The following is a 138,437-nucleotide window of genomic DNA, read 5'->3' on the forward strand; positions in this document are numbered from 1 at the left end:
GAGGGCCATGGGGACACGGTGCTCAGCGCTGCGGAGCACAGAGGGACACAGAGCTCAGCCCTGAGGTCTGATGAGGGCCATGGGGACACAGAGCTCAGCCCTGAGGCGCACTGAGGGCCATGGGGACACGGTGCTCAGCGCTGCGGAGCACAGAGGGACACAGAGCTCAGCCCTGAGGTCTGATGAGGGCCATGGGGACACAGAGCTCAGCCCTGAGGCGCACTGAGGGCCATGGGGACACGGTGCTCAGCGCTGCGGAGCACAGAGGGACACAGAGCTCAGCCCTGAGGTCTGATGAGGGCCATGGGGACACAGAGCTCAGCCCTGAGGCGCACTGAAGGCCATGGGGACACAGAGCTCAGCCCTGAGGCGCACTGAGGGACACGAGACTCAGCCCTGAGGAGCACAGAGGCACGCAGCAGGCACAGGCACAAGGCGCAGCCCTGCCTTATCGAGGCACCGAGACACGGCGCTCCCGGGGGCCCCGAGCCGGCCCCGCTCCGTGCCCCAGCAGCGGCCGCTCCCCCCGTTCCCTCCCTCAGCGCCGCGGCCCCGGCAGCCCCCGCCGCCCGCGGGCTGTCGCTTTAAGAGCGGCGAAGCCGCGGCCGCCCCCGCCCTCGCCCTCCCGGCGGCCGAAAGGGGCCGGGACGCAGTGCGGCCGCCCGCAGCCGCCGGCCGGGCCCTCAGGTAAGCGGCAGCGTCCGGCCCCGCGCCGCCACCACCGGGGGAGGCGCTGCCCGGGGCGGCTCCGCTCCGCCCCCCCGCCGGCAGCCCGCGGCGCTCGGTGCGGGGCCCGGGGCGGGGAGCGGCGGCCGAGCCGGGGGCTCGCTGCCCGCCGTAGGCCCCGCTGCGCCCTCCCGGGGCCGGCGGCGGCTCCTGGCGGTCGGGCCGGGCTCTGGGGCACAGCCGGGGCCCCTCGGAGCGGCCCCGGGGCCTCGGTTGCCTCCCGCCCCCGGAGCCGCGTTCCCCTCGGGGCTGGGGGTGGCACGCACAGGGCTGGCTGCCTTTGCTCCTCGGCTGTCTTGTGGTTTTTTTCCCCTTTCTGAAAGCATTCCTTTTTTTTTTCTTCTTCTTTATTTCTTTTTCTTTTCCACTCCTTAAGTAGTGTTCTGTGGGAAAACCTCGCTTTTAAACTTTTGTTCGGGCTTTTTTTTCTGGTTGCCGCTTGGTGTTTGGCTTTGTGGTGATGTTAATGCGTTCCCCTCTTCCTTTCTGCACCGGGTCCCTGGCATGGTTTTGTTTCTCCGGCTGGTCAGGATTCTCAGGGGGGTTAATTTGGAGCAGAGGGAGGTAGAAGCAAAGATAAAATACGAGAGTGTGACCCTATTTTTTTTGTCGGCTCCTCTGGTGGAATTTTTAAGCGCAAAAGGGAAGAGGAAAGAAAAGAAAGAGTGATAAGTGGAACTCTGTGTGCTTGGCTTTGTTGGGGTAGAAAGGGGAAAAATGTTACAAGGGAACAACACCAAGACTCCTATTTCCCTGCTTTTTGTGCTCAGAGACTGAAAGATAAATCAGCGCTTTGAAATGCTTCGGTCTCAAATGCCGGGCTCTTCTGTCTTTAATGGACTCTTTTGGAAAAAGAAAAAAAAATTGTGAAAAGCGTAGCAGCGGTTCCCTGCTGGAGCCAGAAGCAGTGGTGTGCGGGCAGGGCCCCGCTCCCCTCCACGAGCCCCTGGCCCTGTTAGCAGGGCACCGTTGCCCGGCTGGCCGAGCGCCCCCAGCCACGTGGGGCAACGAGGAGCTCCCCGGGAATTAGCTGTGGTGCCTCTCGTGGCTTGTCCTGGCCTCTGGTGTCTAATCGAGGAAAGCAATTGTATTTTGATGAGACCTAACTCTATTAGCCAGGTGTGTGTTTGTCCCCCGGGAGATGTCAGGGTGTGTTGGCTTTCTGCTGGTGGCGAGTGCTCTGTGGCCTTCCGATGGCTGCGGGCAGATCGCTGCCCTGTCTTCAACTTTCAGGAGCCGTCCATGAGAGACCCTGAGGCTCGGTTTCCTTTTCCTGCCCTGGGAATTGCCCAGGTGACCTCCTCCTCCCCTGGCGTGGGCTCCGTGCCTTTCCCAGGAGCTTTCTTCTTTCTCATTCACCTCGCTGTCCAAGAAGACTTTATTTGTATATTTTTTTGGCGCATCTTCCCTGAATTTGGTTTGTACACAGTGACAGCCCTGGCCTTGGAGAAGCTATGAGATGAGGGACGTGGAGAGGTCTGTGGTGAGGGAGGGAGAGCCAAGAACAATACCTGGGCGTCACTGAAAGCTCTCAGCTTGTGACGGAGGAGGGTTTTCAAAGCACGCGGCTGTCAGCTGGGGCTTGAGGCGGTTCCATGGGTGGAACCGGGTGGAGATTGGATCCTCCAGCCCTGAACAGCCACTACGGAGATGGTGGCAAAAAGTTGCCTTTCTCTCCAAATACCCTGGAGCTGTCTCAGCTGGAGCAGAGGTGCTACGGGACCTGGACGGGGAGATTTTTCTGTAGCAGTGCTGCTTGCTGCTGCAGCTCTGTGCCACCCGATGTGGTCGCTGGCTGCTGTTGCTGCAGGCGTCCTCGAGTAACTTCAAAGTGGTTGAAATGTCCAAGAACCGGGGTCTTGGAGCACTCTGCTTGTTCTGTGTTCCTTGCGAGATGGCTCTTTCCTGGGGAGTTTGCCCGCAGTGGGGGCCCTGGTGGGATCAAGGATGTCCTGTATGAGTGCTTTTGAGTAATGGAGTAACAGCCTGGAGCCCCTTTGAGTGAGTGACTGGGGCAGGGAGCGGCATGTCCAGGTGCTGTGCTCTCCCTGTGGATGCTCTCAGCTGGCCTGAGACCATCCGGGGAAGTTAGAGGCATGGAAGAGGCTTGGGCATCCAGAAGGGGGGAGGCATTGAGAGGAGAGGCAGATCTCACATGGAGCCAGCGCCCACAGCACGGGGTGGCTGCCTCTGCCAGGCACGCCCTGGCTGGATGGGCTCAAGGCAGGTTCTCTGTGGGCCCAGGGGTGGGACTTGCTGCTTGGTTCCCTTATTCCCTAAATGTTCTGCCATCCTCTTGGGCCATTTGTCTCTGCTCCTGTTTGCCAAACACCGCCTGCACTGCTCTTACACTGCAGCTGTTTTTGCAGGTTCCCGGTTACTGCACAGTTGTTCTTACTGTGTTTGTTTTAGTGGTTATAAACTGATTTTTAAAAAGGAGTTGGAACTTGAGCCGGAAAGTCTCCTCCTTCTTTTCCTCCATGATTTGGTTGAGAAGCTGCACTATGGGGTGCAGCAGCTGAGCCCGATGGTGTTGCCCACCACTCTTCCTCCTTACCGCGAGGTGCGTGCCCGGGGACATGGGGGCAGCGGTCCTCTGCTGGGCAGGACGCTTTGCGTTTAGTAGCTGGCATACGTTTGGGGGTGTCTGCTCTTAATCTTACAAAATTAGGAACTTGGAGACTTTTTTTTTTTTTCTCACAGCACTTTTTGTAGCCTGAACGTTTGCAGTCAAGCAGAGATAAAGGTCTATTTTTTTCTTAAAGAACCAGTTTCTTTAGGGCAGCGTTTCAAATTTGCATGAGGCTGAGTCGCATTTGGAGCTAGAAGGTGCCGTTGTTGACCAGGACGGTCACACTGTGACTCCGTCACCCTGTCCTGTACACAACAAAGCCCCTTGCAGTGATTCTCATGGTTGTTCATGGAATGGTTGAATCACCATCCCTGGAGGTGTTTAGAAGTCCTGTAGACGTGGTGCCTGGGGACATGGCTTAGTGGTGGACAGCAGGGCTGGGTTAACGGTTGGACTTGATGATTTCAGAGGTCTTTTCCAGCCTAAATGACTCCATGACTTCAAGAACTAGAGATTGTGCCAGAGCTGATCCTTTTAGAGCTTAGCGAGTGGCTTTAGTGAAGAGACAAATTGAGGGAGATCCCAGCCCCAGCGTGGTTAACTTGATCCTCTGCTCTCGTGGTGATTAACGCATTTTACCTTTCCACTCTGATTTTTGCTTCCTTCTGCTTGTTTCGTAACAGTTACTTTTGCAAATTGAACTGAAAATAGGCGCTGGAAGTGGTGAATAATCACTTCCCTTGGAATAATCCCGGGCTGGGAAGAGCCAAGGATTCAGTCCTCATGATCTCTTGTTAGAAACAGGCAAACTCTTTTTTTTTTTTCCTTCCTGTATGCTGTGTAGAACGTTGAACAGCGATTTCTATCCAAGAACTTCAAGGAAAAAATTTCCAAGTACTTGAATGACCAGCTGGGGGCAGGTAGGAAAGGGCTGCCTGGGTGTCGGGGCCGAGAGCTGAGGCTGGGTGTGAGAGCTGTCATGGAAAGAAGTGAAAAGCAAGGAGGTCTGATCCTCCTGCCTCCCCTTTGGGGTGCCAGAGTGGCAGTCCCTGTTCTCCTGAAAGCTCAGGGGCTGCAGTTCTGCAGGTGCAGGCACGAGAGAGGTGCTGCCTGTTCTGCTACCACCACGGTGCTCCTCCTCAGGGAACAAGGCGCAGCTGGCCCCACAAAGATGGGCAGATATGGGAATCTGGGAAGCTGCTGCTGCGCTTCTTTCTTGCTCTTTGCTCTACTCGCGCTTCCCCCAAGGCTTTCACCAGGAAGGAAAGCGTGCGTCCCTGTGGGGACGTAGCACAGGGCGGAGCGTAAGGCTTGGGGATGCTCCTGGAGCTTCACCGCAAGCTTGGGGAAAGTTCTTCTGCATCACTTGAATCAGCTTCAGAGTGAAGGTGGCTCTCCAGGAGCTCGTTCCCGTACTTCTCTTCAGAGCTCCTGCTCTGCTGGTGGCTCCTCTCCGTGGGAGCGCCTGGGATCTGTGAGCTGGGTGTGGGGAAGTGCTGAGACATGTCCAGAATCCAGAAGTGAAGAAAATACTGTCTTACGTCCAGGTTACTGCTCTCACCTCTTTAATGGATTCCTTTTCCGGATGGTGCTCAACTTGCAGCTCAGAGCTTTCTCTTACATTCTTAAGAGCCTGCTTAAAGTGAAAGAGTTTGCACAGAAACGTGAGTGCTCGCAGGCTGCGGAGATCCAAAACGTGATGCTGCAGTGAGGCGCCGGCAAACCGTCCTGGTGTCTGGAGCTGTGTGGGAGGAGAGATGGCTTCTGGGCTGTGTGACCCCAATGGGGAGAAGAGCAGCTGGGGTTTAACAAACTGGTTAAAACCGTATAGGCCCCCAAATTCTCAGGAGACATCTCTGCTTTCCTAGAAGCTTCCTTTAACAAGCTGATTTCTCAGGCTGATTGCTTGCAGATGAGCTCATGCAGTGTGTTTTGTAGGGAAAGAATCTGAGCTTGGGCTGGGGAGCCAGGGAGCTTTAACACACCAGTCACATGCCCAGTGGCCTCATGGCACACACAAAACACTAGAGGCTGTGAAAGAAAACACTAGAGGCTGTGAAAGCAGCCGTCTTCAGGACGGCTTTGTGCTCCAAAAAGAGCTTGCTGAATATGAAGCGTGCCAAGGGATGCTCCTGAGCGCTGGGTCCTGTTGCTTGGACAGCAGCAGGAGAGCGAGGAAGTATTTCATCTTTCCTCAGCTCTGTTTCTCTCTTTAGCGTGTGGGGCGCTGGGCTAAGCCCAAGCGAGGGAAAGCTCTCATCTGCCTTAATTCCCCGGCCCTTTTTCTGCTGGCGTCAGCAGAGGAATTTGTGTAGGATTGATGATATTTTTGCTCTTAATGCATCAGAACCTAGTGAGCAGCGAAGCCTTAATGCTAGCATTGTGCTGCGGGGGATCCCGCAGACCTCCGGGCCCTCTCCAAAGGGATGTTTTCCACCTCTCTCGATAGCAGCCGGGCTGAAGATGTCCTTACTGGGAAGACCTGCGCTTCCAGAACCATCCCGGGCATGGTTTAAGGATGTTGAGAGTTACATAAAGCTTTTGTGGGGTGGTGGTGAGTGGGCGCTCCCAGCGAGCGGAACGAGCTGAGCTTTGTTGCCAGTAGCTTTAAGCACAACCTGTTCTCACAGGCCAGGTGGGAAGGTAACCCTTCTGATGGGTCTCCTTGTGCCCGGAATGATTCCCTCTTCCAAGTCAAGGAAGTACTACTTACACAAAGCTGTTTGATCTGGGGGGAGTTTCACTGATACTGATTACGAAAATGGGAGCTGAGGAGCTCCTTGTTTCCAGTCTCTTAAAAAATAAAGTTAGACTAGGCAGGGATAATTTCAAATCAAAACCTGAGATCTGACGGTGGTTTATGTAACTTGAAGGCAGGCGTGCAGAAGGCAAGACGCATTAAACCAGCTGACTCTGCACAGCGCTGTTCTGCCTGCAGTGCAGCCTGTTCTGTGGGTCGCCTCTGGGAGCTTTTGCTGAAACAAGTGGGAGGAAGTCGGCCCTCCAGGTGGGCACAGACGTGGTGGCACTGCTCATGTGTCACTTCTGCACGTCCGCTCCTCTGGAGCTCCGTAGACGTTCTCCCCAGGGCATACCTGCACATGGATATTTCATAGAGCTGCTTAGGGTTCTCGTGAGCATGTAGTACAATGCAAGTTAAAATACCTGCTTTGTGTCATTGTGTTTTATTTTCTAGATAAAATCATTGTGAACGTGACTTGATTTGGTTCCATTTCCTTCTGTACTGCCTAATAATCCCAGGATCATATATATATTTTTTTTTTCTAACGGAGACGACTGGTAAAGCACTTGTTGCTCTGGCTGATTGCACTGAGGTTGTTTATTTTTCAGAGCAGCTCGACCGTGTCTTCCTTCACGCTGCTCCTGGACGGGATCCTGCTGGCCTGGGGGCGGGCTGGCTGCCCACCTGGAGACCGTGCACACGCATGGGAGGTGCGGGTCTGTACCCGAGAAGCGCTGCCCAAACCTTGGTTTGCCCGTGGAGCATTAAAACGCCCGCCCGCTCAGAACTGGTGCTCGCAGAACGCGTGAGCGAGGAATTAACTGGGTGGGGTTGTCCCAAAATCTGGGTTTGGGGCCTGTCTGCTCCTAAGGCAGCAGCAGCTCTCTGGGTGTTTGCTTGGATGGGCTCCCAGCGTGGATGATGCTCTCCTGACCTGGTTTGACTTTCCTTCGTGATGCCTGGGTACCGAGCCCAAATCTGCCTGCAGAGCCGCGGGGTCGGGAGAGCCTGACACGAGGTGGCAGGGGGGTGGCGGTTTTGGATGTGCCATGGTGATGGAGGAGAGGGCGAGAGGAGGGAGGGACAAAGCAAACAGTCGTGCTGCTTCCCGAGGATTGTCGTACATCCTGAGCCTGCCAGCTGCGATTTGGGAGCCAGGAGAAGAGGGCGGCGTATTCTCTTCCAACCAGATGAATTTATGCAGCGCAAATGAAAAGCGAGTTTCTCTGGGAATAGCATTTAAGGTGTAAAAGTGTCCCACCCATCAGCAACAGAGAGCTGCTGAGGGGTGAGCAGAGGCAGAGCTGCAGAGCACGCTGTCTTTTCAGCCTTTACTTTTCCTTGAAGGCTGAGAAGCTGGGCACGTTCTGCTGCGTGTTTCGTTTGGTGCTGGTCTCGGTCACTCGTGTTGTGTTCTTACTGAGAGCTAACGCTAGCCAAGCTTCAGGTTTCATCACCCACCCGTATTACTGTTGTGTTATTTCACTTGTGCTCGTTTGTTTCTGCCTGTCAAAGCACACTCACAGGCAGAAATAGCTGGGGTACTGGTCTGAAAACGTCAGCCTGTGGTGGGTGCCTTTCCCTGCGCTCAGGGCTGCCCCGCAGCAAGAAGCCGTCACACCTTCGTGCTGGGGAAGGCGATCGGCCAGGAAGATTTCCTTCGTTCCTGTGTTTGCAGAGGAGCTGAGTTGGGGCTGCCTGTGAGCACAGGCGTGTTGTGAGCTGCGATATTGTTGGGGCTGAGGCGTGGGCCACACGCTGTGACCCAGCAGGTGAGAACAGATCTCAGGCTCGCAGCCAGCTTCCTCGCTGCCCCCCCACGGGGGTCCCAACGCTCTGAGCTCGTCCCGCGCGTGTTGCTTTGCAGTGGTGTGTTTCATGTTGGTCCGGATTGTGATGGGTACTATTCAAGTTGGTCTATTCTCCCACGTGCCCGGTGACAGGACAAAGGGGGAATGGGCTGAAGTTGCGCCAGGGGAGGTTTAGGTTGGAAGAACTTCTTTACTGAAAGGGTTGTTAGGCATTGGGATGGGCTGCCCAGGGAAGTGGTTGAGTCACCATCCCCGGAGGTCTTTAAGAGACGTTTAGATGTTGAGCTTAGTGATCTGGTTTAGTGGAGGACTTGTTAGCGTTAGGTCAGAGGTTGGCCTGGGTGATCTTGGAGGTCTCTTCCAACCTAGACGATTCTGTGATTCTGTGAAGTAACCCCACTCCACAAAGTATCCTTCCTCCTCCCATCAGCTTGATGCCATCCATCCGCACGGCTGGCAGCGTCTTACAGCTTCCCCTGCGTGTCAGAGCAACCTGGGCCCGGCTTCATCCCAAGTGGGCAGCCCCTCGTGCAGGCGTGCTGCCCTCTTCCCAAGGGCTCAGCCCCCCGCCTTTAGCAGTGGCTCGGGCTCCCGTGTGGCATTTTTGGCCTCCTCCCAGCACTGGAAGGACACCGAATAGCAGCAGTGCCTCTGAGACCTCCCCAGAGCACGGACTTAGCGGGAAATCACTTTGCTAAGTTGCTGCAAACTTCTTGAGAGCTCATGGCCGCCTCGGTTTTAACTTGTGTTCGTGAAGTCTTGCGAGCTTTTGCACTTGAATGCACAGCTGAAGTTAAATGCCAGGAAGAAATCTGTTATGGCGGGTGCTAATTTGTGCTGGGACAGTCTGACGCAGTGTGCTGACCCCATCTGAGACCTGTGCGGCGCATCGAGGCACGGGCACTGGTACTCCAGTATCCCTGCCAGGACACGGTCAGCCCAGACTGTGTCAGTGCCGACATCTTCGTTAACCGGGCCTTTTAATTTAATCTAGAGAGATCTCTCCGGAGAAACTCGATGCGAGTCTCTCAGAAAGCTGCTGGCAGTAATTCCTCTGCCTCTTCGCCGCCGCTATCACAGAGCCGTGGAAATACTGGTTGGAGAGGACATCTGGAGGCCTTCAGCCTGACCTCCCGCTCGAGGTGGGACCGTCTCCAGTGTGCGATTGACTCAGCCGTGGCTTTGTCTGGCCAAGTCTTGGAGACGTACGGGGATGGAGCTGGGTACTGCACCGGATCAGCTTTTATTTGCTTTAGCTTGAGAGCCGTACCTACTGAACCGCCCTGCCGCGTGGGTTATGCGTTTAGCTTTGAATTACCTCATCCTGCAGGTTTCAGTGCCTTTAAGTGAGCTGTTCGGAAATGTCCCAGTAGGGCTCGCAGCACAACGAGTAATGAATCTGAATCCTTCTGCCTTTTCCGTGCTAGTACGGGAAATGTGAGCCCATCCTAGTGCTGCTTCCACAGAGAAGAAGCCAGGGCCCCGCGTGCGGTGGTTTTCTCATGTTTGCACGGGCTCCAGCAAGTGAGGCAGCACGTGCAGGATGTGTCCCATTGTTCACAGGAGCACAAGGCTGCTTGCCCCTCGGCACCAGAGGGGCGCTGGGCTCGTAGGAGGTGTGGGCTGAGCGCGGGGCACATCCCTGGCCCCAAGCCGCGCATGGGACCGGGTGCGGGCCAGCTGTGAGCCCAGGCCGAGGCCACACATACACAAGGCGTGTGGTTGCCTTTCATCTGCCCTCCTCAGCCCCTCGAGCTGGGAGGGGAGCGTTTTCCCCCGGGTTTGCATTTATTTCAGAAAAACACCAGGTCATGGGTTGAGCGTGCCTGCTGGAGCGCACATCTGAGTCGCCCGTCACGCTCCCGAGCGCTAACGAGAGCAGAACGGCTCTCAACATCTGAGGAGTAAACTTGCCTCCAGAAATGCCACAAGCTTCTGGAAGTCAATGAATGGCATGTAGCGAGGCCAGCCCAGCGGCCTCCTGTGTCATCTGGGCTGGGCTGGTTTCTTCAGACAGAGCTGGGGATTGCAACATCCCCGTGCTGGCTGGGGCCGGCGGGCCTCGCTTGGGAGGGGGGTGGCAGAAACGCCGGAGCTGCTGGGGAGGTGAAAGAGTCCCTAGCCGGGGCTGTGCTGCTGGGCTGAAACGTGGCTGTGTCCCTGGGCTCTGCTGTCCCCGCGTGGAGCGGGGCGGTTGTGGAACGGTGTGCGTGCTCACGGCATGCAGGTGGGGGGCCCGTGAGCTGATCGATCTCGGTGGCTGCGATCATCGTGCTGTTCTCTGCTCTGTGCTCACCTGGGGCTCGATGTGGTGCTCCTGCACACGTGAGGAGCGCTACAGTGCTGTGCAGCAAGCAGCAGTGAGTTTGGGTGGGTTCGAAGCTCTGCCCCTGCCAGCAGAGAGGCCAAGGGGTGTCCTGCTCGCCGAGAGCCTGCCCGGGCCTTGTCTTGCATACCAGGGGCTGTGGAAAGGGCCGGGAGCGCTGGCGTCTGCTATCTTCTGGTTGTCTGAAGGTGATGGTCCTTGCTGAGGAATCGCAGAAATGTGGCAGGCGACTGCTGCTGACAGCTGCTCCGTACGGAGCCTTGGGCCAGAAGTGCAGAGGTCAGGCTTTGGCCGCAGGGTCAGGAGCAGCAGCTCTGCAGGACGTCAGCAAGAGGCTGGCTTCGGCTGACAGCTCGTGTGTGCTGACCGGCTCAGCCGTACGCCGGTAACTTTTGCAGGGGTCCGTCCCTGGGCCTCCTCGCTGGAGCTTAGAGCTGGTGCTTACGGTTTGTGGTGGCTTCTGCTTGTCTTCTCCGTGTCTCTGGGAGAAAATCTCCGGTGACGGTGGCTGATCTGGAGCCAGACCTGATAACATGTTCAAACATCGGCCTTCCTGGTGAAACCTGCCCAGCGCAGGAAATGTGGAAAACTTCTGGGCGAGAGCAATGGAGGTGGAGAAGCATTGCTGCAGGTGTTAGCAGGGCTTCTCCCCGGCGGTCCTGCGAGCTGTGCAGCCCCCTCTGCTGCCGGCACTCCCTGCACCTTCCCTGCTCCGACCTCGCTGCGGAGCTGGAGGGCAGAAGGAGCTGGCGTGCTGTGCGGGGGAAGAACGTGTGAGGACAATGCTCGGAACATCGGATACTATCTAGTGCTTAAAGCAGAAAGGTCAGCTTTGAAAGAGGCCTGCTGCCTGCTGAATATATCCGCTTGTTCCAGGGATTAGGTGTCAGAAGCGCGGAGCAGAAGGTTACTGCTTGTGCGAGCGAGCAGAGCCCTTCCCTGCAGCAGCAGCGATTCTCTGCAGCTCTCGCAGGACGCTGGAAGGTACTTGGCTCGCCCCGCAGACGAGAGCGAAGAGGCTGGAGCCTGCTTGGGCAGGTCCCGGTGTCCAGGGATAGGGAGGGGGGTCTGTTTGCAGACAGTGTTTTTCTCTGCCCCTTTCTGACGGCTCAGTTGGCAAAGAGGGACAGGGAGAGTGTTTACAAGCGTGTCTGTGCTGAGCGCTGCTCTACGCCGGGAGTTTACTCTTCGTCTGGATGACGTCTTCGCTGGGGCTCTGTCCCTACAACTGCAGCAAACTGATCTCACTCTGCGTGTTCTGACCTGCAGGTGTAAGTACGCACAACTTTCCATCTCTGCTCTCACCCCTGTCTTTGAGGCAGCCCAAAACGTGGCAGCTGGGGCGTGTGCTTAAAGACAGGGCACATGGGAGGCTGCTGGGTGCTGCTGTTCGGATCTTTCATGGTAGTGTTAAAGCTCCGAGTGTGCCTGGGGAGGGTCTGTCCCGCATCAGGTGTCCACATGTCACCACGTGCGCTGCCTTGTCCTGTCTGAGCCACCTTCCGTTGTCCTGCAGCGCAACTCTCAGCGGCATGTCGTATGCTGCAGTGGCTTGGTTTTTTTTTTTTTTGGAGGTATTTTTTTTTTGGAGGTTGCCTCCCATGCTTCTCTGTGCCAGGTTCTGCTCCTCCTCCCTCTCTTCGCAGGTGGGAGGCAGGTGGTGGCTCTCCTCGCAGCAGAAGGCTGATGCTGGCAGAGCTGGGCTGAGCTGAGCGGCCCTTTCCCCTGGGGTCGGACGTGCTCTCGCGATGGAGAGAATATCTGGAGGTATTCGAAGCCCGCCTGGTGCCATCCTGTGCCATGTGCTCTAGGTGATCCTGCTCGGCCGGGGGTTGGACCTGATGATCTCCAGAGGTCCCTTCCAACCTCGGCCGTTCTGGGATGCTGTGACAGGTGGGGACGGGGCTGGCTTTCACCACCCCTCGCTGAAAGAATAAGCAGCGCAGCTGCGTGCAGGCCTGACCCCTCGGTGGGGCTGTCCCTTGCTCAGTTCCCTTGTCCGTGCTCAGCCTGCAATGGCTCAGGTGAGGCCCTGGTCCCGTCTGACAGGAGGCGCTGGTGCTTGCCGTGGCCTTTTCGGGAAGGGCAGGCAGCGGTCCTGCCAGAGCTGGGCCGGGGGTGACTCAGAGGCAAGGGACACGAGGGGCCTGAGGCAGAGCCGCTGCAGGAGGGTGGTGGTTTGTGCCTGGCACACAAAGACTTCAGGCTCTACTCCAGTCGGTTTTTTCCTTATTCTCACTTGGACACGTGTTCCTGTCCCACAGCTGGTAACTGTGGCTGCCTTCTGGCCACAGCCATTAAGGTCTGGGGCATCTCTCCTGGCTTCATTTCTGCAGCGTGATTGTGCAGCTCCTCTTCCCGGGGAGCTCTGGGCTCAGTACAGAGTCAGATATTCAACACCATCGGTCTGTCTTTAGCTGTTTAAGTTGCCTTCACTTAGCACCAAAACGCTCATCAGTGTTCATCCATCTACTTCCAGCACTACCTGGTCAGGCAGTGGCCCTGGGATAAAAACTTTCCGATTTTGGTGCAAACTGCTCAGTTGTTCGTCAGCCACGAATTTCAGATTCCTTGCTTTGTTGCTCAGACTCACCTGAGTATAGCTGTTGTTTTTGAGCACTGGAAGAAAAAGCTGGTTTTAAGCCTGCTGAAACATGTCTGGCTTGTAAATAATTAACGGCACTTTCAAGGCATTTTTTTTTCCATGCTGTGAGACCACCTTTTATCTCTTCTGACAACGCTCTTGAAATATTTCTGGGTTGCAGGATACCACGTGGGCACCATGAAAGTAGCCAAATTGTCCCGTATCAGGATAAACAAGCTCTTGTGTCTAAATCTGTATATGGAATTGAAGTATCTGCCGATCGGTCTTCCTCTGTTAATTGCTCTGGTCTTTGCTGAAGCCAAGCACGATCTGCTGGGAGCTGAAAATGCCAGCCCTGGCCTGAGCTGGCTCCGCTTCCTCGCAGCCTGGAAACCTGCTCATGCTGCAGAAAGCTGTTCTGTGCAAAACCAAAACAGGGTCTGTTGATGTTATTTCTAGTCCTTTGAGAAGATGACTTACTGGTCACATGTGCTGCTATGAGGTCATTAGGAAGTCTCTCAAACACACAATTTGAGAAGCGGTGATGCTATTGCAGAAGTATGCTCCCTCTGCGATGTGAGATGCGAAACGCACTGCAGTGCTCCAGTTTGTAATAGCTTTGAGTGGGATCTGTTATCGTGCATATTTGGGTCCGTTCCAGTGAAGAAGGAAAAAAAAAAGGGGCTGTTTTCTGCTTTGCTTTATGCCTAGGATTGATTAGGGAGCGCACACGGCGGGATAAAGTTACATTTCAGAGGGCATCCAGCAGGGAGCCTGTTGCTGCGTCGAGGCGCTGAAGGCAGGCGAGGCCAAGTGCAAGATCAGCGGATTTCTTTGTGCCTCTGCGGCGCCGTCCTGCCCCTGGGAAAGGAGCTCCTCAAACCCACGGGCAAGCCAGGCCCCTGCGCTTCCTGGGGCTGTGGGGGTGTGGGAAGCTTTCGCCAGCCCCTCGATGCTGGTTCTGGGGTGGGCATCGGCTCCTGTGCTGTTACTGGTGTCCCCCTTGGGTTCTTTGTGCTGGATGCCCCGAGGTGCCCTCTGCCACTGACTGCTCGTGGTCCTGGTGGTCCCGGCGTACCCCGAGGGCCTGTGCCCAGCTTTTGGGCCACTTGCGGTCATGCCGACAGGGCAGGCATCCATATTTTGGCAAAACTCATCCGAAGTGTTTTATCTGAATCGGTACCACCCCCTTGGGGTGGGACTTCCCAGGCCCGGAGAGGTCTCGTGTCTGTTCATCTCCAGCCTACGGCTCATCATGTGCTCCCGTCCCAAGCTGCAGAAGAGCCCTAGGGATTGTCCCCTCATCCGAGCTGATTAGCGTGCTAAAACACAAGAAGAAGAGTAAATAGTTTTCTGTTCTCTGTACAGAGGTGGATTGTGTGGCTGAGCGGGGGCAAGGAGGCAGGGAGGAAGATGGAGCCAGGAGGCATCTGACTTGCACGTATGACCACGTCTTTCATCTCGCAGCTGCATTTTCCAGCTCAGATTTGGTGTGGGCACAGTCTGGCTCATGGCTGCTGCTTCTCTTCTCTTCGAATACTCCAAATACCTGCTACTTTTGTTCATGCTTCGCTGTGATTCCTCATTGAAGCCTAATGTAGCGTATAAATCTTGGAAGAATGGGCTGAATCGCTCTGCTGCCATCTGTGCTTCTCAGCCTCCTGCTGTGGAATCCCCTTGAGTGTCACCGCACACAACACCAGCATCTGCTTCCAGCATCCTGCCCAGCTGCCGCTCGCCCAGAAGGACGCCTCCCTCTGCTGGGTGTCTGAGCGGGACGTGGTGGCCCTGTCCCTGCCTTGTGGCTTCCTCGCTGGAGGGAGGCCAGCACCCACATTTCCCAACTGACGAGCCAGCCAAGCACTTCTGCTCTTCCACCTCCCTCTGCGGTTGTATCCCTGCTGCTGGCCCCCTAGCAGTGGGATCGTACCGGTGACCCCAGGTGACGTTCCTCTCAAATCCCAGCAGCCTCCATCACCCAGGTGAGTTTGGGCCCAGCCTGCTGGGGGCTGCCACACTGCGGGGCTGTCCGGTGGCTGCAGCAGTGGCTTTGCAGCTTCACACCTTGCCCCCCCAGCCCCCGGAATCGATTGCATCTGGAATGGGTTTCTGAACACACGAGTGGCGACGTTATCTTGCCGTGGGACCCCTGTGCTGTTGCTCTGGCCCCCCAGGCCAGCCTCCCGCTGCGGAGGCACCAGCTCCTCGACTTCTTGCTCCAGCTCCTGAATCAAGCCCATGTACCCGCTCGCTCCCACGGTCACCGCGCTGATGCCCTCGTCCCAAAGGACTTGGTACTGCAGACATGCCGTGGCAGGGTGCCACCTGCCTGTTCAGCCTCTGTGCAGTTCCCTCGTTTTGTCCCTGCTTCAAGTCCCAGCAGTGCCAGTTCTCCTTGGTGTCTCTGCCCGGGGCCCTCTTTAGTGCAGTCCCCTCTGTTCTTCCTGCTTTCAGCAGGCATTTAGAGGTGTCTGATCATATAGCAACAGCAGCACGCTTGGTGCCCCAAAACACGAAATCATAGCAGTGGCCTTGTGTTCTGTCACCCATCTCCGTGTGCCCCTTTCCCTGGGGCTGTGCTGCTGCTGCTGCTGCAGACCCCGGTCCCGTTGCCTCTCGTGGCAGAGCGCAGGAGTGGCGGTGCTGGCGCTGTTGGCACCAAACAGACCACGAGGGCACCAAACACAACAGCTACCTTACAGCCTTTGAGCAGGCGGGGAGCTGTGAATTCCAGGAGAGCAGGCTGTGCTGGCGACGTTGTCCTCCCCTGGGAAGGAGAGGAGGGGTGTGGGCAGCCCCATGTCACTGGTGGGGTTTAAGCCTCCTGCTGGCCGTGCCAGGGGGCAGGACCGGGAGACGGGCGCAGCTCCCCGTGCCTCCTCGCACCTCCCCAAAGCCCCGGAGCTGTGGGGCAGAGCCCGGCCGTGGACAGGGGCAGCGGCGCGAGGTGGAGGAGCGATGCTGGGCAGCGGCGGTGATGCCCCCCTCACCAAGTGCCACCTTCTGGTAACTTCATATTTTCTAGCGAGCCCGGTTCTGCGGGATCCCAGCGCTCGCAGGGCCGTAGGGGTGAGCAGCTGTGGCAAAGCTGCCCTGACCCCGGTGTTGGTGCTGGGCTCTCCCTCCTTTGGGGCAGGCTCCAGCAGCAGCAGGCCAGGTGGCGGAGAAGCCCCCTGCTCTGCTCTTTGCCTGCAATAATCCTGTCGGCCGGGCTTCATGAGTGACTGGCTATGCCTTTGCTTTTTACCTTTCCCCCTTTCTCCCCAGCGGAGGGTTTTGAGCGCGGGCAGCAGGCTGCGGTGACGTCTGCGCCGGGTTTTTCCAGCGAGCGCAAGCAGCCGTGTTAAACAAGAAGGTGCAAGCTGGCTCTGCGGTGCCGTGCCGGGGCCTGGCTTGCCCCTGGGACTACATGGGCCCTGCTTCCTGAGCAGGAGAGCTGCTTTATGTTGTGGTTTTACTAAATGAATTCAAAGCTTGGCCTCTCTCCAGGCAAAGCCTGGGCCAAGTGCCAGCAGAGCAGCCCCTGGGGAGAGCGCTGGAGCGAGGAGGGGCCAGCGGAGCGGGGAAGAGCGGAGGAATCCAAGGAGGCCGGTTTGCCGAGCAAACAGCTCTGTTTCCATCTGCTCGGCCGGGAGTTGCTATAGGAACTGCGATGATAGAGGCAGGGCCATCTCTTGGGCCTGTCTGCGTCTCGCGGAGGGAGGGAGGAGGGAGGAGTTGCTCAAGTTTGAACATATCATGTGTGCTGGTGGAAAGTTGCAAGGAATGTCGAAACTACAGCCTGGCTGGGTCTGTGGAGCCCAGCAGCCCCGCTGCAGTCGTTCCCCGCGCTCGGCAGCCCCCGAGTGAGGCAGGTAGGGTCCTTCCAGCGTGGCTCAGCTCTGAACTCGCTCCTGCCAGCTCTCCCCCGGCGCCTTTCTGTCCCAAACTGGCGAAACAGCCAGCTTGCTGGGGGCTGTAGGGGTGGCAGAGCTGGGAGCTGAAGGCTTTTGGCTCTGCTGGGAGGGTGCTGGGAGAGAGGCGGTGGGATCTCCGTGCCCTGTTTCGCTTCCCATGGCTGCGGGGGGATTCGCGGCCCTGCGGGTATTGCCGCAGCGCTGCGTGCCCAGGGCCCTCTGGCATCTGGGCTCTCTTGCGCTTGATTGAAACGGGGAGCTGGCTGGTGCCCTTCCCCGGGACAAAAGCCCTTTCTGGGGCTGGGGCTCTCCAGGCGAGCCCGTGCTGTTTGAGCTTTGTCAGTCGTGCCTGCGTGAAGTGCTGCGGGGCGGGTGGCGAGGGGGATGCACAAAAGCCGGGGCTGGCAGCAGCTCGCCCGAGCCCCGCGGCTCCAGCCCCGTGCTCTGCTCCCGAGGAGGTGCAGACCTCCCTGTCCCCTCCTGATGCACCCACTGCATTTTTTTGTTCTCACTGTAAAACTTTTCAGGCTCACGTTTAGCCTGAAACACAGAAGTGGAAGCATGCAGGAAGCAGCTCCTGTGAATCCTTGTTAGGGTTAAGCACGGGGCTTTCCAGTAGCAGCCGCCCCTGGTAAGTCTGATTATTTCCCCAGTAAACCCCCTTTTTTCAGGTGCTGAGCACTTTCCAAAATAGCCCCGTTCCCACTGGGGCATTCCAGGGTCGCTCTCAGCTCTGTGGGTGTTTGTTTTAAGAGCTTTAGCTGAAATTTCATCCACCTCTTTTTGGGTCCTAGAGGATAATCCGTTTAAAAAAAAAAAAAAAAAAAAGGCGGACAGTGTTGTTGTCTTTTGAGAGGCCGCACAACCAGCTGCCCAAGACCTCGGTGTGATCTCCGTGCACAGACACAAAGCTTTCTGAGCTGGGGCAGATCGCAGCCCACCTCCTTGCACCCAGCCTCGTCTCGGGCAGTGCCTGCCTTATGCCCGGCTCCACGAGAGCTCGGCCGTGGCCACGGGGAATAACCTGCCCCTGGAGGAGAGCTTCCTGGTCGTGTTAATTACGGGCCTGCTTCTGCCTGCCTGGATGGAAACTTGCACCCAGCGCACCTTTCCTTTTACTCCGCTAATGTAACTGCAGATGTTCTTATTACAGAGATCCACTTCCAATATTTTAAGGAGTTACTGCCACAAAGCAGCGCGGGAGCGTGTCCCGGAGGGTTAATGTGCATGGTATGCCATGGAATTTCATTTCCTCAACTTTAATTTGTTGTTTTTTAATTTCAGTTCATTTTCAATATGGAAAAGAGGTAAATGGGATCCTTTCTTTGGTCTAGACGTCATTATTCTGCATGTTTTATTTTCCTCGTGTGCTCTCGTATTTCTCTCCTCATTGCCTTAAACAATCCCAGGATTTTCAGGTTTCCCTACAGCTACCTGCCCTCTCTGGGTAACTGTGAAATCTTATTACTTCTCCGTGAGCTCCTGTTTCTGGTCCATCTTGAGAAAATTCGATCAGACTCTGCCTCTGTGCCTTTCCATGGCTGTGAAACGCTAGGAGAGCTTTTCCAGTGTTCTTGTATTTTCCTTTGTTTATAAACAAAACATTTGCTTCGATTGCTTGCAATACACTGTGGTGAGCAGAGATCTTCCCTGAGCTGTCTCTGGTCGTGCTAGGTATTTTGTTGGAACACTGAGCTCATTAAAATTCCACGAGAAGTTAAACTTTATCTTTTAGGGTTGCGCTAGTAAATAGTAAACCCAGCAGGACACGGTTAGACCTGCCTGAAAATCCTCCCGGGGCTCTGCGGGCTTGCGGCCGGGGTTCAGCTGATCGGTAAGGGCTGCCACTCGCTGCTCCCCCCTTTGCCAGGCACTTTGTAAATGACACTTTAAAAGCACTTTGCGTAGTAAACAAAGCTCGAAGAGCACAGAACAGCCACGTGCACCCAGGCTTCTTGTCCTCGGGAGTGCCGTCAGCCCGGCCCCTGGAGCATGGGGTGGCAGGGGCCAGACCCTGACCACTGCTGCCTGCACCTCGGAGTTGTTCTGCTCTGTGCCATCAGTGGTGGTAACGCTCGCTTCTTTCTGACGCTGGAAGAGCTTCCTCCAGTTTGGCCTCTTGTTGTAAACGCACGGCTTTGCACGCTTATAAATGTTGTGTGGTAAGGTTACAGCAGAGCTGGTGGTGCTCCTGGAGCTCGGGATGAGGGCACTGACAGGTGCGTGGGATTTCCTCCTCCTGAATGAAGGGACACTCTACAAAGCTCATAAAACGTAGCTCTTGGTAGTATTAGCATTTCTGCAGCGGTTTGATGCGAAGTAGATTGCCAGCTAAACTCGTCGATGCTCCAACGCAGTTTCTGTTTTCATTTTCACTGAACCATCCCTTATGTGTTTGGCTTCCACCCCTGTAAAACCCAGCAGATTCTCAGCCTGGTGTTGGATATTGTGCACTGCCGTATGCGCTCGTTTGCTTCCCTTCTGGTTTTGCAAAGAGCCCGGCCCGGTGATCGTTTCATCTTTTAATGCAAAGTGCTCTGCCTGGATTCTTGTAAAAGGTGCAGGTAGGCAGCCATTGCTGTAAGCTGGGTATTCGGGAAGGCAGCAGTTAATGAAGGCTGAAGATAACTGAAAAAGTACAAATGTAGCTCAGGGCAGTGAAAAATACTTTGATATCTGTGTGACAACAAATTTCATTGGTGGCGTTTATATAGAACTGTTGACAAAGATTTAAAAAACAAAGACGACAAATACCCCCTGATTACTTCTGTGTTGTTACTAGCAAAGTGTTCCCTCCGTTTGGGGAGAAGCTGGATGCTGTGCTCTCCTTCGTAAGGCTGTTGAAATACCTTCTGTTGCACTGGCAACGGGGGAGGCTGTTAAACACCAGATAACACTTCACAATCTCCGAAACTTGGGCACGACTGGAGCCTGCTTGAAGCAAATTGGCAAAACAACTTTCTGAATCCCGGCTGCTGGGGAACAAGGCTGGGAAGACTGCAGGGCTTCCAGAGTTTGGGAAAACATTAATGTTGGAGCAGTGCTTTAAAAGAGAGGGGGAGCAGGTGACCAGCAGGCAGCCGGGACTGACTGCAGGCCAGAGCGAGGTCTGGGGAAGCTGATGGGTTAGTAAATGGTTGTCAAATTAAAGGAGGAACCCACTTGGTGATCCACATGCTCCGATGGAAAGCAGATCCCGTCCGAAAGTGCTCAGATTGTGGTTTTTAATGAGATTCCTGCCCCGGTCGCCAGAAGTAGCCGGGCTGACATGACGTACCTGGACCCAACGAAGCTCTGCGGCGCCGCTCCCGGGAGGCAGCAGAGGCCCCGTGTTGGGACGGCAGTGGCAGTGGGTCCGCTCGCCCGGCGAGCTCGGGGCTGTGGTGCTCACACAGCTGGTGGGCGCTGGGTTGAGAGCCCCTCCTGGGGGGAGCGGTGGTGGTGTCTGCTCTGTGTCTGCCGTTAAGGTGCGCGAAGGTGGCGGTGTCCCAGTTCCCGTATCGCGGGTCGGTACTGCGTTGAGTAGGCTGATTTATGGTGCCGCGTGGTAGCTCTCAGAAATAGCTGGGAGTGGATCCATGCTGGCCATAGCTGGGGCTCCTCCCTGGCTCCGTGTGGGGCGAGCTCTGCTGGTCCCTGCTTTGCTCATGAGGAAACCACTGGGAGATGGAGGGAAATCAAACCAAGGCTGACCTCTCCTGTGGTCATTGGGGAGAAAATATTAATGAGCTTCGCCCTGAAAGTGACCTCGCTTGGGAGGCTGAGGGAGTGAGGGTGGCTTAGCCGGGGCAAGAGAAGGCTTTGGGGTACCAAGAGGAGGTCATAAAGAGCCTGATCCTCTTCTTGATAGAGGCATGTGGCAGGAGGGCTGGTAGTGATCACAGGTGGAAATAATGGGAAGGTCTGGGTTGGCATAAGGAGCAGAAAGCTTTCCCCCTGGGGACAGCCGAGCAGTGGAGGAGGCTGCCCAGCAAGGCGGGGGAGCCTCCATCCTTGGAGGATTTTAAGACCCAGCCGGCCAAAGCCCCACGCAGGCTGCTCTGAAATTGGTGCTAACCCTGCTCTGAGCAGGAGGGGGATTAGATGCTCTCCTGAGGATCTCTTCCAGCCCGAATAATTCTGTGCCTCGGTAACCTGATCCCCTTCTGAGTGCGAGTTTGAGTGCAGTTAAATAAAAGGTTATGGTGGAGCCCCTTGAGAACGTGGAGGGAGGAAGGTGGTTTAGATTGAGTGCTCTTAATACTCCATCTGTCATCTGTGTGGTTAACGTGTCATATAAAGGGCTGCTACGTGAGACTCGGAGTGGGAGATGGTGGGTCTGGGGAGGAATACTGCGAGCTTATAGTTGCTATGTTTTAAGGATTGTTTAAAAAAAAAAAAGTAAACCTCAAAAAAAAGAAAGGAGGAGGAAAAGAACTGGAGAGAGATGCCAGTGTAAAGCATAGAGTAGAAATGTGCGTGCCACGTGCTCTCCTGTGCCTGTTCTGCGTGGGAAGGAATCTCTGATGGGGACCAAGTGATCATTTTGCTTGGCCAAGGGGGAAGGAGATGATCAGAGCTTCGTGTTTGTGCCCATCCTTCGTTATTCTGCTGCTTCTCCCCTCCCAGCACCACCCAACACGCAGAGACCAGAGCCTACAGGTGGCTCCAGCATCTTGGGCACCTGCACGTGGATGGGCTCGCTGGGGACACAGGGTGTGCTTGTGTCCCTGGAGCAGGCACGGCTGGGAAGGGGACAGCCAACAGCCGGGGTGTTAGCGCAGCAAGTTGCGGGTCCTTATCTTTGGCTCTGCCTCTCTGGTTGTAATTTTGGCCCGGGTACCTCGACGGATTAAATTGCATTTGTTCCGTTATCCTTAAATCTGGTTTGTGACAAAGCAGTCGCACAAACCGAGGGCACCTCCTGCCCCTGGAACCAGCCCATGGGCAACGGGAGGACTGGTGGGGATCCAACGTGTGCCAGAACACCTCTCTCCTGGCTCTAGCTGTGGCACTCGTGAGGTTGGGTCCGCGGGCTCAGCCTTCTCCTAGTGCTAAGTAACCATCATGCATGGGTGACTGAAGTGTGTTTTTTCTCCTAAAATCATGCAAGAGTGAGGTGTCGCTTTCCTTTTCTGTAATGGCCTCATCAGATACTTGGCCACAGCATGGAAAGTGAGGTTCAGAGCCTCCTCAGCCTCGGAGCAGCCCCGTCTCACCCACCTGGAGGTGTGTGAAGACCTCCATGTCCTGCTCTGCCCCTGCCACACACCCGGCTTTGGGGTTCCTTCTGGGGACAGGCCTCCTAACACCACCTCTGGGGTCACACTGGGGCTTGCTACTCCTCCCTTTTTCTGTTACTGCCTCTTATTTCTCTCACGCACCTCATTAACCCAACCCTTTCACCTAAAGTCTGGCTGTTGTCGTCTGTCCGGCAGGGCCCTGCTCCGGACACCACTTTGTGGGGTCACTGCTCCTGCCCCGCGTTCCCCGCTGCACTCCCAACCCTGCTGCAGGGTTTTCACCTTGCCGACCATCTCTGGTACCTGCATCCAAGATCTCCCCTTGGAGCCTCACGTGAGGATCTTGCTGGGCCTGCCCGGCTCCCCCGTTAGTGTCCCCATGTTGATTTTGGTCCCTGTTGTGCTCAGTCAGGCCTGGTCCCACCCCACTGTCACACGCAGACCTCTCCTTGCGCTGCCTGCCTGACCCCAGCCAGGGCCGGCTGCCGGGGCCGCCCTGCGACTTCGCTTAAGGGGAAGCTTGTTGCTTGCTTGCCAGGCAGCCATCTTCTCAGGCCAGGGGTCCTGAGAGCAGCTCTGCCTTCCCCAGCCTCATGGCAGTTGTTTTAATCAGAAGACGCCGCTTTTCCTTGTGACTGTTGTCCCTGCACGCTCCTGGCTGCTGCCAGCTGGGTGGCAAAGGCACGGTCCTTGTTATGGGTGAGTGGGGGTGTGTAGGGAGGAGGTGACTGGAGCTTTAAGTCCTCTTTAAAAATCAATACAAGGAGCAAGGAAAAGTATTGGAATTGTAAATCAAGTGAAATGTTTCAAGAGGTGATCAGAATGCTTTCTGCTGAGCATTTTCCTCAGCATGTTTTGTTTGGTCAAACCGGAGCTGTACGGGCTTCAGGTGTGTGCTCCGGAGGCAGACTGCTGGGTTTTGGGTGGCTCAGATTAGTTCTGAGGCAAAGAGGAAAAACTCCACCATTGTTCTGGAGACACAAAACTGGAAACCACACCTGTTGGCCTTCAGGCTTCAGATATTGCCCCAATTAGTAGCTTTGCTGTTTCCTCCTTAAATGCCTTTAGGACTTGTGGCTGTAACGTCCAGGTACGTTGGATGGTCCTGGCCATTCCTGAACCTCCTCTGGGGATATTTCGATTTTTGGATAGATCCTCTTGCTGTACAGCACGCATCTCACGCACACCTGTGGGTCTTGGTCGTGACCACAGAGTGTCTTGGCACGGTGCTGGGCATCTCTAATGGGATTCCTGCAGCAAACCCAAAGGTCCCGCTCCGAGGTAACGATCTGCGAAGGAACCAGTTAATACAAATGCCTGCTTCAGTTGGGATCTAGAGAGGCTTGCAAACATGCCAGACCTCCGTAATGGATCTCTGGAGGGAGAACAGTACCTGGAGGAGCTCCAAGTCCCACCTTCTTCATGCAGATCACTAAAGAACAGCTCCCTCCTGCGCCGGCTGTGCCGAGGTTTTGCCTGTAAGCCCCACGCTGCGCTGGGGACAGTGCGGGGTCACAGCGAGCTGCTCCTCTGGGGAGGATGGATCGGGTTTTAGACGTGGTATCTGCTGGGTACGTTGGGAATAAACTGCCCTCCCTAGTGTTTCTTAGGGAGTTTTTCGGCAAGAAGATTTTTTTTTTTCCACTCTCACAATGATTGTAACAGGATTTTATTCTCCTGCAGCCAGCTGTTAGCAATTAGCAACTTGATCCATTCAGTCCGGGAATGGAGTTTAACACTTTCTTGCCTCTGTGAGGATGTTGCTAATCCTGTTTGTGCTGGTTTCAGGCTTGTGCTGTAGTGTTGGCACTTCCCGTGTACGTGGGCAGGTCATAAAGCAAAGCAGGGGACTCCAGTGCAGCTGAAGGAGCTAGGAAGAAAAGCGAGCTGTCTAGGCAGAAAAAAATCGTTAGGAAGACAATTTCCGAGCAGCTTGTACAGAGGCTGGTAGTTGGTGTACTCCTGTCTGTTCTGGCACGTGGAAGTGTGCAGTTGGGAAACCAAGTCTACTACCAGCTGAGATGCGGACTTAGCAAAAACTCAACATCAGCAGTTGTTCAAACAGTTTCCAATAGGAAGAGCTCCAGAGCGGGGCTGAGGTTCCTCTAAGTACAGGACAGGATCGAAAAGCGCTCTTAAAGCGTTCTTGGTGCCTTTGCTCGAGGCAGTGACAGCTGCAGGGACGAGCAGATAAGAAGTGACGTGGTTTGCTCCCTGCGTGCGGCTCCTCTCCTGGGACTCCCCCGTGGCCTCGGTGGTGGGCCAGGACCGGCCACCGAGGCCCAGCTGCTGGGTCCCTGCGTAGGGCTGACCTGCTGGGAGCATTTCTTCACGGCCACGTACAAAGGGGAGGATTCGTCTCACGTAACTGTGGCCCCCTGGGGGGTTTGAGGCTGGTCCGAGCCAGCCCTTTGGGTTCCCTCTGCCATCGCTGGAGAAAGCCGCCTCCTGAGAGGGTTCATCTTGCTTGTTGTGGACACCCTTGGGCACGGGACTGGAAGCAGAGGTCTCAGGGCCAAATCCAAAGCCAGCAATCGTGAGCACAGAACTGCAGAGGTGAGCTGCGGAGCCAGCTCTGAAGCTTTCCTCGTCTCTTCTGGAGAGCAGCCTGGCCTCCGGCCACATCTTCCAGTTTCAGCTTGCAGCTCCCCCAGCACGCACCACTTGTGTGTGACCGGCTGAGCTCCCCCTGCCTGTCATGTCCTGGGGAAGCCCCAGGCCCACGGGGTGCTGGCCGCAGCCAGCAGGGCAGGATGGGGCCGGCACCGCTGCTGCTCCCGCTGGCTGCTGGCGCGGTGCTTGGGCACTTGTGTGACCTACCTTGCTCCCCCCAGTTCCCTCTTCCCTCCCGTTATTTTTTACATTGATCGCTGTATTCAGGCGGCTAAATGACAACGTGATGGCAATACAATGGGTGTGATTTAGAACGTGATCTTTGCAGAGATGGGCATTAAATTACAGTGTTTGTTCTGTACCTGGTCAAATGAGATAATGTTGCTGCTTGTCTTGCACGTCGCATCTGTTACACTGCAGGAATATTGGTGGCTGTTCTCATAACCTGATAAGAGTTGTGCTAAGTTTGTCACCCTCTTAAAAGGCCAAATCCTTATGAGAAGACCTAGCAACTCTCCTGCAGCCACTGGAGCCCTGTGGTGGTGGCAGCCTGTCCCAGTGGGGCTGCGGGTGCTGAGCCACAGGATGGGTGCTTCTTCATCCCCACTCTGTACAGCTCCCCCTGGGCGGCTGCCTCCCTGCTGCCGAGCCCTTTGCTGGACTTTTGGATCAGACAGGAGGCCACGGCATTCGAGCACTTCAATCACATCTGGGGTTGCTCTGATTCCTTTTCTGCATCAGCAGCCGTCTCTTGTCCTCACCTGGCAATGTACGATGACTTTTGTTGCTCTTTGGCCATGCTTTCTCTTAACCCTGGCTGACCTACAAGGCACATTCCCAGAGGGTTTTGCTGGGAGCTGCCTGTGTCTGTACATGTGCCTGCTGCCCTACTGCTGGCCAGGCCCTTCCTAGGCGCTGAGGGCACGGGGCAGCGGGCTGCTCGTCCTCTGCTGTCTGAGGGCTGCCCCGTATGGCTGCCAGCTGCAAAGCCTCTGTCTGGGAAGTCACTGGGGAGATGTCTCCAGGGCATTTTCCTCCTGCAGGGACCCCCTCAGGAGCTCACAGCTCTGTTCCATGGCTGCTCCAGCCAAGGGCCCCAGGGCAAGACCGTCTCCAGCCCAGGCTGTGCCCACAGAGCCCAGGGCCATGGTCAGGGCACCCCATGCTCTCTGCTGGGTTTCCCACCACCTATGTCAGGAAGATGGATAAAGTGAAAGCCTTAAGACCCATGATCTTCTCCTTCCTAAGGCCCTGTGTGAGCACAGTGTCCTCTTGCACACAGCTCTCACCAGTTCCCACTGGGAGCCCTGCGTCGTCAGCTGGGGCACCCTAGCACACTGCCCGCACAGACGAACATCCAGCTCTGTCTTCAAACTCTGCTGCAAAAACGTCTTCACAAAATCCCCCTCCAGGGAGTTACAGCAAGTCTCTGCTCTATGGCACCTGCAGCTGCACCGTCTGTCGCAGGGTCCCCTCCATGCTGGGGGGAGACCCATCACGGATGCACACGCAGCTCGCGAGGGCTTGCCCAGAACCTCTCTCCTGATGGCTGGACCCCGCTGCTGAGACATGGGCTACCTCTTCTCGCCTCTGATTTGCTTTTACAGAGCCACCACCTCAGGTTGCGTGAGGTCTCAGGATCACAGACCCTTGTTATGGCCGTGGCCAAGGTGCTCACAGGGGGCCCAAGAGGTGTGGCTGAAGCAGGAGGTGCCCTGGCAATCATAATGCCTTCTGCCCTTTGTTTGTAGTGTCAGGGTGCTGGGCACAGCACCTCGGGGCAGCACCCGCCTCGTTGGTTCCCCTCCTCCCCGTTTGGTTTTTCCCAAGAAGGCCCTTAGGTTGGCTGTCAGGCTTGGAGCTGTTTTCTCTGATGGAATCCAGCAGGGACAATGGCCGGTAACAAATCCTTAGGAAAGAGCATAAAACCAGGGCAAGCCGCAGTGATTCTAGCCCTGATTTAGCTCCTGGGTGTCCAGCTGGGGGATTTCTGGAGCCAAAGCTTTTACCTTCGGCTTTAAGAACCCGTAGTGCATCTTTGTAGTGAATAAAGCCAATTGTTGTGGTATCCACAGCAACTGAAGGCTGAGACTTGTACAGTTTAGTTATGTTGGGTGGAAAAAATACAGCCTTTTGTTACAACTCTGAGCTAACGGCATCTGATGCTCTGTCATTCTCAGATGTGCATTCGCACTGGCATGGTGATGGTCTCTTTCTCTACTGACAAATCCTAACATCCACTTTTGCCTTTTTAATGGCCCTCTGAGGATTTCTAAGCAAATACCTTCTGGCTCTGGCAATTTTTTGTTTATCGTTTTGTTCTGTTTTCTTCTACCATTTCAGTACGAGACAGACCCTCTAGCCTGCCTTCCGTAAAGCAATCTTCCAGGATGGGAACCTCCCGAGGCAGTTCGTAGTGAATGTGGATGCAAAGAATTCGCGTAGCTTCACTGATAACACCTCCAGGAACAGGGGTCATATCATGGCTTTCCACTGAAATTGCCAGAGTTTAAGCCCTTTGCAGTTTTCCTCTTTTCCAAACAGGAAATTAAGTGTACTTGCATGTGTGAGCGCACATGCTTTTTTGGCAGCCACGTAGATGTGAAGGGAGAGATTGTTTTCACCCTGTTTTAGACGTTTATCTTGAGATCGAGTGACAAGTTTCAGAGCGCCTGCTTGGAGCAGGCAGTTGGCGCAGGTGGAAGTGTGTTTGGATGGATCAGTGCCACTCGGGGAGCCCGGCTGGGCCATGCAGGTTTGCTGTAGAAGCAGCTGCCGGACTTGTGAATATAACGAGGAAAGCAATCAATAAATGGGGGAGAGGTTAGTTTTCATTGGACTTGTTTAAGAGCAGTCATTGAGTGTGTCCACACAGTAGATGCGGCAGCCGAGCTGGGTTATGTTAACAGCACCAGAGGTGATGTGGGTAATCAGGCAGCCATTCGTTCGTCAGCGAGCCTCTGATCAGAAGATGGATCAGAGCAGGGTCAGGATGCTTCTGAAGGCATGAAAAATTGCCCAGCCCATCACGAGGCAATGACAATATAGCAAGTCCTGCCTTGGGAGGACTCTCATCTCTCTGTGCTTTGTCTTTCAGAAATGTAGACGGCAGCTGCCACCTGTGAAGGACTCGTGCCCATCCGACCCTGTGCAGCGCCTCCGACTGCTACCATGATCTTCTGCATGCTGCTGTTGGCCTCACTGCCCGAGCCCTCTGGCACCGAAGTCAACCCTGGTAGGGAGCTGCCAGGCTGGGAGGGGACCGTGCCCTCCCACCTTTCACGTCTTCATTCGCAGCCTTTTTTTTTGCCTCTCACGGTGGATGCACATAACTGTAATGAACGCACACAGTCACTAACGTAGTCCCTGAGTGCCCGAGATGGGTGGTCTTCCCTGATGGCTGTGCTGGAGTGGAACACCTGACAGTCCCTGGAGGGCTCAGGCACATGGATATACATTCCTTTCTGCACCCACCTGAGGGTCTGTGCCCTCAGCAAGCCTGCTTGGAGCTCTGGTTCTCTCTTCATCACTTTGACCATGTGGCCTGCAGAAAAAACCTGGCTCTAGACTGGCTCAGAGAGCCTTTGCTTGCTGTGGAAAACAAATTACCAGTTAGCAAACCATAAACCACAGCTTTCCAGCCAGCAAGCAGGGTTCTGGGGAGAGAGATGTGGAAGGAAAGGTTTAAAAACCTTACCTGGCTCAAAGCTAGGCTAGAGACAGGGATACAAGCCTACAAGCCCTTGGGGAGGGAATGCCTTGTTATCCTACAGCATGGAGCAAGCTGGAAGTCTGACAGAGATGAGTAAGATAACGGTCTGCAATATATTGCGAAAATCACAATAATGAGGTGGTTTCAGCCAGAGACAGTCTGAAATAATGAGTGTAGGCCTTTTTCAGCTTGTCCCAAGGTGTGGCGAGACAGCAGTGCTACCCTGAGGGGCTTGGTTTGCCCTGCTGGGTCTGGCTCTGCTTGAAGTCCTGTGACTGTGTCTGGCTCTGACTGCTCTGGCCTGTAGATGTTCCCGGCAGCTTGAGGTCACTGCCACTGAACAGAAGTGACGCGAAGCCCGTGAGGAAGCTCGGCAGGCATTGCTGTGCCTCCCTCTAATGCCCAGCTTTTAGCAGTGGTTGCCAGCTGGTTCTGATGGTTAAAACTAGCGGAAGAACAGGACAGGGAAGACAGCAGCCAGAGGGTCAATCACGTGCAGATCCCTTTTGGTGGTGATGAGTGCAGAAGTCAGCGCACCCAAGGGTGCAGGAATAGCTCTCCCACCACAGGACCTGGCTGGTCAAGTGGGCTCTGAGCACCAGGCTGTGGTACCACCCTCTCGCAGTAATTTCTTTCACTGAGAAATGAGCACGTGGCCTTGCTAGTTCTCAGTTCTGGCTGTGGCTTCCTCCAGCAGCTTTGCTTTCTCAGCTCCCCCAGCTGTTCAGCTGCCTCTGTCCCAAGGGCTGTCCCCCGTTGTTCCCCCCCAGACGCACAGCCCAGCTGATGCCTCTTGCTTGTGATGCCCTGATCTGCTCCAGGAGCTGTCTGAAGCCCCTCCAGACTGGCTGCAGGCCTGTAAGCAATGCAGGTGCCTTCTGAACCAAAGGGGCTGCTTTGTGGATGATGCCAGACCTGTTTGGGAAGGATCCTGTGTCATCCTTTTGCCATCAGATGTTTGACCTCACTATAAGAGATGTGAGCTGTGACATTTTTCTCACCCTCTGGGTATCTATCTGCATGGCAGGCAGGTGTGTCCCCGGGTGCATAGTAAGGAGTCGGAGAAGTCTGAGCAGGAGTCTGATAGGATGCACATTTTGGTGAGAGCCTTCTGCTGCTGTGAATCGCAGCCACCTGTAGAGCACATCCCTCAATGCCAGGGCCGCTCTGGCTTCCATCTGCCAGCCCAGGATGTGCGAGCGAGTGAGTTTTGTTCAGGACTGCGATAACTCCCAGTCTCCAAGAGTCCCTACCTGGCTCTCCGTGTGGCATTGGTGTAGGGTCTGCTCTCCTTAACAAAGGTGAGACCAGAGAGGACTCCCACTGCAGAATTACAAAAGCCCTTTCTGCTTTCAGGTGACAATTCTGCCCTTTTGGGAACTCTCTAGGTACTCACCAGTCAGCAGCCTACTAGCTTTCCAGCAATGGATTGGAATGTACTGGTCTATGGTGGGACAGGTCAGAGTTAAGCCAGGTGAGGCCAGGCTGGTTTACTGAACTTACTGTTTAGCATCAGAGCAGGGTCAGAGCCTTGGGTTGGTTTCAGCAGCCACAGTCATCGTGCCTGAGTGTAGGGACTGACCACAGCCAGAGACCAAAACCTTCAAAACCTTCCAGTGATTTCTTCTGTAAACAGGCCTTCTACGAAACCTCAGACAGGTTCATTGATCCTCAGATGGATCAATGTTCAGGGTAGACCAGAGGCCTACCCAGCTCAGTGTCCTGATTCCAGCAGGATCCCATCCTGGCTGGTTCTGGATGAGTGCACAGGGTGCTTCCCCCAGCTACCCTCTCAGCTGACTGCAGCGAGCTGCTTCGGAGCTTTCTGAGCTAGCACCTTGTGCGTTTCCGTTTGGTAGCTGTTAGTGCATGTTGACTCTGTGAGCTTAGCTGATTTCTGAAGCCACGTGAAACTTTGGCATTCGTAGTGCTTAGCAGATTAAGGGTGCGTATGTTGGTTTTGAACTCAGCTACCTGATCTTTTGATGCCTCCTAGTTCTGAGATTTTGAGAGGCGGCAAGTAATTGTTCAGGATGTAAATGATCTTTGTCATACTTTAGTAATTTATTCTGTCATGAGTCTGTTGATCCTTCCTTGTGCATCATCTATGTTGCTTTCTTTACCTTTTGATGGGAAAAGGAAGCTATATTCCATAGCTGACCAGCATCTGACCGTGAATGCAGACAGCTGTGTAATGGTGTGTTCTGGTTTTTGCGTTCTCTGTTTGATTTTATGTGCATTCAGCTGCTCATGGAATGGTCTCCTTCCTCTGCATGGTAACCCACGTATCCTGAAGGAGCTGTTTTGGAGTCTTAGTTGTGTCTGTACATTTAAGTTGTTCTTCACCTAGTTCTTGCACTGTTTTACTGCAGTCAGACAGTACCCTGGGAGCTTTCTTCTGTCAGTTGGAATCTTTTTATATTAAATAATCTGAGGTCATCAGCAAACATTGTCACCTCACCATCCATCTCCTCTACAAAATTATTTAATAACATATCAAGATTATTTAATAACAGCACACGTGCATTGATGCTGTGCCTGACAGCAGCTGCAGCCCAACCCAATCGCAGTAACCTCTGTGCACAGGCATTTCTGCATTAAATCTGGCAGGTAAATTCAGCCTGCATTTCTTCTGCGTGGTGGTAACGGAAAGGTGGGTTTCAGGCTTGTGTCTTGTCTTGTAGCTTCAGAACCCAGTGAACAGCCCTACCCAGGCTTGGTGTAAGGGCAGCAGCCATGGGAAACAGAAATGAGGACACCCGAGGCAGTGCCCTCCCCGAGGGAAGGGCAGGCAGAGCTGCTGACGTGGCAGCAGGCAGCGTGGCCGTGGGGATGTGCTGAGGATGCAGCCGACACGCGTCCTGCTCTGGAGAGGCTGCAGCACGTGCTGTCACTTGCCTGTGTCACTGCAGGCAAGGGGAAGAGCTGGGGCTGCTGCGAGCTCAGGGCACAAAGACCAATGATGTATAAGAGAGCGCGTTTCCTTCTCTTCTGGGACTTGTCAGTGACTGTGTTTTTGCCTTTAATTGTTTCATGATTTAATCCCATATAACTTCTTTAATCTACTGTTGATGTCAGTCTGACAAAAATATCTTGCTTGCCTGTTTTGAATACTGAGCCTTAATGAATACATTAAGACTTTGAGTTTTCCAAAGCATCTCTAATATTCCAAAACATATTTAAAACATGACATCAGAGGGGAGGGCTTGGCCCGCATAGGCTTGTGAGCTACGTCTGCACTGTCCTTGGTGGATTGAGCTGTGTTGAGCTTGCAGAACCCTGTGGCTTGAGGCAGTTGTCTGTACACCTTGGAGGCACCAAGTTGGAGTGAGAAGCATGCCTGGAGAGAAATGCTTGCTCCGCTCATGGCTAGAGGCAGGGGCAGACCAGGGTGGAGCAGTGTGGATGATCAGGGGCTTCACTCAAATGTAAGCTCTAACCCACAGTGACACAACGGTGCAGATGTTTCCATAAGCTGGAGTTGTTTGGTCACCTGTGATAGGTGCTCTAACTTCTCACTTATGGTGAGAATAATAACAGTTGTTCTTATTGATTGCAAGTCAAGCATCTGGGTTATTCCAGAGGAAGCAGCAAAAACTTTAACAATTACTTCCTTTTTATGTTGCACCATTATTCCTATATAATGTTTCATTGTAGAATAGCTCCATGCAACCAGTAAGACTAGTATGGGTTTGGATTTCTTGTTCTTAAAATGCTTCTTTGTAAAGTTTTTGCCTTGCCAGAACTCTGCTGAATGACACTAACTCTGAGTGTATTTCATTACACATAATTTTAGTTTATAGCAATTATGAAGTATTTCATCCTTTTTATTTGCATTCTCAACTTTATCGTTACCACGTTTATTCCCTACGAATGATAGTCTTTTAATTAAACTTGTCTGGTGATTTAAAAAGAGTTGGTACTGATTTTTGCTTGCTTTTGTTCCCGTTTTCAGCTATATGCCGTTACCCTTTGGGAATGCATGAAGGGACGATAAGGGATGAAGACATCACTGCTTCCAGCCAGTGGTATGATTCCACAGGACCCCAGTATGCACGGTAGGTTAATCCCTGACAAAACGTGTAACTTAAAAAAAATAAAAAAATGTTTTTAGATATCTGATATGATTGAGAAATAAGCTTTTGCTTACCTTCACCCTTAAAGTACTGCATTGCTGCAACGCATGAAATTCTGACTCAATATTAAGAGTTGTCCCCACGAGAGTGAAGTGGTAGAGCTGTCAGAAAGGTATCCAGAGAGGTGGTGATGTCTTGGTGTTTGGAGAATTGCAGGATTTGGCTGTACAAGGCTTTGAGCAGCACAAGGGAGTTAACCCTGCTGTGAGCAGGAGATTGGACTAGATTTCCAAAGGTTGCTTCCAACCCTGGTCTTTCTGTAGTTCTATGAATAAATCTCTAATGGATCTGTGACGTAAAGGTCAGCTAGGAAGAGTGCTCCTGGGACTCTTCCTGAGCGTTTGAAGCTAAATCATTGGAAATCATTAATGAGGATGGACTTTTCAACTGAATCCTATTGAAGAAATGGGCTGTGTCCACTTTGACCCAAAAACCTGGAAATCATAGAGTTGGAGAACTGTTAAAAAAGCAGCTTCAGAATTTTCTTTCAAGGTCAAGCAATACTACGATCTTTTTCATGAAGTCAGCTTTTCGTTTTTGTTTCATTTCTCTCGAAGCTACTAACTGATTTTCAAAATATTTACAAACCTAACTTTCCTTAGACTTGTTTTTTTTTTTGATGATATCAAACATTCCTTTAGTTTCTATGCAAGTCAGATAGGAATTTCAGGTAAACTACAATGTGTGCATTTTTATAAAGAATTTGGGCCATCAAAAATCATAAAACTCTCCTAATGCTTGATTTTGTTGTTAGTCTGTGGTAGATCAAAGATTTACATGTCACGTGTGTTATTGGAGTTCTAACAAGCCCCTGGGCCTGAAACCCAGGAGGTGCATTTAGTTCTCTGAGGTATGGCTTATCCCTAGCTCTGCAAATACCTGAGGCAGCACTTACCATCTGCTACCATCATCTGTTTGTTAGGGCAGCTGGGCGTCCACAGAGTGCAGACATGAAGACATCCCGTAGCTGACTTAATTTTGTTAGAGATCATAGCCGTCCTACGCAGATGTCTGCCCCTGTCATTTCACAATCACCTTCATGCCTTTCGTATAACTTGTTTTACTTGCCACATCTTGGAAGAAAGTCTTGCACAAGCAGCACATTGTTGACCAACCTGAGACAAAAGTCTTTGCTCTAGCCTGTACCTTGACCTCCAGTGTCTCCTGCTGGGCACTTCTTTCCTTGATGCATGAGGGCTGACAGCACTCAGCGATCCTGTCAAGTAGAGCTGGGATGGCTGTCAGAAAGACAAGGACCTTTCAAGGGCTTCCCATTTGCTAGAAAATCCGTTGTGGAAGATACCACAGCCGTCTTGTTTCCAGATAAGTTATCCACATTTAAATCTTTCACCATCGTCTGGCTTGCACAGCTCAGCCTAGAGAAGCCTAGGTAAGGCAGAGTTTTCTTTAGTGGCTCCACCTACTGATTGCTAGAGCACCCTTCTTGGCATGCAGTCTCCAAGGACAAAAACCTGAAGCTCTGCATCTGGTGCCACAATGTACAACTCCTAACCAGACAGTTCCGCATCACGTCACTGGCAGTGTCCTCTGCTAGCAAGTCTGATGAATGAAAGAAATGTGAAAGACGTTTTGAGATGACCCAGAAAAGTTTGTAGATGGGCAGAGCTTTTCTTTCTAAAATGTTTAAGATAGCTCCTCTTTGTGCTTGTTAGAGCTGTAGCAGGAGGTTGAGCAGAGGTTGAGGCTGTACTGTGTAAGATTTAGAAGCAAGGATGCACTTTCCAGGCATGATGCTAAAAAGCAAGCAATATGCAGTTTCCTACTGAGTAACGTAGTTGTTTCTGATCAGCATTAAAGCATTGCTTCTGGGAAAGAAATGACTTCATAGTTAAGGAGATGTAACTAAATCCAAGGGAGTTAATCTGAACAGTGCAAAACTGGCTACAGCATTCTGATAAGTCTCAATAGACAATCAGCCCAAAAGGGAGAGGTGTTTGGTAGCCAGCTGTCATCTCACTTGCTAATAGGCCTCTTTCACCCAGTTCTCACAGTTTCAAGGTGTCTCTGAAGCTACTGGGAAGGATGGGTCCTTGGAAGTGAAGTTTTTTTCATGTGCCTGTTTTCCCCCAGGTTACAAAGGGAAGAGGGGGATGGAGCCTGGTGCCCAGCTGGCTTGCTGCAACCAGAAGATGTACAGTTCCTCCAGATTGACCTGCATAAGCTCTTTTTCATCACCTTGATTGGGACTCAGGGACGGCATGCCCGTGCCACGGGCAAAGAATTCGCCCGTGCTTACCGAATTGACTATAGCCGCAATGGAGAGCGCTGGATCTCCTGGAAGGATCGTCAGGGCAGGAAGGTGGGTGTAGCAGGAACTGAATTGTGGAGCATGCAGAATTCAAGTCAAGTCTCTATGAATTAGACTGCAGAAGGCATGTCCTCTATTTCTTGCCTGTTGCATCCTACTTTCTTCTGACTCTTCCCTGTTTATCATCAAGCATTCAGTGTCCCCTGTCTTACTCCTGTGTTTGCTATGATGTTGGACTGTTATTCCCCTGACCTGCTTCGCTAAATCACAGCCGTTGCCTTGACTAAAAACTGTGGCTTTTTGCTACCTTTCTGTCCATAGTCAAAACGTTATGTGAATGTCCCTCTGCCAGCTGGACACTCACCTTTAAATTGGCAGCTGCAAAGCAGATTTCTGCTTTGTGATTAAAAAAGAAAGGGAGGTGGCAGAGAAAGGAGATAAGGTTCTGGATGTCTGGTAGCAGTGTTTAATGTAGGGAGCTATGAGGAGGAAGAGTTATAGAGGGTAGGAAGCGTGCTCAGCATGCATACCCAAAGGGGCTTCTCTGCAGCAGTCTCCTGCTATCTGCAGACTCGAGCACACGGTGCAGCACTAGCAGCACTCTGGTCATGTTCATAAGCCTTCCTTAAACTTCCCGGGAAGGAATAAGCTTGTCTGAGTTGGATCACCCTGCTTCAAGCTGGCTTGAAAAACCCTGCCTCAGGAGGTTGAAGACCTAAGCCAGATTAGAAAGGTAGCGGGTACAGTGATATTTCTAGCACTGGGGTTGCTTTGGAAGTCACAGCGGGGTCTGTATTTAATGCCAGAGATCATATTAGGTACTAATACCTAGTAGTATTAGTAAAGACCTTTGGCTTTTAATATTACTTGCCTGTCCCTCAGACTTTGTGTGCTATAAATGCTCTGTTTGTAGGCTGGAAAGAAAAGTTCAAGCTCTGTGGGGGTCACTGTTCTTCACTGGTATGTTGTTAGGTGAAGTCTGCGTCTTGAGTAGCACCAGAGTTCAATTGGTCACAGTGTCCACAGGCAGCTAAATACCCCTTTCTCCCCATCCCAGTCCTGTGAAGGGCAGTGTTCTGAGGCGCTCAGGGCTATGTTAGTGTCAGGTGTTACGACTTAGTGTGGTCAGTTATTTGCAAGATCTCCCTCTTAACTCATAATAAGGTAATGAGCATGTATGAGCTGTGTGTGATGCTATAATCTAAACTATCCCCTATTCCATTCTGTGTATGTGTAAGTCCACGTATATTCTGTCACTGTGTGCACGTGTTCTCCATCATGAGACCTAGAAGTTGTCCGTCCTGGTGTCCTTAGAGAAGATGCTCCTGTTCCTCTGCTCCTGTTGTTCTGGGCATGACGTGCACAATGGTGTTTTACTCCTGCCATTTCAGCTCCTCTGAAAAATGACTTTCTGTAAAACATGTTCTTTTCAAAATGTGTCAACAGTAAGGGGCATAGTCCATTAGTGAAACCATATTTCAAAAGCACTGCGGTCTGGTCAAATCATTTGGTTAAAATGTCCTGTAAAATCATTCAAGCCTTGCAGTGACATGTAGATTGTAGGTGCAAGATCCTGGTATACTTATTTGTGTGCATTAAAAAGGCCTCTTCCAGTTCTGCAGTTGATAGATGCCCAGTCACTGGGATTTTGGACTGCAATTATGTGAGCCTGTCTTGGCATGTTTCTGTCCAAGGAGGTCAAATGAATGGTTTTGATCTCTAAATAAATAAAAATAAAAATACGCACACACAGAAATACCAACCTTCTCTGGGCTGCTGAGTTTCAGACCTTGCAGGATGTTGGGTCATCAGACATGTAGCATGTGCTGCTCCTCACCAGGAAAGTCAGTTCCAGCTCTGGTTTGCTTGGTAAAGGCTAAGGTTCAAGCTGCTGTCCCCTTGTCTCTGGCACCAGCTAAGGATGGTGCTGGTGCTCTCCAGTGGCACTGATGCTGCAACACTGTGGGGTCCTGGTCCCTCACTGACTTGTGGCATCAGCCACGTGTGGAGGTTTGCCTGCAGCACCGCTCCTTCCCGATACTGTTGGGAGCATTGGTCGGCACCAGCAGCAGCTGGGGCTGGAGACAGGTGCTGAGTTTGTCCACAGGCAGCTTGTTACTGTGTGCTCAGCAACCTAACGGCAGCTCGTGGAGGTGCTGTGCAAAATGCATCTTGTCTTCTGCTTCTCTCAGAAGATGTCCATACAGGGCAGGCAAAAATGTCATTTTTTCCCTGCTAAGCAGCCGGTTCCTGAAGACAAGGATTATTTATGTCCCTGGTTCATTGGAAGAAGTCATGCGTGTTTCTCCTAGGAAGAGGGATGGTAAGAGGCTGCAGATTCAGAGCCTGTTGAGGAGTCTCAAGAAACAAACTTTTTGACTGTCCTTTACCAAAGAAGAGTTAGTATAGCTCAGTTGGAAAGGACCTACAAAAATCACCAAGTCCCACTGCCTCACCACTTCAGGACTGACCAAAAGTACAAGCGTGTTACCGAGGGCGTTATCCAGCTGCCTCTTGAGCCCTGACAGGCATGGAGGCCCTGACTGCCTCTCTGGGAAGCCTGTCCGGTGTTTGACCACCCTCACAGTAAATAAACTTGTCTGAGCATCCAGTCTGACCCTCTCCTGGCACAGCTTTGTGCTGTTCCCACGTGTCCCGTCATCGGTGACGGGGGAGCAGGGACCAGCACCTGCCTCCGTGCTTCCCTCCTCAGGGAGCCACAGAGAGCAGCGAGGCCTCCTCTCGGCCTCCTTTTCTCCGGACTGGATGGCCCAAGTGTCTCAGCGTCTCCTCTTGGACATGCCTTCCAGCCCTTATCCCAGCTTTGTTGCCCTCCTCTGGATGCATTCAAGTTTCTTCACATCCATTCCACATTGTGGAGAACGTCGCGTTGTGCAGACCTGCACGCAGCGTTCGGGTTGAGGCCGCAGCAGCGCTAGGCCTGGTGGGAGTCACCTTGTTTGACTGGCTGGCTAAGCTGTGGTGAATGCACCCCAAAATGCGGTTTGCCTGCTGGCACGCTGCCTGCTGGGCACGCTGCTGGCTCACGTTGAGCCTGCTGGCACCAGCACCCCTGCTCCCTTTCTGCAGGGCTGCTCTCCAGCCACTCGTCTCCCAGCCCGTCCCTTTGTCTGGCATTGCTCAGTCCCAGATGCAGAACCCAGCATTTACCCTTGCCTAATTCCATGTTGCTGATGATTGCATGATGCTCCAGTCTATCTAGGTGTCTCCTGTCCCTTAAGAGAGTCAGCTTCTGGTTTTGTTGGTCAGCTGCTGGGACGGTGCAGCTTTGCAGACCTGTACAACCAGATGCAGGAAACTTTCCCAGCTCTCCTGGTGCAGTCCAGAGGACCACCAGAGGTGACCTCCTCTCCATTTCAGCAGCCTTTCTGTGCTGTTATCCTGGCTCATCTTCAGAGAGATGCAGCCTTCTGAGCGGCTTCTTTTTGTGGTACCATAAGTTCTCTTGCTTCTCAGTGTGCTCATGAGCCACCCTTATTCTCTGGAGATCTTCCCTGTGAAGGGGAAGCCACTTTTCTGCTCCCTTATTGGCCTCCCTTGTCTTTTAAGTTGCCCGTACACTGGTAATTGCAATCCATGTAGTCTTCTGAGCAACCTCAGCCTCTGCTTCATCCTTCCCACAAGCAGTATCTTTGGACAGGAGCCCCCACACTCGTTGCTCACTCTTGATGTCAAAAGTGTTTTTATCCTGTCTCCGTAGGTCCAGACCCTTCCAAAATCCCTTAGGCACTTTGTGCCCACCACCAGCAGGGAGGATGACAGCTTCAGCTGTTTCCACTCGCTGACTGTCAGAATGAGCAGGGGACCCTTCCCAGAACAGCAGTGAGGCAGAGGGGAAGGGGAGGTAAAAGTTCCTGACATATCAGACCACGCTTCAGCAGGATGGGGTGATTATGGCAGTGCTGTGGGAACTTTTGTCCACCAGCTGCTGCAGCACCTCTGAAATTTTGTTGGCTTGTGCAGTGTTTCATAGAGGGTCCTGATGTCCTTTTTCTACCAGGTAACTAGTGATGAGGGAAAGAGAGGCTATGTACTAGTAACTCTGAAGGTCTCTGCAGCATGTGGTCCACACGCGCATTCATCTCCCACCTGCCTTTCTCCTCTCCCCAGAGTACTGCCTGGGTAGGAGAGGGGGGCAGCAGCAGCCACCCCTCTGCAGATACTGTGTGGGAAATCTCTCCGGTCTGAAGTGATGGGGTGCAGTTACACCCCTGTACACGTGAATCGCACAACAGGGAGAAGTTACTGATAAGGACTTCTCTTCTCCAGGTGATCCAAGGCAACATTGATACGTATGATGTGGTCCTGAAAGATCTTCGGCCTCCCATCATTGCTCGCTTTATCCGGGTGATCCCTGTGACGGAGCTGCCGATGACTGTCTGTATGAGGGTGGAGCTGTACGGCTGTGTCTGGTATGGTAAGTAGCAATTCCCATGCCTGCCACAGGACAGTAGTCCTTGCACAACGCTGACTGGGGCTCACCTGTGTCCCCAAGTATGCAGAGGGAATTCCAGGCCCACCGAACTGCTTCTGTTGGTCCACATCATAAATGAAAGGATCATGTGGACAGAGATTGATGGAAGGCTGCTGCTGCTGTGTTTCTGAGGTATATGGCCTTCTCTTTTAGATGGTTTGGCATCCTATAGCATTCCTGAAGGAGGGACAATAGCGGCTCCTGGCTTCCCCATCGTTTATCTGAATGACTCGACCTATGATGGCTACCAGGAGCGCAGGTGGGAGAAGTCGTCCTGTTCTCTCTCGGTCACTGTGCAAATTCTCTCTTCTTACTTACCTTTTCATTAGTATCTAGTATCCCAAACTCTTCTTTGGTGAGACCTCTCTGGCTGCAAGCTAGCCTCTTAATTCTCCAAAGCATTTGCTATTTCAGTGGCTTTGTTGTTCCAGGTCCTTTGACGTGTTGTTAGTTGCTATTTTAAAGGAGGGCATGGGCTCATGATGTGACAGATTCATTCCCCCCAGCTGGCAAGGGCTGGCAGGAAACAAACTTTTGTTATTGGAAGTTGTTGGTGCTTCTCTCCAAAAGGAAGTCTGTCATTATACAGCTCGGTGCTGTCTTTGTTCATGGCTTCTATTTTTGTGTGGTGTGATGTGATGAGACAGTCCTGATGTATGGGATTGCCTTAAAGCCCTCATCACTCTTGGTCTCTAATTGTGACCATATTCAGTGCACTGATTTCTTTATTGGGTCAGGTGTAGCTTTAAGCTGTCTTTGATACTGCAGATCATAAGGTGCTGCTACTGTTCTGTTGCCCCAGATTGGAGTGGGAGAGCTGGCTGGACCTTTAGCCCATGTAGTCCCAGTGTCCCTGGAGCAGATGAAGGTCCTTCCCCTCTCCATTGCCTTTGTTGCTTCTGGAGTTTGGTATCTGAAGTGCATTCTCCAGCAGACTGCATCTTAAACTGTTGCAGGAGGTCTTCAGGGTAAACTGGGCATCCGAGAAAATGCTCAGCACTTGAACTCTAGGCTTGCACTTGATAACTCTGAGCTTCTGGACAGATTTGAGACACTGTTTTTGAAAAGAAAGCTCTGATGGACTTGAAACAACTTGGAAAGTTGCATCACTCCCTGCAAGAAGCTTCAAGTCAGCAGAGATACTGCTGCCAAAGTGGTATGAGAGGAAGGTGCCCGATTAATCGCTGTAGAGATTTCTTGGGTATGATGCTTTTCCAATTTGGAGTCAAAAAGACTAAAATAACTGGATTTTGACAGCTCATTACAAGGACCATTAATTTTTCATATCATTGAGATTAATTAGATAGGGTGGTATGTAACTAATGTTTTGAGGTGACTGTGGTTTAGCCAACAGTTAACTTCTGTGGAAAGAGTTCATTAACAGTCTGAATATGAAATATTAAATAACTTTCAGACATTGTGCAACCACTTTATTTGTTGTAAATGGATTTGAATGTGTTTAGATGGCTTGAAACCTCAGATAGACTTGGGCATGGGTCTCCTCTTGAGGCAGCATATCCCTGCTTGTGCAAGAATGTGCCTAATAGTTGACTTCAGTGACCTGTCGTCATCCATTGATTTTTAAAGTGCTTATATTCCAAGTCCTATTTCATATTTCATTAACTTCCATGGAAGTTTTTACTAATGCCTAAAATTCCTTATGCTTAGAGGTAATTTTCTAAGTTACTTGTGTTCTATTATGCTTGGGATTAAAATATGGGTGGAAAAAGTACATTCTTCATGAGTGAAGGATGTTGCAAGATACCAGGTAACTACGTTTGAAAGTATCAGATACTAACCTGCACTGATATATATAGCGGGAGGTTGGATGTAAAAGAAAAGATGGGTTTACAGGTGCAGAAAGAAGTAGGTGTTGCACTTAGCTGTCCTGCTCTAACTTAGGAAAATGAGTTTGTTGGGGAATGTCAGGAAGCTCTAAAAGCAGGCACAAAACCCAATGTGCTAAGCGAGGAGTCTTTCGGGCTAGTTGAACTCTAGGTTGCGTGCCTGCCTAGTCTGGAAGCAGGAGTCCACCTTTTCCGACTGTTAGTCCTGCTTTGGAGTTCACAAGGTATGCATGCCTATGCAAATCCCTCTGATTTGAGGGCACACCTGGAATGGGCTTGGGGACCTTCAGCTTATTCAGCTTCAGCATATGCAGCAGCAGCCCAGTTTACTAAGACTGCCCAGAGAAGCTGAATGAAACAAGCCCAAGGAGCAAGCTCGGGCACTAGTACTGCTGAACTGTTTGCGCTTAAGACAAGGGTTGTACCAGGAATGACTGCCAAAAGGCAGATGGATCATGAGTGTTCCACATCTGGCATCTTTTACTCTGTACAGCTTCTCAGCACTGTCCCAGTGGGCTTTGCAATCTCAGATAGGAAGTGAAACGAGGTAGGGTCCTGGGAGAAGAATCTTAATAGCTTTGCAAGTGGGGCCAATAACGCTCTCCTCTTGTACAAGAAGCAATGCCAGAAATAATCCCAGTTACAACTGGCTGTGGCTGGGTGAGCTACCCATGGTCTCATTGCTCTGTTTTCTGCTTTTCTGTGCCTGTCTGCAAAACTTTTCCCAGTGGTTTCCCCACGGTAGGGAACTGGTTTCTTCTCATGCAGCTCCATGGTAAAATGCTGCAAGTAAAGGTTGCCGCTCGGAGAACATACGCCATCGCTTTCTGTGGTCTCTGTTTTCCTTCTTGAGAAACTCTGTTTGTAGCTTGGCTTTGCTGTCAGTGCTTGGTATCAGTGCACAGACTCCTGCCTCTTCCAGAGCAGGGGAGGCTTTTAAAAGGCCAGTCTGAACAGAATAAATGTGATGTTGCCTGATAGTAGGGAGCCAGTTCTTGTCCAGGATGTGTTAAGAGTAAACGAACAAATGTTCTGGTGCCAGCTGAAGGACCCAAGTGCTTTCCATCTGAGCTCTCCCAGCTGGGGTCTATGTAACTGTTGGCTCTTTCCTGCTAGGCACTTGTACGGTGGCCTGGGCCAGCTGACGGATGGTGTGCTGGGACTGGATGACTTCACGCAGAGCCACCAGTACCGTGTGTGGCCAGGCTATGACTATGTTGGCTGGAAGAATGAGAGCTTCAGCACGGGCTCTGTTGAAATGGAGTTTCAGTTCGACCGACCACGGAACTTCACCTCCATGAAGGTATTCAGCGTTGTCCCTCTCCAGCAGCCTGGGGCGGGCTTTGGGTCTGGGCACTTCCAGGTTACCCCTCTGGGCTCTGTCCCCAAATCCAGAGGATATAAGGTGCCCGACAGACAGCAGAAACTGCCAGAGTCAAAATTTGTGCAGGAGATATCCCAGATTTGCTGGTGTAGGTAGGTGAAGCAGTGGAACGCTTGCCTCTCCGGAGCTTGGGCACTCTCCTTTCAGTATTTGGCTTAAATAACTAAGGAATAAAAAGCAGACACCTGAAGCAGTGTTTAGGCAGCCCCTGTTGGCAATTAAGATGGATTTAGGATGCAAACTGCTTACTGTCTAAGGCCTGCCTGACCCTTGAGGTAAAGGAAGATGGTTGTGTTTCCATTTTCACCAAAAACAAAAGTGGACACCTCAGTCTGCACTTGTGCTGCGAGAACTTACTTAAAACACACAGAGGAGAAGGATGATCTGAACTTTTAAAGTCTGTAGTAAACAGCAGAATCTCTTTAAAAGGATCAGTGGCTTTTCTTGTAAAGATTTCAAATGAAGGAGAACCCACCACATCCTTAAGTAAATTGTTTTGGTGGTTACTTACCCTGGTTTTATTTTGTCTATTTTTAACTTGCAACCCCTGGCTCTTAGCCTGCTTTTGCTGGCAAAAAGTAGGAATCCTGCCTTCTCAGAAACTTTTTTGCTTCTATACTGTGACTAAATCACTTTCTTAATATTTGCTTCAGTAAACTAAATTGGCTGAACTTCTCAATGTCCTGTGAGATCCAAGATCACTTTGGAAGCTATCTTCCAATCCTTTGTTTGCCAGTACTCCTTTGGAGGTATAGAAACTGGAACTGGATGCAAGTTTTTCATCAAACTACATAAAAGAATGGTACCAATTTCCTGGCCTTGGACGATTCTTCTTTGTTTATGAATCTTGTGATCATATTAGTCCTCTTAGCCAAAGGGTAAGGAGCCAATGTTCATTAAGACTTTGGTATCGTGCTTAAAGTCGGTTCAAAGTTATTGGCTTCCAGTGCAGAAAGCATTACTTACATTTTGTTCTTGAGTTCACTGCCTTGAAATGAACCAGTCCAGCAAACCCAGACCATTGTTCAATTTATTTTGAGGAAGCTGTTTGACTTTTGCAATTCTTTTTCTCATTTCACTTATTTTATTGTTGGGGATTCTGCTCTTTCTTTCAGGTCATTCAAAAAAGTAGTGAATAACCTTGAGTGAGGAATACATTCCTACTAGCAAAACACCTAGAAAAGAGTCATTTGTGCCTTTTACATTATAAGACTTACTAGTTGACAAATTTTGGTCAAATTAATATAATTCATGAGTTCATATTATGCTAATTGGAGTCAGGTGTTCTGCTGAGTAAATCAGATGCCTTATAAAGATCTTTCATGTAAACGCAGTGATCCTGATCAACCAAACACATAAGTTCATAAAAATAGTTACTTCATTTAGTATTTCATTATAAAACTATTGATTAGCGTAAATTATTCTTCCTTCATTATTGAATGTGGGCTGTTCAGCTGTGCATTTATTTTGCACAGACTAGATGGTCTGTAAATACTTTTTTTTGTGTTATATCTTGATACCTGTTAGCTTCATTCCAGTCTTCTGAACTTCCCCAATATCCAAGAAAGTACTAAAAATAAATGTTAGCAAATATTGCAACTGCATTGCAAACTACTTAGGCTTGTATATTATAAAATTGGACTTCAGTAGGTGGTGTTTGGAATAGAAAGTGTCTCTGTATCGGTCCAAGACATGAACATATCCAACTCCCGTCCAAATATGGCACAGACGGTATATTGCAGACGTCAGGCTTTCCTGCCTTGTTATGGATGACTATATCTCCATATTGAATAATGTTGTCTAAGCTTCATCTGTTCTTAATCATGCTCGAATACCCTTCTTTTGTCTTCTCCCTGCTCACTAGGCCTGTTGTCCTCATTACTGCTTCACTGCTATTCACTGCAAGATTTCAGAGGCCAAGCAATTAACAGGGTTCAGAGCTGCATTCAGTTTGGAAACTGTTGTTGTCGCAGTTGCAAATACTCCACAGTCATTAGGAAATAATTTCTGGAGTTGCTAGGGAGGTTCAGACCACCATGGCTACGAAAACAGAGGAGCAGGCTGAGGGGCGCTGACGGCTTTAAGGATCATCTTATACCTTTGGTTCCTGGTCACTAGCTGCAGTGCCAAATACAGTGGTCGAGGGCTTCAGGATTGCATGGCAGAACTTAAACTGTTGTATTTACATATTTGAAAAGGGGCAGGGCAATATTTGCATAACTGTTAGGCAGTGTAACAGCGTAAAGGATCCTTACAAGCCTCGTCTCTTTGCAAAGCCCACTTCCTTGGAAGTGCCAGAGACCTGGGAGGGTGCCACGTGTTTGCTGAGTGGTCTGCAGTGCTGCAGCCCGGGGAGGTGGAGATGTCACTTGTGCTGGAGCCTCTTGGTTTGGGTGCAGCCCAGGAGCAGGACAGGGAGAAAGTGCTGCCAGCTCCAGGGAGGGTAAGGCAAACCTCCCAAATACAGATCTGTGAAGTCAGCTCGAAAGCAGTTTGCAAGCTGCTTAGTCTGAGAGCTGAGAGTGTGGAGCCGTAACTCAGAGACAGGAGAGGATGTCTATGTTTCACTGCGTTGTTAGCTTGGCAGCACAGTGATGGTGGTTTAAATTCCAGCATCGTTGACTAAACTAGTGGAGTCAGTGCGGCAAGGACAACCTGACGGCGTACTGAGCCACCAGGAGAGGTTGATGGGTGCAGGCTTACATGACAGTATAAAGAAAACGCAGATCCTCAGTTGTCTTCAAGGTGCAACCACAGCAGAAGTGCTGTATGTCAGGGGAACCTTCTTCTCAAGGTTGCACATATTGCTTGTTTATTTTTTGGAAGAAATTTCTTAGACTGTGGAAGCTGGAGGCTTTCTGAAAGAGGCTCGAGTCCAGGTATAGTTTTCTCTTCCCTTGTAGGATCAAGGAGAATTGATCTGATGCTTTAGAAGAGTACAGGGTTTGTTTGATCGATTTTTATATGGGCCATTTGAAGAGCATGCCAAAATGCTACCGTTGTTGTTTTTGTGTGTACAGCAAACAGCTATTTCAGAATCACTTTTTTTGCACAAATGCTCTCATTGCACACTGGGTGGATGGAGCTATGCTGGAAGAAGTCACTTACTTTGGGTTAAGAGTATTCATACAGGGGGATGTTAGAAACAGAACGTCTTTGTTAACAGAATCCCTGGGGATTGAATTTGATTTCAATAGATCTTCCTCCTATCTGACCGTTTTTTTTTTGTTGTTGTTGTTTCGGTTTGTTTTTTTTTGCTAGGTGCATTGCAACAACATGTTTTCCAAGGGGGTGAAGATCTTCCAGAAAGTGGAGTGTCTGTTCAAACCACGCCTGATTGCAGACTGGGAGCCCGAACCTGTTGGAGTGGCAACTGTCTTAGATGACAAAAATCCCAGTGCTAGGTTTGTGACTGTCCCCCTCAATCAGCATGTGGGTAAAGCCATACTTTGCCGCTTCTACTTTGCTGACACCTGGATGATGATGAGCGAGATTTCCTTTCAGTCAGGTGAGTGTTCCTCCAGTCGAGTAGATCTTGGGGAGGGTGGAGAGCAGAAATGACAGTGGGGAGGCGCAGGACCTGTGGGCTTAGTGTAAGACAGTAAGGCACTGTGGGGCTACACAGTGGGGTGAAGGTAGCAGAAACATTGAGAGAGTTGCAAAGGCAGAAAGAAAGGTCCAGTCTACAGAGGATGCTTTTCAAGCTGATACTGATGCACATACGTAGAAGTACAACCAGGGCAACCAAAAATTGGACTGTAGGACACTTCTATTTGAGGCAGCTGCCTACTGCTCAAGGGTTCGATTTTCACCTGTTTTTACTAAGCATTTTGTTATGAATAATTGAACTACATCTATAGGTAGCAATAAAGTTATCAGATTGCAGATTTATATATTTAGAAAAACAAACAAAACCACTGCCAACAACAAAAAAAAAACCACAAACACAAGAGGCTGAAACTTTTGTTGCTTATGTCTTAACTATAAAACAGAAGTAAGTACCATGAGGTGCTTTGAAAAGTTCTGCAAGGGATTCGACAGAGTCTGGGAGAAAACAGCTATCACTGACGCATTAATGTTGTCGCTCTAGCTTTCTGCTCAAAGGTCCATCAGCAGCTATAGTGAGAAGACATTCCTGGAAAGGAGAGCTCTGACTGCAGCTTGTTGCTTATCTTGCTGATAGCAGCCCCTGCTGGCTGCCCTCCCTGTTACATGTGAGATTTAGGCAGGCTCTCAGTCCAGCCCAGGGTGACAATTTTTATAATCATATTTAAATGAGAAGGAAGGTGGGAGGAAAAAAAGAAGCTCTTGATTCAGTCCCCGCTGTCTGGCTGAGCTCAGGGAAGGATGCTGCATGCGCTGGCAGTTTGCTGTGGTCGGGAGGTGTGGGCTGCTCAGTGGAGAGGCTGTGCAGCCTCCTGCAGGCACACTGGGAAGTTCGGAGGGAGCAGATAACTGCTCACATTGCTCATGATCTGCTGTGTGGGTCTCAGCCCAGTCCCACTTGGGAAGGCAGGGGTTATGGTCAGGATTGCACAGACTGCTGGCAGAAGCAGAGAGATTTTGTTGGACTGACACCTTCCCTTCCCTCCCACAGACATGGAGAGCGTAAATCCTATTTTGGTTACGGTAGCCACAAGCACAACAGATCTCCTGGAAACAGCACACAATGTTACCGAGGGCACCTGGGGTAAGGACTTCTGTCACTAAGGTCTCAAGTGTTGGGGGATTTCATAGTAACATCCTAACTCATGTAGTGTCTCCTTCTGTGGAGACCTGGGTATGGCCTAGTTATTGCCCTTGCACACAGTGCTGAGTCTTGCAGTCCTCCAAGCCTCAGCTGTGTCTTCTGGCCTAGGCAGCCTCAGAGCAAGTGGGCCGAATGCGTACATGCAGCCAGTGAAACTCTGAGAGCTGTCTGCTTTAACATGGATCCATCCAAGGAATCTGTTCCAATGCTAAGAACAGTGTGTGGTTGCAGAAGCCCTCTGCACAGTTCTTAGCTGTGAGCCTGCAAAGTGAGAATTTGTGATTAGAGCAAAATGGGAGCAGAGCTAATGTTAATGCTCTTCTGTACCAGCCTATAGAAAAGGACATGGTCTCATGGAAGTCAGCCAGCACGTATAACAACCTGTGCTTTGTTGATGGCAGATTGTTCTTAATTCCTCTGTGATTGCAGAAACCACATCTTCTGTAACCAGCACCTGGATAGGAGAGAAGGCAGATGATTCCAATACCTCCATCCTCGTGGGCTGCCTTGTGGCTATTATTCTTCTGCTCCTGATGATTATAGTCATTATACTTTGGAAGCAGTATGTTCAGAAAAGGTTGGAAAAGGTAATACAATGGGGCTACTTTGCAGGCACAAGTTTAGTTCTAAGTATTAACCCAAAAGAGCTCTGAATTATGTGGGAAAGTACAGGGTTTTCCCTGCTCCATCTAGTAGCTAAATCTCTGTTCCCACAGCAGGGGAAGATGCAGGTCCTATCCAAGACATTACTGGAAATTGCTGCAGTTGCAGCCAGTACATTACTCAACAACTGAGCATCACCTCAGCAGTTTTTTCTCTTTTTGGAAGGCCCCACGCCGAATCCTGGAGGAAGATGCCACAGTTCGCCTCTCCTTCTATAGCTACACCATCGCAAACAACCAGACACAGATCCACCAGTCAAATCCCACCTATGAACGTGCTTTTCCACTGGATTTGGAATATCACCAGCCAGCTACACTGCTCCATAAGCTTCCAGAGCTCTCCCAAAGTGCAGAGGATTCAGGTAATATAATCATCAGTCACCAGAAGTTAGGTATTTATTCTTTTATTATTTCCCTCACCTGTGAGTATGTGCCAGTTTTGAGTGTCTGACTAATCTTCTCTGACTACAATGCAGTACTAACCCAGGGACATAAGACAGTATTCTGAAGTTCTGAAACTTTTTAGTATGTAACCTCAGTAGATGAAGCACCAGCCCCACTAGAGGGTGGTGGCCTTTTATTATTCTCTTTAAAGATTGTTTATACGTTAGCCAGGTCATCTTCTAGGAGCTGGTTTTGGCAAGTACAGCAGCAAGTCATCGTTTGTCTCAGCCCCTTGGCAGTGGAATCACTGCCTGCAGCACTCCCAGGCTCTCCAGACTGGCTGGTGAAAGAGGCGAAGGCCTTTAGCACCTCTCCCTGCAGCAAAGGCTCTTTGAAATTCCCATAGAAAAAGCAGAGGCAAATGCAGCAGGGGGTTGTCAGTGGTGCACTGGCTTCCAGCCCCCAGGGAGCTTTTGGATGCACACAGAAGGGAACATGTCCAAGAGGCTTTTGTACTCAGTGATGGCACTGCTGATTAACGAGTGTAAGGGCAGTGCTGCATTCCTCAAGCACCAAAAGCATGCTAAGGTCCAGCATTATGCTACAGAAGGAGATTGATTTGGACTGAGTCAGGATGTGAATTTAAAGCAGAACGATAGTTCTGGGTATTACTGACCATACAGGGAGTTAATTATAAAGAGTTATCCCATGGTGTTTATGTGAATAAGCTGTAAGAGGTATAGGGTAGCATGATAACAGAGTACGTAGAAAATGGAGACTTCAATCTCCAGAGAGGAATCTAGAGCAAGTTTGATGTTGCAAGCAACATTCCATACGTCAGGTAAAAGGAACAGATCAAATTTAGGATGAATCAGAAACAAGTAACCACTTCAGACTCATGCCTCCATGTCTGGACAAGAATTTTAGCTCTCTGGATAGATCAGGGAGCTGATTAACACAAATTCACTCACAACTCACACGCATTTGTTCTGGAGTTGGAAGAAGTGCAGCTCGTCCTGGTTTAAGCCCTAGTTAAAACAAAGTGCAGTCTTCCATCTCGATGTACGCTGGTGTAAGGTTAACAGGCGTGCAGCTGGGCTTAGTTCCCAAAGGTCTGCAGAGTTCAGAGGAGTGGAAGCCAGGTTATACTGGTTTTAAGGGAGCGAGAGTGTCTGACTCCCCCTGTCTTTGTTTTTTCCTCAGTGTGCAGCGGGGACTATGCTGAGCCTGACCTGACCAAGTCTACGCCTCACCAAGGCTTTCAGAACAATGTTCCTCACTACGCTGAAACGGATATTGTCCACCTCCAAGGCGTGACAGGCAACAACATGTATGCAGTCCCAGCCCTCACTGTGGATTCACTTACCAAGAAGGACATCTCAGTAGGCGAATTCCCACGGCAGCAGCTACGACTCAAGGAGAAGCTGGGAGAAGGACAGTTTGGAGAGGTACAGCCATTCTCTTCCATGCTTTCTCTAACAGGAAGGAGTTGAGTGGCACAGTGAATCCTCTCAGCTGCCTCTCTGGCACAGCTGCACATATGGGGACTGGGGGTCCTGCATCCCAGTATTGTATTTAGTACATGTCCTTGCTCTAGAGTCGTAGAATGGTTTGGGTAGGAAGGGACCTCTAAAGATCATCGAGTTCTAACCCCCCCCGCCATGGGCCGGGACACCTTCCCCTAGACCAGGCCGCTCAGTTACACTGATGTCCTTTAGGGTAGGCTTCAGAGAGCCCAGTTCTGCACCTCTGAGGCTACTGCCCGGTGCTGTGTGTGAGTCTTTCATAGCAGATGAGCTTTACAAACATGGGCTGTTTGCTGCCTCTATCCTTATTTATGGCCCTATAGAAAAGGCCTGGGAGTGTGAGTTCAGACTGTTTCATGCTCTACCACAGACACCTCAAATGTGTGATTAACGTCAACTCTAGCAGTGATTCCAACCAAAGCAGACTCATCCTGTGTGTAAAAAGAGCTTTCACATTAACAGGTGGACATTCTGATGGGGCTCTGCACGTTGGCCCTGGCCAAGACAGACACTGCCCAGGCATTGTGGTGCCCTTGCATATTTTCTGGCATCACTGCTTGCTCAAGCCCCAGTCTGTGTCAGAAGCCTCAGGCAGCATGATACACGCATCTGTCTCCTGCCAAGCTCTCTTTTTACTCCTTGGGCCTCTTTTGAGCTGTGGATGTTTTCCCCTCTCTTTTTCTTCACTCCCTGCTTTGTGTCCACACATTACTGAGCCAGATTTTCCCCTCATTTGCTCCCTCTTCCTCTCTCTTTTATCCTCCCCAGCTTTTCCTCAAACACAACCTTAAAAATTCTGTTTGCTACATTTTGGCAAAGCACAGCTCTTTACTGACTGCTTTCTCGTCTGTGGATGTCCATACTTTTCATTTAATACTTTTAGTTCCTTCCTACTGACAGCACACTTTCCCTGTCCCCCTCACTTCTTTCTGGATCAATCAGAGTACTGGAAAGGTGCTAACATCCTCAATCTCTTCACCTGGCTGTCAGTGCAGCCCCTTTTGTGGTGTGAATCCTGCTGTCTTGGTTTGTACTCCAAAAATGAGAGGTTTTTTTTTTCTCTCACTGTTTTGCTTCTGTTTTTTCTTTCCTACTCATTCCTTTCCTTCTAATAACTGTCAAAACTTTCTCCTCCTCCTCCTTTGTGTTGTTAAACAGCAGCAGACAGGCTCTCCATCCCCGTTTGCCTTGGAGTTTGATTCATGGCCTGTGTCTTTCCTTGCGTCACAGGCTCTTTTCCTCATTTTTGCAAATATGCTGCGTCACTGTGCTTCCTTCTCTGCTTCTCACCTTTGTAGTCTCACCAAACTGGTCATCATCCTATGCTCTGCTCCTCTGCTCTGGCTTAGCATGCAATTTTGCTTCTAGCAACATGGCTCATTCATGCTTTTTTCACCTCTCACCCAGGGCTTCCATAACTTTCAAGGCATTTTTTCTGCTCCTAACTTTCTGCTTTCTGGACTCAGTGATAACACTATGAGCACTTACAATACAAGCTCTCAGCACCATGGCTCTCTTTCTTATTCCTGGCTTGTACAGCTGGTCTCTACTTGATGTTGTTGCTAGACTTCCAGAATTTAAGGAGAGTGAGTCTCGTGACTGTACTTTCACCCCAGCAGATTTCATTCTCCATGTAACTGCAGCAGCCTTTTTGTACTTCTGTTTCTGAATTGTAGCTTTATCCATTTTCTATGCTGTCTCCTCTTTCTCTTCACCATGTTTCTTGCATAAGTTCTTGGTGCATTGTTAAATATATAAACAATATAACATATATATATGTGATATAAAATTAAGCTCCCATTATGTTCACCTTTCTGCTAGCACATCTGGTCTGCTCCCCTCCTTCAGTCCTTTTTCCTATCCTGCACACTCAGTTTGTCTGTTTTACCTACTCCAGCATTTCTTGCCCAGTTCTCCTCTTAAATGTGCATACTGATAACTTCTTAAGCAAATGTTTTATTGCATCCCTTCCCCCACCTTCTCTTTTATACAACCCTGGCAGTAATTTCATGTCTTTACTGTTATTTTTTTTTTTGATCTGAAGAAACTTTGGATTCTGTGCTTCCCTAAGAGCATTCACCTCTTCACCTTTGAGTACATTTGCAGGTGAGGTGTTCACACCACACACACACGTGCACTACTCCCCTTTTTTCTGGAATTAAAGGTATTTGGAAAGCTGTCTGTAATTTCTGGACGCTCCTCAGTTAAGTCTGAGCAGTGACTCAAGCGAGGCTAGGCTGCAGGACAGTTCTGTACGTGTACAGCTGCTGTGATGTGCTATACATGCCAAATGTGCTGCAGCCACGTTGTCTGCATGCACATGCATCGTAACGCAGACAGCTCCAGGCACAGTGGCCTTCCTGAATATCTCCAGTGCTTGCTCGGCAAATTGGACCCCCCAGTCATGTACTGAGCCGTTGATACGCATGTGGAGTAAATTCAATGCCGTGCGGAAAACATTAGGCTGCAATCCATGTCTGTTTCTACATTGTGGGCTATATAGTGTACACACACAGTCTTGTCCAGGATTTTTGGCCGATCTGTGGACTATTTGTCATCAGAACGATGTCACTTCCATTAGATCATTCACTTGGCCATTCTGCCAGTGCTGACCAAATTGATGACCTCAATGTGTCGTCGTTTTGCTCTGGCTTTCTGCGTGTGCACGCTCTCATAGCTGCCATTGCTTTCTGCAGGTGCACCTCTGTGAAGCTGATGGCCTGCTGGAGTTCCTGGGGGTCTCTTCTTCAGAATTCACTCACCAGCCGGTTCTAGTAGCAGTGAAGATGCTAAGATCAGATGTCAACAAAACAGCCAGGTAAGTACATCCCCAATGCCAACCACCTGAGAAGGAAAGCAAATACTCCCCAGGCAACAGTTTCACGTGGTTTAACACTATTGACTCTGTAAGAGAGAAGCCTCGGAGTGTACTGAGTGTTTGTGTAAGGAACAGGATGTAAGCAGAGAACTGACGGTAGGAACAGACGACGTCAAACTGAAATGCTGTATTAATCCTGTTTTCTGGGGAAGGGGTAGATGCTGCACACAAGCCCAGAACCATCTCTCAAACTCACTGTATGCAGATGTGTAAAAGTCTGTGTGGTCAGGGACTTCCTACATGCGGCTTCTGCTTTCTTTAAACCAAGGAATAGTTTAGGACTCAAACCTCCGTTTTCTATTTTACAAGAAATGATTTCCTGAAAGAGATCAAAATCATGTCACGGCTGAAGAACCCAAATATCATCCGGCTTCTGGGGGTGTGCGTGCGTGATGACCCACTGTGTATGATAACAGAGTACATGGAGAATGGAGACCTCAATCAGTTCCTGTCGCAGAGGGAGATCTACAGTAAATTTGCAATTTCAAACAACATTCCCTGTGTCAGGTAAGAGGAGCTGCCCATGTTTAGGATGAATTGGTGATACAGAGCTGCCAGTTTCTTGTGCTGTGCTTTCCAGGCAGTGACCTTCCAGCCTGGCCGCTGCCACAGCACATAGTGTGGGCACTAGTCCCACTTTGCGTGGGACATTGTTCTTGAGGCCTCCAGAGATGCATGTTCCTGTGAAGTGTCCCTGACTGGGGGCTGTTCTGGTCACAGTGACCATCTGACATACGTTGTTTACTGATGTACCCATCCGTTTACATTAGTGGGCTTGCATCAAATACTTCATTAAGTGGCAAACCAGATGCATTACAGCTAGAGTTTTGGGATGAAAATCAAGAATTTCTCTTAGGCTTTTGAGATGTTTTGTACATTCTCTGGATGCCTAAAAAATATTACATAAGGGAAGCTGAGTGTGGAGCTTCATTGAAGGAAAGATTTCATCAGCTGACAGAAGGAGAATATTTCACTGGCAAAGACAAATGTTTTCTGCCTGCAGTGGCGCTTATCTCCCTCCTCCGTGGAAGGATTAAATCTAACATGAAAACATCTCTACTGTTGCAGAAATTCGTTCCTTACAGATGAGAGTTGCACATACAGCTATCACGTACTCAGCTTGAGTAAAGAAAACTGACCAGAAATCACTGCATTGCTTAGCCTTTGGCATGTATGCCCACAAAGAAATTAATTTATTTATAGTTAAAGAGCTAGGCAGTTAGGCAGAGAAAGTTCTGTTGATGGACTGGACAAGAGATATCTGTCTTACCATGTCTAGACAACACCCCTGCTTCTGCCAGTAGCTGGCAGTGGTTAGTGGTCCTGTCTGGGAATGTTGAACAGGCAACAGAGTCATGACACACCAGGAGCTGCTGTAGGATGGGAGAGGATTTACATCTGAGTTGATGCGTGTTCCAGCTCTCTCCAGTCTCCTGTCTCTTCCACACAATTGAAAGAGCTTTCACATCTAGACTCGGTTTCTCTTTTTTTTTCCTGGCCATAGCTTCAGACTATCTTTTTTCTTCTCCTCCTCACCCCTCATCTGACTTCAGCACTGGCATTCACGGGGTTCTTCCCTGCTTTCCATTACTTGGCCCTACCCATAAGTTTTCCTTTCTCTTCCAACTGCTCTTTCAGCCTCTCCTTTTGTCCCTCCCAACCAGATAGAGTTTCACGTTAAAGGAAGCCTGTGTGGCTGGCTCAGATATCTGTCTGTGTAGGAGTTAGTTACTGATATTGAAATGAATCCTCCTGCCAAAAAGTGCAGCTTGTCTCTCTGCCAGTTCCTATGGGTGTCTGATTGATGTGGCAAGGTCCAGCTGTCCATACAGCTCTTCGGTGTTTGAAATGCATCTCCCACTGCCCCTCTGGCTATGTAGCAAGTCATGAAGATGAGTCTGCTGAGAAGTGTCTGCTCCTCCGTACGCAGAGCTGCACGCTCTGGGCACTGGGAGCCAGAAGAGAGCTACTGGCAAGGCCTGTCAGAATGCAGAGGGGATGGGGTGGACTGGGCATCTTGGATTGGAAGAGGAGCATCGCCAAGCAGGGAGACAAGGCAGCAGCTGATCAGGGGGAAGGGAGAAGGTAGGACCTGGAGGCTAAGCCCCCTCTAAAGCAGAAAGCCAACAGCCAGGTTAACAAGGTAAAAGTGGGTGCCGGAGTTCCTTCTCTGGGGACACGATGGCTCCATGCAGATCAGGAGAAGCATTGAGCTCACAATGGGACAGGGCTGAGTGTCACCTGCCTGAGCCATGGTGGTCACAGCTGGGAGGGAAGTAGTGCCCAGGCCCCCCGGCTGGTGCCGTGTCAGGGGAAAAGGGCTGCCTCTGAAGCTCTGTAGCAGCAGCTTAGCTGTTGATTAGAACAGGTAGATTGGATATGTTATCACTAGATATATCGTTTAATTTAGATAAAATGATAAAGCTTCTGTCATTGCCACCAGAACACTGAGTAAGGCTTTTTTTTTCTTGAGCTTTACAGAGAAATACTAACTGTGAACAGTTCATTAGATTTGTTTTGACAAGTGCTTGTTTATATGAAGTGTTTGAGCATGCACAGTGGGAAAGAAGCTGGGCATCGCAAAATAGTGGTGTGTGAAGAATGCTGAAAGTCAGGTGGTCCAAATTCTGTCTGTGTATTGTGCAACTTTTTATTAAAACTATCTTCATTTTGGTAATAGGAAAATTGAAATTTTAACAAATGGAAAATACATCAGTTTACATATTTAGTTATATTAAACATAAAAAGTAAGTTCTCTTTAATGTTATGTCACATGCTTACTAATACAAGTATGTGATAATGATGGTTTGAAATACTAAACTAAGCAATTTTTAAGACTTGAAATTCTGAGATTGTACAGCTTCATTTTTCCTGGCTTTCTATGGAAAGTTGGTACTTTGTTGCGTGATCTCTTTGAAAATCTTGATATTAATGCTTGATATTAAATACCTAAGGGATGTCAAATCCTAAGGGCCCTGAATTTCAGGGACAGGTTGTCTGTTCTTGCTTCTGCAGCTCAAGAACTTGGCCTAGCCTGGCAGGTTGGGATGTTAGTGCCCTAGACAGTTTAGTTTCGCTGTTAGGGCAAAAAAATAAAATGTCAGGTCACTGTAGTACATCAAAGGCAAGATAAAGCAGTAAGAAATGCCAAGGAAGAGTTGAGTGCCAAGAAATGTACTGACTTTGTTTTGTCATCTTTCAATGCAGCTACTCTAACCTGCTGTACATGGCCACCCAGATTGCCTCTGGAATGAAGTATTTAGCATCTCTGAACTTTGTGCACAGAGACCTGGCAACTCGCAACTGCCTGGTGGGGAACAACTACACCATCAAGATCGCAGACTTTGGCATGAGCAGAAATCTTTACAGTGGAGATTACTACCGTATCCAGGGCAGAGCGGTGCTGCCGATACGTTGGATGGCCTGGGAAAGCATCCTCCTGGTAGGCACTGCACAAAACCATTCTGTCTCCCTTCCTCTGGTTCTCACTATACCCCCTGAATTTGTAACATGTATGTATAACGGTCTTTACAGCTACAGATGGCGTCTGGTGAGTTGTCTGTTGGGTTGTGTTGGACATATCTAAATCTAATAGCCTGGAAAAGGACGTTGCCCTTGCAAATACAGCACAGATTATCTGGAGCCTAATTTATGTTCTGTTTCTGACATTCAGGATTCCTGCTGGAATCATAAGCAACTCGCCTTTCTGAGCTTGCTTCCCCAGCTGTGAAGCCTGGAGGGGCAGGAACAAAACTTGACGAGCATGAAGTGCCAAGTCTGGGCTTGAGGTTGGGGTTTTGTTTTGTGTTTAAGGGTCCTGCTGGCTCCCCTCAGGAGATTGTTCAACAACCCAAACACACCCAATCCAGAGGCGATTCCTAGTATTCATCCCAATATTTCTTTCTCAAACAAGTCATTAGGTCATGTAGTTATACTTCCTTACAATTTTTCTATGTACTTGGAGGGGGTATTGTAATTATGGCTGCCATAAAGGCTGATGGGCCTAAACATTTCTAAGTTCACCCTCTTTTCATGGCTACAGCTTCATCTAGACTATAAATCACTCCTCTCCTTTCTTGTGTGAATATCTTCCAAACCTTTGCGGGCTACCAGGGTTGCCAGATAAGCCTGGACAATCCGGGTCTGGGCTGTTTTCTGACAAAACAGGCCCTCCAGTCCCCGATTGTTGTGTGTTATTTTGTGAGCAATCTTTAGCTTCTTTTTCCTTCAGAAACATATTGTTCCAAACACATCCAGTTTGGGCGCATTTTTTTAAAGACAGAAAACAGGGCAGAGAGCTGACTGTCACCAACTTTGACATGTGCAAAGATCAAAATTATCCTGGCCTTCCTCTAAGAGTCTGTTTCAGCTCTGCTTTCACCCCTAGGGCTTTGCTCCTTGTTCAAAGGTTTTTCTGTGCTGCACTGCTGTGCTTTGGGTGGAGGTATGCAGCAGCTCTCCACCCCGCTGCCACAGCCCACAGCATTGTGCTACTGCTGGAGGCAAATGCAGACTTCCTCAGGAGGGATGGTAGTCTCTAGCTTTCTCTAACACTTTCCCCCTGTTTCAAGAGGTTTGCCCCAGTGAAAGCTGCACCTTATTAGGGACCGTGGGTCCACAAAGACATGGTGCTCCTGCTCTGCAAAGCAGCAATGTCATGCTTTGGTCCCTTTGTGCATTGCTCAGAGCAGCTCACCTGCTCTACTGTCTTTACGGAGAGTGTTTTCCCAGGTGTGAATCCTTGTGTTTAGAGAGAGCAGACTGAAATAGCCTTTGCCAAATATGCACTGTGAGCAAACCAGGCTTACAACATCCTTTCTGTTCACAGGGCAAGTTCACCACTGCCAGTGATGTCTGGGCATTTGGGGTCACCCTCTGGGAGATGTTCATACTGTGTAAGGAGCAACCTTACAGCCTCCTCTCAGATGAGCAAGTCATCGAGAACACAGGAGAGTTCTTCCGGAGCCAGGGAAGGCAGGTAAGAAAGCAAATGTGACTTCTTCCTTCACTTGACCTTGATTGCATCCAAACTGATCTCCTTGGGACCCTTCTGCTGGCCTTACATCATCTGCAAAAGTCCCTGCTTCTATTACTCATCTTTTCAAATGTGTCCTACCTCTCTTGCCCTTCGTCCAGGCTCATTGGACTGGCTTTCCTCTCTTGGAGTCCCACTGGAAGAGCCTCCTGGCTTGTCCAGTGCTTCTTCCATGTTATAAGCCACTTCTGTTTCAATCTGCCTTTGCACTGTCCTCCTTAGCTTTTCTGGGCTGTCCTACGCAAACCTTTTGCTCTTTTGCTTTGTCAGTTTTCTCTGCCCTTAGTGTTTCCTCTAAAAGACAAGGAAGCACTCACTGAGGTGGGGAAGGAGGAATTGCTAGTACCCAGGGGTTAGATACTCCTTGTGATATCTCCATCTATGCTGAGGAGCTTTTGGCCATCCCTAGTTGCTGAAAGGCTTTTCTGTCTCATTATCCTCTGTTGCTCCAGGCAGGAGTGTACAGCCCACTGTTGTTGCCTTCGTATCCTTTAACAGAAATATCAGTGACGATGGTAAATAGAGCATGACAATGCAGCACCACTGAAGATCGCTGTGCCCCAAGAGTGGATGTCCAGTTGTTACTCTTCTCCCCACATTGACATTTAGTACCAAATAAGTTAAAGGATTAAGGGAAATAAAATAATGCAAGGTTTTATTCATTGTCTCCCAGATATTAATGATCTAGTGAAGAGTCTAAAAGATCAGTGTATTGAAATGAGAGGAAAGAAAAAAAAATCGCCAACCTGTGCTGTAGATAAGCTCTAAAAGGTGTTTTTTTCTGTCTCTGCTAACAAGCTGTCACGATGCTTAGAAAGCCTCATGGGTTGTCTACGGTGAGTGAAAGTATTTGGATTTTATTGTGGTAAATTTGGTTTTGGTTTGTGTTTTTCTGTCACTTGGAACACAAATCTCTCTGAAGCATTCATGTTTCCTGTGGGACAAAGGACTGTTTTATGACCGGCTCATCAAACAAGTTGGCAAAGTGTCTGCAGTGCCATCTGAGGTGGTGTCGCAGCTCCATGCAGGCTTCGCTGCCAGATTCACGCTTAATGGATTTCAAACATTGCATGACTGCTGTGTCTTGTAACGCCTAGACTGAAGCTGTCCTGTGGTTTTCATTTAGTCAAGGTTTGATTCTTTTAAAGAGCAAACACTGAACTTGCTGTATTCTTCTTTTCAGATCTATCTCTCCCAGACTCCTCTGTGCCCTAACCCTGTGTTTGACCTGATGCTGAAATGCTGGAGCAGGGATATAAAAGATCGTCCCACTTTTGACATGATTCACCACTTCCTGCTAGAACAAATGGAATCAAACATTTGACTCCAGAAAAAGAGACAAACTGTTGAGAACAGAGTGACTCTGGTGTCTCTTTGCCTGTACCTCACAGGAAGATGGTCAGGCCACCTTGCTCTCCTCCCTTGACTGTACCGTATTTAATTGAGACGTCCATGGCAGCTGCTCGTTCTATTGGCCATGGTCTGACGCGCAGGACCAGAGGATCTCATTTGGTTGAAAAATCATCTCCTCTTCTGAATCATTTCCTGGGAATACTGTGAGAGGGGTTTTGTTAGATACCCACACACCTTTGGGAAAGACGAATGAGTAAAACTTTACAAGGGACTTGGAGCTCTCTCCTGGTTGGAACAGAAAGGTGCCAGCCTGAGTGAGAGCCACAATTCAAGAACAGATTTGTAGAAGTAAAGACTTCAGTCTTCTAAAACTATTCCATTAAATCAAATGGAAGTCTTGTGCACATTAGCAAGTGTTTCTGTAGGCTCTTGCTAGAGATGATATGTATAGTAAGAAACTAGAACTGACTAGAGCTAGGAAATGGTTTAACAGACTTGAGAACTGACGGAGCTGGATTTAGCAACCCTTTGGAAGTAATGCTACCAGGGTCTACGGAGGATGCTGATAGAGTCCAAGATCATGTTCTTTTTTCCTGTGGTTGTTAAGCACTGCTTTTGTTATATATGTGCATTTTCCCCACACTGGATTTTTTTTCTAGAAAAAAGAAAATTAAAAAAATGAATGTTAAAGGTCATAGGAAGGTCACTACAGAAGATCTTCTCTTGACCTGCAAATTAAGGCTAGGGTAGGGAGTTTGTATTGAAAAGTAGCTGATACTGTACTACTGTCACTACGTAGATTTATTAGCCTAATGAACTTGTAGCCACAATGGACTGATGTGCAATTAATCCTGTATAAGTACCCATTAATATGAGATCTCTAAGTCGATGCTGTTAAGTGTGCAGGGGGAACTTAGATTTGGTGAAAGCGAATGGCTGAGAGCAGCACCCGCTATGTCACTTGTCATAGCTCACGTGAGAGGAGAAGGAACAGGGCACGTGCCATCGCCGGCACGCACCTGCGCACACACTCGGATTTATTTCTAGCATCTGCAGTCCCTCTTCAGGTCTGCAGCAGGTTTAGCGCTGTCAGCCAGGCAGATGCACTTCGGCCCAGGCTCTGTTACTGCTGTGATCAAATCTGGCATCAGGGTGGGACTGCCACATCCCGCCAGTTCTGATCAGGGTGGCTTTGCGTCTGATTTTGGATGCTTCCTGTACAACACGAGACAACTTATTCCTTGAACCGTGGTTGTGTTTTTGTTTGTTGTGTCACAAATGGCTCGTTCTCTGGAGTATTTTATAGGGCTCTGAAATACCCTTGGAGTGGGTCAGAGAATTCAGCTTGTTTCTACAGTACATCCATTGTGGATTTATCAGGTGCCTGGGGAATACTCTGCTGTTCCCTTTGTAACTGTTTAGCAAGATATTACGGACCAAACTGAGTATTTCATAAGCTGGGAGGTTAAAGTTCAGCACTTTTTGTTTTGTTTTGTTTTATTTTTATTTTTCCAAACAGCATCCAGTATAACATGTATTTCCAGTAAAGGTTATAAAGATAATTCCTATCTTGGCCAGAAGCATAGTGTTCACTGTGCTACGAGCTACATAGTGTCTGTGCTACGAGCTCTGTAAGCGGACACCGCTGACGGAGGGAATGCCGAAACAGCTCTAATAAGAGGATAATTATGGCTGTTACGTTGAAAGAGAAAACCTGCCCATGCGTTGGCAGACGCCAGGACTGAGTGTGCTGTGTCTGCTCCCCAGGCAGAACAAAGCTGGTCCTGAAACTTCCCAGCTACCGCCGGTTGTCCTGCTGCAGGTCGGTGTGGGAGTCCCCGGACTGCATGTAGACGTCATGGTCTGGGCTGGTCCTCTGAGCAGCCTTCACGTGATGGAGCACGAGGCATCTCACGCCCTGTGAGGGCTGCATGGGCTCGGGTGGCTCTCACCACAAAGCAGGTGTTTGTCCCCTTCAACCTGAAGGGGCCCCGGGTGGGCTGCTGCTGCCACACGTGTGTGCCATAAGTGCCTGGCGTGGGTGACAGGAGTCAAAGCTGTTGTGGTCATGTATGCAGCCATGCACTGGTGGCTGGCGAGCCACGCGTTGGTGTTATTGCTGGAGAGTTTCCATCCTGTCCTGGAAAACAGACCCGAGTAATACACAGCCATGTGCGTGATCTCCTCTGTTTTGGAGTTCAGAGGTACCAGAACGCTGTAATGTCACCTGGGTGGGCTTTGTCCTTCTGTTATGTCAGGACGTGCTGTTCCTCCACTGACATACTGACATACGAAGTTTCTCTCATATCAATAAATTCTAATGATAACCTTGACAAAAGTGAATTTCTGCTTATTTTTTTTAATTTACCTAGGTCTAGGTGACTGCACTGAGGACAGATATTTTGGTGCGACTGTTCAATAACTTTGGTAATTCTGCGACTCCATGTTTGGAAGGAGCAGCCAGTGCAATGCAGCTGCTGTTCCAAAAGGAGCGGACTTTGGAGGAACTTTATGAAAGCGTTGGCAGGGTGGCCTGAGCCCCAGGGAGCCGAGAGGGCTAGTGGGACCCAGAGTGGCCTGGGGTCACTGTTCAGTGCTGTGAATATGGTGCTGTGTTTCCTTAAGCAATTTTTTCATATTCTTATTAAATTCAAAGGATGATCTGGGTTGGGAGAGACCTTTGTAGGTCTCTAACCCAATCAGCCTCTAAAAACAGCTAACTTCAAAGCTGCATTGGGCTGCTCAGCGCCGTGCACAGCTGGGCTTTGAAGGTCCCCAAGGATGGAGATGTGGGCACCTGCTCTGACCCTGCCCCAGGGCTGCACTGCTCCTGTGGGGAAGAATTTTCTCCTTACGTCCAGTTGGCCTTCCCCTCAGGGCAACTTGAGCCTCTTGCCCCTCATCTTCCACTGAGAAGAGTCATCGTACCCCTCGCGGCCCCATCCACCCTGCAGAGGTGGGGATGCTGTGCAGTTCTGTCCCCACAGAGTTCAGGTACTGGGGCAAACTCATATTTATAAGGTCTGGAAACTCCAGATCTCCCAAAATGTTGAGGTGCCAAGAGCAGGAGTCAAAGCAACACATCTGTCTTAGGTGCAATTTTGAGTAGAGTACTGGCACCTGAACAGATGAGAACAATGCTGGAATACTCCAATTTCTGGTTAGTATCTTTGAGGTCTTGAAATGATTGTGCTGGCCATGTGGCTGGAGTTCTTCCAGACCACAGAGGGACACTGGCAATGAGCCAGGCTCACTCCTGGTGTTGCAGTTTGTGGAAGTGGTGCTGGTGCCAACAGGTGGGATGACCTTGAAGGTAAGGACATAGCGCTCCCAACAGCAGCTCAGCACACAGAAGAGCTGGGCAGAGAGGGGCTGAACCACCCCACAGCAAGCACCGTGACTATGCCGTGTTGAGGACGGGAGCTCCTTTGCCCTGTTTGTAGCGAGGCAGTGAAGGTTTGTGTCCTCCTGCAGCCGGGGCAAGGAGCAGGCAGAGCAGGGCAGATGCATCCAGTGGCAGCGCTGCCCTCGCCGTGCGTGTGCTGTGCGATGACCTGGGCGTGCACAGCACAGTGCTCCACATCTGCACGTGTGGGATGTGGACAGCAGTGTGAACACGGACACGTGCCGGGGCTGCTTACGGGGAACATCTGCTGCTGTCCCAAGGGTGCTGAGCCTGCAGGAAATCTGACAAACTCTATGAAGTTTCCGTGCTCATCCAAGATTTCCAGATCTTTCCTTTCTGGGAAAAGAAAAACTCGTCCAGAAAAACCTGAAGAGCCGCGTGGTGTGGCTGGAAGCACCACGGTACCCGGCAGCATCACAGAGGTTTCCCTGGTGACTGCTGCATCTCCTCCCTGCCACCGGAGCTGCCACTGTGCCATGACGGCCTCCAGGGAGAGCAACCTCTTCCCTCCCGATCCTCACCATGTCTCCGGGTAAGTTCTGAAGTTCATCCAAAAAGTCTGCTCATTTCCAACGCAAATATCTCTGGTTGGGATAGGATACGACTTGTGGTTCATGATTTTTTTAAAGACACTGATAAAAGTGCCATCTAACAGTGCAGTGAAGGAGACGTGGCTCCAGGGGGAAAACAGCACCTTATGGCAGGTATAATTAAAGACCATGACACAGGGCATTGAGGGGAACTTCAAAACTTTTTTTTTCCCTTTTTTCCATTTATTCTAAGCTGCCAAATGTTTCCAGAGCTTCTGGGTTTTGGTTCTGAACTGAAATAATTTTTGCACCAAGGATGTCTGAAGATCTCCTTTGAATAAATATTTGCATGAACATGATTACGTCGTCGATGAATTGGGTAGAGCACAGTCCTCCGAAGTCTGTGACTGTGGGTAATTGTGATCTGGCTGATATGTAGCTGAGTTTTTCTTCAAAAAAAGCTTTCTGCAAAGTCCTCTGAAGGCCTTTGAAAGGAACAAAGCCGTGGTTGGTGAGAGGTGGGTTCCCCATGAACGAGCTATTGGTTGAAACACAAACACTGAAGGCAGAAATATGAGGACAAGCTTTGTGGTGAAGCCTAGGTGGTGCGTGGGGTCCCCTGGTGATCTGCCCTGCTGTGTGTGGTCCCCCGCACACGCGGGTGACCTGGAAAGGGCTGGACGGCCACCAAGAGAGAGCAGGCGGCTGGTGGTACAAAGTCACTTGGGTCAGTGAAGTCTGAGGGCACCTTGGGAGCCCTCCCTGGGCAGGAGCTGGTGGCAGAAGAGGCAGCGAAACAGCACAGAGGGAACCAGCCCGAGTCCCGCACGGCCATGGGCAAGAGGGGAGGCTGAGCCCGAGCTGCAGATGAAGGCTGGAGCATGTTTCCTTCCTCAGCAATTGTCTGGTAGCGAAGATGAAATTGGTCCTTCCCATTACAGCAACGTGCAGGATTTTCCCGTTCCTGACCTCTGTGCCGTCAGAGCTTACCTAAGCGCTGGGGTTGGGTTTTTCCCTTACTCTTGCACTGCTGCAGTTGTCCAAACCGTGTGTGTGCTGCTGTGAGCTGTCGCCCTGCGTGCTGACAGCAGCAAGGAGGGAGCTGTGCTGCACTTGCACCTCCCTTTTGGAGCCAAAAGCCTCAAAATCCTCACTAGCTCCCTCCTGTCTAAGAAGAGCCATTGCAAGAGGCAGATTTGAGCCCTAATACCAACACTGCAGCTGCACTGCTCCTCTCGGACTGCTGCTTCAGCTGCAGAAGGCAGGAGGAGGCACCAGCTCCTGCTGCTTGAGGCTTCCTTCCTCCCGTGCCCAGGGTCCTGCTGGGCTGGGTGTCTGCACGCAAGGAGGAGCTGCCTGCTGGGCATCGCTGCAGCCCGGCTCTGCTGCCGCAGACGTCGCAGCCTGCAGATGTTGGGAGGTGCCGGCAGGAGGAGGAGGAGGAAGCTGACGCGTTGCAGCACCTCTCCAGCTGTCCCACCTGTGGGGCCTGCCCATGCTGGTGAATCCCCAGCACAACGCAGGCATCCAAACCACTCCAGCACCAGGCAGCAGTCACCCCTGCAGTGCTCGGAGGCGTTGGGAAGTGAAACGCAATGTTAGAACGGTTTGGCGAGGACTTGGCATGGGGAGAAGGTGTAGCTCCACATTGTGGGCCTGTCCTGGGAACGGCCCTGCCTGTCCCGGCGGAGCTGGGAGCGGTGCGGAGCGGTGCAGGGCCGGGCACAGGGCCAGGGCTGCTCCCTGTTCTGTGACGCAGCCCTGGGAGCAGGCACTGAAGGTAGGATTGAGCAAGAGAAAGGGAAATTGGGCACAGCCTCCAGAAAGCCACTGACTTGCTGCTTGTGAAGGGGTTTTAAGATCAATGGCTGCAATGGTGAACTACAGAAACGAGGGATTTCTCTGGTTTCTTAATGAGAATACCACGAAGAGAAAGTCAAACAGCCTGCAGGAGTCCTGATCTCTTCACAAAGCACCACGGCTTCTATCAGCAGCTCTTGTGATTCACTTACGTGGCAGATCCATTCCCTGTAAACCCAGACTGACTTGCCTGAGCTCCTCAGATTACCTCGCTTTTAATTGCTTATGAATTGAATCCTTTCTCAGCCCTAACATTATTTTGTTCATGATCAAAATCCCTTCAGCTGGCCTGTCATTATTTAGGCTGTGTCATTTTTTCTCCCACTCAGCTTTATCGTTCCTGCGTAGTTTCTCTGTGTTGCAAGACGCATTGAAAATCAACGGGAAGGGGCCACCGAGCTCCTCTGGCAGCTGCCGGTAAAAGATCCTGCATGCAAAATAGGACAACTTGCCAAGTGCAAATGCATTGCTCTGCTGGCTGTTGTTTAAAGTATTTGGAAGGGAAAGTACTTACTCATCATCTTATGATCCTCATGCATCATCTGCCTTTATCCCCAAATACACAGCGGGATCATTGATTGAGTATTTCTGTCTATACATTGTGACTGGCAGCTCTACCTTCTGCGCTGATGGAATAATGTCACTGTTGGGAAACTTGGTGCTGGGAAGAGCTGGAGTTTGCGGCCTGTGTGGTGGGCTCGGGGATGGAGCCAGAGTTGGGCCAGGCCCCTTGTCCCCAGAACCACTGCAAAGTCACCTGAGGAAAAGAAGGGAAAGGAAGGGAAGGAGCAGTGCAGGTTGCTTTGGGTTGTGAGCCCATCCTGCTCCTCGCTATGAGGGCTCAGAGGTTACAAGTCACAATTCTCAGTTCTGCAGTTTGTGCTGAACAAGCGGCACTGGGAAATGTCCAGGCACAAACGTGCGGTTCAGGTGTCCCTGTGCCCACTGATGCGGTGCTGCGTGCCTGGCCCTGCTCTGCCCGGTGCACGGCGGCTCTCACGCCAATCCTCCGGCACAGGCTGCGGCAGCGACTGCTCTGTTTCGGTTTCGTCCCCAGCTATGAGGGTTTTGTCCCTCAGTACAACTATCAGTTTGGAGAAACCTACGGCAAAACCACTTACCGTCTGCTGACGGACCCCCACGTCCGGAAGAGCCCTCGCTCCATGCTGGTGCCGCTGTGCAAGCAAAGATTCATCGAGGACTTCAGCGGGATGCAGGGTGGCCTCCAGCCCTACCTCCCCGGGCACCCAGGTGAGCGGCCTCTCATCTGCACCAGAATGAGCGCAGGTTTGGTCACGGTGAAGCTGGTGCCTGTCCACCATGGGATCTGGGGGAAGGGGAAGTTTTCCACAGAGCCCCCATAGTCCTGGTGTAGGGGCAGCTGGAGAGCAACACCAGCATGAAGCTGAAGCATGGCCTCAGCAGAGGGGCATCACTGGGCTTCTGGTGTTGGCATCTGGTGAAGCAGGGAGAATCATAGACTCCTGATTATCTTCAGTTAGATGAAGAGAAATGATTTTATGGTAGTTATGAACTTGCCACCCAACTCCTTATTCCAAAGGGTGTAGTCCCCTCTCTTTCTGGCTCTTTGGGGAAGATTGGCTTGTAGCACTCCTGCCTCAACTCTGCAAGAGGGCTCGTGTCTGCCCCCTCCTTTCCGTGCCCCCTTCCGTTAACCAGCTCCATCTCTTCCATCGGCTGCTTTGAGATGTGCTCTCAGAGATTCCCAACACCAGGAATTTGCAGGAACCTCCTACCCAGCCCCTCTGAGCAGGGTGCCTGATGCCAGCTGAACAGGCCCCAAGTGACAGCCATGGTCTGGTCCATATCGGTCCCTCTCAGGGCCGTGCCCGTTCGTCACGTATCGTGCTGTGAGCCTCGGCCGTAGCTGTTGTGGGGCCCTATTCAGCAAGAGCAGCTCCGTGCAGGGTCTACGTGTGCCTGGGCAGGATCTGGGCCCTGCTTCCCTGGAGGCAGCCCCACTGAAGCGACGTTTCCTGCTTCACGCTGGGAGTCGCGCCACGTAGCTTCTTGCAAGCTTTTGGCATTTCTGCTCTTCCCAGCTGTGTTTTGCAGGATCCAGGTCTGCACCACGCAGGTGTCGCTCACAGGCTTTGTTCCTGGATGTTTCCATTTGCATTTCCTTGGACTAAAATGTAGTTTGAATGGACCCAACTAACCAGTTGGCCTGGTTGCTCTCCAACATTATCCTGTCTTTGTTATTGTCCTCCCCTCGCCAGCCTTTACGTCACCCACAAACGTTTGCGGCCAGGAGCTTGCCTCTGCTGCTCGCTGGTGAAATGCTGAAGAACCTGGCCACAAGAAGCACCTTGTGCTGATAACTCTTCCTCCTGCTGTAGGGCTGTCCAATCCTCAAATCCTTCGTTGTATACTTCCATGAGTACTGTGTGGCGTTCTTTAAGCACAATATTTCACCCAACCGAGGCCAAAGAGCTCCCAGCAGTGCTGCATCTGTGGGTTTGCCCTTAGTGAACTCAGAGCCTGAAGGATGTTTCTCAAGGTCTGTTTTTGATAAAACCTTTTTGATGGGCACAAAGTACATTGCTGCTTCCTCTCAGCTGAGTCCTGTGTTGGATAGTTCCTGGAAGTGAGGCTGCACTCGGCTGATGGGGATGTGAACCATGGAGCTGCAGGGTGGCTGTGGCCATGGTGAGGGGTTATGGCACAGGCTGATAACAAAGAGCTAGTAAGGATTTCTCAAGTACAAAATGACTTATTTTTTTTCCTTTGATGGAATAACTGGTTTGTTGGATGAACAAAGTGTAGGTAAAATATTTTCATTAATAATGTAAGAAATATAAAGACAAACCTGCTTTAAAATTTGCACAATAGATTGAAAAATCAATTCCATCAAGGATTTATTTTTAGTCTGTTGCTAGCCTGGGCAGCACTTGATAGTACTGTTATATAGAGAGTGTGCATATGTATATAAAATTTTATGAAGTTATATACCATATATATGCTTTATAACAAGATTAAAAGCAGATTTCAAACCCAAGCACCAGTCAGAAGCCTTACACCTGTGCAGAAAGGGGCAAAATCTGCTCCTTGCTAAGAGCTGGGACCAGTGGCTTCCCACGGGGGCCTCTGCAGCCGCAGCCAGCGCTGGCCGAGCGTCTCTGCAGATGTCCCCCAGAACAGGGCAGTGGTGGTCAGAGGGCTGAGAGGAATGACCTATAGGAACAAAAATGGAAAGAATTTGGTTTGTTTAAAAACAAACAAACAAAAAAAAGTCAGGCATAGTAACAGTTTTCCAATTAGGAAGAGGTTGTTGTGGGGTGTAAGAGCAATCATCTTATCACGAAGGAGGGAGAAAGAGGCGTGGCGCTGAGCAAAGCGTGTTAGGCAGCGCTGGGGCTGGAGGTGTCTGACAGGCCGGGGGAGCCATGTCATGGGATATTTTTAAGGGAAAGCGAGACAAAAGCTGCCAACTCGGCCATCCCTGGTTCATCGCGCAGACGCTCAGCACACACTGGCCATGGGATTTTTTCCAGCCGGCGTCAGCAGCCCTGTCCTGGCCGAGCAGCCCTGATGCCGGTGTAGGAATTCCTTGTCGGGCAGGGGGGCTGTTAGGGGTGCACGGGCGCAGTGAAGGATGTGGGCTTTTTTCCTTGCTATTTATAACTTGGCTGGTGATATTTTGCAGCTTGGGCATGGTCTAGATCAAACATTAAACAACTGAACCGATCCTTGCATAGTCTGTGCACAGCAGTTTGTCGGCTGGGGCTGACGGGCTTGTGCATTGGAGCCTGAGATGCTTTGGGTCCCCATTCCCCTCCCCTGCTCCAGAGGAGCTGGTTGGGGCCAAGGGCAGGTGCAATGGCGATGCTCTGGCCTCTCCTTCCCCATGCTCTGGTTCTGCCCCGCAGGGTACTTTCCCCACGAGAGATCTGGGGCCATGACGAACTTTCCTGAACCGGTGGTTGGACCAAAGCCTCCCCCGCCAGGGCCGGCAGAGGAGCAGCTGCTGCTGACGCACATGGATCCCATGCCCTCTCACGACCCCAGCGAGCGTGCCCTAAGTGTGCAGCCGGAATACGAGTACCCACCGAGGGTGGCACGCCGTCCTGCCGTGCCTTGGAGGCCATCGGAGGGGCAGGAGTGGCGATTACCTGAGCTGACCACATCTCGTGGGCTTGGCAGCACGCCAGCAGGACTCAGGCAGGTGAGCGGCCCTGGGGGGGGGTGGGAGGCATGGGGAGGGCGGGGGGGCTTGGGCTTGCTGTGCTAGGAGGACAGGGAGCCGACAGGGAGCACACATAGCAGGGATGGTGAGGACCAAACGTTGAAATTGTTGGGAAATATCAAACTTGCAAGAGCATTTCTAGCAGTAGCCAATCTACATCATCATGAAATTGTTGTAATGGGTAATTACTCCTAATCACAAAGGCATAATTTCTCACTCACATGCATTTTAGCTTCAAATCCCAGTTGTCAGATCTTGTGCCACACAAACCAGCCCTCCTGCGCTGGGCTCGTGGACCTCCTCCCACAGAGCAGTGTGCGCTCAGGGCACCTTTGGCCAGCGCCATCTTCCTGATCCCCTGCCTTCCCCAGCTCACCCAAATTTTCTACCTTCATTCCTCTCTTTGAAACACAGGCATTAGGATTTGACTCAATTACTCTGGGACAACAGGTTTGCTCCCCTTACTGCTGCTGGAGCAGGAGATGCTATTTGTTGTGGGGCAGTCAGCCAGGGCTGTGCAAATCCCCTGAGGGCAGAGATTAGAGATTTGACGTATCAAAGTCAAAAGCTGCCTCGGATATAAAGTCCGAGAAGGTTCCTCCCAGCGCCTTGCTCTGAGAGGCAGCCCAAGGAACAGGTTTCCAAAGGACCTCAGCCCCGAAAGCCCCCCTTGGTCTCCCGTGGGTATTTTGCAAACCCTGTGCACGCAGAGCACGCCTGGTAATTTGGCAGCAGCAGAAATTCTTGCAGTAGCTCTTAGTGGAAAGCCAGGGAGAAATGGAAATGGCAGCTGTGATTACTGGGTTCTGGCAGCAATTTAAGTGCTGGAGTCAAAGGAGGAAGCAGGTTTTACTGGTGTTTATTTTATTTCTGCTTTTATTTTGAGCCTGTAAAAATCGAAGGTGTGACTCTGCCAGGAGTGACTGAAGCTGCGGATGTAGAGAGAAATGATCAGCTACCAAAGCTGGATGTACCGAATGTGATCCAGCAGAAAGTCATTTCAGGTAAAAGAGAGGGCGGCCGTGTGCAGCACGAGTCCCCGGTAGGAGGAATCGCATCGCCTTTAGCTCCTGTGGGAAACAGGAGCTGCGTTGGCCACTTGTCCCCATGTGTCTGAACACTTCAGGGTGGAAAATGCCCCCACTCCCCTGCTCCTCTCAGCACAAAGGCGTTTCTTTGGGACGTGCAGGACGTGGGCTCTGCACTCTCTGCAGCAGCCTGACTGGTGTCTGCTACCCCCGAGGTAGTGATTTCTCTCCTAGGAACGTAAGAGGCTTTCCTGAATAACCAAAGCAACAAATAGTGTTGCACTGCACCTCACAAAGGTACAGAGCTCTTTCTGACAAGGCGTTGTGCTCCCTAACTTCTCACGGACCATAGCGACTACCATGAATGCATGGCGAAATATTTCAGACAGGGCGAAAGAGGGAAGGCCAAGCACTGCTAGTCTAGGAAGCAGTAGGCAAATTCCTCTCTCCAAAGCATTCCCCTGAAGAGAGGGAATTCTGGCTTCTTTTAGGTTGCACTTCTCTCTCCACTTCATCTCATTTTAACATTTTATGTAGTTTCTCTTTTATAACTGGTGAAAAATTGTTGGATAGGAAGGGTAAATGAGGAAGAGAGGTTGGAGACCTGGTTGTTAGCCCTTGCATATGGATGAAACTGGGTGAGAACATGGCAGAGCTGTTGTTTTAAAGAAAAGACTGCAAGAAAATGAAATGTTTCTGCCATACCTCATAAAGATCCCTGAATGGTTTAGCCCATTGAGTTTTCCCAGGGGATCATAACAATGACTGTCTCAGAATAAATCTTACATCCAATTTAAATGGATGAATTTAAGTGAAATTTTTCTTTCCTATACTCTGCCAAGATTTTATATTTGTCCTAGCTTCTTCCATTTCCAGCGTGATGGATACTTACACGATTATGTATGTTCTCTCGTGTCTCCATCCAAAGGGTACACCGGATACATACCCCGCTTCACCTGGATTACTGGTGTTAGCTACTTGCAGGGCGTGAAGGAAGCCATGGCTGAATTTGACAGACATCAGGTAGATTGCATGCACAAATCTTATTTCAATGATATAACGTTGGTCTTGAGTCATCTGCAGCACCACAAGCAGTTGCATTTGCTGTAGCAGTATTGGAGCTGGGGTTATAAGTACAAGCAAAATAAAACGCTATTAGGTAACACGTTGAAAAAATCATGAGCAATTAAATTCTGTAACTTAATGTCCCAAGGAAACAAGGGAGGATAAATGAGTTCATAAAAGGATTAAGCAAATCTATTGAGGGTTGGTTTAAGGGTGGCTATTAAAAATGCTGCTCTGGGTGCACAAATGCAGGATCCAGCTATCTGCACTCCCCTTATGCAATATATCCTCTGGTACCTGGATGGCAGTGCTGGACGGCTTCCTGGGCTTCTTGGATGGATATTCCTCCCTTTCAAGTGTTGTAGAGATTTTTCCTTTACTAACGTAACTTGTCTTAAAAGGATTTAGATCTTGTCATTTCCTGTGTCTGTCCCAAAAAGCGGAGAAATATCCCTATTGAAAAAAATCTCCTATTTTGCCCCCTTGCTGTAAGATTTCCCCCCCCATAAAGCCATATGACCCTCCTACATGGGAAAACGAGATCCCTCCCACCCCAATTAGCAGATTGCATCCAAAGCCACACGTTTCTTCCTGCTACCAGAATGATGTGAGAGCCCCGGGATGCTGCAGCACCGATGGGCGAGTGCCGGTGAGCACTGATGGTCTTGGTGACAGCTCCTTTTAAAAGCAGGCTGCAAAATTTTTTGCCCTTTCTGCTGACCAGGATTCACTGTGGTGCCTTTGTCCCAGAGTGTGGGGGTCAGATGTGGGAAAAAGACCCCCTGGCTGGGAAGAAATGGCTCCGTGGGGACAGCGGCGGGGCTGTCGGGATCAGGATGCTCGGCAGCATCCTGATGCTTTGGCTGAAATGTGTTTCCTTATCCTTTCCTTCTGCAGTTAATAGAAACAGAAATAAAGCAAAGAGAACAAAAAGCAGACGTTATCAAAACCGAAAGTGCTGCTTGCAAATCACTTCTGCCCTGATTTTTTTAAGAAATATGTGCCAGTGAAGGAGGTGTTTCTCCATTGCAGGAGTTAGAAAATTTCAGGCTTGCAGAGGTTTTTTGCAGTGCAGGAGGCACTGATGGAATGAATGTAAGCACACTAAAAAAAAAAAATCACTCCACATTTCTATCTAAGATGGCTTCTGCCTTCAAGCCACTAATCTTCTGCCCTAAATCTCTGTTGCCCTAGGTTACGTGCTAGGATGCGCCATGGATCGTTTCTTACTGGCTGCATCGGGCAAAATAATGCAATCCTCTCGCTTCAGCGCTGCTCTGGGGAGGCAGGAGGATTGCACCGCTGCAATCCGTACGGTCACAGAAGGGTTCGATGGCCCCAGTTGCTCGCGTGGCTCCGTGAACCCTCCCTTTACCACCGAGCAGGGTCCACGCTAATGAGGGCAGCGGGGCTTTAGTGAGAGCTTTTAGGGCTTTGCCACCTCAGGGATGTGAGACCCGCGCTGTCCTTTGGCGCAGCGTTAGCGCGGTCTGACCTCTGGGGCAGGTGATGGAGCCGGAGGAAGATTTCACTCTCCCTTCAGTTAACGCGCCCTAAGCCTTCCTCTTCCTCCTAGGCTGGGAATTACGGGCTAATCGCCATCAGTGGGACGCACGGAAAAACAAAAACAGTTCGGGGGGGGGGGTCACACCAAAACACTGATGTGCAGTGGTAGCAGAGGAGCGGACGAGGCACATCCCACTGCAGCAGGCACCGCTGGCTCTCGGTGCATCAGCTCTATGAGCAGAATGCATTCGGGACTTGTGGCCCAAGCCCAGATGTGATGGCCGCAGCGATCCTCAGCACCAGGAGCTGCTCTGGGTGGGTGGTGGGGGTGTACTGGCAGGACCAGGGCAGTAGAGGGGCTCCTGCCAGCACCAGTGGAGAGAGAACTTGATAGAGGGAAGCTGCAATGTAGCTTTAAATTAGAAGAAAAGGGAACTGGTAAGAGAATTGCTTCTCATTATCTCAAGTATTTCCTTTAATACGGAGTCAAAGCACACGACTTGGGTAGCAGTGGTTTACAACTAATGGTGCTGGGTTTTGTTTTCCAGTTCCTGCAGAGATACCCGATTCACAGCTTTGGCAAGAGATTTCCCCAAACTTACTGGCCTAACAACAGAATTTACACCGGTGCTGGACTGATACCTTCCTACACGGGCTTCGTACCACGTAAGTTCATCAGCTGAATGAAAATGAAAGTCACTAATTACCATCGTTAAGTAGTGCTGTTGATAGCTGCAGTGTCATAGCAGAGACCTGGAATGTTCCACAGGGGAAGTAAACGTGCCGGGCTGGTGGAGCCGTGCCCTCACCTGTCCCCCTGCAGCAGCACCCGCAGGGGGCTCTCACGGCTGCGTGGCAGCTTCTTCATCAAGGAAGTGATTCTGTTCCCAAAAAGCTTAAAGGGTGATTAAAAAAAGCAAAAGGTAAATGATGCAAAGGGGTGGAGACTGCACCAAAAGAAGCTGTGAATTGGCATGAGCCATCGCAGGTGGTGGTGGCCCTGTTCTGGCTGCCAGGCTTTGGGGGTACCAAAAAGGAGAGGTGTGAAGGGCGTTGTGGGGTCTGGGGTCTGCCCCTGAACCACGACGAGCGGTGTTTCAATTGCTCAGCTAGCAACCAGAGCGCCAAAGGGACAAATATGACGAGCTGTATTCTAACAGGAGGTTCCAGCGGGACTAAATGCTTAAGCACTGCTGATCCAGTTGTCAGTGTGAGGGCTTCCCAAGCGTCCGATGGCCTGGAACTGAATCCCACAGCTGCCTCTTGGCCCCTCCAACAGGGCCCTGGGGACAAGCAGACGCCGCCTGCAGGGCAGTGCGCACGCCCTCACCTCGCGTTACAGGCTGTACGCAGGAAAAGAGGAAAAAAAATAGTTACTGCTCCTCTTGGCTTCTGCCTCCACCCCCTGCTCTGGGAAAGGGGAGGTCGAGCACAGCAGCCGCTGTCCCCAGCGCAGGGCACCTACCTGTCCCTGTCCCTGTCCCCGTCCCAGCGCGGGGCTCTCGAGGCACTGCGCTGGTGTTTCCAGATGATCTCTTCCTCTGCACAGGGCTAGCGGGTAGGGCTGTGCTCACTCTGGAGGCCCTCAGGTTAGAGCCCCCCGGAGCAAGGCTTCTACAAGCCCCCGAGCAAACCAGACTCCGGCGTTAGTGCTGCCCGGGCGGTTTGTCCTCTGCCAACATCAGAAACGAGGGCAACAGCCACAGCCCTGCAGGAGCAGGGCCACCACTGCCTGGAGGGCTTTGGGGGAAAACCCTGGGGCCAGGGAATGCATAAGCACCAACTGCTGTAAGCGTTACCTCATGTTTTAAAAATCTTTTGTCATCTTTTCACCTACAACAGCAGTCTCCTGTGTAGGTCTGAAGCTGGCCACCTGGTTCTCGACAGGCTGATTTCCACCCCTGCTCGGGGCCATTTCAAATACTACTCCAGAAGGAGAAACTTAGTTTTTAATCCTTAGATTTGCTTTGCTAATAGCATTTTTCTTGACAGACAGTAGTGCTATTTAGTAGCAGGTAGGTATTCATGGTCACCTCCAAAGTGGGAAAAGGGGCTATACTAGCTTCTGAACATTTCTTTACTAACTTCTGAATATTTTTATAACTTATTGATTTAAAAAAAGCCCATCAAGCTCTTTAGCTGCATAAACTGGAGCTCTTCAGCATAATTTATCTGCAGCAGTAGACGCAGCACAGCTTGCTGCAGCTGTCTGAAGCCATGACTCGCCCTGAGCTCCAGCTCCCTGCTCAGTTGGTGCTGCTGCCTAGGTGCAGCCTGGGCGAGGGCAGCTCCCTTCCTTCAGAACCACCCACCTGCATCTGAAAGGCAAATTGCAGGCACCATTTTATTAGCCAGGCAGCCCAAGCTGTAGCTTTCAGCCACCTCCCTCCGAGCCTGCGCTTTCCTTCCGACCAGAAGAGCTGCCCAGCTCCTGCTGAGACTGCAGCCCGGCCAGCTGACCCCGCACCTGTAACAGGAATCCATGGGCAGGTACCTAAATTTAGACGCAGGCTGGAGCCGGATTTCAGCCTCCATGTTAAGGGTACCCCCCTCTGCAAGTACACTTGGTTACAGAGCAGCATCAGAGCATTTCTTCAATAGAGGAGCAAGTAGGACTGTCACCATATCCGGTGACACAAGCAACTGGTGTCCAGCCCAGCAGGGAGAAGCGTGGCTGCCATCAGCGAGAGGGCCGGTGCTCACGCCCCATCCCACTTTTTTTTTTCCAGACCTCCGTCACACCTACGCACTTACTTTTGGAAACGGCACCCGAAAAGCTTACCGAAAGGAACAAAGGAGACGAGCCTGTGCACTGTGAAAAATGCTTTAATGGTGCCTGTACAGCATCTGAAGTGACTTTAAGACAGGAAGAGGAACACAACACAGACAGGGAAGTATTGAATGAAAGAGTTCATACAGCTTTAAACAAAATTTACAGGTGTTCATATGCATAGCTTTTACTCTGCCTCTTCCTCAGCCTCCTCCTCAAACTCGCCCTCCTCCTCAGCTGTAGCGTCCTGGTACTGCTGGTACTCAGACACCAGGTCGTTCATGTTGCTCTCAGCCTCTGTGAATTCCATCTCGTCCATGCCCTCGCCTGTGTACCAGTGCAGGAAAGCCTTTCGGCGGAACATAGCAGTGAACTGTTCAGAGATGCGTTTGAACAGCTCCTGGATAGCTGTGCTGTTACCAATGAACGTGGCAGACATTTTCAGGCCACGAGGTGGAATGTCACAGACCGCTGTTTTAACGTTATTAGGAATCCATTCAACAAAGTAGCTGCTATTTTTGTTCTGAACGTTCAGCATTTGCTCATCGACCTCTTTCATTGACATACGGCCCCTAAACACAGCAGCTACAGTCAGATAGCGGCCGTGACGTGGGTCACACGCAGCCATCATGTTCTTTGCATCAAACATCTGCTGCGTTAGCTCTGGTACGGTCAGAGCACGGTATTGCTGGCTCCCACGGCTTGTGAGTGGGGCAAAACCAGGCATGAAAAAGTGCAAACGGGGGAAGGGAACCATGTTGACTGCCAGCTTCCGCAGGTCAGCATTAAGCTGGCCTGGGAAACGCAGGCAGGTGGTAACACCGCTCATGGTCGCTGACACTAAATGGTTCAGATCACCGTATGTTGGCGTAGTTAACTTCAGTGTTCTGAAGCATATGTCATAGAGTGCTTCGTTATCAATACAGTATGTTTCATCTGTGTTCTCCACAAGCTGGTGCACCGACAGCGTGGCATTGTAGGGCTCTACTACAGTATCTGAGACTTTAGGGGAAGGTACAACACTGAACGTATTCATAATTCGGTCTGGGTACTCTTCACGAATTTTGCTGATTAGAAGGGTACCCATACCAGAGCCAGTACCACCACCAAGAGAGTGAGTCAGCTGAAAGCCCTGGAGGCAATCACAGCTTTCTGCCTCCTTTCTTACAACATCTAATACGGAATCAACTAATTCAGCACCTTCCGTATAATGGCCCTTTGCCCAGTTGTTTCCTGCTCCGCTCTGACCTGGAAGAGAGCCATTTTCATATTAGATTACGGTCACTGCTTCCTGCTTGCAAGCAAAGCTTAAGAGCATCAGGCTACAGCAACCTCCCACAAAAGCTTTCATTTTATCATGCCTTGAGCTGCGGTTTCACAGAAGCACCTCTAAAATGACTCGGTGTACCTACACAGAAAGCATTCAGTGCCCGGCGATGCGTCAACCCTTTCATTTCTCCCTGTATTCCCGAGGAATAATGGGACTCGGAAGACCAACGACCTCTTGCACCTTCTCGGACCTGCCCTCCTGGCAGCTGCCACCATGCACCATCCGCAGCGCTCCGGTGACTCCACACCCGTCACCAAGCACCAGGATTAACCCCCCTCCCGGGGCCGCGCTCGCCTTGGGAGCATGTGCGGCGGGGAAGCCCGCAGTGCAGCGTCCCTGCCCGCCCCACCCCACCCCGAGCCGGTTACACGGCAGGGCCCTCCCCCGCTCCCGGCGCACTCACCGAACACGAAGTTGTCCGGCCTGAAGATCTGCCCGAAGGGCCCGGAGCGCACCGAGTCCATGGTGCCGGGCTCCAGGTCCACCAGGACGGCGCGGGGCACGTACTTGCCACCTGCAAGACAGGGACGAGCCGTGACTGCGACGCCGGGGGGCGGCCGGGGGGGTGGGGGGCGGCGGCCGGGCCCTACCTGTGGCCTCGTTGTAGTACACGTTGATGCGCTCCAGCTGCAGGTCGCTGTCGCCGTGGTAGGTGCCGGTGGGGTCGATGCCATGCTCGTCGCTGATCACCTCCCAGAACTGCCGGGGAGAATCGCGTCAGGGTCGGCCCCACCCGCCCGCCCGCCGCAGCCCTGCCGCCCGCCGCCGCCTCCCCCCCGGCCCCGGCCGCGGTCCCGGCCCCTGCCCGCACCTTGGCCCCGATCTGGTTGCCGCACTGCCCGGCCTGCAGGTGCACGATCTCCCTCATGATGGCGGCGGCACAGCGCACCCACGACCAACGCCACTCGTCCCCCAACTGACTGGCTGCGTGAGGCGACCGCCAACCCTTATATAGCAGCGGAGTGCGCGCGCAGCATTCTATTCCCCGCCCGAGCGGCCGTCCGCGGCGGCCATTGGCTGATGATAGCGAGGCTCTGCAAATAGGGAGCCCTGATTGGTCGGGGCGCTGTCACTCAAATCCGCGTTCTTCTTCGTTCCGCCCGTTTGTCTGTTGATTTTACTGTTAGGCAACGGGCCGCCACGAGCGCCCGCCCTGCTCGCTCAGCGCACGCCCCGATTGGCTGAATTGAATGATTGATGTCGGGCGTGATTGGCCGCCGGCCTCAGCGATGAGCTCACGCCATCTGATTGGACGACGACCAAGTGCCCTAGTAACCGTCGCAATGACTCCGCAGCGGGCCCTGGGCGGTGGCTGGCGCAGCCGCCTATTCCCGAAGCCCCCTGCGCACTTTGCGCAGCGTGGGCGGCCGCTCCCCATCGCCACCGGGGAGGGGGGCGGTTGCCGTGGCAACCTCCGCGGGCCGTTCCCGCCGCGGGCCCCGCGCACCCCCCCCCCCCTCACGGCCGGGCCTTCCTCGCCCCCCGCCCTCCTCAGGCCCCGGGGCGCCGCAGCGGCGCTGTGGGGGCAGGGAGGCGGAGTGCGCAGGCGCGGGCTGCGGCGCCTTTCTAGCACTTTCTGGCGCGCAGCCGCCTGAGGCGGCGGGGGCCGGGCGGGCGTTGTCATGGCAACGGCGCCTCACGCCCGGCGGCGGGAAGGAGCCGGGGGGGGCTCGCTCCGTGAGGGGGCGCCGTGGCCGCGGCCCCGTTCCGAGCCCCGCGAGCAGGCGCAGGAAGGGCCGGGCCGCGTGTTTCTCGTTCGGTGCGCAGGGTGCTGGCGCACTGCTGGACGTGATAAATAAATCGATGCAGAACCGTGGGGGTTTCCCCACGGCAGAGCTGAAATGGCGTCTGAGGAGAGCTGCGTTAGGCGACACCTTTATCCTGAGCTGGCTATTTGCGGCCCAGCCCTGTCATTAGGCAGCCAAACATCCCAAGCCGAATAAATGTCTCCCTCACTTACCCTTTCTCTGTCTCATTCTGCGGCGCTGTCGCCTTCCACCGCCCAACTTAGTTAGCACATTCTTGCATAGGCGGTTCATCTGTTGGTCAGGGCTTCTACAGAGCATACTTTGACTGTTGTTTTAGCAGAGCCTTTTTATGATTATACACATTCATTAAGGGTGCCAGCAAGGTCTACAAGTCCTAGCATCTCTTCTTGTTTCATAATGGAGCTAGAACTTGAAAGAGGCTCCTAATTGGGTGCTCCAAACCTAGCTAGTCGCAAACTGGTGCCTTGATGTGGGGGTGGATTGAGGCAAAAGCAGCAGTTGACCTCGATTCTTTCTACACAAACAGCACTCTGCGTGTGGTTCAGGTGTTCATGTAAGACAGAGCTACATTATGACTTGTATACATATCACGATCTACACTTGGATAACAATAACCCAACTGTTTCTGTGACGGGTCAGGTGAGGAGGTGAGCAGGAGAAGAAGAGTATCATGAAGACTTTTGCAGGAGATAAAATAGCCTCTGGTAGTTGGCTTGATGCAAGGGTGTGTGTGAATGATATTTCTGGCATGTAAACAACATACACCCGCAGAGATGCTGTAAGGAGCGCAGGAGCACTCGGAGCAGCCCCAGAAGCACCTGGACAGCCCCCGGAGACCCTGGAGCATCTGGGGTAAGCTGAGAGCAGCTCCCGCAGCCCCGAGAAGCCCTGTGAGAGCCCTCTAGATAGCCCCAGAGGTGCCCAGGCAGGACTAGGAAGACACAGATACTGCTCATCCTCCACATTCAAAGCCAGAAGGTAGGAGGTTTATGTAGTTTACTTAAAGATAGCTGAGTAATGCAAAGGTATTAGGGCCCAGATCCATCCCACATAATTACAGGCATTGAATTGAATTGCTCTCTCTGGGCTGCGTTCACACCAGAGCCGGTGGAAGGGGATGGCTCAGCCCGCTCCAGCTCTGAAAAGTCCTCTGACAACACCTCTCTGTGGTCCGTAGGGGTGTTTGTAGTAGCCAAATCCAAAATGTCTGTATCTCATTTAAGTACCAAAGGCAGCAAGGATCAGTCGACCAGATTTGCTCAAGATTTCATACGCGTGTGCAATAATCAGTAAAGACTGCTTTTCATCCAGGATGTCATGCCATATCTTCAGAGTAACAAAGAACAAATGCCACCTTCTTTCTGATTAAAAAAGATAGAAGGGAGTTTTATCTTGCCTGTGTTTTGCTGCTTGCAGTGTTCTGCTGTCTAGGAAAGTACATTCAGCACAAATTAAATTATTATCAAGGCCTGCTCAGAGCAGCGTTAGCAAGCATCTGTGCTCATGAAGCCCTAGAAAACTCTCCCTAAAAGCGGAGCAGGGGGAGACACTGCAGGGCCAGCCGGAGGTTTGCTGGTACAAGCGCTGCTGTATTTCATGCAGATACAGGGCTTTTTTTTTTTTTTTTTTAATTCCAGCCAGAAAGCAGAGGACTGCGTATCAGTGACAAAGATGTGTTTCCTCACTTCATTTGAAATTATGAGACTTTGTAGCCTATGCTTCTGCCAGCTTGTGCTTGTGGTTCAGCCCTTGCTGCCTTTAGTGTTGGGGAAGCTGTTCTGTAATGTGTAGAGTGAGAAATGGTTGCCACCCCCAACATCCCAAGTGGTAGCAAAAAATGGAAATACTCTGCTCAATTATGATGTCCGATATCTGGCTCCTAAATGGTAGCAGGATCATACCCAGCAGAGTAGTGATAATACCCCGTGGGGTAGCTAAAACTTTGCTCCTGTGATTGAGACTTCAGAGGTTTCCCTGGGAGATTCAGCTACCTAAAGATCTATGGATCGGGAGGCATTTCAAATTATACATGCAAAATTTATTTTTGCTATTTCTATTCCAGTCAGTCAGTACTTCTGTTCCTAGCTACATGCAGATCCACAGGAAATGACAATGCCATTTTAAATACTTTTGCATTTTTTAAATTAAAGTAAAATGCCCTTATTTCTAAGCTCTCTGTGAGGAGGAACACAGCCAAGCTGCCAGGAGTCTCTATGGAGAGCTGCTGGAGCTGCAGACCATCTTAGCCCTGTGACTTCGAGTGCTGTGGCAGCCCAGCAGCCTAATTTGTGTTACCAGAAGGTGAGCTGGCAAGTAGCGAGGCACATTTCTGCCAGAACCTTGTCTCACATAAAGCATTCCTTCAAAGGCAAACCATCTGCACAAAACTGACAATTCAGCAAGGTCTGGGAGAAAAAAAAATTGCAAATTCTATGGCCCTGCATGAACAAAATGATAGAGCATGTTTCTAAATGTCGTCCGTTTAGTGGACAGTCTGCAGAGAGGAGCTGCTGTGGATTCCCAGGGCAGGGAAGCAGGGGCAGTTGGAAAGCAATCGGATAGCACAGAAGGGAACAGCTAGAGCAAGCTGGGGAGAAACATGTCTCCTACATCGTTTCTTCCATTGAAAACATCTGCTTTAAATGGTATTTGATTTCTTTGGAAGCTCTCCTCAAACGTTGCTGCAAGTGACAAGAAAGGAAGCCTTACCTCATTTAGATGCTTCTGAATTTCCCATCTGTAAGTTTGCTGTATGAATTAATGGCTGTAACAGGGACAATAGAAAACATTAGGGGCTGCTATTACCAGGCCAGCGTCCCTGGGTTTAATCCAGAAGAAGACATGTTAGTGAAGTTAAAAGTAAGCTGGAATTTGTGTTTCTATTTAATTATATATTAGTTATTTTCTAACTTTTAATTGTTCTTATGAACTTTTTGTGCTGCTTTCAGCATGGAAACATATTTTGCTGTGAATACAGTTGGTTTGAGTAGAGTGGAGAGATACCTTTGTTAACCCTTGAGTATTGCCTCCCTCTTTTACTGAACCACTGTTGTTTGTGTGTTATGGGGTACTCAGAGATGATCCCTCCGCTCAGCCAACCAGCAGGCAATGGCTGTAATTCTTGTTTTTACACTTAACCAGCGGGACAGCAGTCTGTGTCTCTGAAATAGTGTTCTTGTCTAAACTGAGCCTAGTATCTGGGGTGGGGTTGGGGATGGGGCTGGCAGGAGCCCAAACAGAAATCACAGAACTAATTCTGTCCATGTAGGTAAAAATCTGAAGCTCAGAGTTCAAGAGAGGGGCACTGCAGAATAAATGTGAGTGGAAGCCCTCTTCCCGAACTGAAAAGTTTTCAGTGGTGGTGTTCCAGGTTTATAGTAAAACTGACATATGGCATGGGTATGGGCGCACGTTTGTCATTCTGGTCCTTCTGATTGTTATTTCTAAAGATAAACAATACTTTATTTTCTAGAAATTATTGCTCTCGAGAGATTCTACCTCAGATGGATCTTCCAGGGAAGCAGCTATTAAAGGTGAGGGGCTACTTCCAGAGACTGGTGAGTGAGAGGTGCAGCTGCAGGATTCCTGGCTGAGAGGACTGGGAACAGTTGGCTGGGATCAAGCCACAAGTCCGTTCAGGCCAGTATCTTGTCTCTAGTGATCAGCAGCCAAAGAAGAACAGGGCAGACATATTCGGATGTCGGGGTGGTTCCAGCAATTCTTTACCCATAAGCAAGCATCTTTTTGTTTTATAGCCCCAGTGGATTGTTTTCTTATGAATTTATCTAATCACCTTTTGGAGCCAAATAAACCTTTGGCATAAGCAACCTCCCGTCATGATGAGCCCCATGGTTTAACCACAAGCTGTGTGGAAGAAGAGCTCCTTCCATTTGGCTTCGTGATTTCTACGGAGCTCCTCAGTTCAGAATAATCCTGCGGGCTTATTACTTCAAAGCTTGCACTTGAGAGTCTTAAACATTGTCAGTGATTACCATAAAATCAAATGTAATGCTAAAGCATCTTTTACTTGACATAAATGTCAGTATTAACTGGCAGTTTATATCTCCCGCATGTTTAAAACCAGTGAACTTTGAACATTGCTCCCGTGTTTTCCTCATTCAGTTACACAGTTTCACTGCTGTACGTTGTCCAGAGATAAGCACTGTAGGTATCACCTTCTTTCACTCAGGAGATCTGTTCCTCCAGAGAATTTCCACTGAGAAGTGGTGACTAATTTGATCATGAGGTAGGCATATGGTAACACCCCCTGCTGTGAACAAAAATAAACTTTCCTTCACACAAAAGTTGATTTTATCATTCCTCTTTCTCTCTCCCATCTCCTCTACTTCATTCCCAGTGCAGTCCTCTTCCTATTAGGGCTTATTCATTCTCCTTCTCATTTCCAAAAGACCCTTCATGCATACTCCATGCTAGTGCCCATCTCCCTGCACAGAAACCTTCTCCCACTGATGCCGCAGTTTCTTAATTCACTGATTAGGACTGCTTTCGCCTCCCACATATAGAGAACCTCCACACTGCAACGAGCCTTTCATCTGTGTCCACATCAGCAGTCTCCTCGTCATGTTTCCAGACAAGCCTGCTTGCTAATTTATTTGATTTGTGGTGGGACCAGCGACTGGCTGCATTGGAGGTTTCCTGAGGCTTAAGGCGCTGTCCTGCCAGCCTCCCTCTTGTGACTGATCCCCGTCATTACAACTGAGGTGAACAAGAGCTTATGCTATCAGTTTATCTTTCTAAGATCATCCTATTGCAAGAAGACTCTTTAATATCTCATATAGAGGGCGTAGTGGAAGCCAAGTCAAAGACTCCTCATCTGCCTAGTCTCCACTGCGTACTGGTACACACTGGAGAAATTGGCTATGCTACACTTTAAAAACCTCAGAGCACTTGAATTCAAGCATCTACTAGCCTGGGTTTGATAGCATTGTAAAAGGACTTTTATTTTAAGATAGCTGTGGCAAAAATTGGTGTTTTGCTTATCCCAATCTTAATTTGGGCTTGTTCTACTAATAGCATTTTCATCTACTTCAGTGTGTTCTGAATTAGCTCTTGAAGTAGGAGTGATAGTCCATGAGGTAGGATATAAACATCATATGGCTTTCTACTTCTCTGGAAGATGGTCAGATACATGATCATAGGCATGGCATAAGAAAAAAATGTACAAAGTACTGACCCGTCTCCAAATTCAGCCATCATGAAAGTCATTGTTCTGCTGGATTCACTCCAACAGTGGTCTCGGTTTTCAAGTGATTTCACTACTGGCTGTTAAAAAAGCCCCAAACAACTGAAATGAGTGCAAGCACTGCAGTACTTGGTGCTGTACATTGTTTCTAGACCTTCCCCTAACTACTGATCTGGAAATCTTCACAGGCAGGACAGTATCTGAAAGAGAGGAAGAGTTACAATCGCTGCTTTAATAATGGGAAGCTGGAGCTCAGCCAGTAGGACAAGTTTTGCAAAGCTCATGCAGCATGCCGTTCTCCCTGACCTTCTCATGACTTGCCAAGATCACCTATGGGTAGGGAGTCCGTCTCTGTGAAATCCTGATGCGTTGGTTCATCCACAGGCACCATACAAAATACATGTTTTGTATCTCAAAAAGCAGAACTTGGCTACAGCCTTGGTACAGTCAGGTACCGAGAGAGAGGTTAGGACTCTGTTTAGGTTTCTCTCCTACAACCCCAGGGAACGTGGGTGCATCAAAACAGGAAGAAGAGAGCAAATCTGGTCCTGTGGTGGTGGACTTGCTACTGCACAACTGCACTGCAGGCAATAAACCATTATTCATCTCAATCTGTGGGGTAATTCATTGGTACCAAGTGGATGGAATCTGCTGGCTGGGAATCCACGATACTTTGGAAATGATTCAAACTGGAAGAAAGACAAGGAACTAATATACTCCTACAAGCATGCTGAAGTGAAATTTACACTAATAGTCATCAGGAGGTCAGCTAAGTTACTGTATTTCTGGAGCTAAAGTAGACAAACCTCTTCCTAGTGTCTAATACATTTGATTTCTTTCTTATTGATACTTGCTGACAGCAGCAGAACTGCAATTGCATGTGAGCAGACATCACCTGCCAGAAGAGCTCTCCCATCACTCAGCCCAGAGTGAGAAGGGAGGGAGCTACGCATAAACATACAGAATTTATGAACAGTTAGAAAATCCTCATTATTAATCATTTCCGCAGTTAAATATCACACTGTAACTAAAGGCTGCAAATGTCTTTGTTTCAAAGTAAGTGAGTTGATCTGGAATCTCCTTTTAAGTAGATTTCTGCTGTCTAGGTAATCTGGGGATTAGTTCTGCAAATTTATGTAGTGCTGAGATGGTGGAGCTGCTTCTGTAGGAAGCTGGGAGAAAGGAGTAGGTTACTTTTATTAGTTTCCATTGTCCCTGTAGGTTCCCAATTTTGCTTTTTTTTAAAAAAAATTGTTCTTTTTATGACTAAACCCCCACATTAGGGCTTTTAAAATACCAGTCTAGCTCAGTGTCTAACGAATGCATCTGTAAATGTTTTTTTTTTTTCTTTTTTTTTTTTATTGCTGGGTAGAAAGAGAATATTATGCACTTGCAATACTGCCCATCTGAAGCCCAGTTCACCTGGTAACCCTGGCTGCTGGGGGCTGCCTGTTGGAATGGGCATAATCATTACAGGAAAACAAATTTGCCTGCCCACGACTGGTACCACAACGGGCAGGCAGTAGGCCTGCAGCAGGACACAGCAGTGGCTGTGTTTGGAAGAGGAGTGGTGGCAAAGGAGGGAGCGGAGCTGCCACATGTGGTGTGGGGACCACTGAGGGAAAGAACTTGAGCCATCAAAATATTCTTGTTGTGCCTCTGTTAAGAACAGCAGCTTTTAGCTCAAGCGTTTCAGAATCTGCTCTAAATCAAGCAGTTGTGGTTGTCTTCATATTGCAAAGTCGTAGTTCGATGTCAGCTGGTGGCTGAGGTGTCATGGATTTAATGTGGAAAGTTAGGTCCTCTGTGTGGGCCCTCACTCAGTGCAGGTCCATGGCATCTGTGAGGCAAGAGCGAAATGTCAGGAGGACACGCTGAGCTTCTTGCCTAATTACTCCCTTGTTATCTGCATGGAAGTCCCAAAGCGTCTGAACAAGAGCTTGGGGAAGTTCCCTGCAGAGTTCTTTCTCTTGGAACCTGTCATCTAGCATTCAAAATCAAGAATGAGCATAATGACTGAGCAGGCCAGAACACCTGCGCTGCTGGTGTTCCTGGCATCTCACCTCCTTATTTCCATTTCTGACAGTGCTACCACGGGATTCTTTCTGGGCAGCTTGCAAATCTCAGCCTGGAATCCCACGGTTGTCCTATGTGCTGACAGGTCACAGAGCTGGAGTGCTGTTTTACAATTGCATTTCCAGAAACAGGAGGAATGAAGTCACAGAAATTTCCGCCCTGTCGCTGTCTACCTCATAACGTCATTTTTTTTTCTATGCAGGCCTTTCTGAATCCCTTCTGCCTTATTCAGGCGGTTTGAGCAAAGAACACATCAAAGATGTTGACACATTTCTCATCAGCTAAATACCAGAAGCCAGGTTATCTAAAGTCATTTTCTGCCTGCCTGCCACTGGGAAGAAAGTGCCTTCAGGGGTTCTCGTTGTGTACCCCGAAAGTACACAGCACAACAGCTCTTGAGTAAACAGTGGCAAAATCAGCATCCCCCATCCTCCTCTCTGAAACACTTTGTATTCACAATAAAAACCCTGCTTTGATCTCTTGCCAAGAATAACACAGACAGTGTATTAAAACATCTTTAATAACATGATATAATTAAAAATATCTAACGTGCAACTCAAAGAAATGAATATGAAGCTTGTTTCGATCTGTTTCCACACCCCTCCAAACTTGACTGACAGGTTACAAGCCTTCATTAGCTGACCTGAAAATTTATGAATACACCAATATGAAGAATCAGGAGGGTGATATATATGAGTTAGGAGCACAAAGGATTAATAACTGGGTTCGAAAGGATTTGGGTGCCGTGGTAGCTTTAAATATCCTGCAAGGCACATCATTGCATCTGTGAGCATTTAAATTTCTGTTTGAAGTGGTCTGAAATGAGTTGGAGGCACTTGTGCCTCGGGCTTTTAACAGCTTGTGTGTTTAAGTCTCTGAAGCAATATGAGAGGTGAACTCTAAATGCTGTAGTCAAAGGACATTTGTCTAAATCCATCCCCTTTTTCACGATAACATGGGGAATTTGTACAGTGCCTTGTGTGAGAAGAGCAGAGCAGACCAGAGGAGCTGGAATGACTGCCAAGTCCCAGAGGAATCCTAAGTATTGGATTATAAAGTAATTTTGGTCACAGTCTAACATGGAAGTCATTGGACTGGCAGTTGGGAAAGCTTCTGTTCCTGGGTCTGCTCTCGTCTAAAGGACGGTATTACACATCACATTCTAGAGGCAGTGAGACAAGCAGTTCAGTGCAAATGAATGAACTGGGGAACCTCAGGCCAGCATGCACCCGATTTTAACATGTGAGATTAAATGTGTTAATTTAAATCCTGATTAAAGTGTTTAAATTGACAATTTTAACCCTGAGATGCCAAGACTTAGCTGAAAGACAGGAACTCAGCTGCATGTCTGTGCCCTTTGTTTCTCCTTTGATGTTGTGTATGTTTTGTGCGGACCAAGACCAAAACCCATTGCTTTTGAAGGATTCTCAGTCAGCTGGAGCATTCGCTGGAAGGGACGCATGGGTACTGTCACTAACACGGAAGGACAGGTCAGTAGTAGCAGGAAGAAAATAGAAGCTTTCTTTTCTGGAACATGCAAGCAAGTTGGCTGCTGTATTCTGGTTGTATTTTAAGTCTGTTCCAGTCTTCGTTAGTGGAGACATTGCAGATATCTTCTCTCTTGTGCCAGAGAAGACAGCGCATCTATTCCAGTTATCACCTCTTCTAATTAGGTAGGATTATTCAATATTAACTTTGCAACAGTGCTCAGGGCCTGCCTCCTCAAGGGCATGTTTTCATTAGGTTGACACTAGTAATCTCAGTTGCAGCCCAAGCAAGATCTGCACGAACTGGTCTCATCTGGAGAACATATAGCTTGCCTTCCACTGGGAATCTCGGACTTCCTGCAGAGCAGGATCTATTTTCTCAATGTACAGTAGTGCAAATGGTAGCAGGCTGAAGTAAGGCACTGAGGCTCTTGAGTCCTGAAGGAAAATCGCTTGCATCCTCCAGTGAATTACACCGATGTGATTTCTGTATGTACCCTGTTACCTGCCCTCTGGCAAGAGTCCTGGAATAAGAGTCAGTTGTCGTCAAAAACACTGCTGTTCCTGTTACTGAAGCTGTTTTCCTTGACCATCACTCGGTATGAGATGCACATGAAAGAGCCGGTGAGCAGCACAACGAAGAGGATAAGGAGCAAAGACCAGACACCTGGTTCGATCCCCTTGAGGAAGCTTGGGCTGTCCTGGGGGAGGGTGTTGGTGAGACTCAGCAGGTACCCAAGAGTCCAGCCAGATGATGTATCGCCAATCTATTGAAGTAAAAAGGAGGAGAGATCAGAAGAGAAGCAGACAGTGTGGAGCCCAGCTGTGTTTCTGTAAACAGGCCCAAGGCCTTACATACTTTATTTGAGACTGACACAAGGATTAGGCTGGAAGTGAGCGGCTCTTCCTCTCTTAGAGCACACTGACAGGCCTTAACTGCCCTGCCCAGCCTCACCTGGGGCTTCCTCCCACCCCCTGCCTGCTGGCCTTGGAGCTCTATTTAAGCTCTGGCCTGGGCAGCCGGCTCTCTCCTGGGGGATGCTGTAGGTGCATCTGTGTGCTGATCTTTCTTCTGCTTGCTGACTGGTTTTCCCAGATAGGCCTCTGCTGTAAGCACCTTTGCTTGTGGTCCTATTGCCTGGGTGAATTTTAGGGTGGTGGTGTCAGTAGCTTGTCTGAGCTTGCTGGATGGATCCTGGACCTAACTCGTTACCTTGCCTTTGGCTGGCACCTTCCATGTGGCTGACTGAGCTGCTATCGCTGATGCTGCCCTGCTCAGGTACTAGGGAATGCGCCTTTGTCAGTGAGCTGAGGTCTTTTGGCTCAGGAAATATTATCAGCAGTTTGTCCTAAGCATTAAGTGGTGATGGAGCATCTCCCTTCCCCTGTTTATTAGATGTGGGTTCTTAAAGATGATACTGCATCAAATAAGGTGTTGGCCCTTCTGTTTTTCAGTGGGGGCAAGTGGAATCTTTAGCTCTCTGACATTCTTTCCTGCTTCTAAAAACTGTGAACTTATTTTGCAAAACTATGTTGCTGGAGAAACCTTGTTGGTTAGGGCTTGTAGGACTGGGAGCAGACTGGCTTTACTGAAAGCATCCCTCCCTTGTAATTGGACATACCACACTTAGGTAACTGACCTCTCGGAACGCAGTCTGAACAGACTTATCGAAGTCCAGCGTGTATCCCTTTGTACTGAGATGAAAGATGAAGGCGGATACAACGCAGTAATCAGCAACTGTATCCAGGCTTGTCTGGGACTCCTGGACTAGCTGGTGTCGTTTCCAGAAGAAGAATGGAGGAAAAAAAGTAAATATTCAGTAGCTGAATTTCAGGCTTGCTACCCCCCCCTGCTTCCTGCTCTGGGACTGACTGCAGGACTGGAGGAAGGGGTTGTGTCCTGCGCAGCCTGAAGCCATGCTTCCTGCACCTGCTGGGCTGTGGTCTGGGGATCAGTGCTACCTCTCGGCACCCCTGTTCCCATCTTGTTAAAAGATCTGGCAGTTCAAAGAGCATCAGAACTGGCAGTCAGGTCTCAGGTTAACTGCTTGGTGTGATTTTCTGCTCTCTAATTAGGCCAAGCTAATGCTGCAGCCTTTCAGCAGGAGCATTAACAAGGCCTTTCCCTTCTATCCAGAAGAGAGGACTTCAGGGAACTGCTAATGGGACTTGCAAACCCTGTAGGAATTGGCCAGTTTAGATCTTGCTGTAGAAGGGACACTTGGTTGGTGTATGCTCAAACGAGGGTGGTGTCATAAGACACCAACTGAGGAAGAGAACTTCCAAATACCCCATGGCTTGGGCTGTGTGTGCCCAGGTGAAATGGGATATTCCCCAGAGTCTAAGCAGATGTGTCCCTTGCACTGAATGAGTGGAGGATAACAGGAAGACCAAGGTGATGTGCAGGAGTGAGTAGATGGGCTTCCTGTTTACTCCTTAATATGCAGTAGAAGGTATTTGCGACTTCTCATGGAATTAAGTACAGGTGTTGCCAGGAGTAGCAGCTGAGATTTGAGAGGAAGGAAAATAATGGAGCCTGTTTCCTCAAAGTGTAAAAAAAAAAAAAATATTTTCCCTGAGGAAGCCAATGACTTATGGCTCTGTTAGTCTGACCCATGTGTGCTTTTATAACATTGTCCCTTGCTTCCCACTATCCCTGTATGCTAAATTATTCCACAGTTACCTCTTTGACAGACATCCCACAAAGCTTGTTGACTGCCTGACCCAAGTCAGGAGAGGGTACAGATTTTCTCAGGAAGTCCATGGCCTCAGAAATCACCTGCAACGGCAGCAAAAATAATCATCAGGTGGGACTGTGCATCCTTGCCTGCAGCGTCTGTAGGAAGTAAGTGGCAGTAGGCATGGGGCACATTGCCCAGGTGCCCTCCCTATGCACTTGTGTTTGGTGGTTACAGTGCCTCTCTGGGTGTGAAGGAAACAAGAAAGATCTGTTGCTGTCTGGAGAAGGAAACAGGGATGAATTTAGCTTGCACACGGCAGCCTTCCTGGCCCTTTGGATAAGTAGGCTAGTCCTTGTGCTCCTTGGCACTCTGTCTATTGGAGATGCAGCAGCAGGGAACTGGGGAGACTTCTCTAATTCCTCCCTCTGGGTGCCTTCTCTGAAATGCACTCAGTGTGCCTTAGGATCTTGCACTGGTCCTGGCTTAACAACCTAGTGACTCTGGACACTAGATCCAAGATCTCAGGTATAAGCACACTTGTGATGGAACACGGCTGGATGTTTGCTCAGAGTGAGAGAGGAACTTTAGTTTCACCAGGGACTTGATGTGGGAAGACCCGAGCATGCAGCCCTAGCCCTGCGGGATCATGCGAGCTCCTTTATGGCTCTGTGGAGCCCCCCATGTTTGTCTCACAAGCAGACATTGCTGAGACATGGGATGGAAAAGCCTTACCAGAGTTGTTGGTGGAAAGCCTGTGGTCCATTTTGGAACACCTTTGCCCCAACAGGAGTGCGTGTGTGGTGCTGGCCCTCTTGGCTAGCAGAGGACGCACCGTGGCTGTTCCCACTGTACTTATTAATGACCAAACTGGTCCCATCTCACGGGTTCCCAGTTCTAATTGCTTACCCCACTGTCAATGAGAACCCACCAGAAACCTGGTCCGCACGGGCTTGACAGCACTGTTGAGGGAATGTGTGAGGAAGCTGCAGGAGGAGGAGTTGAGCAGGCTGTGCACGAGGGTCACGCAGGCAGACGGGTTGCTGGAGCCGGTGATGTTGAAGACCTCATCAGGGCCAGGGACGTCCGATGCGTCGTCACTGACGGCACAAGGCCCTGCATGCACTGAATGCCACCGCACTTCCTGGGAGTAGGTGAGGGGCCAGCAGGGGTTAGACACAGTTTTAGCGCTTCTCTGATCCTAGGGAGAGAATAAAACAAGGGCAGGGGCAGCAAGAGAGGAGGTTGGCATCCCAAGGCTTTATAGGGAAAGACAGTACAATACAATAAGGAACAGTTGAGGTTTTTTCCAACACCACAGTGTTGTAATGGAGCAGGCAGGCTGGAAAAGGTTTGCCAAACTTTGTCTCAGTTATTCTACTGCAAGACCCAGATGCCACAGGGTCCCAGCTCCTGCTGAGTTCAGGGCAAGCTGCAATGACTGGGTCTGCTGTGGGAGGCTGAGGAGCCACAGCCACGGCCCTACCTGCTCTCTGGCCAGAAATACAATTTCAGTGAATAAGGTATTCTTTCCACTTGAAAGAAAGGCTGTTCTGGTCTGCCTTCCAAACACGTTCAATTCCTCTTTTGTCCACGCTCACGAGTCTGGTCGCTGAAACCCTGGGTAATCCTGCTTGCATCAGGCAGTCAGCCAGGCCTGGGCAATTCACTGTTTCATGATGCTTCGGCCCTTGTGCTCCCCATTAGCAAGGGTGACCTGGATGGCATCTGAATTCCCAATGCCAGTTAGCTGCTTGCCCGTGCGGGCATGAGGGGCTGTGGAAACCCCTGGAGGATCAGTGTTTTTCATCTCTAGGAGTTCCCCGGTACATTTGTGGTAAATGGGGCCCTCTGTGGGGCATCCAGGTCTCATATGAGGGTCTGCTCCCCAGAGGGAGGCGTGGCAGGGCACTGAGTAGTTTGTTTATGAAGAAATCAGTTTTGCTGAGGACAAGAATGATTCCTGAATTTGCATCGGATTGTGCCACCAGTCCCTGCAAGTGGGGAAAAAAGTTTGGAAGATTCAAAACACCTGCATGTTTTTAAAATGAAATACTGCTCTTTTAAAAAGTGCTGCAGAGTTGGTCAGCAGGACAGCAATATCCCGAACAGAAGGTCCCTGGTGGTTCCCAGGGGCTCCCCTTCTAGGATGGGGTTCCAAGGGAAGTCTTTGCCTCTCCCCACCCTGAATGTGACCTTAGTACCTCTGGAGAGCAGCTTTGTGCTCGTGTATTAAGTAGGGAGCCAAGGAGTCTGCAAGTAGGAAACCCTGAACTGTGTGTCTGCTTGGAGGGCATCAGTTCAGGCATGGAGACAAATGCACTGGGGCTTTTTTTTTTTTTTTTTTAGATGATTGTGAACACACTCTGCAAAAGACTGGCTGACATTTCGCCCATTAGCAGCTACAACCTATGCAACTGTCACCCAGTGCAAAGGGTTGATATTATATCCGGGAGCCTCGCAACAGCCCTTCTGGCAGGTACTCACCTGTATGAGCATAGAGAGCAGCCTCCTGCGGAGCTGGTCCGTGCCATGGCAGGGGCAGTGATGGGTGTACACGTTGTGTGTCCGCCCGTACAGCTGCAGCCTCACTCCCTCCTTTGGCGCCTGGTTCCCTTCTTCTATCTTGGAGGTGAGCTGTGCTGAGGTTCCTCCCATGGACAGGACTCCTGCCATCCCCTTTCCGGAAGGGACCAAGTGTCCTCGCCAGTCATACTGACCCCAAAAGAACCGGAGAGGTTGGTTATTAGGACTTCTACATCTGGGTCGTGGTCAGATACAAGCACTAGTGCACAGAGAAAGCAGCTTCCTGGTGCAGTACAGCTGCCCCCCTCCACCCCTAGGACGTAAGGATGCTGAACTGCAGGCCTTGGAGGGAACAGAGGTGCCATTGCAGAACCACAGCCGTCTGCACAGAGCTTTCCACAGCCAACGAGAGCAAACAGGGCTCACAGCCTTGGATGGCTGCTCAAGGCAGTGGTCTCAGAAGGCAGGAGCCGGGGAGAGGATGGTGGTGGGGAATGAGAGGGAGGTTTCCAGGTGGGCAGTTACGGGCTTCAAGTGCTGCCTAGATGCTGAAGTGTTCCTCCTGTCAGAACCCTGTGGTTTCATCTCCTGCGGTATTGCAGAACTGATTTTGGCAATGCTGAAGTCAGCAGTGCAGGCAGGAAAGCTCACACTGCAGGCGGTGCTCTGTCCCTGGCCTGGGGAGGCTGTGTTGCTGCCAGCAGGGCTAGCAATTCCCAAGCTAGTGCACGCTTGCTGCTGGTTTTCAGAACTCTGTTTCACTTCCCTGCTGTGGAGTTACTCAGCTGCTGTCTGGCCTGCCTTTGTTTTGCACTTTGAGTCTTTCTTGGGAGCCATTGGATTGAGAAGCCATGGAGGGAGCAAGGAAAATTTAAATGCACTTTCTTGTTCAGTGTGTGCCTTCTGAATACAGACCAGGCGCCTATGCTGGGGACACCCAGCTGTACTCGTGCTGGCATCTCAATGAGAGGGACATTTATGGGCTTTTCCCTTGCTTCTCTGTCCCCAGGCTGTCCCCTGAGACAGATGGATCCTGGTGACAATTGCACAGCACCCTGCAGACATAGCAGCAATGCCTGTTCAACAGTGGCTCTGAGCTAGGACTGAAGGTCCCTGAACAGGGCAATGGAGTTCTTGTTCACACGCAGGACCAGGCTGTGTAAGGTTGTCTTTGTGAATGTCCTGGATGCGTTGTCCAAAAGCCTCACATCAGGGCAAGAACATGAGCGCATCCAGGCAAGGCTATGTTAGAGGCTTGGTCCCTCAGCCTGGTTTTAACCATCTCACATCACGTCCGCCCAGCCAGCTGGTGTTAGATATAACCCGCCTTCTCTAAAAGACAGTGCAAGATGTGCTCAAGCATTGTTTCAAGTGCAGGGATTTCTAATGGTCCCTCCACTTGTCTCTGTTGCTGTTTGTTAATGGGAATTGCTCGGCTCAGTTCTGTACTTCCCAGGCAGGATCATCCTTTACCTTGAAGAAGTTCTCCAGGACATAGTTAACAGCAATCCAATTGAATGCTTCCTTGTCTAGACTGGACAGGATTTGTGTCCCCTGAAAGTCAAAGGGCGTTGACTTCAGGGCCACGGTCAGGGCTGCGAGGAGATCGTCAGAGAGGGTGGGATGGCTGAGGCTAGACAGAAAAGAAAAAAAGCAGGAGCAATTGTTACAGGGCTTTGTTGGGGCAGCCCACAGAGTGCACAGCTGCAGGACATCTGCTGCGCGCCCTGCTTTGGGTAGCAGCACCGTGAGGCACAACGATAATCCTCCTCCTGCTGCTACTTCCCTCTGCCCTCGCACAGTGCTGGTGGCACCAACGGCCTGCACAACGAAAACGCAGAGGGAAGGTTTGAGCAGCTGTGCCACCAGTCAAGAATCTGGGAGCTGCTACTGAGGGATCCTGTGGCCTTGCCACCAGACTCCAGACTTTACTTTTCCCCGATGTCTAAAAGGAGACAGAGGTCCCAGTAAGGTGACTGAGAACAGGTCCAGTATGTATAGTGAGGTGGACCTTCCCACCACTGCTCCCAAGCTGCTGCCAAGAAGCAGGCTCATGTGGATTGCCATTTAAACTAAAAACACTTCAGCTTCCAGACTGACAGACGTTTCCCCCAGCCCTGATTGTGAAGGTGACCAGTGGCAGTAGCAAGACTGTCGTCTTCATGGCTGCGTGGGGGGACAGGCTATGGACACAGCCATGGCATGCTCCCCTCGAGTACATGGGGAGCTGAAGAAGGTTTACCTGACCAGCAGATTAGGGATGAAACACTGCAGAGCAGACAGGGTGAGATTCATTTACAGACTGATCCACATGACGTGTGCTGATCTCTGGGTGTGGGTTTGCAACATGCACTCACTTCAGCTGCCTCGTGCTGGTGGCTGCTCCCAGGTAGAGGGGAGTTTGGCTGTGCTGCTCTGCCGGGATCATTTTCTGGGCCCAGTTCAAACATGTATCCAAGCTCTTCCCTACTTTCTGAGGAGAATCTGAGTAGTTGGAGATTCCTGGACCTGAGGATCAGGGGAAAGAATGGAGTTTTCTGTGGGAAGATGTGGGAGAAGTGAGAGCTGTTACTAGAGAGCGTGCTGTCCTTCAGGACATGCACAAAGCCAGGACCTGTCACAGGTGGAACAAAGGAGCTCTCCCACTTCTTCCATCTCTCTCTTCTGGGAGCAAAATGGTGAATACGTAAATAGCAAATTACATTAATCTAACCCCAGCTGTGCTGCTAAGATACCCTGTAAATGACCATGCGCCAGCCACATGACTGCTGCAACAGCTGAGGCTGTCTCAGCTCAGAGGGAAAAATGTAACTGCTATAAAAGATAAGCAAAGGGCACGCTGCCACGCAGGCAGCATCGAAACTGATGTCATCTCCTTCCTCCATCCACTTCCTTCTGTGTTGGCGGAGGTGGCTTCTGAACCAGATATCTAACAGGACACCTCTGCTCTAGAGGAAGCTGGTGCAGCGCAGACAGAAGCTGTGTGCAAGCCTTGACTCATCTTTCCAGCGAGATTCAATGTGGTCTGAAATGTTGGTTTTGAACAACCACCCAGAAAAAGCCTTGCTTCCCCGTCCTCTGGCCCTCTTGCCTTGCTGGCTGTGTGTATCCCTCCCCAGGGGCTTTGCTCTCCTGGGCCCCGTATGGAGCTGAGCTGCAGCCTGCCTGTGGCCACACAGACCAAGGGCTGCCTCTCACCTGTGGAAAGGGACCTGCAGACAAGGAATTCTTGCTGCTGCTGACACCCTGCTGCAGCAGCTTCAAGTAAGTGTTCAAGCATGGAGCTACGGTTGGTTTTTTAACCCAGCCTGTGACCGTGGCAGCAGTCAAGACAAACACAAGGTTTCAGGGAGCCCTTAGTGCATCGTCTGTATGTGGTTTGTTTTGCTAGCAGTCTGCAAGAGCATCCCTTCCCTGCTTGTTGTGAGGCTGCCCTGCTACTGAGAGTTCAGGGCTTCCCAGCATCTTGCTGTAATCGTGCTTCAACATCAAAGCAAGATTTAGAGATAGGGAAGAAAAAACCCAAGCGCATTAAAGCACAAAACTCTTTTAGCTGGCAGCTGTGGGGTTTAAGCGACCCGAACTACTGAGGAATACCCCAGTATTCTCCAAAATGTGACACCTAAAGCCAAGCTGAACTCATACTTTTGGTATCAAAGGGGTTGGAGCCGTCATGCCTCTTGTTGTGGAGCTACACCACTCACTGCCCAGAGTACAGCTGGGAGGAGGAAGAAGTTACCAGGAGTCGCCCTGCAGCCAGACTTGTCTCCATTGCTGCTCACCATCTCCCCCAGGTGAGGACCTCAGCAACCTTGGCTCGTCCACTGACCCATGTGGATGTCGGAGCCACCCCTCGGTGTGCTCCCCCAGCTGCAGCAGGCCACCAAAGCTGTCACCTGCTACTGCAGAGTGCTCTGACACCCACCTCTGTATGGATAAATCTGCCCACGCTGAAGAAGACCCATGCTGAAAATAAGCAGCCTGCGCTTCACTGTTGCCAACATTTCAGTGTTCAGCTGGATGATACAGGAGCTGAGGAAACTGCAGCAGTGGACCACGCGCAGACCTCTCTGTTTTGTTCCATCCCATGCTAATCCCAGAGCCCAGCAATCATGGATCAGCTATCTTACCTTGCACGACACAGGAACTGCATTCTGTGATCACCCCGGTCTTGTTTGCCTTGGTAGTGGTCCACTGGTAGATGAACAGGATGGTGCGCGATGGGCCAGCATCCAGAACAACGCCATACTGGAAAACCCCAAAAGCATTCTAGATAAACACTGAATACACACTTCTTTGTTATTGTAGGGTCGCTCATTGTTTTGTAGGTACTCTGGGTCACCCATGGGCCTACACAGCAGCATTTGATTTAGCTTTTTACATTCAAAGGAGTGAAGGCAGAAGATGATGTTCATTTAGAGTGAAGCATCTGCATTTCTGAATATATACACAAGGAGCAGCAGAAGTGGAGAAACACCCAGAAATACATGATTTCTATAGCGGCATGCTCTGTAGTTGTTCCTGAAACCAGGCAGAGGGCTTCCATGGCAAGCTGAGCCATCTGGAGCTCAGGAGGAACAGGTCCTAGTGCAGTGGGAGACAGAACCATACAGTTTCTGAGCTGAATCTGGGACTCAGGCTGCTGCTGGGTTAATATGTTAGAGAAAGAAGGTTTTCATGCAGAACTCAGAGGGCTGTGGCTTTCTGCTGCTTCTAAGGAACCCGAGACTTACTTCCCTGCTGGAGATAGTGCAGCATGGGTTGGGTTTGCCCTGATGTGTGTCAGATCTGTTGGAGCTGCAGCGTAATCGGACTAACCATCGCATGCACTGTCCGACGCAGCCGTCCCATGGAGGCTGAGATGATGTCTTGGCAAAAACAGCAGCAGCCAGCGCGAGATTTTTCAACACCTTGTGCACTGTCATATTTCTCCTATTGCCTAGTAGTGTGGCTGAGGGTTTTCTTAGTCTCTTTGCAGCCCAGGGTCTGGTCTGTTCGCCACTAATTGAACTTTACTGAGCTGCGCCTTGTACGTGAGGGTTAGGAAAGGAGAGACCACAGGGGTACCCTGCAGTGCAGCTCTCAAAATGCCCTTAAAATAGCACTCGTGCTAGCCTAGGGTATCGCTTCCCCATTCCACTCTGGGACATCTACACAGGAAAGCAGTGTAGGAGATCTGGGAGGTATGTGGTAGTGCGTGGTCTAAGCTGCATCTTCTACAGAAATATTCATAGCTGTGACTGAGTGGGAGGAGAAAGCTCTGGAGAGGCCTCTAGAGAGGCTGGTGCTTGCACCATCGGAAGGGTTTTAGCAGAAGATGGAGCCTGGCTCAGCCCTGCGTGCTGCCAGCCGCCTGCGCCCTTCCTGGGAGCTCCCGGGCTCGGCGCCGGGGCTGGAGCTGGTGCGGCTGGAGCCCGAGCAGAATGCGGAAGGGGGACGCAGCTCCCTGCCTGAGCCTGCTGGCATCCTCCCACACGAGTGACAGCTCGTATTTCTGGCAGGGACATGTCAGCTGCCGCAGGAGAGGAGGAAACAAATGGTCTTGGTGGAGAAGCCGGGATTTTTCCTCCCTCACAAAATGAGAGAGCGCTGCTGGGAGCGCAAGGCCGGGGAGAAGATTGCTGCGTTAGTGCCACAGCTCAACATCAGGGAAGGAAAGAGCTGCTGGCAAAGCACGGAGTAACAGGGTTTTTTTAATCCAGTTTTGTTTGAGAAGCCTGGGGGAGGATAGTGTCTCTAAACTTGTAGGTTAGGCTAGTTCTGAATAAACCACAGTGTGTGACTAAGCACACCTCAGCAGCTTTGCATCAAGAAGCACAGGCAGATCTGACTGCTGTGTATGGCAGGCTGGATCTTCAGCTGAAATCAAGAGGGGAAGGGACAGAAGAGAAGTAGGAGAGAAAACCCTACCGACTTCCAAGAGGGACCCAGCTCTTTCCCTCCACTGAAACCACGGCCCCTTGCTGCTGTGGGGTGGCTCCTGCTGGGGGCTGCCTCTGCGAGCCCACACGGGGCATTTCTGCTGGCTGATGGACGATGCTCAGCCAGCACCTCCCCTCACCAGCTGGGCACCTGGACCCAAGGGCTCGGTTTGGTTTTGGTTGCAAAAGCTACGCTATGCTGAAGGATGCTCTCCCATCCTCACAGCCTTGTTCTGGTCCATGCTTTGTTGTTCCATGCTAGGAATTTAGTAGCACAACGAATGTAAAAAGCCACAAAACACCAGTTTGTAGTTTAAATGCCTGGTTTGCACCAGGGAGAGGCACAAGGAAACAGGCAGGTTCTCCTTAAGCAGCAGCCCCGTAGCCAAGGGTAGCGTCCTCTGCTTATTGCCCCGCTTGACCCCTGGTTTCGCCACCCCTGCCGGAGCCATTCGCCCTTACCTTGGTCCTGAGCGGGGTGACGGGCACGTCTTTGGTGGAGACGCAGAGCAGCACGATGCCCGTCAGTCCCGCTACGATCACCAGCCAGGGGGGAAGGAGCTCACGCCAAGACATGAGGCACTTTTCATTAGAGAGTCAAAGAGGAAGCAGAGGAGCAGCGAACGCGAGCCCACATCTGACAGCGGCTGCTTTCTACGGGCTTTAAAAAGAGGAGAAAGGCGGGGCCAGGGCCAGGCTCTGGCTTCAGCCCAACCCCAAGCCACAGGGACCACGAGGAGCGTGTGGGCCAGGCTGCGACGGGCCGCGCAGCGTGCCCTTCTGCCGGCCACGCACGCAGTAAGTGCAACCACAGCTTCGTGCGATTCCGGTGCTCGCTTGGCAGAGGCATCGCCACAATCTCGAAACCGCCCCGGGTGGTGGTGTTGAGGGTAAACAGAAATGCGGGGTGAACTCTCCTGTTTAATAAGCAGAAAGCAGGCAAACTCATCGCTTTGGTATTCTGCGCCTGGCAGTGCTAGCAGGAGCTGCCAAAATTAGAAATGGGGAAACTCCTCGTGGCTGGGTTTCCTTTTCATCCGAGGGCTGTGCTTGGCTCTGGTGTGGACCTGGGGCGCTCCCTGCAAAGGTGCCTTCATCTGCAATGGGGCAGAGCACTGGCATGCTGCCTCCAGACTTCTCGTGGTGCCTCATCTGCACCCAGGTGGCAGCTGAGACGGGAAAACATCTGCATTTTTGGGTTTCCACACACAGGAGGCTCTGGCTGGCTTGCTCCTTGCTGTGGGTGGGAGGCAGCCAGGGCTGCTTAGGCTGTTTGGCCTCCAGGCCAGTATCAGCATCAGTGCCTGCATGCCCCTTCCCAACGTCTCCATCGGAAAGACAGCCCCCAGACCTTATAAAACATACCCACACTTCTCCTTTCCTGTGTCACAAAGACACATCCCCGAAACCAGAGTTTCTGAAGAAGAATCTCTTAGCCACAGGAGAGGTGTTTCTTTCAAGCTGTTCTGCTCTGCTTCCCAGTGATTGGGTCAGTAATAAAACTGCAACTGCTTCAAAAGAAATGTTTTGGCTTCTTCAAAAGAAGTGTTTTGGCTTGTGCAAACTGGGCTGTTTATTGGCAAGGCCATCTTGTCCCCATGGCCACCAGCCAGGCCTCTACCTGCAGAATGACTAGAAGAATGACACCATCAGGGTGTATCTGGAGACACATCTCCTGTTCTGAAAGTTGTTTTAAGCCTTTATCTTCCTGCAGAGTTCAGACTCCAGTTGAGATTTTGCTGGTGCATAACTGGAATACATATGCAGGTGTTTTGTCTACACAAATGCCCCACTTTGCAACGGGGACATGGATTAAATCACCAGAGTACTGACGTTCCCATGCTTTCATGTCTGCCCAGAAGGACAGGCAAGCTTTCACACGGCTCGCTGGGAAAGATCCGTACCGCAGTTCAGCTTGCTGCAGCATAGCAAGCAAACTAGGTGCCCCAGGCATCCTCGTGTCTCAAAGAAATGCTGCGCACACAGGTGGGGTGCGTGCAGCATCTGCTTGCATCAGGGTGGCTGTCTGAGGGCTTATGGACGCGGGCTGGTCACAGTAGTTTAGATTGACTTCATGGTACTGATAAAAAAGCACCCTTGAGACAGAGGACTCTTAGTCCTGCCCTTGCTACTAGTCGTTTGGGGGCTCTAAATCACGTAGGTTTTGCTTTGATTGTTCTGCTAACTGCTGGGCAATTGCCAAAGGGCTTTCTGCGATGACTTGGACTTGAACTCCTGCAAACTCTAGATATGTAAATAACCCGATGCAGCCAAGAGAGAAAGTAATGCAACCTGCTCCTGTGCCCCATGGCTGGATAATTTACTGGAGGTATGAGGTGTCCGTGTAAAAACTCACACAAACTTTGGATTCCAGCCAGGAAGGGAAGAGCACAGCCCTGGTGCCCGGCTGCGGAGCTCACGGAGGACGAAGTAAGCAAGCAGGCTTGTTTGTTTTTTTTCCCCACTCTGCAGCGACTGTCCTGAAACTTCGCGCTGGCGGCGGCCAAACGATGGACGGGGAAAGGCCTCTTCCCCGCTGCGTGCCGTTTTTGGTCGCGTTTCCTGATTTCACCACTTGCTGCCGGGGAAGAAAAGCTGTTTTCGGCCGGGCGTCCGCAGACGGCCCGGAACCTTTGGTGCGGCGCGGCGGGTTCCGCGAGCGGGGAAGGGCGGCGGACCGCGCTGCGCTGGGGGACCCGGCAGCGGGACGGACCGCGGCGGGGCCGTGGCGGGAGCGGGCCGGGGGGGGGCGGCGGGGCCGCCATGTACGCGGGGCTGCAGGAGCTGGGGGTGGCCAACGGCGAGGACCTGAAGGAGACGCTGACCAACTGCACGGAGCCGCTCAAGGCCATCGAGCAGTTCCAGGTGAGGCGGGTCGCCATGGAGACGCCCGGCCTGCACCGGGCCTCGGCGGGAGCCCCCCGGGGACCGGGGCTGTGTATGTGGGGAGGGGGCGACAAGACCCGGGAGGGGGAGGGGTCTGTGCTTTGTTTTGTGTGTTGGTTTCTTTTTTTTTTTTTTTTTTTCTTTCTTTTAAAACCAGCACGGCTTTAGCAGTCCTCGCTGTCGCTCCCTGACCGCCCCCTGTCCCGTGTTTGTGTTGGCAGACAGAAAATGGAGTCCTGCTGCCCTCCCTGCAGTCGGCGCTGCCCTTCCTGGACCTGCACGGCACCCCCCGGCTGGAGTTCCACCAGTCGGTGTTCGACGAGCTGAGGGAGAAGCTGCTGGAGCGGGTCTCAGCCATCGCTTTGGAAGGGAAAGTTGAGGAAAGGTTTGTCGGTAGGCTTGTTGGTTATTCGGAGTGAGCTGGGAATTAAACGTGAAAGCTACAACAAACGAGAAAAGGAGAAAACTCTCTGCAAAGGGAAGTTGACTTTTCTGGGGGTTCAAGTTCCAGCGTTTGAGATGAGCCGCTTTGGTCCTTTGCTGTTAAATGGTAGGTAGAGCATCTTGCTCTTCTGTGTTTTCAGGTACAAGAAGCTGGAAGATCTCTTGGAGAAAAGCTTTTCCTTGGTCAAGATGCCTTCCATACAGCCCGTGGTAATGTGTGTCATGAAGCACTTGCCCAAGGTAAAACCACTGCTCCGCTTGGCCTGTTCTGTTACATCTCTGTTATACGGCTTCTCTTAGCTGGGCTGGGCTGCAAGCTCTGGCTGCAGACCCTCTGCAAGTGTTAGGAACTGACTGGAAAACTTACTTGATTTTCATGGCTTTTAACAGCTCAGTACTGAGATGTTAATTCAAAAAGCATTTTACTTCTTCAAAATCAGGTGGGACAGTTGCCCTATTTTATTTAATATGTGCACTTTTCTAAAAGAAGTCAAGTTCACTGATGTGAATTTTTCTATAGCTGACTGAAAATCCATAGCAAGTGGAAAGTAAAACTTGAAGAATGCATTTAGCAGCAGGCAGGATTGACATTCAGATTTGTGAAACAAAAATCTCTGTGAATAGCGTTATTAAAAGTATCATATTGTACTTAAGTAATGGATTCAGAACTGTTACTTTCAGAACTTTTATAAGCCACTGAATTTTGAATCATCACTCCAAATCTTACTGTCATACACTTAAAGAAAGTCTTTTGTCCTCTTTGAAAGAAATAGGGAAAAACTTGATGTGTAACCTGCTTGTTTAAGAATTTAAGTGTCTTAGGGCTAGCTTACTGCTACTGGAGTAGGGAAGGCAAAAGATGAGACTGTGATATTTTATTTAATTACGTTGTTTTGTAAATTACCAGACTGCCTGGGATGGTGATTTAGATGTCTTCTGCAGTCAGTTACCTATTACTTGGACAGTCAGCCAGGTGAGGTTCTCTACAGTTAGGTAACTGCTCTGTTGATCATAGGTCCCTGAGAAGAAGCTGAAGTTGGTAATGGCCGATAAGGATTTGTATAAAGCATGTGCAGTGGAGGTGAAGCGCCAGATTTGGCAGGATAACCAGGCTCTGTTTGGTGACGAGGTGTCTCCACTGCTGAAACAATATATCCTGGAGAAAGAAAACATTCTCTTCAGCAATGAAATTTCTGTCTTCAACAATTTCTTCAGTCCGTCTCCCAAAGCAAGACGTCAGGGAGAGGTAAGGACAAGGAAACCTCTTACAACACGCTTGTGAATGTTGTTTGTCACCTTTCAGTCAACCTCATCAAACAGTGAAGTGTTGGTTTCAACCACCAAACTTTGCTAGCAAATTTGCAAAGTATTTTGCAACAAAATACTTTGGCTGGACAAAGTATTTGCAAGAAACATACTCCATTATGTCTTACACATCTTGATCAAAGCAGCAGGAATTACTTTAATAGTTACTTGAGGCAGTGTAATTGATTAATGTTCTGAGCTGTTTATGAACTTTAAATGTTTTTCTGTATTGCTCGGTTTGGCTTTAATATCCCTCAGCTGTTCTGAAGACAGAGCTTTTCTCATCAAATCAATTTCCTCTTTCCTTTCCGAGAGAGACCAACTTTTTTATTTCTTAGTTGGAAAGGAACATTGAAAATTCGTATCCTAAGCTGGCTTTCAGAAAAGTTGCTCTTTGGATGGAATTACATGAGGGGGCAGAGCTGATCTAACACTGCTGCTGGAGAGGCAGGTGGTACTCTTCCCCTCTCTTCCTCCCTCCCTCCAGCTCTGGTGATATCAGACCCTTCCACGAGCTGATTCAGCTCAGTAAGTGCTACAGAATCTTCAGCAAATAAAACCAGTAAGTGGGTTTCCAAGACAGTGAGTTAAATCCGCTCAAAGAAGAGATCATCTGGGACCAAACCCTTTGCAAAGTGCCTGCCTGTGTGAGCCATCCTTGATGTGTCAGGGAACAGTGGCATAGATGTTGTGAGTGGGTCTCTCTCTTTTTGGCAACAGCAAGCTATTAGATTGGATCAGCTGCAATGCATCACTTCAGGGGACTTTTTCTCCAAAAGGCAAATACCAGAGTTTCTGTAAGGACCTTGCTATTGAGAATGCTGAGGAATACCAGTGATAAGGAAGTATAAAGCTTTCATTCCAGAAAGGGTACCATATCTGTTCTGTGGGGGACGTGGTTTGGATCTGTTTTGCTTTCAAAAGCCCACTTCTAGTACAGGTACTCTGGTGCGATTGGCTTCAGGTTTATACTGTGCAGACTTCACCACTTCACCTTCATTCTCATGTCCACAGCCTGAAAATAGATAGAAATACAACAAGTCTTTCAAAGAAAACTGAGCTGCTTTCCATGTTTCAGTAATTGTAGATAACATTATTTGATACCAGGTAGCTGAGCACCTTAACTTTGCAAATGCTGCTGTTTTGTTTTGTTTTGTTTTTTTTTCCCCGAGAGAGCCTGTTTTCAAAATGCCTGGCTTCCTGGCTCTCTCATGGCTGTGAAAGATTTGCTGAGCATCTCTTAAAGAAGCACTTTGTCAAATTTTGGTTTGAAATAATTGCTTTTAAGGAGCTCAGGTCAATGCAGATGTTTCAGATTTGATAAATCACTTAGGAGAAATAACTTACATTTTGCGTGTGTGTTGTGGTCATGGTATTTCTTGGTACTGAGTGCACATTTTTCCCCTTTGGGTTTAGGTGGTTCAGAAGCTGACTCAGATGATTGGGAAGAACGTGAAGCTCTATGATATGGTGTTGCAGTTTCTGAGAACCTTGTTCCTTCGGACAAGGAATGTTCATTACTGCACGCTACGGGCAGAGCTCCTGATGTCGCTGCATGACCTGGAAATCAGTGAAATCTGCACCGTTGACCCCTGTCATAAGGTATTAATCATGTGGGACAGATGGGAGTATTACTGGACAATTTTCTGTTTCGCCCACTCCTGTGCATACCTGCTGCCCTGCAGGACTTCAGACCAGAGAAGATGAGTCCTCTCTGTGAAGAGAGTTCAGGCCTTGAATCCAAAAGTCATCTTATAGTCCTTGGAACTTCAGGTGAAAATTTCATCTTGGTTAACCAGCAGCTTGCTTTCATTTCATAACCCATAAATCATTCAAATTTATGATACTTGTGGAGCGTTAAAAATAGCATCTAATCTGACCTATGTAGATGCCGCAAAAAATAAGCGAAAACATTAGCTAGCCCCAGGTTCTTAATCAAAGCTTGCTTTCCTTCCTGTTGTGCTGGTGTGATACACTCCATCTGTCAGTAAACTGTGTGTGTAACATGAAATACTTTGGATCCCGAATTATAAAAACTATTAGAATACTGGGGTGTGGTGGGCCTGGTGTTACTGTCACATCAGGATTTTGTTACTGGTCCTTTGTCCATGGTCGGCATCATTCTGATCTACAAGAAGACTTTTTTTTCGAAGTAATACTGCCAAGTTTTATGTGTATTCTGCTTATAGGCAGTATGTCCTCGAGGGATGATCAATATTGCTGCATGCTCTTTAACCTCTTCAGATCAAGAGTCTCAAAATCAGTATACAGACAGTGACCGAATAGAAAAGGGCAATTCTTGTTCAAGTTACGGATTGTTTTCAGGTGACTGCATTTTGCCACCATATAATGCAGTGACTGGTGTGAGGAAAGTAAACCGTGATGAAAACAGCTCAGAAAATTGAGCAAGTTTTTTCTGACTTGACAGCTGAAATGTTGAGAAAAATGTGTGTTGTTTTCTTAAAGGGGAAAAAAATAAATAAAATTTTAGGCCAGATAAAATGTCTTACTCAACTGTCTTTTCCATTTGATATGAAAGCAGAGACAGCTCCAGAAGGTAACCCCTTCTTACAAGGTGGGAGTTGTAGTGCCATGGCTAAAATATCCCACGTTATTGCTGCTAATTGGTACAGCTTCAGTGTGAGCCTCAATTGCCAGAGAATACCTGTCTTAGGAGGAGAGAAAGTGACAACAGTTTAACTTATATCGGTACCTCTGACCTCTTCCTGGGATGTTTGTATGTTTGACCTCCTCTGTATTTGTGATCAGCTTGCTACCATACCCAAGTGTATTAACAAAGCTTATTAACTCCAGAGATTTGGAGGTCATTCCAAGCCTGTTTTCTCCGATGTTGTGTTTTCTATTGCCAGTTTAATGAGCTCTGTCATTATTGTTAAGCTTTCTTCTTTTTTTTTTTTTGAACAGTTCACCTGGTGCCTTGATGCCTGCATTCGGGAGAAGTTTGTGGACAACAAGAGAGCTCGGGAATTGCAAGGATTTTTGGATGGAGTGAAGAAGGGACAAGAACAAGTTTTGGGGTAAGCTACTTAGGCTGTTTATTGAGAAACTGAAAATAGGTTCCCAGCAGTCACAACATCTAGCTTGTATTTTAGGTGTTAATTCTTCCCTAAAGCTAGATGTCAGCTAGTAGTTCTTCTGCCTGGTCAAATGCAGTGGATTCATCAGCATTACTGCAGACACATTCTGGTGAAAAAACCTGTAATGCTTAAGTTACTACTACCCATGAGTGATTGTTGCAGTCTCCTTTATGGCCTGGTAATGGGCTGCGTGAGGTCTCCTGTTTGATTTCATCACAAAAGATCTTTGGTAATTTTTTGCATTGACTTGAAGGAGCGTGTTATCTGAAGAAACATTCACAGCTTTTTGCAAAGGCAGGAGAAGCTTCATGGGGGGACACCTGTAGGAAATAAGGGACAGAAATTCAGGTTTTCCATTATATATTGTTGCAGTAATTGCCTTGTGTCTCTCCTCTTCAACAGCGGTTTCCGTGTGTTTTTTGTGTTCATTTCTTTTTTAAAAAATGTACAGAAATGCATGTACTGCTTTGACATTAGACGTGATATTTGACAGGATTACAAGAACAGGCTCAAACATCTTATTCCAGTGAGACACATTTTCTTAAGAAGCTAGTGTCCTACGGTGGGATGTGGAACTGGGCCACAGGGGTGATTGTTATGTATGACATGTATTTGATTTTTTCTTCTTCTCTCAGGGACTTATCAATGATCTTGTGTGATCCCTTTGCCATTAACACCTTAGCCTTGAGTACCATAAGACACCTGCAAGACCTGGCTGGGCAGGACACCTTACCCAGGGTGAGTGTTGCAGCACGTGTACCTGGTGTGAATCTCTCTTAATTGAATAGCATTCATCAGCAAAAGACTGGCAATACAGAAGAAGTATGATTAAGTTCTCAAATGTGTGTGCACGTTGAAATAAGAGAAATGTAATACCGGCTTCCCGTTTGTAGCACATGCCTTAGAGCTCTGCAGGAGCACTGTTTGGAGATGGGCATTTTGGAGCTCTGAACTGACAACAAATTCTTTGCATGGCTCATTCTTTCCTAACAGCTATGCATGTACATACATCCCTGCTTTGTCCTTGCATCAGTTTACCTAACAGCAGCAGCCTTTATTCCCTGTGTGAGGCATTTGCTGTTTTTATCCTGGAGTTGTTAAATTTTGTTGTTGGATGAAATAACTTCTTCATGGCAGTTTGACTGAAAATTGTTTTGGTTTTAGGGCACAATATAAATGAAAAACTCTTGTTCTTACACTTTCCATTTCTTACTTCTGCTGAAATGACTTGATTCATCCTGTCACATTGTATTTCAGTGTCCTAATTTGGCTGGACACATTTAAAAGCAGTGTCCTGATCACACTGGCTGCATACTTCTTGGCACGTTATAAAATGTTACAAAAAACAGCTCTCAGGTGTGCCTGTTGTTCCTGCAGCGGTTTGATTCCCATTTGAGGAATCAGCTATCGATTAAATTTGAGAACTGAATGCCCCTAGCAACATTTGAAAAGACTGTTAGTTCAGGAGTGCTTTGACTGTAAACCACTGCTTCCAAAGAAACATCTGTAAGTGCAAATTGTGGAATATCTAACTATCTGTTTTTTTTCCACACTCCTTAAAATTCGAGGAAAGTCCAGATCTACTACTGCTCCTTAGGATGCTGTCTTTGGGACAGGGGGCCTGGGACATGATTGACAGTCAAGTCTTCAAGGAACCAAAAATGGTGAGCTTCTTTAGATTTGATTCTTATTTGATTTGCGTTATGAGTCCCTGATTTAGTCTTCAAGTCAGCTTCCTGCATTCCCCTCATCAGTGATTTAGATAAAGACATGCAAGGGGTCACAGAGCAGCAGCTCAAATGGACACGCTGTAAGCTCCGTTTACCTGCTTCCTCATTTACATGAATGTCTGGCCCTTACTGTTTTTAAATCGAACTGTTCCACTATTAAATTCTGTAGCCTTCCATTCTGTGTATCTGATAGAACATGGGTTTTTCTGTCTTGTGTGGAGATAAGATGCACATAAACTCTTTTCTATTGCTACTCTACTTACACATTGATCCCTGTCAGTTAAGGCAATGTTGAAAATGATCTGTAATATCTGAAAAAGCGATGGTAGTGTCCTTAATGTGCAGTACTTGCAGATTGGAAAAGGTCTCTTGGAAGAGAAACTACGTAATTGTCCAGAGAAATAGCTGTGCTCAAATTCTTTCCGTAGATTAGGTGAAATACAGCTTTCCTCATTAGCAGTAGATCATGTGGAAGTGAATTTTTCAAGAAGTTGGAAGGGAGCTAGATGTCTGAAAGCTTGCTTTCCTAGGTGTAGGGTGGGGCTATTGATATTGCCTTAATATGTTACAATGCTGTGGGACTATTAGGTGGCCTGAACTGATTGATGGAAACATTGTTCTTTCCCCTCTCTTCAATCCCTCTAAGGAAGTTGAGCTGATCACTAAGTTCTTGCCTATGCTGATGTCTTTTGTGGTGGATGACCACACGTTCAATGTAGATCAGAAACTGCCCTCGGAGGAGAAGGGGCCAATTCCCTACCCCAGCACCATTCCTGAAGCTTTCACCAAGTACGTAATCTGCCTTACAAAACTTTTACATATTAGTCTTGTTGATAAAGCAAACCATCAAGGAGCCAACCAACATTGAGAGGAGAAAATACTGCATGTGGTAAAATGAAGACTTTTTTGGGTAAGATTTAGTCCTGGTTAATCAAGCTTGAACTTTACCTCCTGCAGAACAGGTTTGCACCACAATTCCTCAAATAAAATACATCTACATAAAATACCATTTCTTGCTATGACCATTTTTTCAGCAGGGTGAATACAAAAGTACTTGGTATTACTCCTTTCAAATGCGCTGATTGTAACTTCCCAAGCAATGAATGATGAGTATTTGAGTGATACAATTTCATCTGGGTGCAGCTGGATAAGTGCCCGTGCTTGCCATCTGGAGAGTGCTATTGTAAATCATAAGTTCTGCATTTTTGTTACACAGACACTCTCTGTAGACAACCTATCACTCTGGGGGCTTCAAAGAGATAATTAAAAATCCTCATTGTGCTCTGCCATATTCAGATGTTGCACTAATTTCCAGCACAATTCTTGTTTGTATGCTAGAACATAGAGTACTATATCCCAGTACTTGTACTTAAAATTGTTCTATGACAGTGCTGACATTTGACCTTTGGGAAACTTTAAAACAAAACACTATTGTGCTTTGTATCATTTTTGAATACTAGGACTTCTTTTAAAACCCGTTTTGGATGATCACTTATCATTAATACTATTTAAAATGTGCACGATCAAATCCGATTGTTTAATTGTAAGGCAACGCAATGCTGGCTGAACAGTAATTTTTTCTGGACCGTGCCAGTGGACTTAGTGATGATCATCACTATCTGCTCAGTCACTGAGCAGCTGCTTTCAGTGGGTTTGAGGTTAGTCATTCCTGTAACTGCTTGATTCCTGTCCATCACCGTTCTAAACTCTCTTAAAGAAAAGAAAATGTTTTATTGATTAAGAATCTTTGCTTCTCTTGTAACAGATTCTTGCAGGACAACAGAATAGCTTGTGAGATTGGGCTATACTACATCCTTCACATCACTAAACAGAGGAACAAGAATGCTTTCCTCAGGCTTCTGCCAGCACTAGGTGCGTTTTGGTCTTGTCTTCTATTCTGTAGCTGTTTGCCTTCTCTTGGAGACCCAGGAGGCAAGTAACAATCTGAAATGAAACTGGTTTCAAAGACATATGTTCAGCTTTTGGCTCTTCTGGTGACGTAATTGTAAAGCCCTGCAGAATGACATGGTTGTTTTTGTCTGCAATTAGGATACTTTTCTCCTGATCCAAGCATTTAGGAGTAGTGGCTGAAAGTCAGTAGTTCCTTACATCAAAGGCTGTATTAACAATGGGATTAGCTGAGAGCTATTTGGGATGAATGAAAGATAAAAAGCAGGTGGCTTAATTCTGCTGCTGCTCACAGTAATTGCATATGACCAGAAATTCTTGGGACTTGGCTTTGTGTGGTGAAAAAACCTGTAACAAAACAGGACTGAACACAGCCCTAAATTCTTCTCTGACTTACCTGACTTCTCCGGGTTAAGTTGCATGAGAGCTCTGAAGCAATCTTAGGAATTGCTGCTCCCAATAATGGGGGGCTCACTTCCCACTCTCTCCCTCACTGGTGTTCTTTGGACCCTTTGCTTAACTACCAGCTCGTTTACGTGGGCGACTTTTTCCACTGGTAAGTGATTTGCATCTATTCACTTCGAGGTCTGAGAAGTGCAGGGAGGTGGATGTGGCTGTAAGCAGAGGACTACGGAGAAGTATAGCAGAGGGACCCTGTGATTTTGGCAGCAGCAAGCTGCTCTGTTTGACCTCAGTCTTGATGATATCACGGGTTTTCTGCCTACGTTTCTCAGACCTCTGCTCCTACTGTGGATGGTCATAGCCACCTTCCTGGACTACCTGTTGTAAAAGCCAATAAGGAAAAGTTTTTGCAAATTTCTCAGCAAGAACATCTGCTATGGAGTCAAGGTTTGGCACATCCTTGCGAGTCTCAGTCTCTTTTTTTGTGTTGTACAGTTGAGACATTCAGTGACCTGGCCTTCAGTGACATATTTCTGCATCTGCTCACTGGTAACCTCACACTGCTGGGTGATGAATTTGCACTCGAGGAGTTCTGCACCACTCTCTTTGATGGCTTCTTTCTCACTGCTTGCTCAAGGTAAATCTGATTTTGCTCAGATGTGTTTACGAGGTAGCTGAGAGAGGCTGTACTTCTCTGAACTATTGTTTAGTATTTCAGCAAATTATTCATGCATAGTTGAAATCAGCCTGATACTGTTTTCTGTTTTCCTTTTAAGAAAGGCTTATGTTTTGTTTAAAAAAAAAAAAACAGCAAAATTGTTAGTTGTTAATTGTAAATTATTGCCTAAAATGTAATTCATTGTTCTCAAGTTGGAGTTGCAAAAGATAATATCCTTCATGTTTTGTGATAGCTGTGACTTTGACGCACTAACTGCAGCTCTTTCCAGTATCAGCGGCACACAGCAAACCTGTTTGTTAGTTCTTTTAAGTCAGTGTGGTTCAGCTGGTGGCCAGATCTGGGAGGCTTCCCCAGATGTGACTAGAACCGCCGTTCAGGCATGGCAGTATTCAGTGCTGCTGCTGCCACCACCATTTCTTCCACATGCACTGAGGGCCAAACGTCCCCCTGTATGTGCACGTGGCCTATTCGGTGCAGCTGAGAGACAAAAATATCTGCCACATGCTGTAGTCTGTGCTTAAAATCCACCTCTCCTTCCACATGGTTGCTACAGTTGGTCCACCCTTGTTGAATTAATTACATGAATTGCTTGGAAGCCTAAGGCAGGGTTAGCACTTTGGCATGCAGGCAATTCTCAGTTATTTGGGGAGATTACAACAAAGCTGGCAGTCTGTGGCTGTGTTAGGTATTCTTCTGGTAGTGTTGTTATAGGCTTCTCGTTCTTCGAAACTGTGATTGTTTATATCAGCTACTCTGCTTTAAAATTGCTTTTTGCAGAAAGGAGAATGTACATAGACATGTGCTGAGACTGCTGCTTCATCTGCATCACAAAGTGGCGCCTGCCAAATTAGAGTCTCTCCAGAAGGCTTTGGAACCCACCAAACAGGTAAGAAGGGAAACATGAGAAAGGGAAAATTAATTGCAAATGAAAGCAGCTGCCTTTCCAGACATTGCTTAATGGAACTTGTGCTCTGCTCAGATAGCAGCTTTCCAAGTTGTCTTAATTACCTTGTAACTTCCTCTTTCTGCATTAGTTTGTGTTAAAACATTGAGGGTAATTGCATATTTAGTGCTGTAGCTAGTAGTAGCAAGAATGAAGTCTGACTCTTCTGTTTTTCCCCTTCTCTAAATCTCTTTCTGCAGAGTGGGGAAGCTGTGAAGGAGCTTTATAACCAACTCACTGAGAAACTGGAGCTTCGCAAGCCTAGTCCAGCCGAAGTGACTGAGACTCCCTCCATGGAACTGCCCTTGCCCACTGTGCCCACACCAGCCTCACGCTGAGCTATGTTTGTAGTGCAAGAGTGAGACATGAGAAAAACTAACCTAGTGCTCAGCAGCGTGAAGGCACTGTACTGCCTTGTCAAGTGTCTCTGCCTACAGGGTGGAAACAAACAAACAAAAAGCCACTGAAGCTCTTTCAGGAAACACTGCAGTTTACCCAACTCACTGGCTCTTGCTGGTTAGAAAACTCTGTATGCAGTGCATTGCAGAGGTTTACTTTTCATAAAGATAGCTGAGTGTCTTCTTGTAGATCACTTAAAACTGACTGTACAATTTTTTTTTTCAAAAACAAAAGGCGTATTTTTAAGCTTTGCATCTTGTATTCTTAAACTCTATTTCAAGAACTGATAAATGAGTGTCTAACTTAGGGTTGAGCAGATAGTGTGAGCTCCTGAAGGCTAAGCATGACTTTTTCCCTGGCTGTTAGTGTGCTCCTCTGGGTCTTTAGATCAGATGCTCAGCAGATGGAAATGTCAGAGGAAATAAGCTCCACTGATATGATTTCCTGTTTGAGGTTCTAGCTCTTCGCTATGTGGTAAGACATGCTGCGTTACTCAGAGATGTCTACCACTGTCAGTAGACCAAGAAGCAATGAGCAGCCATCTTATGAAGAAGGCCAGAAATTGAGTCTGGCTCTTGCTTGCCTTTTCTCCCCACTTTTCTTCAGAGGAGTAGCTTTAAGTGAATCTTGGAGCCAGTGAAGTAAAACCAGAACTACTATGTTCCCAAATGGCAGTGGGGTTTGAGTGTAGGTTTTGAGTGACATTCTAACTGAAAAAATAGCCTGTGTCTTCATGGCTTATCCGTGTTGCTGTCTGTACTGATACTGTTAATTCCTGTTCTGCTTTTACTGCTGCCTCAGTGTAAATGTCAGGCAGAGTGTGCAGGAAGGTGAGCATGGGAAAAGAATAAGCTGTGTGAGTTTACAAGTGACTTTGCATTGATTTCAGCAGGTACAATATATCTGGAAAGAATCTCACCGGTCCTCTAAGCAGGAAGCTGTCTGCATGAATTGTTCCGAATTGCAGAATAACTCAGGTATTGAAGGCACCTCTGAGGGTCTTTGGTTCACCCTCAGACTAGTGCCTACCTAGATGACGTTCCTCAGGAGCAGGACTTTGTATTTACCTCTTAATTTCTTAAGATTTCTGTCAGGCCATTTCTCCAGCCTGTTGAGTTCCCTCTGAACAGGAGCTCTGCCCAGTGTGTCAGCCATTCTCACAACTTGATACCATTTGCAAACTTGCTGAGGGTGTGTTCTGTCTTTAGGTTACAAATAGAGGCATTAAATAATATTAGCCCTATTACTGACCCCTGAGGAATGTTACGTGTAACTGGCTGCCAGTTGGACTTTGCGCTGTTGGTCACAACCCTCTGGACCTGGTGTCTTGCCAGTTTTCCACGTGGCAATCTGCACCACAGCAAAGGGATTTGACTGTATGTGTTCTTCAGACAGTTGTGTCCAAAGCCCTTTAAGGTCAAGGTAAACTCTGCTGCTCTCCCCTCGTCTACCAAGTCAGGTATCCCTTCTTAGAAGGTTATCAGGTTTGTCAGACACAATTAACCCTCGGAGCCCACCCATACTGGCTGTGCCCAGTTACTTTCTTGCCCTTCTTTTATTTTTCCATCAACCTTTTTTTTTTCCTTGGGATTTGAGCACTCCCAATGCCAAGTCATATTCATGAGACTTCTCCATTTCCTGAAGCTGTGTCCAAAAAAAACCAAAAAGGTGCTCATTAAGTGGAGATGGAAATCCCTCCCCAAAGCTGCTGACTCCCTCTTTGTGTCACTTTCTTTCTCCTGAGATTGGGTTCTGCATGAGGAAAGCGAGCATCATCTCTCTTTATTGCCTCCGTGCCTCCTTGTTTTTCCATTTATGCAGGGACTTGCCTGTATCTTGTGGGAAAACTGGGAAGGCAGGTTGGGTTTGTGTGCAGACAAGGGTGCTGCCCTCTAGTCCAAGCTGCCTTGTGCACCTCGTCTCCACTCTGACTCCTGGGGTCAGTATTGCTTTTGGCAGACTCTCGGCAGTTCTTGGCATCGAACTTGCTGGAAACAGGAACTGGTTATTACAATCAATCCTTTCTTGCAAAGCTTTGTTTTTAAACCGTTTAAACTGTCATGTAACTTAAACAAAGCAACATCCCACGCTGCTGGTGAACCTTTCGCAATGAACCTTCTCAAGTCCATGTTCTATTCAGGCTCTGAGTTTCTTTTAGGTTTGTGTTAGGGATTCTCTCTGTCACTAAAGGCTTCCCATGTACAGCAAGCTGACTTGCTCTGCTCCTGAAGCATGAACTTCTTTTAATCCAGTCTGACTGTGCTACTTACTACTAGGCAGAAAGGCCTCTTGTGTTTTAGCCTGTATCCACAGTGCTGATTTTTTTTTCCCCTGGTTTTTCAGATGGCACAAAGACATTGAAGCCCAGAGCCCAAACTCTGCAGGTTGTTGCTTCAGCTGTGGAGGGGAAATCTGGGGGCAGGGGAGAATTGGAATGGCTGCCAGTCCGTGCTCTCTTGGCCAGCTTTCTTGCAAAAAGATGTGATAAGTTAGAGGAAACAATTTTCAGAAAATATTTTCAGAAGTGAGCATCGAAGTCTGTTACCGTTCTTTGAGGTGAGGATAGTTTTGCTCCAGAAATTACACACTGATGCTTTTGCGTCAGATTGCCCAGCGGCACACTGCCAGGTGCAGTACCACTGGGCTGTTTATGGGAATTGTTTTTTTTTTTTTTTTCCCCTCTCCGAGTAGCCCTTTGCAATTGATGCCGAGATGCAGTGCGGTTGCAAGCAGCGTGCAGTGCTGTGGATGCTCGCTGGAGGGCAGCGCACCACCGACTGCCCTTCCCTACCGCCCGAAATCCCTCCCAGCTTGGCATAGAGCAGGGAGCTGGAACTGCTCCCTGTATGCACTTATGTTACAGTTTGTCTTTACAACGGGGATGCGATACCTGCGGTACGGAAAAATAGTGTATTCTCTCCGAACCTGCTGCGCCTGACTGGGGAATGAATTTTTGCAATGAATTCTAATTAGCTTGAGCAATCTGGTCCTCTCTGTGTGCTTTTCCAGGGAGATCATAGTGACTAATAGCCCAGAGAGGTTCTTCAGGCTTTTTGGATGGTTAACATTTAACTGAAATTTTATGTTGAGCTGTGAAACAAGTCATTTGGATTGAGCTACATTAGCAGGTTGATAGAGCACTGTAACTGCAATATTGCAGTTGATAAAAGCAGCTCTGAAATTCAGTTACTGAGGCCTCCACTAGCAGAAGAACAGGGTCTACTTTATACGAAATTAGTGGAAAAGATGGTTACTATATAACTTCCTGTGACATACTGATTTGATGCAGGAAAGTTCTTTGTGGACCCAAGCTATAAGGAGACAGAACAAATCTACTTGGACAGAAGGACTGTGAAGACCCCCCCGGGTACCCATCAGCTGTTGAGTCTCCTCTGTTTTGTCAGAACTGAGGTTTTTAGGTGATTCCTGGCCACCTCTCTATATAAAAGTAAAAAGGAAACCTGCCATAGGTTTAACTTTGAAGAACTGAGTTAGAAGATGTTGGCCTGCTTGTGTAGTGCACATGGGGCCTGTTCTTGCAGAGGGAAAGCTCGGGCTGTCCTGAACTTCCCCCTTGAGGTCCCTGGATGTCTGGCTCAGGACACAGGTCAGCCAGCAGGTGAGGATGGCGTGGATGAGGAGGCTCCTGCTGCCAGCTCCCTCGCTGCTCCTTACATGAGGCAGTTCTGCCTTGCTAGTGGAGCAGCCGGTTCCTCGCACCTGGACAGCTGTCAGCACTTGCCAGGGACCAGCCTTCATCTTTCAAGGCTGGACAGCCCTTGGTGTATGGCCCTTCACAGGGAAAACGATGCTCTACCGTCGTCATCTCCCCTGCCTTAAACTGAGCTACGTGACTTGGTCTCGTCATGTCTCTTACCTGTAATGCTCTAGCAAATAGCAATCTCCTCTTGTTCTAATTTCATGCCTCAGCGCACTGTGCTGCCTCAGGTAAAGCTCAATTTTGGGACAAAGCAAGGAGCTGGGCATCAGGCTTACAAGTGACTGGTCCTCTGCTCTGTCCCATCAGGACTCTACAGTGGCAGGGAGGTTCCTGCAGGGGAGGCTCTGTGCCTTCCCAAACACTGCCCCAGCACGGTCCTCACCAGTATCACTTTGGGGAACAGGTATGAAAATTCACCAAAGTGAGCCTGGTAAGAAGTTACCGATATACAAACACCACAGCGTTCCCTTTGTCAAGCATTTAAAGCTTCAAAACCCAAATAATCAGGTTTTCTGGTCTTAATAATTTCAGCAGCCACAGAACCACAGAGAAGCATCTGTTGTGTTTTCACATGATGTGTTCTTTGCTACCTCCTCTGCTGTACTGGTGCATCACCAGACAATGAACAGAGGTCCCTGGGTCAACAGACGATTAATAGAGGTCCCGAGCAGTTCCCTGGGAAGGAGCAGAGGTTGTCAGCCCCAGACAGCACAGAGCCCTCTGAATCTTTCTCTGTACTGCTGAAGTGCTTGGAAAGCCACCAAATTGTTCTTGCTATGATTTCCAAGATTGGCTGCTGGGGTGTGTGTTGTTGAAGCAGATATATGCATCTTTACATGCATCTTCTCAGCCTGATGAGGTTTGTGCCATGGAGAAGTGCAAAACTGCACCAGAGGTACCAGGGCTTGATGCGCCCCTTTGGTGGAAGTGGAAGGTCACAGCAGGGAAGGGTAGGAGGTCAAATCTGGGTACGAGGTCAGATCCTGGGTACTCTGTGCTGATAGGCGGTCCTGCTCATCTTGGCTTTGTCTGCAGTTCAGCGAGTTTGTTGCTGAATTTCCGCTTCTCAGCAAGTCTTTGGGTGGTGTCAATTCCTGTGGTGGTTTTCTTATTTGGCACAAGGAGCGTGGTCCTTTGCTGGCCTCCTCCTACTGACTTTGCCCTGAGCAGCCTGCAGCACCTGATGTTAGGCTGGACCCGTACCCCTGCTTCTGCATGTGCCTTCACCTTGCCTTCACCTCCTTCTGGTGCCCTGCTTCCCTGGAGCTCCCTGGGGCTGGGGTAATATCTCTGATTTACTGCTCCTTTTTGGGGAAGGGCATGTCCTTCGCTTGGCAGATGCCTCACCAACACTAGTTTGCAGACCTGGCAGTTAGGAAGAAAATGTGGTTCTTGCTGATGCTGTTTCAGTGCCTTGGCAGCATCTACCAAAGTCCTGCTGGGCTCAGGAAGAACCTTAGCACTTTATTCTAGTATGTCCTCACTGTTAAAGCTCCTGATTTTCCACTGAGATCCATCCAGTTCAGGGACTTAAACCTTGACCTTTTGATGAGGGACCATGTGTGTCCACCCAGTGCCTTTAGCTCTAAAATTTAGACAGGAGCCACTCTCTCTCACACCTCCTTTGCTCAGAAGCAGTGGAAGGACAAGGAAAGGGGTGAGCTTGACAGACGGGATGGTTACTGTTGTGACAGAGTACTCAGGAGCCTTTTTCTCTAGAAGAACCTTCAGTTATGCTACGGCCACAGTGTCTCAATAGAGTCATTAGGGGTGCAACAAGAAACCCCGTTGCACCAATTTCCTCCCATAGAAGGAAGCTTATTGTTCAAAAAGAGCGCTGGATCCTGACAGCTGTAATTCCTGCACTTCTCCGGATTAAACCTAAATTGGTGGAAAAGAACAGTTATGAAATCAGCCTCCTAGAGAGCGCTGATTGCCAGCTTTGGATTTCCAACCCGTTGACAGTATTTCCCACAAAATTCACAGCTGGGACCGTTGTAAGGGTGGGCTCCACCAATCTGTAACTTCAAGGATAAAAAGAGGTGGGGACCCAGCAATTTGAAGGCATTGTTGTGCATCTTCACATGTCTGAACGCTCCCGAGCATCTGCTTGTTGGCAGAACACCCTGTTCCCCCTTACTGCTGTGGGCAGGGAGCTGTTTGAAAAGTGGTCAGGAACAATGGGTTGCGATGCAGATGGCCGGAAGGAAGCTGGGCATTTAAAAGGAGTGTCACAAAGTCTGGAGCAGATGTCACACAACAGAAAACTGAATTATCCCTCCTTATCCCTCCCCAAGACACTCTTCTGGGGGAGCTGCTACATAGTTTGGGCATCACAGTCACCTACAGCTTAATTCTGGTAAGTGGGAGACCTCCACTGTAAGCGAGGATCCCCTTATCCAGCTTCCCTGGCGACGGAGGTCTTGCTTATATTTTGGAAAAGCATCTAGTCCAGAAAATGAAGAGACATGAAAAATCTTGTTAATTCCTTTTTCAGAATAATTCCTCCATTTCAGGATGGAGAATGACACAGGTGTTACCTGTAGGTGTACAAACAGGTACTTATGGATGCTTTAAATGCTATTTTAGATCCCCTTACACTGGGGTTATGTCTTGGTCCAAGGGAAGTGGTGGTGAGGGGTAACCAGCAGCAGTACTGGCTGCGTGGGGCAGGAGCCATGCTGCAGCCTGCACCTTCTGGAGCTCTTCTGTCAGCAGGGAGGAGACTGAACGACGCAGGGTGATTTGGGCAGTTTCTGGCCTTTCTTGCAGTTTTGACAGACGGCACACCTGCTGATTTATGTTTTCTTTTATACAGTGGTAAAAAGCTATGGAATAGAAATGCCATTATTAATAAGCTGTCTCTCTGGAGAGACATCTCAACGGAGCAGCTTTTCAGGAGGAGTGAGTATTTCCACAAAGTTGTCTTCACAGCTCTGTTGGATCCTACTGTGCCCTGAAGAGGTGTCTGCTCTCCAGCTTGCTTTCTACCTTTGTATCTCATCAGGCCACGCTATTAATAAGGGCTGATCCCTGCAGGGCTCGTGGACTCATCCAAGCTCCGTTGCCCTGGCTTGGAACCCACAAATGAGTTCTGGGCATCCTTGCCAGCACCCTCCTTCCTCCAGAGCCAGGCTCGGCGGCACAAACAAGGGGCAAGTCAGCTTCATGGAGCTCCAGGTGGGTGTAAGGCAGGGATTAAGGGCAGCTCCACCCAAGTACAGGTCACGGTGTTGAGGATACCTTGGGCAGGGTTTCAGCTCTGTGGGTGCTCCACTCTTACCACCCTGCATTCACTGCTTCTCCGGTTCCTCTCCTCTCTGCCTCTTGCCCTGGGGCACCTGGCACTTGCTACCTTGTCTTCTGTCCGTTGCCTTCAGCACCATTCTCTCCTCTCCCTTATGTGATCCCAGCAAACAATGTGGTGTAAATGGCAAGGATCTTTCCCATCTAGGTGAGGGCAGAAGCTTTCCCCCTTTCCTTCGGAGAGGTTTCCAAGGGACACATCGTGCCTGTCTGCCAGGGCAGCAGGGGGGGGGTTCTGCTGTGTGTTGCTTGGCTGGATGGGGGGCTCATGTCCCAGCCCCAGCTCAGGGTGCTCACAAGGGTGTGAGCAGCTGGTATTTGCCTCTTCTAATTCTTTACTGCAAGCTCTATTAAAAACTGCCTTTACTTTTGTGCTGGGTTTGTAAGTCAGCACCTAGAAAGATTCTTGTAAGGTTGGGAAGTTCCTTACTTCCTAGGGGAATCAGCTTTTAAACCTGGCTAATGCCACCTTCTGCAGTGCAAGAAGGACCACGAGTGAAGAGGGGAGTGCCCATTGGCTTTTAGAGACCTTCTTAAAGATAATGAGGTCAGTCCAACTTGAAGAATAACTGCACAGAAAGCAACGAAACCATCTGCGAATCTGCGTGGGCGGGCTTTGGCCTGCTGGACCTGCGGGGGGGGTTGGTGAGAAGGACACGAAGCAGCTGGATGCAGCAAAACCAGCTTCCTTTTCTTGCAAAACAATTGCACAATGGGCAAAGGTGTCTTACCTGGGCCTATAAACAGCTACTCAGAGAGGAGCTGTGTTGCTGCTTCTCCTGATCAGCTGGACTCGGCCTGTGCTCGAAAGAGGAAAAGCAGCAGCATTAGACCACAGCACCTGCACCAGCAGCTGCCCAGAAGTGAGCAGCGGTGTCTTTCTTGTTCTCCACGTGCTGTGGATGTCAGCTCTGTGGTAAGGAAGTAAGTAAGAAAATACCTGTAACCATATATCCAGCCTGAGTCAAACTAATCGCTTTCTGGTTCCCGTGGTGTTGTCAGAGAAAAAAGTCCAGAACCCGGGAGGCAATTATTTCGGCATTTTGTGTTTTGTTTTGTTTTTCTTTCCTGTAGCATCAAGTTGCTGTGCTAAAGCTCTGTTGGCTGATCAGGGTTAACAGAGTTAGAAAGTGATGAAATGTTGATTAGAATCCTGGTGATGAGTCATTAGTATACAAAGCAATCTGGTGACTAAGAACACAAGTTTTGTATTCCCATTTTTCAAGCACTTGTATAGGTAGGAGCAATTAAAAATCCTCAGAAGAAATCTGTCTCAGAGCAGATTCTTTGCCTTTGATTAGTGCTGTGGAAGGTGCTGACAAATCGTGCAGTGCTTGTTTTTCCATTGTAACTGAGAATCCTGTTGCCTACCCACTTGTGAAGGCTGGGTTCTGCTCTCTCCTGGCTCTGTGGCCAGTTGTATTTCCACTTCACCCTCTGCTTCCAAATCTGTTGGATGTCCTCTGAGCTCAGGAAGGAAACTCTGCATGTGCTTGAGAAAGGGGGGAGCCAGAGGCAGGTGAAGTTTATTCCCCCGAATTGCTCTTGAAGGCTCATTCAAGATGTCAGGGTCACTGGGCCTGCGTCATTGGTGACTCACAAAACAACGCCAGTGGAGCAACAGCAAAGCATCCGATTCCGTAGGTCACGGCCAGATCTGTTACCAGCCCATGGCCCACTCCAAATGGGCACCATGTTCTGTTTAATCTCTGGTGAGCAATCATAAAATTACAAAGGACTTCCTACAAACAGGTTCCTTGAGGAGAGGCCAAAGGGCAGAGAAGGGAATCTGTTTTCCATCTCACCTCTCCCAGCACCACCGCATTCATGGGCTTTGTACAGAGGTGCAGGAAGCAACGCTGTCGCTAATAGCGTGCTGTCTGGGATATTTGAAGACCTGAGATCCACTTTTACGTGCACTATACCGAAATGTGGTACTTCCACCAGTCAGCTCTGACTGCTAGCTGCGGGGATCACTGTGTCTTCTGCACCCCACAGGAGTTCTGGACCAGAACCCCACAACTCGTTGTAGGAGCTGTTTGTCCTGATCTTTCCGTTTGGTCTGTCTGAGGGAAGTTCAGTGTTTCCAGTCCTTGACTATTGTGTTAACTGGATTTACTGCCCCAAAACAATAATTGCTGCCTTTCTGTGATGCAGTTTAGAGACTGCGTGAATTCTGTGAACTTTAGGAAGGGTGGGTTTTCCAGGTCGTTAGTCAGTTGTGCCACCTCCCACGTGGAGAAATGGGGTGATGAGTGCTTCCAAGAAGCTGAAGGAAGGTGATCTGTGGATGTTGCAGTGATCTTCAGGTGTTGCAGTGTGCCCGGGGCTGTAATGAATGTAAATACTGACATCTACCAATTCTCTTTTAAAAATCTCTTTAGTGCTAAAGAGGCCCAAACTGTCATCCAACAAAGAGGGAAATAGGCCCTGAGCAGGCCCAGAGTGACACAGCCCTGTTCGTCAGTCCCTTGGCCCATAAGAATGGGAACAGTGGGGCCAGTGGAGATGCTTTGTGCTGCTTGCAGGTGGCTCAGGTACCCTGGATTTTTCTTCCAGCCCAACTAGCTGGGTCAGGTGTCTCGGACAAAGGAGCCTGGCCTCATTTCCATCATGCTTTCACAAAGGAATCACAGGCCTTGGTGTGCGGCTGCTTCTGCTGCTGGAGCATCAGATTTCATCAGTGCACTAGTGGCTCAGCTATGTCACAGTTTGTTTGCTGGCTGCTTAAACCATGAGCTGAAAGCACTGACCTCGGTATGGATTTCTGTCCCACCAAAACCTGGGCACGTCGCACCGTGTCCCAGAGCCTGCTCCTCATTTCCTTCAGTTATTCTGAGCATGCCTGAGTCCAGGCTCGCTGCTATTCCCTCTGCCCTGCTTCCAGCCTTGGAGAAATCTTCTTCTGTGCCAGTTCTTTCACACAGCCTTTATCCATATTTGACCTACTTGTCATTTTTGTACAGAGTTGTCTGGAAACAGCAGGAGATGAAGAGGGATGATGGATCTGAGGGGTGCTGGCTCTTAATTAAAAATATTTGCAGAACAGTGGACAACTCAAGCAAATCAAGGCTGTGTTCTGCAGGTAAGGTGTGTTTCAGCATGCAGGTGTCTGTTACGTGGTAGCCTTGTATCCATGCTTTATTGCCATGCTTGTTTCGTAAAGCTGACTACCAATGTGTGCAACAGCCCAGTTAATATTTGCTTCATACCCTTAGGAGTCCCCAGCATGCTTGCGAGCTGCTTCTAGACCTCTGCTTGGGGGCTACTGGCATGACTGGAAGCCGTACTCATGCAGGTGCTTCCAGAAGGCTGGGCCCTTGGCCTGAACCGCAGCTCAGGCTGGGGCAGCGGGAAGGTGGCCATGGGGCTGTGCACCGCCCCCCGGCCTGGGGCACGGTGCCTCTGCCTCCAGGAGAGCAGCCGGGCCCTGTCAGCTCCCCCACGGCTGCAGCAGATTTCTGAAAACACCAACCCGAATTGGCACTGGCACACTTCAGTCAGGCGTGGCGCTTCCCTCTGCACGCTCCCTGGTGTGTTTAGCAATGGGAATTCACACCCAGTCCCACGCATAATCCCTCAGCAAACATTAACTCGCCGCTCCTAGTGGCGGGGTGCAGCAGACCAAAGCAGAAAATATTTCAAATTTCCTGGCACATTTCTTTGGTATAAGGGTAACCTTGATTTTCGGTAGAGTTGATCAGATTGCTCATAGCAAGTATTTTTCACCGTAACTTTTTTTGACTCCTTTGAGAAGAACTTGGAGCTTTTGACAAGTCACTAAGCTGTCTGGAAACAAACAAAAAAATGCCTTAATAAGAGCTGTGGGCTCTGGCAATAACTCGGGGGTTATTGGCTTTCTGCTTTGCGTATCATTGACTGAATTGGTGACATTTTTAACTGGAGACTAAAATTGTATGGTAAAGCTCAGGTAACTTTTTAAAGCCTTAAGAAGAATTTCAGACGTAGGCAGCATTTGCCTGAATATAGAGGATGGCAAAAGAGCAGAAGCAAGGCATTTAAGTCTAAAGTCTGCTGGGATTTTCAGTAGTATTAAATGAGCATTAGTCAATCAAGGTGTAATATACAGCAACAAGAAGTTTTTTTTTTTTTTTTTTTTTACAATTTTGTATTCATAAGTAGGAGCACCTAATACAAAACTAGGAGTAAGTTGTAATGTGCTATCCTGCCAGTCTTTCCCCCGTAATTTCTCTTGAATTTCATGTAAAACGCTGCTCTACCCTGGAACAAAGGAGTCACGTTGCCTTTGTTCATTAAAAATTGCATATGTATAAAATATCAGTGTTGTCTAAAACCCCTCACTGTATGACTTGTGCCATACATCAGAACCCATCTCCTGCAGCCTGGCAACTCTCTCTGTTGCTATAGGGATGCGGCTCCGCCACCCTGTCACAGAGAACCTCAAGCATTCCCGTTTTCGGAGCTGCTACAACACCTCCAGCCCTCGCGTGTTTCATTCACTCGCTCGCTCCCATCCAGGAGTGCTTCTCCTCTGAATCTGGAGTTACTCAGCACTTCTGAACTCGTAAATGAAACAGCGTTCGTTAGCTGAAGAAATGCCACATGATACTTTGAGGCACGCATTTGGCTGGGATGTTGTTACTGCCCCTGGGCTTGTTTCACGTGCAGACACACAGTGTAATTAGCATCCCCTGCTGCGCATTATATTTGTCTTGGCATACTTAAAACTATCATAATCCGTGGTTTCTGTGCACCTGTCTGCAGCTGTATACCAAAGGGCAAAAGTTTCTGAGAGAAACATCCTGCCTTGAGTGCTAGGCCCAAGGGTAAGGCAATCCGTTAGCAGAGAAGAAACTTCCTCATGGTGAGTTTGTTGCGAGGCTGGGTGCGATGTGGCTGTCGTGCTTCTCGACAGATTGTGCTGTCCACAGTGCCAGACCCCACACCACGGCCAGCACAAGCCCAGAGGCGCGTGCACTCTTGCAGGTGCTGCGCAGATCTCAGGGGCCACTGCGTTTGCCCCTCGTCTGGCACAGCCCCACCGAGCAAAGGCAGGGTGCTCGACCTGCCTTCTTGCTTCCAGGTAATCCTGGTAGTGGACTAATTGCTGAGGGCTTACTGTTTCTCCCGTGGAACGATTCCACTGGAATAATGTAAATTTTGTGTAAGGTGCACTTGGAAATACAAGGCAAGTATTGATACGGCTTGATTTTAAATGATGAAAAAAAGGGCTTATTTTTTCTTTTTTTTTCCCCTTCCTTATAGACAAGTGTCTGAACAAGACTGAGCTATGATTTTGCCTTGCTGGAAATACCAGGTGTGTGTATTGCGTGGTGTCCTGGGGCTCTGTGCGGCAGAAATGGAGAGGCCCTGGGGCCCTGGTGTCACAGGCACCTCAGCTGAACACGATCCTACACTGCCAGGCGGGAAGAGATCCAGGGGCTGGGAGAGGAGCTCTGGTGTGGAAAAGGCTGGGAGCTGTGGCTGCAGGGTTTTTCTGCCCATCAGGAACACCCCGAGGGTTTTACTACAGTGGGAATAGCAGCTAAAGATTTAAGCGAGGGCTAATAACAAGGAGAATAAAACAAGATTGCGAGAAAAGCAAGCAGAAAAGATTTCTCAGCTGCAAAACACTCCGTAACGCTGCAAAACACTCCGTAACGCTGCAAAACACTCCGTAATGCTGCAAAACACTCCGTAACGCTGCAAAACACTCCGTAACGCTGCAAAACAACATTGGCTCACTGCAGACCAAAATCCTGAGCTGCTGGGAAGAGACGGCTCGGAGATTCCCCAGTCATTGACTGGTTTTAATGTATTCCTCGCAGCCAGCCAGCGCTCCCGCTCCCGGCTTGCGGGCACGGCAGCCAACTCGCCCCCGCCGCAGCCAATCAACGCCGCTGGAGCCGGGCTGCTCCTGCCATGAACGTGAAGGAAGCCGATGGCTGCGGAGTAATGCAGACAAAGCACGAGTGAGAGGCAGACAAAAGGGATGGAGTCCCAGGAGATGTGATCCACCCCGTTAAAGGAGGCATCCGTAGCCTCTGCAGCTGTGTTGATGCCGCTTTGCGCAAGAGGCACCAGCCTCTCGTCCCCCCCGGGAGATCGTTACGGCATTAATTGCCTCTGCACAAAACCCGGCCGTGAGGCTGCTCCTCGGCAGCCACCCGCTCCTGCCTCCAGCCCTCGCCGGTTCCGAGAGCCCGGCCAGAAGGAGCGGCGCCCCTCCAGCTGGCCCCCCTGGATCAGATGTCACCTGTACCCAATGAAGCAGATCCCGAAGTGCCACGAATGGATCCCAGGATTCTTATTTTCCTTCTCTACGTGATGATCCTTCATGAGCTGGTGAGTGGCTGGATGGAGTACCAAAAGCAGATAGCCAAGCCGAAGAAGCAGGCGGGTCCGGTTTGGTCTTCTAGGTGAGTTGCTGCTGTTGTGTTTTCGAAGGGTGAACGGCTCGGTCCTGAAGCGGGTATGTTCTGGTGGGGAAGCTTGCCTTTTGTGTGCCTACCTTGCTCCCTGTAGATGTGTGCATGTGCCTGTCTGTTGTGTGTCAATGCACACAGGTAGGATTAGGTCCGTTAATCTTTTGAGCCTGTGTTGTCTGAGCATGCCGTGCGTTTGACACACAGGTACAGGTTTGTTTTTGTGTGGCATTTTTTATTTGTTTTTCTGTGGCAATGTGCTGCAGCTCAGCATGTTCCCCATGACTCAGGTTCCTGACCAACAAGCCTTGAAGATTAAAATGTGGGTACCACTTTAGGCAAGATGCTCATCAATGAGACACAAACCTCTAGGGACTTCGTAATCAGAGTATTTCTCGCTAAATCACCAGCGTGCATGTCACTATCTCTCCGTCTCCTCCCACCCTCTGGGCTGTGCCCACTACACAAATCCCTTTCTTGTTTTCTGCCCAACAACAAAAATAGGCTTTAGAAATAAGGCCATAACAGGAAAACCTTGTGAACCTTTAAAATACATATATGTTTCTGCAAACATTGTATGGTATGCTTGGGGTAATCATGGTCTTAGTACTGTCTTATAAAGAAAAAATATCTCGGCAGTTCTGTGTCGACTGCGTGGTTAGAGACTCGCACCCTGGGATCCAAAATTCACCTCCTGCTGGGTCTCGGGCCATGGCACCAACGTGTTGTGGCTTTGGACCTAAGATGATGCCCGTGACCCAGTTTGCTCTCGGTCTGGCAGCCGCAGCACAGTGAGCAGAGCTGGCGGCTCACCGTTAATCCTAATCCCGTGACGTGCAGCATCCCAGCCGCAGCGACAGCCCCGGCGTGCTGGGTGCTGCACGCGCTGACGGTGCCTCCACGGAGGGGAAGGCAGTGGTGCGAGCTCGTCCCTGGTTGTCCCCAGATCCTGCTGGCAGACACTAGCCAGGAGATGCCAGACTCTTCATCTGCAGCTCAGGGATAAATTTGCTGGCTGAATTTCCTGACCAGCAAAGCTGTACTGCACCTTGTGCTGTGCAGTTGTACAAATAACGTGATTTGCACTGGGAACGCAGCCATGGGTGGAGACAACTCCAGTGGAGAAATAGCTTGAAAGCGATGGGCTGGCTGGCTTATAACTGAGGACAGAGACAGATTGCCTCGCTGGCTTCAGGGAAGGGCACAGGGAGGTATTGGAGAATAACTCACCTGGGTATGAGGCAACCCAGTGCTAGCAAACGGATGTGATACGGAAAAACCTAATGAATATTTTATTTACCAGCAGCCACCAAACAACCTGCATTCAGCAGGCAGGATAATGTCGTAGGATGGAGCTTTCGAAGAGAACCTAAGGGAACAAGGCACCCCACCAGAAACAAAAACATCCCTGGGGGCTGGCATCTGACCCAGCCTCTGCTGGGGAGCTGGGACTGGGCAGGAGGGTTTGCGCAGGGCCCCGCACCCTGGGCACGTCCCCGCCTTTCCCGTCCAAGCCCAGCCCAGCCCTTGTGCCTGTCCCTGTTGTACCTGGCCCGGACTAGTCACTGCGGTGACTCGTGGCGATGCTCAGGACGTTTGGCAGTGGCCGCAAGATGGATGCAAGGGCTCGTGCTGGAGCACAGGGCAGAAGGTGGGCGGGGAGGCTGTAGGCACCTGCTGGTCCCTTTGGTGGCTGGGCTGTGGCACAGCTGGGGAAAGGGCATCTCTGGGCACCCTGTGTCCTTGTAGAGGTGCTGGCCACGGCATCATTTTGCTCCTTTAGCTGACTCCAGCCAGCCTGGGAAAGCAGAGCCGCCAGCTCTGCGTGCGTCACTCAGAGCCTTCACAGGCTGCACCCTCAGCAGGAGAAGCTCTGCAGGGGAGAAGTGAAATTATGGGATGAGCTGGGATCCTTTTAGTGGAGGTAAGATTGTCCCGGGGAGGGGCTGAACAGATTTAAAACCAGCTCAGTGTCGGTAGGGGAGGGAGAGCATGTGCAGGGGTTGGGCTCGTGGTGGCTGCTACACGCTGCCGCGATGAGGCAGCACCTGGTGAAGCTTTCTCAGGTGATGAGCCCTTGTGGCCAGGTTTCCCAGTGCTCAGAGAGCACAGCTGGTGCCAGACGTTCACTCTTCAGTATAGGCTTGGGTTTAGGAAGTGCTCAGAAATGGTTGTCACATCTGTAGAGCTCCATCGGCAGGGCAGGGGCAGCGCCAGCCAGCTCAGAGGCGTCTGCTGGCAGCTGATGCAGCCCTGGCACCAAGAAAACCACAGCATCTGCGTTGGTTTAGGGGACAGAAAGTGGCCGCACGCCCACACCTGCACAGGGCTGAGTGTGTGTAGCTCGGTGCCTGGGCAAGCTCGGCTGACGGGTCCCAGAGCGGGCAGCCACAGAGCTGCATCTCGCCCTGAATGCCTTCGCGCTGCTCGTTTCCACCTCCTGCCATGGGCAACGTGAGCAAGGGGCTGGTGCCATCCAAGATTCAGGGATTATTGAATTTTAGGATTTGCAGGCGTTGCCAAGAAAGTCACCCAAAGCCTTCCTGTAAGAGCTCAGCCCCAGAAGCCAGACCTCCCTGGGAGAGGAGGCCGGCACTGTCAGGTGAAGCTTCGCCTCCTGCCACCTCCCCAGCCTGCTAGTTTAAAGTAATTAATCTGAAAACCAATTAGGAAATGAAGTTATAAACCAGCAAGCTAATTAGGACACGACAGAGCTGTCTCTTGGCTGCACTTGCAGCACAGGCAGGGATTTCAGGGCTCGTCCTCCTTTTGTGGATGGCGAATAGTAACGAGCTCTGGCGTAAAGCAGCTTTTTCCTCCCGCTCACAGTATTTCCCCAGCTCTGTTTTCCTCAGCCACAGAAGGGGTCACGGCTCCACCAGCCCCCTCTGCTGCTTGTGGGCACGGTGGGGAGTTATTGGGGATCACAGGAGGAGCGGTGCTGAGCAGGATCTAGAAAGAGGGGAAATTTCTACTCGCCAGCCCCAGAGATCACCCCCATGCCCCCCTGTTTGCAGGGAATTTCAGTGCATACCCCTGCAGCTGCCACCCCTTGGTCTCTGAGGTCCGGGCATAGATGCAGGGGACATGTCCCTGGCTCCGACCCATGCCTCTGACGCTGTCTCACTTTTCTCCTCACCAGCAGCGCCACCAGACCGAACCACTCCAGCTTCTCCAGGCCACTGGTCCACTCGGTGCGCAGGGAGCGGTACCGGGACTGGAGGAAACCGGGACGGATCATCCGGAAGGCGTGAGGACGCCCCGAGGTCTGTCGGGGAGCATGGGGAGAGCTTCCCGAGCCCAAAGACACCACCCCTTGTGCGGCCCGCACCGACCACCGTGCAGCAGCTGGTGTGAGAGCATCCTGTAGGCACCGTGAGCTGCGCCCTGCAGCTTTTTCCTTCCCCTGAGCCTGGTGTGGCTGAGAAGGAAAGAGCCCCTTCCTCGCAGGGACCCGGCGCTGCGTGGCAAGGGGCTGGGGAGGTGCCCCCAGCCAGCAGCAGTGGCCCCGGATGAGGTTTTTGCACCCAGCGCAGCGAGGTGACTTTTCTTTCTTCTTCCCAAAGGGCTGGGTAGATGGAGAGCAGATTTCTTTGGGGCAGAATGAAATTAATGAAATTTGCTCCTCGGGCAACCGTGGGAAGCCTCCAAAGGGTTTCAGTCTCCTCTCACCCACTCGAGGGCTGCGTGGCTGGTGAGCAGCATTGCCCAAAGTGATGGAAGGCTTTGGTGTCCCGCTGGTGACCCGTCCCCAGAGCCCCAGAGGGACGTGCTTCCACAGCAGCACCCAAAGAGATGGCACTCATTGCTTCGGAAATGCTGGCTCCCTGTTAAGTCTCACCCACGGGGGTCTGTACATTCTTTCTGCTTTTCGTCACCACCGTTGAGTGGGTGGCTCTGGGCTGGAGGAAGGAAAGCACCCTGAACTGGTGACTCAGAGTTATGCCACTGAAGGCAATTTGCTGCAATGACCTTGTAATTAGATTTCTTTGCAGCATTCCCAGCAGTCGAGGCAAATGTAAAAGTGACTTTCTAATGAGCAGATAGATGGCAAAAGAATACAATATTGCTCTTTTATTAGTCTGTGATTTAGACATAAAATTAGATTTTAGAGGCAAGAGTCAGTCCTCACGTCCTGCCGCCCTGCTTACAGTCGTGTGCAGAACTGGGAATCTCTGAGCGCTGGCAGGATTCTGACACCAGGCTCCTAACAGCAAATGTTCAGGGCAAAACTGACTGCCTTGTTTGCTGAACATAACGTTTGGCTCAAACACAGCCTGTTTTTCTCGTTGCCAACCATTTATAAGCCTGACTCAGGCTCGCAGACGCGTTATCCAGAAGTAGATAGGGAAGGGACTCAGAACCAGGCATTCCTTATGCTGAAGTAGCCACCTGCTGCATTTGCATGTCCGTCTGCTTCCCGGCTGTGTGCGAGGCGCTCCTGCGGTGGGGGCTGCATTTGCTGAGGCTTGCAGGAGGCGCCTGGGCGAGGGCAGAGATCTGTGCCTGAGTGGGGCACCCGGAGCCCGAGCAGGAGGAAGCTGGAGGCACCCTGCTCCTGAGATGCCCGGGCAAGCTGGAAAGTAGCTTGGATGCAGACCTCTGCTCCTACAGGAGATGAAGTTCTGGCCTTGTGAGGTGGAGTTTGTCTTCAGTTCTGAGATTTTTTTGAGAAAGGAGCTAGAAGTAGCAAGGAACCCGCTTTCTGCACATCCCAAAGGATAAACTTGCAAAGATGTGCCTCAACTCTGGGACACTGTGGCTATCCCCGAGGCATCCACTGCCTGTCCCAGTACACACGGGTGCGTCCACAAAGAACAGAACAACAAACGAAGAGAAGATGTTGGGGGGGGGGGGGGGGGGGGGCGGAAACAGTGGGAAAGCATTTCTGGGCGGTGGGGGCTTTGCTTTCCTGGCGTTCAGCCTGCCCCCAGCCTGTGGGGGACGTGGCTGGGTGCTCTGCCTGCCCTTCTGCTGGGGTGGGGGAATCTGCTGGGAGCGATCAGTATGCAGAGGTGTGTACCTTAACTCCTGGAGTGGTGCAGGACATGGCTGGGCTCCCAGCCTCAACGGAGCAGGCTGACCCGAATGGGACAGAGATGTCTAAATGGCCGCACCCTTGGGAAGGGACAGGAATGCCTTGCTTTGCTGATCACATGCTGGATGTATCCCTGTAAATACCCTCCTGTTTCCTTCCAATAAACTCTTTTACATACATCTTGTTTACATCATCTCCTTTCTCGTTCAGCCCTTACATGTCTCTTCACGGCTTTCGCAGCCTGGGAGCCAGCACAGGCAGTGGCTGCTGGCAGCGTAAGCGGTGACTCAGTAGAGCTAAAAGCATCTTCGAATGCTGAACTTGTAACACAAATGCTTGTTTTCTTGTCTTTTCTGCAGAGGAACACGTGCCTGCAATCCAGAGTCTTGTTTTGGATGGTTGTAGGCATTGCTTTGTTCTTTTCCCTTTTTTTTTTTTTCCTTCTCACACAAATATCCAGGTTGCTCTGCAGCTGTGTCGAGGAAGCTCCTGCCCGAGGAGCGCTTCTGCGGTGGGAGCTGATGATGGCAAAGAGCTCAGGGGCGGTGGGCTCCACAGAGACCAGGGCCAGCCCGGAGGCAGCCCCGCGGCCACGTTCTGTGCTTTAAAAGAAAAAGAATAAAATAAGAAACGAACAAAGTACTTACTGTAAGCCACGCCGCAGCCCTCGCTCGAGGCTTCTCGTGGGGCGCTGCACAGTGCTGCAGGTGGAAGTCCCCGCGTGCAGCTCAGACTGCGGTCGCTGCTGTCCCACTGCTATGATTAGGCTCCGTGGGCTGCAGGCTGTGCTCCAAACCACCGCTTTCTTAGAAACTTCCCTTTTGCCTTGAAATGGCTCAGAGAAGTCCTGCCCCTCCATGTCAAGCCAGAGAAATCCCCGGGTGGCTGGGTGCAGGGAGGGTTCCAAGTACCGCGGTGCCACCAGCCCTGGTGTGACCCATGGGGACCGCTCCCCTCTGGCCCCAAAGAGCTCTCTGGGGTGGAGCAGCAGGAGTTCATCTTTGGGTGACGGGCTAAACCAGGGGAATTTTGTACATAAAGAAGGAGCAAAATCCCTGCTGTGCTGAGAGGCAGGGCTGGGTGCTGCTCTGCATTCCTCCTCTCCAGGTCCTGCTCTGATCCTTAGTGCTGTCTTTGAGGTAAGTGTATGGTTAATGGCTTGTGTGATTCACCTTCAATGTAAGTGGAAATTCATTTTTATTCTGCCTTTCCTTGTTAAGTCAATTCTGATTTCTTTTCTTTCTTTCTTTCTTTTTTTTCTTTTTTGAGTAATTCTTAGTTGTTTTCTTCTTACTGCTTTTAATTTCTCCTCTTACTCAGAGGAGGGAGGCTCTGTTTCTTTCATGAAGCAATTACTGCATATATGTAAACTCACTTTCTAGAGGGCAGGGTGAACCCAGGCATCAATCCCAGCCCTCACTAGCACAGGGAAAGTGAGGCCGAGGAGCCTGAGGGGTGTTTGCTACCCCCAGAGCCAGGCTGGTCACTGTGGCTGCAATGGTTCTGCTCCGGGAAGGAAGGAAAGGCTCTGCTTGTCGCCAGCTCTCTGCAATGGGGCAGCCCTGGTTTGGGTGTTCTGGATCGGTTGCAAATCCTTGTGGATGATAGCAGCAACAAAACCTGATTTAAAAAAAAAAAATGCTTAATTTTGGAAAGCTTCACTTCTAGGGCAAAAAAGACAGAGGTGAGCAAACTGTTAATGCAAAGGTGTGTCTGCAATAGCCATACACATTTCTGCATTAGAAGGCACTGTCTTTAGGTGTTGGCTAAACCAGGGGAGTGCTGGTTATTAACCCATAGAGCCCATGAGTTTAAACTTCTGTTTTCACCAAAAGGAGAGTTAAAGGCTGCAGTGAGGAAGTGGCACCCTGTGGGCAGCTAATTCTCAGCCCTTTCTGAGCCTCTCAGGCCATATCCATCACCAACCACATCCAGCCAGTCCTGAGCAAACAGAAAGGTCTGGTTTAATCGCAAGTTTCTCTGGACGACAGAATCCAAGAGAGACCAAAGGTGCCTTTGCCTGAAAATGCATCAGCTGTGAAAAACACCTTCACGCCCCATTTCTCCCTGTGGTCCATCCCTGGGCACAGGGGCTGCATCCCAGAGCAGCGCTGAGCACCGGGGGATGCTCAGGAGTGGTGGGCTCATACCCTGAAGGCAGCGTGAGCAATGGCTCACAGACAGCCAGGCTTTAAAGCCAAGTGCTTAAACTTAGGCAAAGAAAAGTGTCTGACTTCAGGTCATCCAGGTAAGGATTGAGGCTCCCAAGCGGCTGGGGAAAGTTTTCCTACTGGTGAGACACCAATGGGCTCGGAGGCTGCGTGCCAAAAAGGAGCAGGCTCTGCACTGCTGTGGTGGTCCTGCTCCTTGCCCCACCATCGCTGCTGCTGAGGAGCGGGACAGCAGTGCGGGTCACCCCGCGGTGGCGAGTGCCATCGGCTGAAAGCGCAGCCCTGGGATGGCATCGGGCAGCCCCAAGCTCCTTTTACAGTAAATAACGAGACCTAAAAGGCACAAACCCAGCGGGGTGGAGAGCAGCAGAAGCAGCAGCCCCATGGTCCTCCCTCCTGGAGGCAGAGACTGGAGCTGCTCCCTGTGCCTGGTTGTGCAGCGCCCTGCACCCGCTGGGGTGTCCCGCTGTGCTTGGCGGGCGGTGCGAGGATTTCGGATGCGGCAGCTGAGCGGGGTGGGTGTGCGGGAGCTGCTCTGTCTGCCGGGCGGTGAAGTCTGGCAGCAGAAGGTGGGGTAATTCAGTCAGCCGCTTGCCAGTTGCGCTGTAACAAAACCTGCTAAATGATTGTAGTGTGGGTGATGCTGGGCTCTTGCAAGGGATTTTAAATGCAGAGACTTTTGGAGCCAGGCACTAACAGCATCATTCATTTCATCTTCTCTTGTGAGCAGTTAGTAGCGGTGAACTTGTGAGCTGCTCCTGTGGTTCCTTTGTTGCCTTTTCTCTTTCTTTTGCAGCACAAGCAGAGGAAGCCAAGCTGAGTGTGGCGGGGTCGGGTCCGATTACCACGAGGTCGTGCTTGCTTGTGAAGAGCAGGACGTGGCCCCTTGCATCTGCCAGGTCTCCTCTGTGGTGCCTGTGGTAATTAATAGTCATTGTTTGGCCACAGATCTTCAGCCTCAGCGACAGTGTTTGAAAACCCGCCTCTGATGCAGCTCAGCCTTCGTGTGCAAGAAGATGAGCTCGGGTGGTTTCACTGCTTTCTCTCTTCCACCCCAACCCTTGCAGGTCAGCACGGAGGTATCTGAGGAGCTGCTGGCCTTGCTCGCCTTCATGAACACCAGCTCGGACTGCCTGCCCCAGGGGCTGCACCCTGCCATCCCCGCCCTGGGGACCCTTCTCCTGCTGGGCTGCATCCTGCTGAATGGCATGAGCTTCTGGGTCTTCTGCTTCCACATCAAGCAGTGGGATTCGGGCATGATCCTCCAGTTCAGCCTGGTCCTGGCAGACATCGCCGTCATCCCTGTTGCTCCACTCCGGATTTCCTACCTCAGCCTTGGCAACCAGTGGCCATTTGGCCAATTTCTCTGCCAGCTCGAAGTCTTCCTGCACAGCACCCACATGTACGGCAGCATCTATTTCCTGACGCTCATCTGCATCCACCGGTACTTTGTGGTTGTTCGGTACAAGAGCAAGTCCCTCTGGAAGAAGAGAACCTTCTTGAGAAAGCTGTGCTTGTTCGTCTGGCTCGTCCTCTTTGTCCAAGGGCTCCCTTTTTTCTTCGTCCTTAAAACTTCGGTTATTGATGGCTCAGAAAGATGCCTGAATATTCACCAGTCGGACTTGTCCTCTGTTTACTTAGTCTACAACATGGTTGTGGTTGTGTTCTCTTTCCTCCTGCCCTTTGCTGTTTCCTTGACCTGCGGTGCTCTGCTGGGAGCTGCCATTGCTAAAGCAGCCAAGAGAAGTTCCAGAGGTAAGAAGATGAAGAACAGGTCTCTGCAGATGATAACGGTGTCTCTAGTGATTTTTGCCATCTGCTTCGGTCCTCTGCACGTCTGCAGGACCATAGGCGTCATTGTGAAGTACTACGACATGTCTTGCAAGCTCCTGCACCAAGTGGAAGTTGCCTACTACATCAGCTGGGTCTTCACCATGGCAAACACCTGCCTGGATCCCCTGATCTATGTGTTTGCCAATGACAAGTTTAAGAAGAGCTTTGCTGACTCCTTCCGCAAACACTGGGGCACCAAGTGAGTGTGGCAGGGAGCTGGGAGCCACCCGAGGGCAGATGCTGAAGAACTGAACCCTGAGCTTCTCCCTCCTTTTTTCTGTCCCAGGTCCCCAGAGCTACCAGCAGCAGTTCAGCCTGGCAACATTGCAGGACCTGGGGGTTTCTCTGTGTTCCCCCAGTGACACCAAGGGGTTGTTCCTGCAGGCAGGGGCTCCCTGGGCTGTAAGGAAGCTCTGACTATGCACAACTCCTGGCTGTACCCCAGGTGGCTGGACCTCTCGTACATGAGTTTCTTGAGAGTGCTGAAAGAGCCAAGCCCTACTGGGTACAAGGGGGGAATAGGGAGAGAATTTACACCTCAAGTCATAAATCAGGAGAAAGTCCAGTGAAAACTGTTGTGAATTCCTGACTGTGAATGTTTTTGTGCTTTTTTGGGGAGGAGGGTCTACGTGAGCGCGGAGCTGAGGAGAGTGCAGGTCCCAGCACCCACAGAATGCCCCCTGTCCAGGCACCCTTGGGCACCAGCATCTCCCCAGCCCCATGCACCGCTGGGCTGGGACCAGGCTCCCCCTTACCCATGCATCTGCTCTTTCCAGATGGAAGGACAAAGTGGCAGATATTGAGCCATGGATAAGGGGTACAGGTGGGAGGTGTGTGGATGGGGAAAGGTGCTTCATCAGCCTGGTAGGAAATCTGGACTCAGTCTGTTGGAAGGTCTTCAGGAACAGGATTGTGTGCGCCCCTCTCATCAGCCTGCCCTTGTCCCACAAAGACTGGGCTGAAAGCCTGCGAGGAACTTGCTTCACCCCCCTCTGAGCGGCAGCCAGGGAGAACAAAAGTGTTGGGTAAAGGGTGCAGAAACCTGGAGCCTGAATGCAAAGGCCGTGCTTGTCCTGTTTGGGCATGTTGCCTGGCCGGTCCCCAGCCCTGTGGCTGCTCTCATCCTTTGCACCTTTACCTTGCGGCAGAGAACTGTGCTTCATGGTCTTCTCCTTCTTCCATCGCACCATGCAGATGGGTGCCTGTGCTCTGGGAGCGTGGCAGCCCCAGGGCAGTGGCTTCTCCCTCGGGGTGGTGGGAAGTGGCTGCTCTCTGCTGCAGGAGCAGAGGGAGTGGAAGAGCTTGAGCTCATGGGGGCAGAACTGCTGAGCTGGGTGCTGGGTCAACCGAGGTGGAGGAGCCGGCAGTTCCTGGGCTGCTCAGGGTTTCTGCAGATTAGAAATACAGTATAACTTTTAAAATGTATATAATTTTGTGGGGGAGCGGGCTTCTTTTAAACCGGGTTTCACACCGGAGGATGTGAGAGTGTTGGAGGCTCTGACTGCCGCAGCTCCAAACTCATAATGGAAAGCGAGGTGCAAAAATAGCATTTAAAAGAGTGGGCAGAGCTGTAACGTCACTTCCCCTAGGGTCATGTGCTCCAGCCCTTCCCTGTGCCCTGGCTCAATTCACCTCTCCGTATAAACAGACCCAGCCAAGCAGAATTGTGCTGAATAAACAGAGCTGCACACTTGAGCACGTTTTTGTGTTATAGGTGGCAAACCATGGCAAAGAAGGAGGCAGAGAGAGGAGAGGCTAGCTGGGTATAAGGCAATGGCTTGAATGTTCAGGGTTTATTTTTAGGCTTTGCTATACACTTTGTGAGCATGATACTGGATCCAAATTTCACTTCTCCATCTCTAAAATGCATCTAATTGCCCTTCCTTTTTCTCTCTTGCCCCTTTCAACTGAAAACCTACAGCCGCAGATCATGCCCACAGTTTACTTTCTGTATGAGCAAAGCCAGGCACAGAGATCTCGATTTTGTCTGGATTTCCTGGAAGATGGTGTAATGTCTGCTGCTGATAGGACAACAGGGAGCAAGACCTCATCACCTAAGAGGAACTGGGCTGTGGCTGGAATTTTCATCAACGTTTTGGTTCCCAGTACCCCACTTCAGGTTGGATTTGGATGTCTCAGCTGTTGGATCTGCTTCCATGCCTGCTCCTTCCCTTCTGCTCCATCAGCGGAGCTGTGGCCAGCTGACTGCCTGCAGAACCCAATAAATAATGCAGTCATCCTGGAAACTGCTACCAAGGACACCCAGAAGTGACCAGGAGACTCATTTTCTAACTTTGCTTCTCTCTCCTAATTAATCCTATGGCTAATCCCTGCCTGCCTGCCTTCCAGGAGGGAGTTGTGCAGCTTAATTTGATTTGTGACTATAATGACAGTCAATCCCTTGCATGATCAGACGGAAGGTGTTGTTCCTTACTGTTAGTAATGCTGCTCTTGGATGGGTCCTATTGCAACATCCAGGTAAGCTTCATAGTCCTGCCTTGCATGGGCATGTGGGTGGCAGCGAGCAGCAGCTTGGTTTCGGGCTCCTGCTTGAAGGAGGAAATATTTTTGTGTTGAGCTGATACGTAAATGAGGAGGCATTTGTATGTGTCTGTGGAAAGGGTGGCTGTCCCTGTCCCCGATCACAGCATTTGCCAAAGTGGCCAACAGAAAGCTGAAGACTCATATTCAAAACCCAGGTGAGCAAGTGATGCGGAGGAACCACATCAGGATAATCCCTTTTTGTTCCACCAGGGAGCATAGCTTGAATAATTTTGCTGCAAAATGCTTTCCAGGTCAACATTCACCTTCATACTCTTAATGAACTGGCAGTCAGTAATTCAGACAGGACAGCTGGCTTGAAAACCAGCAGCTGTTCAGGCAAGTACAGCTACGGCCAATGCTTGTGCACCAAAATGTATCTGCAGTCTTGCATGTGACTGTATCTCATCCTACATTTAAAAACCCAACTCTATCCTAAGCACGACCACAAATCCTCTTTTCTGGGTTTGAGCTGCTAGTATTTGGTAACTGCAGTGAAAGCATCCCATTTCACATAATCACAGCATGACTGGGTCCCTCTGGTCCAACCCCTCCTCCAGCACGGCCATCCCGAGCAGGGTGCCCAGGACCACATCCAGGTGCCTTTAGAAGATCTCCAAGAAGGGGACTCCACAACCTCTCTGAGCAACCTGTGACAGTGCTCCATCACCTGCACAGTGAATAAATGCTCCCTGATGACCAGGGGAATCTCTTGTGTTCCAGTTTCTGCCCAGTGCCTCTTGGAGTTGGACTCGACAATCCTTGTGGGTCCCTTCCAACTTGGGATAGTCTATGATGCTTGTCCTGGCACTTGGCACCATGGAAAAGAGCCTGGCTCCCTCTTTGTTGCACCTTCCTTCAGGTATTTATAGATGTTGATGAGATCCCCCCTGAGCCTCCGCTTCTCCAGGCCGAGCAGTCCCAGCTCTCAGCCTCCCCTTGCAGTAGAGGGGCTCCAGGCCCTTCCACATCGTGATGGCCCCCTGCTGGGCTCCTTCCAGCATGTCCAGGTCTTTCTTGTACTGCGGGGCCCAGAGCTGGACCCAGCACTCCAGGTGTGGCCTAGAGTATTGTGTCCTGTTCTCGAGTACTGTGTCTGTTTCAGACGTGTTTGATCTTAAGGAATCTTTTGGGATCATGGTCCCTATTCACTTGTTATAAGGAGACTGCCTTTAAGCTTTTGATGTTTTAAGGTGATTCTTACACCTTTCTGAGATGAGCTCGTGCACTTATGAGGCGCACAACCACACTATTACTTAGTTAAATGTAGGTTATCACTGCTTGATAGCTGCACCTTTACTGGATCTGAAGCCTCACCCAGATGCTGCACCAGGCACCTG

The 138,437-nt window shown here is 50.1% G+C and overlaps 6 protein-coding genes and 1 long non-coding RNA gene across 18 annotated transcripts; 5 read left to right on the top strand and 2 right to left on the bottom strand.

The window, feature by feature from the left end:
• The first annotated feature begins 562 nt into the window (after nt 1-562).
• LOC121057571 (discoidin domain-containing receptor 2-like) lies at nt 563-61,257 on the top strand. 10 transcript variants are annotated; one of them, XM_040531954.1, is made up of 17 exons: nt 563-687; nt 27,591-27,728; nt 32,161-32,263; nt 34,433-34,661; nt 38,901-39,048; nt 39,259-39,364; nt 42,069-42,255; nt 45,598-45,844; nt 46,934-47,026; nt 47,516-47,673; nt 47,915-48,110; nt 49,336-49,580; nt 52,355-52,476; nt 52,846-53,043; nt 55,744-55,978; nt 57,365-57,514; nt 58,755-61,257. In XM_040531954.1, the coding sequence occupies exons 2-17, from the start codon at nt 27,665-27,667 to the stop codon at nt 58,893-58,895; spliced, it is 2,622 nt and encodes an 873-aa protein (XP_040387888.1). In that variant the 5' UTR covers nt 563-687; nt 27,591-27,664; the 3' UTR covers nt 58,896-61,257. The 10 variants fall into 10 exon arrangements, with proteins under 10 accessions (XP_040387888.1, XP_040387890.1, XP_040387896.1 ...); XM_040531956.1 differs by lacking the exon at nt 563-687 and adding an exon at nt 6,655-6,846; XM_040531962.1 differs by lacking the exon at nt 563-687 and adding an exon at nt 6,986-7,004.
• Nucleotides 61,258-62,755: 1,498 nt separating this feature from the next.
• Nucleotides 62,756-75,566, top strand: FAM166A (family with sequence similarity 166 member A). Its single transcript, XM_040531966.1, has 7 exons — nt 62,756-62,862; nt 65,778-65,971; nt 68,611-68,906; nt 69,814-69,931; nt 70,884-70,978; nt 73,075-73,192; nt 75,256-75,566. The coding sequence occupies exons 1-7, from the start codon at nt 62,807-62,809 to the stop codon at nt 75,342-75,344; spliced, it is 966 nt and encodes a 321-aa protein (XP_040387900.1). The 5' UTR covers nt 62,756-62,806; the 3' UTR covers nt 75,345-75,566.
• Nucleotides 75,335-77,616, bottom strand: TUBB4B (tubulin beta 4B class IVb). Its single transcript, XM_040531965.1, has 4 exons — nt 77,438-77,616; nt 77,217-77,325; nt 77,030-77,140; nt 75,335-76,544 (listed from the first exon to the last, which is right to left on the bottom strand). The coding sequence occupies exons 1-4, from the start codon at nt 77,492-77,494 to the stop codon at nt 75,484-75,486; spliced, it is 1,338 nt and encodes a 445-aa protein (XP_040387899.1). The 5' UTR covers nt 77,495-77,616; the 3' UTR covers nt 75,335-75,483.
• Nucleotides 77,617-78,095: 479 nt separating this feature from the next.
• Nucleotides 78,096-83,184, top strand: LOC121057577. Of its 2 annotated transcripts, none has more exons than XR_005813846.1 (3): nt 78,096-81,254; nt 81,868-81,928; nt 82,919-83,184. It is a non-coding gene; the product is annotated as an uncharacterized LOC121057577 (long non-coding RNA). The 2 variants fall into 2 exon arrangements; XR_005813847.1 differs by having other exon boundaries at nt 78,096-81,134.
• Nucleotides 83,185-86,175: 2,991 nt separating this feature from the next.
• On the bottom strand, nt 86,176-99,457 carry LOC121057575 (ectonucleoside triphosphate diphosphohydrolase 2-like). The gene is made up of 9 exons (XM_040531967.1): nt 98,749-99,457; nt 96,496-96,613; nt 94,723-94,873; nt 93,839-93,998; nt 92,327-92,554; nt 90,771-91,040; nt 89,845-89,940; nt 88,802-88,933; nt 86,176-87,928 (listed from the first exon to the last, which is right to left on the bottom strand). The coding sequence occupies exons 1-9, from the start codon at nt 98,860-98,862 to the stop codon at nt 87,698-87,700; spliced, it is 1,500 nt and encodes a 499-aa protein (XP_040387901.1). The 5' UTR covers nt 98,863-99,457; the 3' UTR covers nt 86,176-87,697.
• Nucleotides 99,458-100,770: 1,313 nt separating this feature from the next.
• NELFB (negative elongation factor complex member B) lies at nt 100,771-112,326 on the top strand (the record flags this gene model as incomplete). Its single annotated transcript, XM_040532060.1, has 13 exons — nt 100,771-101,151; nt 101,394-101,557; nt 101,757-101,856; nt 102,632-102,862; nt 104,338-104,523; nt 105,847-105,959; nt 106,655-106,757; nt 107,588-107,683; nt 108,396-108,538; nt 109,515-109,621; nt 110,555-110,696; nt 111,516-111,624; nt 111,882-112,326. Coding segments are annotated over 13 exons (2,013 nt in total), but the record flags the coding sequence as incomplete, so codon positions are not given.
• An 8,262-nt stretch (nt 112,327-120,588) lies between these two features.
• Nucleotides 120,589-135,860, top strand: LOC121057576 (P2Y purinoceptor 2-like). Of its 2 annotated transcripts, none has more exons than XM_040531970.1 (3): nt 120,589-122,192; nt 124,918-125,508; nt 128,660-135,860. In XM_040531970.1, exon 3 carries the CDS (start codon nt 133,740-133,742, stop codon nt 134,757-134,759), a length of 1,020 nt encoding a protein of 339 aa, XP_040387904.1. In that variant the 5' UTR covers nt 120,589-122,192; nt 124,918-125,508; nt 128,660-133,739; the 3' UTR covers nt 134,760-135,860. The 2 variants fall into 2 exon arrangements, with proteins under 2 accessions (XP_040387904.1, XP_040387902.1); XM_040531968.1 differs by having other exon boundaries at nt 120,590-122,192; nt 128,657-135,860.
• The last annotated feature ends 2,577 nt before the right edge of the window (nt 135,861-138,437 follow it).

The sequence above is a fragment of the Cygnus olor genome, chromosome 19 (genome assembly GCF_009769625.2).
Source record: "Cygnus olor isolate bCygOlo1 chromosome 19, bCygOlo1.pri.v2, whole genome shotgun sequence".
Classification (NCBI taxonomy): domain Eukaryota; kingdom Metazoa; phylum Chordata; class Aves; order Anseriformes; family Anatidae; genus Cygnus; species Cygnus olor.

Coding starts and splice junctions, on each gene's coding strand:
- LOC121057571 (XM_040531954.1), top strand. CDS start 27,665: ATGATCTTCTGCATGCTGCTGTTGGCCTCACTGCCCGAGCCCTCTGGC. Junction 34,662..38,900: donor AGGATCGTCAGGGCAGGAAG/GTGGGTGTAGCA, acceptor TCTCTTCTCCAG/GTGATCCAAGGCAACATTGA. Junction 48,111..49,335: donor CCAAAGTGCAGAGGATTCAG/GTAATATAATCA, acceptor TTTTTTCCTCAG/TGTGCAGCGGGGACTATGCT.
- FAM166A (XM_040531966.1), top strand. CDS start 62,807: ATGACGGCCTCCAGGGAGAGCAACCTCTTCCCTCCCGATCCTCACCAT. Junction 62,863..65,777: donor GATCCTCACCATGTCTCCGG/GTAAGTTCTGAA, acceptor TTTCGTCCCCAG/CTATGAGGGTTTTGTCCCTC. Junction 70,979..73,074: donor CTGAATTTGACAGACATCAG/GTAGATTGCATG, acceptor TTTGTTTTCCAG/TTCCTGCAGAGATACCCGAT.
- TUBB4B (XM_040531965.1), bottom strand. CDS start 77,494: ATGAGGGAGATCGTGCACCTGCAGGCCGGGCAGTGCGGCAACCAGATC. Junction 77,326..77,437: donor GCAACCAGATCGGGGCCAAG/GTGCGGGCAGGG, acceptor TCTCCCCGGCAG/TTCTGGGAGGTGATCAGCGA. Junction 76,545..77,029: donor GCCGGACAACTTCGTGTTCG/GTGAGTGCGCCG, acceptor GCTCTCTTCCAG/GTCAGAGCGGAGCAGGAAAC.
- LOC121057575 (XM_040531967.1), bottom strand. CDS start 98,862: ATGTCTTGGCGTGAGCTCCTTCCCCCCTGGCTGGTGATCGTAGCGGGA. Junction 92,555..93,838: donor TCCTGGAGAACTTCTTCAAG/GTAAAGGATGAT, acceptor TTTTGGGGTCAG/TATGACTGGCGAGGACACTT. Junction 91,041..92,326: donor TGCTCTCTATGCTCATACAG/GTGAGTACCTGC, acceptor TTCTCTCCCTAG/GATCAGAGAAGCGCTAAAAC.
- LOC121057576 (XM_040531970.1), top strand. CDS start 133,740: ATGAGCTCGGGTGGTTTCACTGCTTTCTCTCTTCCACCCCAACCCTTG.